This window comes from Phlebotomus papatasi, chromosome 1 (genome assembly GCF_024763615.1).
Source record: "Phlebotomus papatasi isolate M1 chromosome 1, Ppap_2.1, whole genome shotgun sequence".
Taxonomy (NCBI): Eukaryota; Metazoa; Arthropoda; class Insecta; order Diptera; family Psychodidae; genus Phlebotomus; species Phlebotomus papatasi.
In genome coordinates this window covers 86,355,174-86,499,352 of record NC_077222.1, presented here as the reverse complement: position 1 = coordinate 86,499,352, position 144,179 = coordinate 86,355,174, and the positions used below count along the sequence as shown (strand labels likewise).

Below are 144,179 nucleotides of genomic sequence, written 5' to 3'. Positions count from 1 at the left end.
TGATGGTTAAGAAGGGATAATGAATCATGAGAATCTCGTAGAAGGGCTAAATTAGATTACTTAGACAAAGCCTGCATGAATTATCAGGCAGTTAAATGGAGAAGAGGTAGAGACATTATTTATGCTAAGTGAATTCCTTGGTGCTAATTGGCCCTTGAAGGATCTCACAAGATGTCCATGATTTTTATTAGAACGCATCACCCTAAAATTTTCTAAGCAAATTCATTAAGTTGCTGAAGTAGATAAGGACGATCTCACGCAATTTCTACAGACAGATGTTTTATTTCTATAATTTATTAAAAGTTTCTAAATTAGGTGAAGTTGAGAAGATTCTGAGAAGTAAACATTTTATCATTATACCAGGATCTTTGGAGTATTTTTGAACTTTGTTGTGTCACAATATTCATAGAGAAAGTTAAATCAAATCAAAGTTGTAAATCTAAATTAATTTGCGAATGTTTGATAAATTTAACTAAATGAATTTATACTTTGAATATGATAGAGTTTATTTGATTGGAAACAAATTAATATGACGAATGAAGGGTAACATGAATAACTTTGATTAAGATGTCCAAATAACTTCTACTTCAATTTTCTCTTAATTAAAGTTCTTTCAATAAAATTGCTAGGGAAACTTTCAAAGAACTCAAGTTTTGTATGTAAATAGTCATCAATAAACCCGTCTGTTAACTATTGAGTAATTTACTGTTGAGCTATTAGTAGAAACTCAGTCGATATAGATATTTTCTTATAATATATATATATAACGAGGCATTCATTGCTGATGCTAAATCAGCAGCACCCACAATCCCTCGTCAAGCTAAGACGATGGAAAAATCCTATTTAAAATTCACTGTGAAAAATTTGTGAGAAGCAGACTAAAAGCTATCATCTATACTTATCAGTGAAGGTATATACCTATTGATGATTTTTGTATGGAAATTAATGTGATGATAAAACAAACATAGCTGCAAAATGTGATTAAGTTACCGAGATCGTTCATAAAGCAATTTGTGGTGGATTTTGTGAAGATGGTTTTTGTGTGAAAAATAAGGAAGAATCCTTTTCTCAGACAGAGTCTGTATCATCTGACACGGGCTGTTGAATCAGGAGTCTGAAGGATAAACAGTCTGTATGATGAGGTATTTCAAGGATTCACATGAGTGAAGCCAACGAAGAGAAATATATATTGTGCTTCATCCCAGAGACGAGTCATCATTTATTTCTAAAGCCCACCCCTTGTTTATCATGTAAATATACCCGTTTATAGGCGATAATTCTTTTGTTGCGACATACGATAAAGGTGCAATTATTAAATTAATAACATAAATTGACATTGTGAAGAGTAATTTTATTTTGGAAGAACTGAAATAACACATGCTCTTAAGCTTCTTGTCAGGCTGAATTTACTTCACATACACATTCATTTTTGATAATAATGTTCTGCTCAAATTGAATTTTCCAAATTCGAATGGGGAAATGGTGTACTTCCTCTACACAATATACAAGAATTATATGATTGAAAATTCACATTTTATTTGTCTTATTAGAAATATACTGGAAAAATTTTGCATATGACCAAAAGTTCCATCTTTTTGTGTAATATCCTGAACTGCTGGAAGGTGGAAAATCATCCCATCACTGAGAATAAAAAGAATTCATGATTAATTTCTTATCATCATTACAATAACATTTTTAGATGTAAAAATACACCAATTCATGTCAATTTTACATTTTTTTAGGGGTAAAACAGGTAAAATTAACACATAAAAATGGTGATTTTTACGCCGATTTTGGATCTTGTACAGTAAAATTATCATTTCCGTAATGCTAACTTAAAATTTTTACCTTGCACATTGTTCCCAGACATTTTAGAACTGCTGTCAATTATTTGCCGCTTCATTATGCAATCTTTTGCTGAAATATATGGTAAAGAAAAAAAATTGAATCTTTCATTCTGTCTCCTCAAGAAACGGCCCAGAATGAGTTGGCCACTTGCAGAGGCGTTGGAACGAATTTTGCTCACGGGGAGCATTTTTTACCTTTCATTTTTTTTTCTAAATATAGGGCGGAATCACCACTTCTCGCCACCTATATTGAAATCGCTATTTTCCACGATTTATAAAATAAACGAGCCGCAAAGTTATTTGTATTTTATTGCTGTTACGTATAGAGTCGAAAAATAACAATTGTTCGTTTTGTATTCATAATTTTGAGCATTTTTTAGAGTAATATTTTAAGCAAGTGCATCGAATCCAATATTTCTTACCAAATATAACAAGTGCCATCAAATTTTCAACAAACAAAATTTACGTTCTTGGATAAATAATCTGTCTGTTGCATATTTAATCACATTCGTAGAATACATAAAATTAGTATTTAGTTTATTAAAATTTCTTTTAATATTATTTTTATGTAAAAATGAGGCATGGCGGAAAGTGGTAATGTTTTGAATTGATTTTACCACCTGTCGCCATTGCTTTTTAATAGGCGACGCTAACTTCACATCGTAGATTCTCAGTTTTCAAATCTGCTTTGTGTACTTTCTGCAACAGTATAATAATTTGATTTCTCAAATAAAACCGAAGAAAAATCATTTAAAGTGAGTAATAATAAGGTGGTCATGAGGGAAAAGAAATGCTGAATGTATTCTTTGCATAATACTGCCCAAAATAGTCGAGTTAGGACGTTTTCAAGAGGGGGGTGGCGAGAAATGGTTAAAAAAACTGGCGAAAAGTGGCGACGAAGTGTTTATTTTTGCATTGTTAATAAAAATCAGTTTTTTAAGTAGTTCAGCATTAAATTGGAGTACTACTTTTTTGACGAATCTGGAGTCAATACATCTCAGTAACTTTGTGTTAAATTTGAGATTTCTTATAATAAGGGGTCAAAAGTTATAATCAAATTAATTTTACATTTTTCTAAAAGTGGCGATAAGTGGTTACTTCAACCTATTTATTCTGAATTCGGAATGCATTAGGGGGTAGACTAAGTTAAAAGGCCAAAAATTAACTTTCTTTTTAATTTACGCGATTTTTTTAGACGAAATGGGCAGTACAAAGTGCCCATTTTTTTTTTTTAAAAATATTACAAAATTGGGCTCTATAGAGTACTTCACAGGTGCATCGTCGCAGCATTCCCTAATTGATGGGAAGTGTGAATCTGGTTATTCTTGTATGTAGAATAATAAATTATTCAATTTTCATAAGTTTATTTCATATTTAAACCAAGAAAAACCAGAAAAAATCTTGAATTGGAACTTTTTTCATGTTTTTTTTGAAAATGTATAACTTTTGGATAAAATAATGAATTTAACATGCTGCAAAAAATATTTTAAAGAAGTTTTGAAGCACCCTTTTGGTGTAATAACAAAATGATTTAATAATTATAAAAAATAAGCTCTAATTTATTTCAATTAGTCCATACGTTTTTTCTTATTTTTCCTGCCATTTCACAAAATCGTTAAACTGAAAAGCGGAGTATAGGGTAAGTGTGCCAAATTTCGGCCAGCTTCTAATTTCGGCCACTTTGAGTATAATTTCGGCCATGCAAATAAATTAATTAAAATTATGTATGTAATCTTCGAATAGTCAATGAATTCATTTTGCTTTCAAATATTTATTCATTTTAGGATGTATTAACACAAAGACAGTTAAATTATAGGTATAATTTGAATTTAAATTGTGTTGTAAAAACTCAGTGTGGAAAGAGTCTTACAAAAAATGTGACAGATCGATTGTGTCTCTAGCAGTCTTCTGATTTGTGGTGAAGTGCAGAAGGTTTTCCTTCAGTGTTTTTCATGAAAATTGATTAGTTTTCATTAAAGATTGTTTCTGTTTATGTTAATAGTGAATCAATCTTTAAATTTCGGGTGAAATTTCCCAGCTGGATCCTGTATTTCGCGTAAAAAAGTATATACTTTGTGAGCGTCTCTACAGTGAGGTAGTGTTGCCTATTTCGGCCACATCTTTTGCTTTCCTAAATTTCTTATTCATTTTATGTTTCCTTTTTCAATTTCTGAATTCTACAATGTCCAGAGAAAAAAACCATCGCTTCTATGAAAAAGATGATGTGGAAAAGTCCTTGGAAGAGTTCAGGAAGTGCAAATTGCTACGGGAATCTGCGCGTAAATTTGAGATGCTACTCTTCAGGTCTTCAGGACAAATTACACGGAAGATCTCAAGGCTTGTGAGTCATATAAACGTATTAAATTAAATATTAAACTCGTTCCGTTTGACGTTTTGAAATTTTCTATCCGTTGCGTCACAAAATGTGGTCAGAAAAAGGTGGCCGAAATTTCACACAAAGTGGCCGAAATACTACCCAAAGCAAAGTCCATATTTTTATTAATTTTTCAATATTTTAGGAAGTGATTTAAAGAAAACAAAAATGATAAACTAGTCTTGAAGGTTCCACACAACCCTCCCGAAAAGGAAGTAACAAAAAATATCAATATGAATTAAAAATATTGCATTTCAAACTTAGGACTTCGGTGCTTACATGCAACTATGCCGAAATTTGGCACACTTACCCTACACGCTTCAAAATTTTTGAAGTTCGCCCAAGAGTTAGCAAATTGACTCGGCGGTCCTTGACTTTCGTCTCTGTACTCTGTATCTTCGAAAATACTTTGAATTGGCCTCTGAATCTTTTGTGGTATATTCTTAGTTAATGTATATATCAATTAAGCCAATCAGAAATAGTTTTTTAGACCTTTTAATTCAAGGTTCCATCTTAAGAATGCTCTTTTACTGAAAATTCTTAATCCAAAACCGCCTATGAACAAATTTAATTCGGTTCTGGTCCGATAAACATTTTTTATTTAAAATTAAATTATAAGTCTATAACTAATTCGAAACTAATTTTGTGACATAAAATATAAGTAACGAATTTAAGTATTTTACAAAGTTAGAGAGCTTCATCATGGACTACAAATTTAGTTCAAGAAATTTATTAAGGAATGACCAAATAAGTAATTATCGTATGAAATATATAGTTTAATAAGTAAATAAATCTAATTCTTACATATTTTAAAATGGCGTTTTTTTAAAATACTTTTGTTTTGATTAACAATAACTTTCATTTTTATCAAAAATTAGTTTTCAAAAAACATATTTAACAAAAACAACGACACAAACGGGCTTTATAAATTCTTAAGGCTTGATCCTAGTTTAGAAGCACGAAAACGTGTTTTTCTTTTCTTGTACTCCAAGTTGAAATTTTAAATATTAGTTAATTCTTTACTAGATATGAAATAAAATAATAAATAAAACTTACCATTTGTTTGGCTTTTAAAATTAATTTAAAAAATGATTTTAATCCAAAAATTTTATTGTCAATTAGTTTTGACTTTTGATAATAATGAATATTATTTTTAATAATTGGTTGGTAATAATGAATATTTCTTTCAATTGTTTTAGAAAGAAAATTGATCAGCAAAGTAGGGTGAAAGGAACGTCTATTGACACTTTAAGAACTAGTGTCAGCACCTATTGACACCCTACTAAGTGCCATTTGGGATATGAATTTTGAGCATCTCTGTTTATAGTAAAAGGTATATTACAGGAAATACGTTATATTACTTATATTTTACTAGATACATTAATTAATTTTCAACATTTTGACAAAAGTGTCAATAGGGGCTCCCTGTCGAACAGACGTTCCTCCGACTCTACTTGTTCCTTAAGGTATCTACGCATTGGCAGCGATTTACATTAAAAAAAAATCTTTTGTTTAGAAATTTGACAGTATTTCTTTCCAAGATGAAATTTCAAAAATCTGTCAAAAGAACAGCCGCAGAAAACCGTAATCCTTAAAACTTTTTATACTGTAACGATATTCCCATAACAAATATAATAAAAGTGTACCCTTGTCAATAGTTCTGCTTTGCAATGTTATATGTTGTTCAATATCTAATGTTCTAGAATTGTTTTTAAGAGGAATATGCTCAGATATGCTGAATGCAAAATAAGTTAATTATTTATGGCATTGTAAAGTTATGTTGAACGTGTTGAACCATTAAGGGAATACAACTACCACTTGATTTCTATTGGCTCACAAACCAAAATTCTAATGAAATGAAAGGATTACAAATACAAATCGCATGGGTTAGGACTGTTTTAGCTTGTAATAAATTACCATTACTTACTTGCACGGAATCTTTGGGCAGGACAGTAGCGTAGAATTTGCTCACTAACACATTGTATAAATTTATATGGGCCTTCATTGCAGTTTGGATTACCAATAACTAACATTCTTGAAAATGGATTTACTGGCTGTGGTGGTATAGACACATATTTGCCCAAACAGAAATTTGTACTCCATGATATCAAATTTCTCCACTGATTCGGCACAAATCTTGTGAAAGCTGTCATAACTGCTGCTCTTATAGGCTGATCATCGCGCCAAATTCTGGTGGCATTGAAGAAGCACTCCTGAGCACACTGCATGATGGAAAGTGAAATATATTACAGCTGATTTTTATTAAATTATTGCAAAGAAAAACTCACGCCCTCAGTATTAACGGTTTTGGCAAGATTGAAACGATTTCGACATGACGACAAGATGCGTGGATTTTGGAACTGAGGATACCCACAACATGCTGAAGGTAGCTGCAGAAGATTATTTAGTGATACTTGTCTCCTTAAATACTAAGATTTTGAATGGATATACTCACTTCATTCGGATTAATAGGTGTATCAGCTGCTGCCTGAGATAACTAACGATAGATTAAATTTAAAGAAAACAAGAGATTTTGAATAACTTTGATAAAATACTTACACTTAAAGAATAAATAAAGATCACGATGGGAGTGATATTCATGATTATTACACGCTATTACAATTGAACACGATACGTCGAACTTCCACATAAAAGTGGTTGATTTCAGACAACAATCGTATTACAAAATTTTAAATAAAACCGCAGAGTTAATTAATTTTTAATAGCCTCTGGCTTATTGAGTTCTTTTTGTCTGGGTAATAATACACAAAAAAAAACTTTTTAAATTATTTTATTCCGGGATTTCCCTTCTATACCTTTGTAATGTTATTCTTTTGGAAAATGCCGAATTAATTAAATTTCAATTTTGTTAGTCACGTGAAAAGCTAGCAAACCTTTATTTTTAATAATGTAAAATTCTCAATGATTCACCATCTCTATGAACTTAATTGAATATACGTCACTGTTTCTGTCGAGTGTTATTTCAGATGGAAAACTTGACAACTCAGACTGCAATGGATATTTGCGCAATTTTTCTATATACTCTCCATCCAGTTAATTCAACAAGCAATAAATTTCACGAAATAAAATAGGAAAAATACTTTCCTTTTAAAATTAATACCGTAGAATATATCATGGTGTTTTAGGTATAAAGGAATTCAATTACTGAGTAAAATTAAGATTAATCGCTCCCCGGTGGGATTTTACTTTCTTGACACCAAAGTCAGATTTTTTTTAATCGTCTCCCCTTTCTTATTAAATTCATACAGCATTGAGGATAAGGAATCCCCAATGATTATTCTTCCTTTGCCATTTGCTCATTCATTTCCCATCTCCTGACAATGACTGACACTACGGAATTCTTAAAAACAATTACAAACGCTATTAAATTGTGTTCATTCATTTATTACAATTCAAGCCATCATTCTGTAGCGTTCTATATGAACAAAAAGGACATAAATTGAATTGCCTTACAGTTATAATAAAAATTTAAAAATTTTCATCAGAATTTAAATAGTCTTTATCTATATGTAAATTTAAATAAGTTGAAACTTTACACAAAACAAATCCTTAAGAAAATTATTAAATTATTCATGCATTCAAATTGATCTGTGTATTTTATAGCCAGTGAAGGATTAAATTTTTTAAGCTAAAAATACCCAATAAAGAATTGATCAAAATATTATATCGATATATAGGTTGTAAAAAGAAAACCAAACTGTAATTCATAAGCGTTTCAATAGTTGTAGATGCTTACAAGTTATAGTCCGAATTTAAAACGAGAACCCAAGACCTATTACACGATCCAGTAATTTTGATTTATACATACAGTGTCCGGCAAAAGTGACCCAGAGTGTTTTGCAATTCTGCATTAAAAAAGGGGTGATAAAGCGTCCCAAGCTTTGCAAAATGCTCGAACTCGTGAGTTAGGGGAAGGTTTTGAACCTTCGTACTAAAAAAGGAATCCAAGATTTAAGATTTTTTACTGAATGCCACACAAACCGAATCAATTATATCACTATGTCAAAAAAATCTCTCACTTATTGGATTCATAATTCTGCCTCACAAAATTCCTGGAAGTCCTTGGATTTTCCTATACAGGAAAATGAAAATGTAGTAGCATTTTTTACGAATGTATCCGGTACCGGAATGCTTCGTACCATTTCTTCCAACCCCTGTAGGCCTCATTTTCCCCGGAAACGTTACACCGGAAACAAAAATTTGGGCATCACTACTTAGATGGTACTTTCATCTACTTCTTTTCACTGTTTGTAGAAGGTATCACGCATTAAAAGATCAATTTTAAGCTATTTTTCTAACACATGTTTTTTGACACTCGGAAAACTATGTTTTCCCTGCATTCTGACAGTCAGTTCAGAGCTCGGTTAGGTGTGATTCTCTTATAATCACACCTATTGCAATCCTCGGATTTTCTCTGACACCTCCAAACAGTCTTACAGAACATATTTCGGACACAACTAATTTCAAAAATGGCCAGCCATCAATTTAAAATGAAATGTGGAAAGTTTCACTTTAAAACAAGGAAAATTTTATGAAAAATACTCGAAATACATCGAAGTGGCAACAAAAGAATCACATCTACCTTAAACAGTCTAGTTTCATCACTGCACAAATCAGAAAGAAGCAATCACACCTATTGTAATCCTCGTAATTTCTCTAATACTTCGAATCTGTCTTACAGAACATTTTTTGAACATCAGTGATTCTTAGAATTACCAGTGATAAATTTAAAGTTAAATGAGGAAAACTCCGCTTGAAAACAAAGCAAATTGTATGAAAAATGCTTAAAACGCACCGTATGGACAATGAAAGAATCACACCTACCATAAGCAGATTTAGTCTTAATGTTCGATTTGACAGAAGCGAAACAAAAACATCTGATGAAGTCTCACTTTGCTGTGGAAGTGCGTGTTTTTCTTCGAGATTTTCTTGAAAAATGTGGTAATCGTTGTAATATCACAATTTTCTTGTCAACTTGTTCAGTGGAATCTCTGGATGGGTCAAAATTTCCAGAGCGTCGTGCACAATGTGTCCCAAAACAGTCTGGAATTCACAGAGTTGGATGTCAATGATTTTGACTGATATTTTTACGAACCTGTACTGAAGGCAATCTTTGTGAACTTTTCTTCGCCCACAATTCCACCCCCTTCTAGCGAAAGATTTTCACGGTAAATATTAACCCTGATAAACCTTCTATAACTTGGAATCTTGTTTTTCTTTGAAAAAATTCTTGAAGCGTGAAAAAATGCATAAAATAATACACATCAGAATTGCGATTTTAGGCCCATTTTTTATTTTTGCTTCTAGAACCCAGGAAAAAAGGCCTAGGTTCCCAAGGTTATCCGGAAATGTGAGATGTGGGATTAGCTATAAGAATATATGACCATGCACGATATTTATTTAGTAACTTGGAAAAAAATCAACATTTACGAACCTGCGACATTACGAAGGTGCAAAACCTTCCCCTAGATAATATAACTCAAAAGTACTTTCGCATCATTTACCTTGGTTGTTAACTGATTTGTATCAATTCATAAAATACTCAAAAGATCCCCCAAAATAGTTTTAAGAGTAATAAAATTGATTTAAGGACAAAAATTGATTATCGATTCATAACCGGTTCATTAACGGTTCACAATCGATTTGAACTGGTTTGTAAATCACTCAAAACATCGTCCTAAATACATATTACGAGCAATATAATTGAATTTCGGATAAAAATTAGTGATTGATTATAAACCGGTAATTTATCGATTTATAACCGACTAGACAGCGGTTCAGACTCGTTAGGAATTCCAAGACCTTTCCAACGAGCCCACACTTCATACCATTCGGCCGAAGAATAGAGGTGGTAACGACTAGAGAGACGGATAAACAGCGTGACGTCAAAAAACTCGAAACTTCAGATTTACAAAATTTTACCAAAATACGACTTCCTAGGGGTAAGCAGTTGAAATACACGTTTAACTCAAAATCAAGAGATTGTACCGGAAGCAACCAAAATCCCGAATGTCCAACATCCTGAAAGGAATGAAATTATATGCAGGATACTGTGTAGAATAATTTCTCAAGACACAGAAAATTTTCCCTTGCCTCCAGCAAGCGCGGGTGCAATCATGGGTGTAGCTATGACTTTTAGGGTTATTATGGTACTTCATGGTGGTAACCCTTTAACCAAAGACCTCTCTACATAATTCCAAAGTGTGGGATCTGCTGGGATCAAACACTGTGGTTAAACGGGTATGAAGTCTTTGGGGTATATAACAATGAAGTAGGAGCGTGTGGTGCTTAGGGTCTTGAGAGTGACCTTATCCAAAAACATCTCACTGCTCTGACCGCTATCCTGTCGGATGATCTATCCTTTTGGCTGAGCAAAAGGGTGTGGTTGAGAGTAATCCCTTCCGCACCCTAGAGTAAATTCCGAAAGATGGTGAACGGGAGATCATTACGGGCCTCTGGGTGGTCACCGTTTAACCAAGGGACCTTCATGCCTTATCCTAGACTGGTGTTGTAGTGAGACTACTGCCACACTGGGAAACGGGCTTGAAACCCTTGGGGGCTGGAAGAGGTAGGAGGATATTGAGGGTTGACTATGAGGATAGGGCGGCACCTCTGGGTGTACTTCGATGGTCTGGTTCGAAATGTTCCACTGCCCTGTGACCAGTCTAGGTTAAACTGAGAGGCCAGGATGGGTGCCCACCAATGGTCCCCGTCATTGGAAGCCCATGTTGAGGAAGGAATCGGGCGGGTTGTTGATTTGTTGAGATGGTGGATACTGAATTTGGTCTTAGATAATGATTGATGATTGACACAAATGAAGAGCTATATATTGGTGCGATCTTGGTGGTAATGCGTCCTGGTCCAAACCGAAAATGACGGAAAATAGTCATTGGAGGGCCAGACTGGTCGAGGCCCTATTGGGAGCAACATCTGCCGGTCTGGTGGACCAGTAAATCGTTATGATATTAGTGTTGTACTTGATCTAAACCCTTTATATCAAAAAGACAGGTCTGTGATCTCGAGTTGATGAGCGATGGCAAATTAGTACAGTTGCAAATGCTCGGGTAATTGGAAGTAGCCCGCTCATCAAGATATAGCAATTACTTCTAAGAAGTGAAGTCTAACTCGGCACAAGAAAGAGTGAAGTCCAAAGTAACAAGTTACTTTGCATTAAGTACCCGTATATTATTTTAATAAAATTTAACTTAGCATATACGATCTGTGATTCAGGGTTTCTGCTGTTTACCTGATGATATAAAATAAATCATGGTAAGCCGGCGGCAGGCGCAACCAAGCATTAATTGAGATGAATATATAAATTGAATTTAATTGAATTGAAAACCCTTAAATATGGGATAACCAAAAAGGGGATGCATAAGGGTTTCAAACGGAAGCCTGGAGGAGGGTGAAACGGATGAAGCTGAAGCTGAAGCCTGAAAAGTAGCTGAAGGTAACACTTGCTGCGCCAAAATGAACCTATCTATCTATCTAAAACTACCACAATTCAAAAATCCCCCACTTTCCCCTACTTCTCTGTAGAAGAAAAGTCCTCTTAGCATTATTTATGAATCATTGGAAGGGGAACCTCGGAATCATTCTGATGCAAAATTTCTTTTCATAATAAGGGACATATTTGTCATCATTTACAGTAATTCGACCCTCTGATGACCGTCAAAAGCGTCAAAATACTTTATTTGTATCTAAATTACGAACATCTGACGATAAACTTTCTCTAAAGAATTGATGAAGGTAAATTGTATTTACGAACATGCTGCAAATTCCTTTTTCATTCATAACCTCTTTCCGACGAATTGCATTTATGTTTAAGTTTGCCTTTCAGTGAAGAGGGCATCAGGGATAAAATATCCATCATATGGGTAAACAAATGAATTCACCTGACTTTGTATGTATGAACTAATCTCTTGTATTCGTTGCTTATCCATTTCAGAGAAGCAAGCCCTACCAATTGCATACAAAATGTTGCCAAATTAAAGTAAAAAGCTATTACAATGTTTCTATAAGCAAATACTATGTCATACATTCAATTTAAATCACTTGCTACGGACAGAAATTGAAATGTCTACCCTTAGTATATATTTCAAATGGGATAAAAGTAATGTTCTTGACATTAGTGGTTAAAAAATGTCGACGCGATATTCTTGGGATAATAATAACAATAACAAAGGATTCAATTTTTTAGATATACACATTGTACTGGGTGCCTTAGAGGGAGATTTTGTCGTCTTATGCATAATGAACATACTTCTTTTATATTTTCTGCTCTGGCGATTTAATCTTTAGGATTGGATTTATTCTATTTTGTTGATTCAGGCAAAATTTATATTAAATTTACATATTCTCAACATCCCTATAAGCCTCAGAATAAACTTCTTGCAGATGCATTCAACAGTGTAAAGACGGCTTTTGCAATGTAGTAAATGTAAGAGAGTACAATGTTTTCGTAATATGCAACAACTAAATCTACCCACTATGTATCCACCATTACAATGGAACAATTCAATATAGTATATAATGTTGATAAACTTCAAGACACCTCAGTTGGTTGGAAAAGTTTGGCATTGTACAAAGCTTTTTTCTTACCTCACACAAAGTTTTCACCTGATACAAACGTATGTTCAATAGAAAACATAAAATTGTTTTTGTGCACCTTTTGTCATGAAATGTGGTAAAATTGAAAAATTCTTAAGAATTATTATAATAGAGAACTTCTTTGTGGATTAGAAAATATAATCCGGTAAAGTATTTACTTCACACTTTTAGTATTCAATTTAATAAATTACTGTGGAAAAGTTATCAAAGAAATTTCTTTGTTAAAATCAAAGCTTTTCACCAGGAAACTTCTTTGCGATCATTATTTTTTTTCCATTGGGAAATAGAAATTTCAATTTACTCCTGAGGTAAAAGTTCTCTATAACTGAACTGAGTGAAAAAGTAAAGTTGAATACAATCGTTTTTGTAGTTGAATATTTTAAAATGGCTATAAGTATTAAATTAAGAACTTTATTCTACAACTTACTAAGTCCTCAACTAAGTTCTTATCCCTCCCATATATAAGGTATTAGTGAAGCATGTAGTCGGCTTACGTGTACTGAATTGTATTTATTTTAGAGATTAGTCATCTTCTAACAATAATCACTCTCAATACCAACAGACATCGCAGCTCAAGAAAAAATTTCTAACAAATCAAATCTTGAGTTTTCTGTTAAAAAACAGCATTTACCGGAAGCGCTACTTTATTACTTTAACTTTAAAAAAAAATCAATTAAAGCACATTGGTTTCTTAAAGAAATCTATAGCAAACATAAATCATCAAACATCACCTGTGACAATTGATTAAACACTTCAGAAGTGGCGATCTCAACATAAAGGGCAAAAAGACCAAAAACAATTGATAGCGCCGATCTGGGACAGTTACTGGATGAAGATGGTAAGATTTATCATTCGAAGGCAGCACACGTGACCCAAAAAGGTATTTTCAAGCCTTTACAAGTGTTAGAAAAAAAACTGAAAATGGGTGGAAATTTTAAAATCCGCTTTCAAATTTTTGTATTTGGGGTATAAAACAAGGGATTCCAGCATCGAATTGAGCATATAGTTTGAGCATTCTAAACCCAAAACATCTTAGTTTTTCATTGATCAAGCAACAAAATCGATAAAATGGATAAATTGCATAAGGAAGAAAGACTACCCAAACAGCAATTTTGAGGAAGATTACTGTTGGATGTATGTATTCTGGATTCCAAAATGGGTCCTATAACGGTCGTCACAGCGTCGAAAGACGGAAAGTTGGGAATTATATGACGGTTATTACAAAAATCACTTGGCGTCGTAATAACTCTGAAATTACTCGCCCACGACTAAAATATGACGCGCCAAAATGGGCTCTTCCAGTGACTTTCAGTATCCCTATAAAAAATATTTCCCTCGTTGGGTATGGCTGAGGGGAAATTTCACTTGTCAAATGGCAAATAGAATTACTCAGTGTTGTGAATTCGTAAAGTAGTTGATATTTTCGCGTGTTTTCTGGATAATATTATAGTGTAACATTAGGAGGAAAAGCTCCTTCGGTAGAGAAATGTGTTGCGATTTAGAAAAAGACTGTGCCGACAAAAATTAAGGAAAAATTAGGCAGTTTTTTGCTTGATAAATAGGGGAAGTGTGCCAAATTTCGGCCAGCTTCTAATTTCGGCCACTTTGAGTGTAATTTCAGCCATGGAAATAAATAAATTAAAATTATGTATGTAACCTTCGAATAGTCAATGAATTCATTTTGCTTTTAAATATTTATTCATTTTTGGATGTTTGGACAAAGACCGTTAAATTTTAGGTATAATTTGAATTTAAATGCGTTGTGAAAACTCAGTGTAGAAGAGTCTTACAAAAAATGTGACAGATCGATTGTATTTAGATAGATAGATAGATAGATAGATAGATAGATAATTTATTCATCACAATGTCCGAGAAGTACAAATTTATAAAGTTGGAAGAGTGTGTAGTGTTTTTTGCGGCCACCGCCGTCTTAGCGTTCAGCAGATTTCTAGCAATCTTGCGATTTGTGGTGAAGTGCAGAAAGTTATCCTTCTGTGTTTTTCTTGAAAAATGATTAATTTTCATTAAAGATTGCTTCTGTTTATATTAATACTGAATCAATCTTTAAATTTCGGGTAAAATTTCCCAGCTGGATCCTGTATTTCGCGTAAAAAAGTATATACTTTGTGAGCGTCTCTCCGGTGAGGTAGTGTTGCCTATTCCGGCAACATCTTTTGCTTTCCTAAATTTCTTATTCATTTTATTTATTTTTTTCAATTTCTGAGTTCTACAATGTCCAGAGAAAAAAAACCATCTCTTCTATGAAAAAGATTATGTGGAAAAGGCATTGGAAGAGATCAGAAAGGGCAAATTGATACGGGAATCTACGCATAAATTTGAGATGCTACTTTTCAGGTCTTGAGGGCAAATTACACGGAAGGTCTCAGGGCTTGTGGGTCATATAAACGTATTAAACTAAATATTGAATTCGTTCCGTTTGACGTTTTGAAATTTTCTATCCGTCGAGTTACAAAAGGTGGCCAGAAAAAAGGTTGCTGAAATTTCACTCAAAGTGGCCGGAATACTACCCAAAGCAATGTCCATATTTTTTATTAATTTTTCAATATTTTAGGAAGTGATTAAAAGAAAACAAAGATGATAAACTAGTTTTCAAGGTTCCACACAACCGTCCCGAAAAGGAAGTAACAAAAAATATCAATATGAATTAAAAACATTGCATTTCAAACTTAGGACTTCGGTGTTTATATGCAACTATGCCGAAATTTGGCACATTTACCTTACCCGGACAATTTTTTTGGAAAATTAAATTTTGTTATTCAGGTGTTTGGTACTGTCTCAGGAGTATTGTGTGATATTTTAGTGAAAATTTTAAAAGATTTTTGTGTTTTGTTGCCATTCAGCTGTAATATTTTCGACATATCGGACGTCTCATTCATCAGTAGTCGAACGGCAAAAATATTTGCAAATTCCATAAAAAGTAGCGAAAAATCATAAAAGATATGAAGAATTATTGAGAAAACAGTGTCTAAGTTGATAGTATAGTACAAACTTGTGAAGTGCATTTGACTTCTTTATTGAGAGTACGTACGTCAATTTCGTACATATGCGGTTGAAAAGGACGGCAAGTGCACTGCTTTTGGCGCGCCATTTTCTTCGTACGGAAAAACTGTCTTTTGGAGTCACTTTTACTACTTCATGTTAGAGTAAATTTTAAACCCGTAAAATAACTAATATATTACTAACTCAATTTTGAGTAATGCTCTGATTAGAATTTGACGCGAATACGACTAATTTTTAAGAATCCGATTAGGAGTAATTTTTTGACCACTTTGACCATAGAATTTCTTGTAGAACAAAACCCAGTCATTTTTGACTTAGAGTAGGGGAAAGTACTTTCCCTTCGAACGTTCATACCTTCGAATAATGTGAATTTCTTTTGCTATTCCTACGTGATTTCCACAGAATTGTCACATAATTATTAATAATTGATAATAAGTTAACTAATATTTATTAGAAAAGTGTAAATCTTTTAGGAAAACTTAAAGAAAATTCACATTATTCGAAGGTTTGAACGTTCGAAGGGAGAGTACTTTCCGCTAATTTTTTGCTCATTGGGTATGCTCAACGTTTAGTAGGACTAACGAGAATCATGTATTAGAAGCTGCTAAAATCAAGCGAAACTATCAATAGACATCACTTAAGAACAACAACTGGAACTGATCAATTTGGACTATTCATTACTAAAAAAAATGGGTGGAATGGAGCAAGAGACACAAACGACTGATATTGCAACACGGAAGCGTTCCACGCTATTGCACTTCTATATGGTCCAAGACAACATCCAAACGCTGAATTGGTATATACTACCGCCCTCGTTGTATTCTCCAGGCCTGGCTCCTTCCGATTATTTCTTGTTCCGATCGATGATGAATGGCATATCTGACCTGCACTTACTCAAAGTCGCAAAAGTGAAAAAAATGGGTGAATAGTTGTGGTTTTAAAAAAGACTTCTGTTATCATCACGGTATTCATGTAATACTAAAATGATGGTAAAAACGTGTAGCTACCAAGAGCCATACTTTGAATGAAGTAGTTTTCATACTTCACCTGAAAGTTTTGATGTTTCATTGGTCAAAAAAGGCTAAAAACTTAGTGGAGGACCTAGTTCGACACGACTTACCCATCTCTATGGAAAAATCTATAGAACTAGAATTAAAAAGAAATTTTAACAATAATTTAAATCGAACTGTTAAGTTAAAATAAATATGAAAATCTTATTTAGAGCTTAATGTAGTTTTATCCTCTTTAATATTTGATGATTATCACAAACACATGTACTCAAAAAAAGGTGTTCGTTAATGTTATCAGATGGGAAACTAAAACATGGTAAATAAAAGCATTTATTTTCATCTTTGAAACTACATGAAAGGTTTTTGTAAACAAGCGCATCTTTTCTAATCTTCCTAACGACAACTTTTGTAGTATGCCACAAGCAAAATTTTCATTTTTCTACTTTTCACATATTGATAAAATTGCTTTCATTTCCATTCTTTTTATATAGATATTGAAAGTTACCTCACATTCATGAGCTTTATAATATTGATCATGGTTTTTTTTAATAATACGAGTACCAACAATTGGAAATTAAATCTGGGAGACTTTGCAATATTATTATGTATAGAAAGCAAATATTTGTGCAACTTCTTTATTGAACCAGTTCTATTGAAAATGAGCTGAATAACCTTAATATATATTACAATAAAAAAAAACTTTGTTGAAGGTAAATCCTTTAAGCTATATTAATCCATTAGATTGTTCATAGCCGTGATAAAATTGATATATTGAATTATTTTAACTTTTAACAACTCATCTCTATCATCCAGAACTTATCTCATTTGATATAATGCACCGCATAAAAATCAACAGAAAACATCACCTTTAATGTTACCATATAAATCAAAAGTCCCGCTAAAAGCACGTGAAAATGTAATACTTCATCGTTAAGAGTTATTTACTACAGAACAAATTTGGCCAAACTGGCAACAACTAACTTTGAAAAATGACGATTTTTTACCATCTGTTACAAACTCATTCACAATTCATAGTAAAATTTTTACGGGATTGCTGAAAATGGAACAAACTTCTAAAGAGAGGGAGAGGACTTATGTTTTAGAAAAAATCGATAAAATAAATTGTCATTAAGGAAAATCAAATGTCTTCAACTATACTAATTAAACATATCTTCAGCGCCTAACAAGATAAATTAATTATTTAATACTTCCTTCTTAATATTACTAATGGATTTGAGGTAAATGAAACCCATGATGAATAAAAACAACCTGATAAAAATCTTGTATACGAAATCAATGAATAAGCCGCAATAAATTAATGTCAGGAAAATATACTGAATAAATAATATCAATTCACTAATGTCAAACAATAACATTTATACTTTTTCCTCCATGACAAATATATCCAATATTTTTGTTCTCTTGTGCATAAAATTAAGAACAATTTTTCTTTCACCATATAAATAATATCGCAAAATCATTCAAGAGCATTTAATGGGGTCAACCGGGTCAACAATGTATTTTCAAGATGGCTGGGATTATTTTATGTTCATTTTTCCACGTCAAAAGTGCATAATAAATTCTTCATATTTTGCCATTATATTCCATCTATATTTGAAATTCCTGTTGTACGAGTCTATCCACGATTTATTTCAAATAATTTTTTTTACCTTCAGAAGTTCTACCTGTCGCACAAAAGCTTTTTCCGACATTGCTATGGGGAAGTCACGTTTTTTTTTTTATTTTTTGACAATAGCTTGGAGCTTTTCTTCCGAATTCTAACAATTCAACTGCCTGTAACCAATTTATGTATTGTTTTTTCTCACATTCTCATGTTATCCATGACGGCTCTTGAAAAATCCATGAGATTTATATTTAAAAAAAACTTTAGGAATGATACATTGAAATAAAGGTAGGGGAAAGTACTCTCCCTTTGAACGTTCATGCCTTCGAATAATGTAAATTTTCTTTAGGTTTTCCTAAGAGACATAAACATTTCTATTAAATATTAGTTAGCTTATTATATAATATTATCAATTATTGATAATTATGTGACAATCATGTGGAAATCTCTTAAGAAAAGTAGAGAAAATTCACATTATTCGAAGGCATGAACGTTCGAAGGGAGAGTACTTTCCCCTATAGAAGGAGGCTTTCAGGCTTCGCAAACACTTTGGCTTCGAACAGATAGAGATAGGGGAAAGTACTCTCCCTTAGAACGTCCATGCCTTCGAATAATGTGAATTTTCTTTTACTTTTCCTTAAGAGACTTACACATTTCTATTAAATATTAGTTGGCTTATCATCAATTGTTGATAATTCCGTGATAATTTAGTGTTAATTTCCTACGAAAAGCAAAAGAAATTCACATTATTCGAAGGTATGCACGTTCGAAGGGAGAGTACTTTCCCCTAGAGGCTTTTTTACAGATATCTCAAGTTAATCTGATTAATTTTGTTAGGAAATGTGACTTACGATACGCTATTAAAATAATTGGGATCAAGGAAGAAACATCTACGCGTATTTAGGGATTTCATCAGAACTAAATCAGTGCTCCTGAACAGTCTCCACGGACTGAGTGATCCTTCACTGAGAGAAATCCGAAAAAGTTAAAATAACATTCGGGAAATGTTAATTTTACCCTGCAGTATTGATCCGAAATCGGTGTAAATATTACCCTTTTTAGGTGTATTATGGGTTAAAGTTACCCTTTTTCATTTTATTTATACCCTTAAAATGGTGTAAATTTAATATTAAAAAATGTTGATATATTTTTACACTTAAAAAGTGTTAAAGTTATGAGGAAAAAAAGTTAATCGCAGTGTTCCACCATAAGGCTTAAATTGAGTGTCGAAAAGACAAACTTCATTAAATAATAATTGTCAATATGTCAGATTCATTAAAATATGGGAAAAAATATGAAATGTTCGAAGCCAGAGTGTGTGCGAAGCCTGAAAGCCTTCCCCTATACATTTATTCCAATATATCAAAGCTTTAGAATCAAATGAAAATTAAATCAACAAATAATATAACATTCAATTAAAAAATAATTTATATCATTCACATAATTTAGATTAATTTTTCAATTAGTATCTCATTTAAATAAAATTGTACTAAAAGCGAGAAAATTAATACTAGAATAGGAGACATTTGAAAATATATGTCCTTTAACAGTCACAATATAAGCTTTTTTTTTGGTTTCCTTTCTTAAGCTTGAAAGGGAGGGAATCATCGTCATAAAAATGACATAAATTTTATTGCGCGGAAAATATTTTTCTTATCTTTGTTTCTGATATTAATGCTAAGGATGGAAGGAGGAAATAGAAGAATATAACTCATATTGACGTTATTTAAAAACACCATGAATGTATTTCCCTTTATAACAAATAAACTTGACCTTTACTGCAATAATATTATGAGATAAATTTAGCACATTTCTTTTTCCTCTTTACGGCCTAACCAATTATAGAAATTGTAATATTATGCACAGAAATTTTATTTACCAAACACCTACAAGATTTTCCCATTCACACGTTCAAGTCGATAAGCTCCTATTTCCACAATATTACTCAAGGGAGTATTTTTAACTCTATAAGAATGTTCTCAAAGGTTCATTGAATTTTATCTATACATAATCTAGGGGTTATCTCTACCTTTGCCATCTCATGAAACATGGTTTCACATACAAGTTGCTTCTTGCTCTTGTGAAAAATTCACACCATTAGGTACAGTCGGAAAATTGAAAGTAAAGACTTTAATAGTTAACTGAACGCGATTTTCTCGAATGAGCACTGTAAAACTGTAGTCATTTTATTGATGGAACTATAAAGAAGGAGTAATTTGATCTGCTTTCCTGTCTGTTTTAATTCGAGGAAAGCATACACTTACAGGAGCCAGGGGGAAGTGGGGCACCTTTGATTTGGTGCAGTTTGGAAATTGAGCTTTTCTCTCCTATTTTTAAATGAAACTGAACCATATCATTTTACAATTCAGATCCACAAACCAATCGCAAAACTAAATTACATTATAATAAGGCTCAATGCTTCAAAACTGCCCCATTTTAAAGATGTCCTACTTCCCCATACCTGTAATGCAACGATCAAATGTTGGTAATAACATTTCGAATCGAAAACTGTACATTAAAAGCAAATAAGTATACTTCATTTTATGTACTGTGTGCAGGATTAAAAAAAAATAATATTAAAATCCAGATGTAATGAACTAACAAATACGTTAAAGGCCTCTACACATTTTACGCAATTTTTGACAAAAACAATCTAATGTGTAAGATGACTCAATATCAAATATAAATTTCAAGAAAATGAAAATAATTAAGATCTCAAAAAATTAAACCGATTTTATATTAAATTCAGATATTTGTGTAGAAATTGACGCATGTTTTCTGATGTTTTGTGCTCATAATTTGTTGAAAATGCAGACTCAACTTCAGCTGTTCCCTACCGAGAATATTCAACATTCATGGAATCTCTTACGATAAGCCACACGAATATGAAATGAAGAGCGTGTCTCGAAAAATAGTTTAAAAGCAGTCAGTACCTTGTTATTACCTCAAAATATGGTTCCTGCAAACACAGGATTCTTCGTGACACACAAATAAGATTTTGCAGTAGATCAATCTTGATATAGCATCATTTCTAAGATAGAAGCTCCCAATTAAAGATGAAATAATACCGATGAAAGTCTATTATTTTATATGTTAAAAATGAACTCAAATTTTAACTCATAATTTTTGAGAAATTAGGGCAGTTAAACCTTTTTGCTAAATTTTTAGTATGAAGAAACTAAAAGAGTTATCATAAGCATTAACAATTTCATGAATTTCTAGAAAAAAAGCAATTTTGGCAAAGTTTAAAACCGTTATAGTTGATCAGGTGATACGAGCACTGGTCTGTTCTTTGGCGGTGAGATCCCTGACTGGAATATCGTTATTGTGAAATCGAGCTACTAAAGATCAGTAGTAGATAAGTAATAATGACACAAGTAATTAGGTGCACAATCGTTTGTAAAGTTCAGATGTGATTGAGCCTTTATACTCTAGGAGAACAGTGATTCAAAAGGTTAATAGGGGGTCTGGTCGGTCTAATACAAGATATAAATCTGCCTTCCGTTCTCCTTTTCCAATCACAACCTATCTCTGGATAGCACACGCATCACACGAACTTCTCGCGCGATGATCAATCGGAGACCAATCAGGAATTAGAGGTCTTTTGTTATAAATTTGGCTCATCCAATTCTTAATCGCCAAATTTTGCTTGATAAATATTCTATTAGACTGAATCCATTTGATCCTTAACTTGGCTTCTTAATGACTTCTTCTAATCTGTCTATAAATTGCAGTAGTTTCTCTTCATGAACTCTAGTGGGTCACTAACTAGACTTAATGACAAAATAGTCCAAAAAATATTTTTGTTTTTGGAGTATCGGTAACTCACTGATCCTTTAACCCTCTAACGGTGTTTTTTTTAATATGCGAAAAAAAGTTCGAAAACAATGTTTTTTAGGATAAATATGTTCCAATAAAGTCGAAAAAACTATCCATTCTTCATTATCTTTTCTTTATTTAGGCGCTAGGTGAGAAAATATAAATATTTTTTGAAACTCTTTTTGCTTCCAAAATTCACATTTTTAGTTTTTTTCAATTTTTTAAATAAAATATACAAAGTAGAATGACCGTAAAAATTAAATTTCTTTTAGTCAGATATCTTTAATTCGATATTTTTATAGAAATTGGAAATGAGTTTTTTGCACAAATTTTTTTTTGTTGCTTTTTATCTGACCTGTCACACAAAACTGGGAATAGCAACAAAACGAAGAGTCAAAATGAGTTCAAACTTTCAAGAGATGTTTATAAGAATATTACCGAGTTCACTATAGCACTTTAAAATAAATAAAACCTTTATTGTCGCTGAAAATGTGATTTTTGTGAAGACCGCCTGAAGGCGGTCTTACCCGTTAGAGGGTTAAAGACGAATGGAACGTCGGTGTCCTAAAAACAAAATCTTCCCTACGCCCTTCCAAAGTTATGTTTTCCTCTAAAATGTGAGAAAAAATTATTTTCCTCGACCCCCAAATTATGATTCTCTCGTTCTTAAAGGGTTAAGGGGCGTTCCTGAATTAGGATACCAAAAATTAATTGCTTCTCGCGACTTTTTTTTCTGAAGGCAAAGATTCGACCAAACTTCTTGAAGTTTTTTGATATTTGTTTGAATGTTATCCCAAAGTGTCTGCAAACCTCCTCACCACTCCTTTGTTGTCCTCTGTGTATGTTCGAATATTACTTTGAATTGGCTTCTTAAATTTTAATGGTATATTCCTAAATAGTTTGCCTATCGATTTATACAATAATAAAAATTATCGGTTCTTTTGACCTTGTAAAAGACCCCTCCATAAAGGGTTGACCATCTGTGAAATTTGTTATGCACAGTAGTGGCCAAACAGCTATTATGGCTAGGCCCATTTCTTATCATTAAGGTACTCATGGACAGACTCTCCAATAAAAACACTGTCAAAGTGTAAACCTTAAACCTTGTAAACCTGTAGCCATCGTTTTATCCTGGAAGTTGGTCACCAATGCTAAGACGACGATGGCCGCAAAGTACGGTGGGGTTACCACAAGTTTTTGTAAGTCATTATGTTAATGAGAATAAATAACTTAGATTCAAAACATCCAATTCAAAATAAAAACTTCCTTTGAGCTTTAATCCGGCACTCAATGAATCAAGTGGTAGAGACGATAGAAAGCTCACTCTAACATACAAATGTCTCGGGTTTGAATCCCCTTTAGGTCTCCATGTTTTTTACTAGCATTAAACATGTTTAAATTGCATCCAGCGAGCTTCATTGCACTTGATTCCACTGTCATGGGACTGACAACCCCATCCCCATACATTGTTCAGCTTACAGATTTCTTTTCGGTTTAGGGAACCTTTTCTGGAAGAATTTAGACATCTTTTCGGGTTACAGAGTATGTAGAAGTCAGTTCTTCTTATAAAGTTGTAACGATCATAATTTTTTAAATTCACGAGTTAGTCCCGCTCAATTTGGGGATCGAAACAAGACCGTTCGTAGGGAGAGCGAAGAACTCTTGATAAAACCGTTCAGGATTGAGGATCAAGCTCTGAATTCTGGGCCTCAGTAAGTGGATTTAGTCTACCCAGGGTCCAGGACAACAAATGTGCAAATGTACCACGGACACTTTCGTTTCCAAATAAAATAGAAATTTTATTAGACTTTCCATTTTAGTTAATGCAAACTTGGGGAACTTACAACAAAAAGTGGAGAAAACTATGTCAGGAACAATTCACCAGGGCAGATTTCCCAAGACTCATCGCTGTAGGAGAATGGGATACATTTCGAAATTCCCCTGTATAGAAGATGCCTTAAGAATGAGGAGGTCAAAAGTAAAGGGCTAGAACGATAATTTTTCTGACTATGAAAGGGAAACATAAATTCAGATTACCGTAGAATATTTTCTGGGTCTTCTGTGGTCCAATCGTCTTTAATTAAACCATTCAGAATTAAAGAATATTAATTTTAGTCAGGAGTTAGTGGAATTGTTTTACGCATGCATGACTATAAGTTATAAACAAGAGGAGATATGCGTAAAAATACCCCATCCTACTGTAGCATTACTAGAAGAAAAAGACTATAAGATAAAACGGTTTTTGGACAGAAGTTAGTCATGTCATGCTGCTAAAAATGATTCCCAAATTAATATTAAAAGTTAAAATGCCTTAAATGAAATGACTTGCATTGTACAAACTTTTTATTTTTTATCCAAGACCGGGTAATGGTTTTTTCTTTTCTTTAAAAACTTATTCAATGATTTCGCCCCAAATGGTGAGATGCATTTAAAAAAAATCCACTTTTGAAAATTACCACTGCACGCGGTGCACTCTTGTGACACTTATATCTTAATGCAATTTCATATCCGAGTTCACAATGGGAAGCACACGCTAAATGTGTAACTTGTTGAATACCCACCGTCCTCTCCACATGCATCTGCTTTACTCCAACGCCTGGCCATCAATCATGCCATAAGGCATTCTCAATGGGGGGATTTATTTCTGGAGCAGTGTGAATTTGTGTGCAGTATGACGAAATATTATTTTATTAAATCTATTGCTTGAAGCGAGGATGGCCTAGTGGAAACTGGGATCAATTGGCCGAGTGGTTGGTGTTAAGCTGGATGAGTAGGAGAAAAAAGTGCACCTTGCATGTGAATCATATCTAAACAGTAAATCCTCAGTGAATAGTATAATGTTGATGCCTTTTTGGGGTTGTTGGTATGAGAGGACCACAAAAGCTCACTCCTCTCTCAAGTACTCAGGCGGTTGCGCACAAATGCGTCTTGATTTTCCTCCGCTATATATTGCATATAGCAGAAAAGCTCTGTACCTTTGGTTTGAACACACTGGAACAGATTCCAACGTCAGTATTTAACGGAACTTTGTTGAAATTGGTCGTGGTGAATGGTAGAGCTTCATGGGGTACTTCTTCACGCCGAACTACGTTTAACTTTGTCATCTTCGTGGTTGCACTTGGAACAGTAATGTGCCAAAGAGATTTTCTGCATACCACTTTTAATTTATTGAGTGAGACCGACAAATGACTGGGTGATTTGTCACTTCTTGCCCCATTTTTGTTCCAAATGTGACATAGAAATTATTTCAACATGGTCAAATGGTGAGACCACATACAGATCAACATTCAAAGTTAGTGCAGACATTTACAAATGATGGTGTCACCCTTGTGAAAGAGAGGCTGAGGCGAGTTTGAGGATTTCTTGAGGGTGTCGAAGGACCAAGTCATAAAAAAAATCCTCCAGTGCTTGTATGTGTCTCATGGTGTTCAAAATGCAAAACAGTCATCCCACTTATAAGATCTCCAGAGATGACACGATGCCAAAGTAGAGGAAATTAGGTGTGGTTGCGGTATTTTCTCATACAACATACATTTGTCCGCGCTTAGTTGTCCTTACAGCACCCTCATAGGACATCATTTTCTCCATCTAACTATAGTGTTTCTTCATACAGAGATGATAATTCACTTACCATCCTCTCGGTCCGATACCGAGCACTTAATTCATCCATATAGTATTGTGATGATATGCCACAGTAAGAGTTCATTAATGCAATGAATGAAGACAGTGGTTGGTGAAAAGGCAACAACAGCAACAAAATAAAAGACTCTTTTCAGAGAAATTAATAAATTAATATCTGCTATCGTATATTGAAGTGTATTGTGGTGTATAGAGTCAACTTATTTGCTGTCATCTGCAGCCATGGAGATCCAAATGAATTTACAAGAGGTACTTGACAAAGTATATCATAAATTATAAATTTTCAGACTATACAAAACACAATCAAAAAGCGTCTGTTCCAACTCACTAATTTCTAATGAAATTTTCTACCGCACTATTAATTCCTATTGTTAGTTTTTGCACAATTCCACTCACTTCCCATTGACATGGAAATTGAGTTAAAGTCTCTGATTGATTTTCCCAGCGCAAAATGGGAAAAGCACTGTTAAGCTACCTTACTCACAAGTATATCATAACTTCTTCAATTTATCATCAAAACACTAAGTTTTCGGGGGACTTATAAAGTCAATTTAATTTTTCTCCACGCAATTTTCTAAATCCCTTCTCTTGTTTTTGCTTTTGCGTAAAATCTTAGCGAATTTCCAATGTGAATTCACGTGCTTTCTCAGCTGTGAAAGAAGTTAAATGAAACTTTCAATTCAATTAGAACACCTTCTGTACAATCTCACAATATTCTAGCAATTTAAATAATTTTCATTCTATAATAAGACTGTAAGATTTGACGAAACTCTCCTTTTCTTCAGATGAATTGTAATAGGGTTACAATGACCAAAAATTGATCATACCCTACCTGCCCTACCTTTATTAATATTGATTATGAGTGATTTATATTCAGTCCTAATCGGTTAAAAATCGGCAAACTCTAAAAAATTACACAACGAAAGAGTACTTAGTGGAAGGCTACAAGATAGAGCGGTATTTTGGTAAATAACGGTCAATAAAAATAAAAATTAGTAAGTAGTGAAATATCATTGACAAAGAAAAAATTTGAGAAGTTTTGAACATTTTTAATAGATTTTTTTTTTAGTTTGGTAATTTACTGACTAAGGATGTTTTTCTCCTTAGTAGAACATTAGAATTTATTACCATAATGTTTTTACCATTTGCTGAACGACTAAACAACTTTTCTAATGTATTATAACTAAATAATACAAAAGAAAACTTCTGGAATGAGCGTTTAATACAGGCGTTAGACCTATACTTACTATATATTCCATATGGCTTAAAATTATTGCATTAGCTGCTGTGTAGGGCATCCCAGTGGCTTTCGTGAGGCAAATATTACATTTTTGTAAAGTAAATTACATAAAACGAACACTTATAAGGGAAAGCGCTCTAACTTCGGACGACTCAAGCTTCGGACAACTCATTTTTTTTCTATGTTCCTTATGGATTTCACCCATATCTTTTTTCTGAAAATTTTAGGCATTGGACTAGCTATTAAAATATAATACTAAAATGAGCTAAATTCACTGAAAACATAATAAAAAAAATTAAATATTCGAAGCTTGAGTCATCCGAAGTTACCGCACTTTCCCCTATAGTCAGTGTTCAAGCATTTCCCCGTTTGTATTCGTAGGCCGGTCACCGGCACAGAGACAGCGGTGGACGTTTGATACCGGGATTATAAATGAAATTACAATTAAATTTACTCAGCAAAAAAATCAAATGTGATCAAATTTCAATTTAGAACTCTAAGGGAGTTATCAATCACATTAGAGAATTTGACATTGAAGTTAAAGTGAAAAGTTGCTCATTAAAACTTCATGATCCTCTCGAAATCGCTGATTTAGTCTGGACACATTGCTAGAGTTGCTCGATATCACGATGGAACGTGGATTGTTGCACATTAGGACACATATCAGCAACAATTAATGTGAATTACATTATCATTTTAATGTGAAATTCTCTAGTGTGATACCACGGTAAAGTAGTGAAATTTTCTTGCTAATTTTTAGCAGAAGAAAAATAAATATGTTTTCATTTTACCTGAAAACAAATTATATGCTACAAATTAGTTTTGTAGAGATTTCGAAGGCTTATATTAAATTTTTCGAAAGAAATACAGGATTAACATAGGCATTTTCCACATTTAAATGGTTCTTATGAAAAGTTATCAAACTGAAACAAAATAGGTTGAGTTAAGAGTCGTGAGCTCTTTTAAGCTTTATTTTGAAGATGAAATTAACACAGTTAGGATTATCTGAAATAGGGTAAGTGTGCCAAATTTCGTCATAGTTGCATACAAGCGCCAAAGTGTCAAGTTTTAAATGTAATATTTTTAATACAAACTGATTTTTTTTGTTCATTCTTCTTAAGGAGTGTTACTTGGAACTCTATAGACAGTTTATCGTCTTTATTTACTCTAAAATCATTCTTAATTCATTTTAAAATGAATAAAAATGTAGACATAGCTTTGGTGTCTTATTTCGGCCACTTTCATTCTCACAGTTCCATACCCTTCGGGAATTCTTCCAATGTCTTTTTCACGTCATCTTGTTTGCCGGAGCTACATTTTTTGTTATTCTTTTGCATTGTATAATCTCTACAGTATAAAAATTAAAAATCCATGGAAATTCGAGGAACAAAAAAAGGTGGCCGGAATTGCAAGCTGGCCGAAATTTGGCACACTTACCCTATGCACCGTTTTGTTTGTTAACTTTTGTCCATTTTGAAGGCAATTTCATAATTCCATGATTGAAGAAGTTCTCGTGCCTACTCGCAAAATACTTGACTAGATCATTTTTACAAGCCTTTTTTAGGACAGTTTTGTACAATTAAGAAATATTTGCAAATGCTTGAAAAGGTAATAATCATTTGGTACCAGATCTGGATTATACGGCGAGTGCAATAGTACTTCCCAACTAAGATCTCGGAGCTTCTGGCGGGTCGTTAAAGATGTGTGTGGCTTTTTGTTGTCTTGATAGAACACAACATATTATTAGTGGCCAATTCTGGGCGCTTCTGATCGATCCCGTGCTTCGATCTAGTCAATTGTTGACAATAGAGATGAATTGAGAGTTTTCTCATTAGGCAACAACTTATAGTGGATTCCCTTCCAATCCCACCAAATACACAGCAAATCTTTTTTGAGAGTTAATTCGGACTTGACGATCTTTTGGGCAGGCTCATTACGCTTGTTCTGGTTGTTCTCGAAAGTGAGCCATCCGTTTCAAAAATGGGTCACTTTCGTTACATTTCTGGAAGGAATCCCAGACATTAATTAGATCTAAAAGTTGTTTTGTGACAATTCGTGAGATAGCCATACACCTAGCTTCTTCGTGAGACCAGTCCGAATGATTCCGATCTGTTTCTTAACTAATATTTAGTTCTTGGGTAATAGTATAAATGCTCCCATGCTAATCTAACTCGAAGAGTTTCGTGATTTTATCAATGTTTTCGACGTTTGGTCTACCAAAGCAATGTTCATCTTTATCGTCCATTTACCCAGAACGGAATAGTTTGAAGCACCGATTTATTGTTGGATCATACTGTATTAAGAAGTCTATAAGCAAAATAATTTTTTTAGCCACCTGCTTCGTCTCTTTACATTTCTCGTAGTAATACTGAAGAATATATTGAATTTTCTTCTGTTTTAGCTTTATTTTGTAAAGCTGTTACATACAACTGGCTTTGCCAAACGCAAACCTATCAAAGAGGTTTTTGAAGAATGTTGTCACCTTCCAAAAACAGTTTAGTATGGCCCAATACAAACTATGCATCATTAGGTTTATTACTATTAATTATTAAATTATACTTTTTAGGTTTTATTACTGATTAAAAATTTTTCTTTCTGACCAATTTTACGTTTTACTGCTCATTTAAATTTTGCATTTCTCGGAAGCCAAAATGTTTGCAGAAATTTTAACGAAGAATTGTATATAAAGCGTAACTTATCTGAAAGATTTTGAAATATTACACTGGGCCCGGGATTATGCACTTCGGCATTATGCACCTGCCGAGAATATCAACATACAATTATTCATGTTTGATGGGAGTCGTTTTCTGAAATCCTTTTTGAAATACGCCTTAATGTATATTCCCTGTGAGCACCAAATGCTAATCCATTCAAGTGAATATGAATTCAGCTGAACACATATGTATTTTCAGCTGAATTCTGTTAAACCTTAAAACGACACACGCGAGGCACAGGACCATTTCCATATCTTTGGTTAGCAATTTCTGTTCGACAACTGCTGACCGACTTTTCGCTGATCGACTCAGCAAATAAATGCTGAAAATGCTGCCTTTTTCAGCAAACTGTGCTCGCCTGGGCTATTTTGTGCCGCGGGAATTTTGAAAACAATGTATAGGGTGAAAGGAACGTCTATTGACACTTTAAGAACTCGGGTCAGCACCTATTGACACCCTACTCTGTACCATTTGGGATACGAAATTTGAACATCTTTGTTTATAGTAAAAGGTATATTACAGAAAAAAACGTTATTTTACTTATATTTTACTAGATACATTAAATAATTTTCAACATTTTGACAAAAGTGTCAATAGGGGCTCCCTGTCGAACAGACGTTCCTCCGACCCTCCCTACCTATTAAAAAAAAACTTTAATTTGTCTTATTGAGGTAAAATTCTTGAATATTACTAATTTATTTATTGAGAATTTCAAGGCAAAACCTACTAATTAATTCTCTTCTTTTGAACAGTTGAATCTTTTTGTTCTGACTACTTTTACTCCATGCAGAATTCGTTCTACGTTCAACTTATTTGACGAAAGAAATCTCTTGCGAATATGGAAATTTTCTGGATGTATAATGCCATTTCTCACGGTTTTTCCGGTCCCGAAAATGTGGATAATCCCATGATCCCGTATAGTGTAATTCTTTGCTTTTATGTCTAACTAAACCTCTAATAAGCATAACGTACCGTTCCCATGAACAAACATCTTCAAAAAATTCTTGCAATGTGTGAATTTTATGTTAATTTTTCAAGTAGCTTCTTCAGTGTTTTTATATATTTCCCCATTTTTAAAGATAATATTTCAAGTCTAAAAGAAGTGATATTCCCTTCAATGTTTACACGCTTTACACGAATTTCAGCAATAAAAGATTTCTTACGAAACCATGAGGAAATGATTACAAAGAACTGAAATTTTGCCAAGTGGGCAATAAATGGAATAAGTTTTACGGTAGATGGAGAAATATAATAAGAAGTGAAAACTTATTGAACACTTCGATAGATACTTATTAAAGAGTATGTAACTAAAATTTTCACGATAATGAGCATAAAAGTTTAGAGTTATATGAGCTAATAAATTACAATTCATTTTTCTTCAAAGAAAAATTATGATAATGATCAGATTCAGCAACATGTAAAACTCTTTTCAAGTGAGAAAGTTTGCTGAAATTTAAGATTGAAAATGTAAATTAATTAAGATACTTAGCGTCAAGTTTAAAATGATTTGCTATAAGCTGTGAGTTGTGCAAAGTTTAACAAAAAAAAAAGAAAACAAAACCCAAAAATTTTCTAGATCAACTCATTAAGAATCTCAGATTAAAGAGCAGTTGAATTTATTACTCTTCTGGAAACCGTTGGAAATTCTCCTTTTCGAATTTGGCATCTTTTGGAATTTGGGCTTACCGATTGTAAGCGCTTTATGTAAATTAAATTATTGAGCCAGTTTCGGGAATGCATAACTTTGAATATAACAACATTTTGGAGTAATTAATATAATATGGTAAATGTTGGGCTTGCCTACCCATGAAATCCTAGACTGAGTTAAATTTAATACTTTTTAGGTGTAAAAATATATCAACATTTTTTAATGTTAATTTTACACTTCTTTAAGTGTAAAATTAACATGTAAAAGGGTAACTTTAACCCATAATACACCTAAACAGCATAAATTTACACCGATTTCGGATTAATAATGCAGGGTAAAATTAACATTTCCGGAATGTTATTTTAACCTTTTCGGATTTCTCTCAGTGTAGGAGTCATTCATCCTTTCTTACCTTTTTTTCTCAATTTAAGCTTGATTTTTGTAACAATAAAAACCACTTGTCCCTTTAGCAATGAACTTACTCCGAATTTGTGGTAAAAGATATCATGAAATCACAGTCAGAGATAATTATAATGCGGTTATCAACCATCTAAGTCGAAACTCTGAGTCTGCAAGTAGGGTTTTTCAGATGCATTCGTGCCTTATCACCATAAATTTATACAATTTTTTCTATATCCTGTGAAGATTTTCCTTAAAATTAAACAATTAACGACGCAAATTCATACCGAAAGTATCTCTGGATCTGGACGATTTCTCTTCTTTCAGTTTATTTGTAACTTGCCAACTTGCCATTTTTACCATTTAACTCACTTTTATATGCATAAACTGATCATTACAAATTAAAAAAAAAGTTGCAAATCCACCTGTCTCTTAAACAACATAAACTCGTAACTGGTTACAAGATGTTGGTTTCACATATTTGACCATTTTAAATCACTTTTTCAAATGTGTTAACAAACTTTTGGCCGACGCAAAATGATCAACTTTTGGAAAACAATTATTTTTGTTATGAAAAAAAAACATTTTTTCTTTTGGGAGTACACAGACAACGTCTGTAGACTACTGTCAGTTTATTTTCAAAATAAAATTTTCAAAAGTAATTTTTCTAACATTTTTTTTCCATCTCGATCGCTCAGAATAAGAAACGAATAATTAACAGTAGGCAAATTTTACAGGAGAGCGATTTGAAGAGGAGATTTTACATGAAGAGTATAGGATTTTTTGAGATTTAAGATCACTATAACTTTGAAAATAATTATCTTTCTAGTATAATATTCACAGAGAAGATAGAGTGTAAGGAGTGTAAGAAATATCCAAAAAGCGAATAAAACGATTTTTGGAAAAAATCGAGTTGCTCTACTTATATTCTGAGTCATCGACCTGTTTTCTCGAATATAGTTGTATCAAGAAACTTTTGGCCGATATTATAAGTTCTAAATAAGTCAAATTGCGTGAAACTTATACCACCCTGTGGTTAGTTTTGTTTTTAATCTATTTATTTGCCAATAGCTATTAAATACGAAAATGAAAATTATAGTGAATATTAGAACGTTTTGACCCAAATCCAATTATTGCAGATAAACAATTTATAAAATATGATAGTTAGAATTATTGCATATCACACATTATTACAATAATTGCATCAATTTTGATATATAAATAAATTTTCGAAATACATTTTGCAAAAGCTCATAGAATGATAACAACAATATTTCTATTTATATTTTATTCAATTATACATAATAATGTTCATTTTAACCTAAAAGGTTATGCACAAAAAAAATATTTCGTAAAATTGTTCGTAAATGTACTCGAATTCCTACTGAGAACTAACGAATTGCTTGTCCCACTAAAAAATTTGTTAAAGTTTGTACATTTTTCACAAATATTCTTCCAAAAATGATCTTTTAACTAACATTTTTTATCCTTTTACAAACATTTGTCCCTAAATTTTCCTAAATTTTGTCATTTATTCGTAAAGTTTTGTTCGACAAAGAAAAATGTACTAACAAGTGTTTGAAAAAAATGCTCGTTAAGTGATCATCTTACGAACAATGTTTGTGGAAAATTACAAACTTTTAAGAACTTTTTACCGGATTATACGATTCACAAGCATTTCGTAAGTAACCTGATAAATATTTACGAATAATCTTACAAAATATTTTTTCTGTGTGTTTTAAAAGTTGGGCGTTAAAATTTTGAAAAGTTTTTTTTTCAAATTCTAGGAAATTGCTAAGGTTTTTAAAGTGGCAATTTTTATTTACAAGAAATACTTATAATTTAGTTAAAACATACGCAATTAAAACAAACGCACAGTATAACCTATTTTCAAAATGTTACTCAAAATATCTTTTTAAACTCAGTGATGATTGTAGACCCTGTATATTCTAGGCTTTTTATGCAATATAAAATCCGTTTTCTACTGCAGAATTACTTGAATAATTCAATTATTTGAATAATTGAGCAAGATTTGATTTGAATATTTGATAAGTCTCAACGTTAATTGATAACATAGTATTCTAGTTGAATCAAAGTGCTGAAAGTCAGAAAAGATGATGACCGACTGACTGAACAAATTTCATCAATAGAATTTATTGATTGAAAACCAAATTAGTAATTTTGCCCAGTTATTCAATTCTTGTGTTCAAAGATAATGCCTCGAAGAAATGGAGTGGTTTGGAAAATTGCATTAAAAGCATTTTAATTGATCTTGTTTAATCTTCAAATTTGCATAACAATTAGTTTTAAGACAACAAAGTGAATTTTCGCTGAACGCTAAAGAAACCACCATTATGCAAAAATTGTGCATGAATACTTCCAGAATATTTTACATTTTCATCAAATTATCCTTTTACTGTATTATTTTATAATGTCTTTTGCCGCATTTGTTTTTGCAGTAGACTAAAATTTTAGACATAATTGGAATGTTATGGGAACAATATTGAGAGTGAAAATAATACCAGTCAATTGGATTCATTCCTTTATGCAATTTGTTATTTTATTTGGTATTTAAACACGGTATTTCTGGGAATATTTAAACTCGCATGAGTACTTTCGTTGGGAAAATGGCAATAGTCATTTTGAAAATCAATATAGGGGAGAGTACTCTCCCTTCGAACGTTTATGCCTTCGAATAATGTGAATTTTCTTTTATTTTTCATAAGAGACTTACACATTTCTATTAAATATTAGTTAGCTTATTATCAATAATTAAGTGATTATATGTTGTAAGTCTCTTAGGCAAAATAAAATAGATTCACATTATTCGAAAGCATGAACGTTCAAATAGAGAGTACTTTCCCCTAATGTTATAAAATGTTAATGGCAAATTAAATTCCACGTATTGAGGGCAAATCGCAGATTTAGTTCCAACAAATACTGTGTAATTTCCTCCAAATGGATGAAATTTCTACTCATTTAATATAAATAATTTAAATAGAATTAGTGAAATTCACACTCATTCTGCAATAGGTGTTTCGATTTTAAAAATAATTAAATGGTATTCGAAAATTGCTAGGGGGAAGTGGGGCACCTTTGAAACTGGGGTACCTTTGAAATTGGGATTTTTCACCTATTTTAAAATAAAATTGAGCATTATCGTGATATAATTTAGCTGCACAAACAGATTGAGAAGCTAAATTATATCACGATAAGGCTCAATTTTATTTAAAACTCGATGAAAAACCCCAATTTCAAAGGTACCCCAGTTTCAAAGGTGCCCTACTTCCCCCTAACTAGAAATTACTTAGCTGAGGATTGATAATTACCAAATATTGCATTTTCCACAAAATTGTTTAAATAAGTACTTTTTATATGTCAATTAAATTGCACATAAAAACGTATTATATAAGGTATTAGAATGATTATTTAATTGTTATTCATTAAATTATAATGGGCTATTTAAAGAGCTTTACGAGACACTAAAATACTCTGGTATTTTATATTTCACCCCCGAATTCCTCACAATCTTAGAGAAATATCTTAGAGCAGATTTTAAAATTGCTTAATCAACTTTCTCTTGACATATTAAATAATGAAATTCTCTAGACTGTGGTTAGTCTACGTCTACACAATATTGCTGGTTTTCGTTAAATATTGGTGGGTTGTCTTATATTTTGCGGTTGTGCTATATTTGTAAATACGTAATTCAATTTTAGTTACCACACATTATTCGATGTGGTAAGAAGCTTATGTTTAATAATGAAAGTGCAATTATCAACGTTTAAAGTAACATTATGAAAATATTGAGTCATGATAAAAGGTCTTTTGAGCTATATGAGTCCATTAAATAAATATGAAGCTTTTTCCATAAGTATCATATCTCCAAAAAGTATGTGTCCATAGTCTAAAGAGAATAATAAAATGTCTTATATAATTGGACACTTAGTGCAACTTCAAATAAAAAGTTAGGGGAATTATTTCAAGTCTTTCAAATTCTCGAGCAATATTATGAATATAGTAGAATAAGAATAATTAATGATTTTTAAATTCCTACCTTATAGCAGTTCTTAAACTGAATACTTTTGCTCATAGTTTACAAAAGTTTCGAAGTTCGAAAGAACAACTAATTAAGAGTGATGTTTCTAAAAGTCATAGATTAATGCCCTTAAACTGTAATCCTAAGTCAAAAATTTCTATGAAATCATGGTATAATCTCACGTCTGAAAACCGTTAACAGGACCGCTTAAAAGGCTTAAAATCTTCTTCCCACTATATCTTATAGATCTATCTTTACAACAAAATTAAGATTTTAAAAATTAAGATAAATAATACCGAGAAATTTTCAGAAAAAGTTGAAAGTTTAACAGTTTTCGGAAAATATCGTAAAGAAACCATAACCATGGTTTCTTACCATGGGGCCTCAGTGGATCAGTGAAGAAAGTAGTGGCTCTATGACTGTGAAGTCTCGCTCGAGTTCGAAACTAGGCAGCTGCAGATTTTCCAGGTGTTGTATTAGTCTCGAATTCGACAATGAATAAATGGAAAAGTGATGCCGATTAATTGACAATAAACCGCCTTTGACAAATTTATAAGTATTGTGGAGTACTGTATTCTCTGAAAAGTTGAACTCAAAATTTTGAGTTTAACTGGTGTAGTGTAAGGTCTGAAAATGTAGAAGTCAATGTGAGAGAGTGCTCCGAGAGAGAGAAAGAGATCCTCTTGGAGGGGGTTTGAGAGCGCGGCTATAAAAGAGCGAAGGATGCTGCCATCTTCCTCTTTGCCACCCAGCCCTCAACAGATTAGTTCGTCAAGTCAAGTCAAGTGTCGCAATAAAAGCTTTTTCCTCAAGTCACAGTGTTTACTTCCGGTTTTCTAATAACGCGTGTCCACTCGGAATACGTCAACTGGTATATTTTCTTTTTTGAAAATGTTGTAAAAATTTGAATACTTTTTTAAAAAAATAAGCGCAAAAGTGGAAGCTCGCCTTTTAAGGGAATGTAGTACTCAATGTTAATGATCAACAGCAAAAAAATTAAAATTTTTGAGAATGGGGTTTTTGAGAAAAATTAATTTTTAAATTTTTTCAAAAAAAAATTCAAAAGACCGTTACAAAAAAACTTGAGCAGATAATACGAAAACTAGTATATCGTTTTAAAGAGTATAAAATTATCTTTCAAATAAAAAAAAAAAGATTAAGAAGAAATCTCAACCCGTTCGCGAGATAGAGCATTTTGAAGAATTTGCCAAAAATCTCAATTGACGAATGAAGCGCGAGACGCCATCTTTGGCGTCATGTATCTCCGAACAGGATATTATTTTGGGCGAAAAAAATAGGGGTAGGGTAAGTATGCCAAATTCCGGCCAGCTTGCAATTTCGGCCACCTTTTTTGTTCCTCGATTTTCCATGAACTTTTAGATTTTACGTACTCTAGAGGTTATCCAATGCAAAAGAATAACAAAAAATGTAGCTTCGACAAACGAGATGACGTGAAAAAGATATTGGAAGAATTCCCGAAGGGCAAGGAACTATGAGAATGAAGGTGGCCGAAATAGGGTACCAAAACTATGTCTATATTCTTATTTATTTTAAAATGTATTAAGAATGATTTTAGAGTAAATAAAGATGGTAAACTCTTTACAAGGTTCCAAGCAAAACTCTTACAAAAGAAAGAATAAAAAAAATCAATTTGTATTTAAAATATTACATTTCAAACATGAGACTTTGACGCTTACATGCAACTATGCCGAAATTTGGCACACTTACCCTATATTATTTTATCGTGTATTTTAACATATGTAAAATTCAGAAACATCTGAGACCATGAACCTGCGATTTGCGATTTTTTCGGTCGTCTTGAGATGGTTTGGCCCAAAAGTAAATCCGTTTAAAAGTTGCATTTAATGATAGCGCAGCAAATATTCCTAATTTTGTGGTTCTTCGAAATTCATTTGTGGAAAAAAATTGAAGATATCTGCGAGGTGGCCACAAGTATAGACTGGCATTAAGTAATGCCGCCACCCTAAATACGTTTATGAACTTTTCTGTTGGTTATACGATTTACGAAAATTTCGTAAGTCCCTAGTAGGAATTTACAAATATTTACGAAAAATTTTAAAAAAAAATTTCTGTGTAAAAGAACTTGCATTTATGACACAGTTTTGATAAAATATAATACAATTAACCACTGTTTATGTTTTTTTTATATTTTTAAAGAAAAGACATTCTCGAGACGAACTTTTAATGAACAAATTGGCAAACATTTTTCTTCAGCGTAGTTACAAAAAATATGATAATTTATAACCTGAGATATCTTAATAAATCAGTAGTGAATTATTATAAGTAATTTAACAAAATTGTTCAGGATCATAATTAAATTCCCTGTTATAAACTTTTCAAAATCACACGTAATTAGATTTCATTGCTTAAATTGAATTTATAAATTTGTCTGAAATATTCTGCATTACTTTCGTAACTTCAGCTCAAAATTGAATTTGCATGCACTTTGAGCTTAACTCGCAACTAAAATATTTTTCAAGCAATCGGTCAGAGAAAAGTTTTATTATTTGTGTGTGAAACATATTTATAATAAAATAGCTGTGCTATTATTCTTTCAATTCCATTTGAGATTTATTGTTCGGGAAATACCAGTGAGAGAGAAAAACAAAATTAAATTTAAATAGAATTATTGAGTCAACAAGGGAATAAACATTTCTCAGAAAAATACATACTTTTTTTTTCTTCAATTTTACCACTTTGCTACAAAATTGTATCTTCTTCTAGAAATGGAAACCCTACGTCTGTTTCCTGATTGGATAGCACTTACCTGATTTGCTGAAACCCGGAAAATCTCAACAAAAATTTCACAGAAAAATACGTTAGAGAATTGGACACACATATGTATATTTATGACTCCCTTCACACTTGAGTTCAACTGAAAAAGTGATGATCTTTCACAAAAGAATATGGGATTTACTCTAAAAAAAGAGGAAGCCTGCTATACATTTTCATGTTTACAGTTTACTCAACGTGGTCTGCATAAATATCTTGAACACCATGAAACACTCTTTCCTTTTTCTTATGGTGGGATAAGAAAAACGGGCAGGAAATTGAATTCACAATACAAAATTCTGATGTTACGCACAAAACCCACTAGGAATAAAATATTCACTTATATTTTTGGGTATACTTCTTATCCGCCCAACCCAACATCCATCTCCCAATACCTCAGTAAATTTTTCAATGAGCAAAATCTTGGCAAGGATCGTCTTTCTGTGTTATCCCAGTGGAATCTATTACAGATTACTAGCATAATTTATTCTCTTAAAAGGAATGCCACTTCCTACTTATATACACTAGGGCCCTAAGGCAAGTTTATGTGATAGAACACTACTGAAAATAAGTGGGATTAGATGAAAATCCGAGAAAGTGTCTAAACGACTCAATAAATCATCTTTTGTGTGTGGGATACCGTGATCCCTACCAACAGGGGCTCAATACACAAATTGTTGTCCCTTCTGTTTGGTAATTGCGTCTTAGAACACGGTAGGGGATCGTTAAATTTTATCCCAAAATCAATAGGTTCAATTAGCACATAATTAAAAAACAGCGTACAAGTCGAGGTTATTTTGAGGACATTAATTAGAAGAAATAATTAAAAAAAAAAAACAGAATGAAACAACAGAACATACACAATGAGGTGCGTAATAATTCCATATAATTTACAACATTTTATGAAATCCTTCAATCGGCTTCAAACAGTATCAGAGTATTACTTAAACCTCCTTGATCTCAAACAGTTACAACGCCACGTTGACAAATGGTTGGGATAGAAGATAATGAAATATTTAAATTTTAAACTATCCTGACAGAATTTCTATTAATAAAAGCACCTTTATAAGAAAAAGCTCAAAGCTTTCAATGAAAAATGTTACCACAGAGCTTTCAATATTAATTGTGAATTGTTTGAGTGCAAATGTTTCTTTAAGTATTGATATCACGTAATAACGTGTATTGATTATATCAAATTTCATTGAATTTACAAACTTTCAATGAAGAGAACTTCACATAATACTTAGAACTTATTTAATTACAGCTGCTATGAGTAGCGGAATTTTGAAAGTTCAACTTCCATTTAAATTTGTTCTACATTAATTTGAACACAACATTTTGATATTGCACATTTTTTATTATTAATTAATATTAAAAAAAAACACTAATAGTGACCATGTAAAAGCTCAAAAATTATAACTATAGTAAAGAGAGGTAATCCGGATACTTTTCATTGAGTGCGACTTTAATGCTTGTTTTTGGACTGATGAAATTTTTTTTTCGCCATTCCACATCAATAGAATTATTCTTTGTTTAATTTAGAATCATAATAGAAATAGAATTTTAGCAATAATATTGATGAAAATTAATAAAATTACGATAATATTAATATATGCGCAAGAATGTTACTGCGACGCTTTTATGTAACTCCGTTGAATTCGATCAAACTCGGATGCTCATTTTAAGGAAAAGTTTAATGCATAAAAATGAGAAGATATTATTTCAAAAACATTTTTTTAGAGTTTTATTCCATCAATTCATTTCATTAATTTATTATTTAATTATATATATTTTTATTTATTTTAAGATTGCACTCAATTCTTTGATTTTTCCTCGGTTTTCTTGGCTGACTTCCTTCCACGTTTTTTCTTTTCAGCTTCAATTGGCATTTGAGCCTTTTCCTTTACCATGTGTTTCTCCTTTAGTTTTATCTCCTTTTCTTCTGCCCTTATATTTTTGTTCCTCTCTCTGGTCAACTTCCGTTCAGCAATTTCTTTCTTTTTTTGTAAATCCTGCCTCAATTTTTCCTCCTGTTCCGCGATAATTTCCTCGGAAGATACAATATACTGGTGTTTGACATTGCTGGCTTTGACCCTCTTCTTCTGACGACGTTTTGGAATTTCTCCTGGCCAGAAATAGCATTGTTTTAATGTGTCGAAGATCGGTTGAGTCTCAGAAGTTGCAGAGAGTTGGTTTCCAGGGATGACTGGATCATTTGAAGGATTATTGTCGGTGGCCTGATCGTGCTGGTTATTGATAATGGACTCCTCTGAATGTTGGAAAACAATTTTCGGGAAATAAAGACCAGCATAGAAAAGTGGCCCATCCATCCAGCCACTCTGTGGTGACGTTCCCATTTTCCATCCTTCTGCGTTGTGAATGGCAATTTTTGGAGTAATGTCAGTTTTATGAACAGCCATTGGAGGAGCAAGTTCGCCAGTAGCTGACACCCTGAGGAGTACTGTGATACATTTCTTCGGTCCTGAATTTTTAAGAGATGGAACTACACGTGAACCTCTCCTGGACAGGACATTTCCATCTTCCGGTGTCAAAAAGAAGGCACTTTCGTCGCAATTAAAAACACGGTCTGGTGAAATGCTCAGAAGGTTGTGTTCTGTGAAATATTTAAGACAATTCTGAAACCATTCCGTGAGGTCTTCAGCAGTAACAGTAGCTCTTTCCAATGAGAAGGATTTTGGCTTGCGCATGCTGAGCTCTGGATGACGCTTAAGAAAATTCCTGAACTAAACGTCTCCGGGTCTTCCAGCTGTAAAATGGTTTGGAATTTTGTAGACCTCACAGATGAGTTTAACGCTGTCCAGAACTTGTTCCTTCCCGATGGGATGCCAGCCATCCGCACATCCCAGGATCCATTTGACAAGTTCTTTTTCCTGTTCTTTTGAAAGAATTGTTGGTCTGCCATTGGGGCACTCCTCTGGGTATTTGCCGGTCAATTTGTTGTGCAGTGTTGTTCTTGGGACATTAAATGTTTTGGATGCATATGCTATGGTAGAACCATCTCGTACACACTGCAAGGCATTCCTAATACCTTCCTTAGAGTCGGGCTTGTCCTTATAGGTCTTTTCTTTTGTTCCCTTTGGCATCTGAAACAGAAAAAGAGTCCTGAACAATGCAAATTCTGAACCAAAACATTGACTTTCACCGCATCCGACATGCATCGAAATGTAAACATTCACAAAAATCACTTATTTCTGTATGAATTATTTATATTATCAATAAACTCTTACTCACCTTGTAGATCAATAACTACACTAACTTTTATTAATAATTTTGATTGCAAATAATGTTTTATTATATAGAAAAAACACTAAACTTTTTCCAGCGACGAGCTGTCAACAGCAAAATTTTCTCAGAAATTAAATTTTTAGTACACAACCCAGCTGACCCGAGCTTAAAAAATATTTCTTTTACCCACTTATTAAACCGATAAAAATATAATTTTTGGTTTTTCTTAAAGTAGAATAGTTATAATATGATACTTCAGTAATTAATTACAGAAATAAAAATATAAATTATATTTTAAGTGGATGTATCGGAGTTAAATCGGTCGCGGCATCCGAGTTTTGCAATCGTCGGAGTTACATGGCCTTACTATATAATTCCCCGAATCACTAATGTAGGGAAAAGCCTTCAGGCTTTGCACATACTCTGCCTTCGAACACTTTATATTTTCCTCATATTCCTTTTATGCCCTAGACACACTTACGACTAAAGTCGATAGACGACTTAGTGGAAAATGTTCGAAATGAGTTTAACCTTTATTTCCAATAAATTTACGCTAAGCCGTCTCTCGGCTAATCCTCAAGTCTGTCAAGGCCCTTAATGAATCTGTCTTATTCTTTTCATAAAATGTTTGAAAATTAAATAATAGACTATAGAGAAATAGAACAGAAAATAATATTGCCATTAGGCCAGATATATTAAAGAATGGGAAAAATATGAAGTGTTCGAAGGCAGAGTGTGTACAAAGCCTGGAAACCTTGGAATAAGGCCAATAGGGGCAATATCTAGGGGTGGGGAGACTGGGGCAAAATGTCAGAAAACGGATATTTTATTTTTTTTACAAGCTACTCGAGCGCTTCAAAAATTTCTAATTAGTGCAGCTTTATAGGAAATTTACCGCTCTACAACTTTGTGAAAGTAATTTTCCTCTGTTTTGTAAGGAAATACGTTTATCGAGCCAATTTCTAAAAGGTAATTTTGTGATTATTCTCAAAAATTCTGGGGCAAATAGTATCAGAAATGGAGTAAATTCTCATATTTTGATTCGCTTCATTACAGGCTTACGTAAAATTGAAAAAATACCTAGAGGACATATTTTCACAGAAAATCTATTCATCTACACCTTTGTAAAACACCGTTTTCTCTGCGAGAAAAGTGAGAAAACGAGAAAAGCGCTTTTCAAGTTATTTTAGAAAAAACACACAAAAGACTGCAAATCGTTTGACCAATGCAAACAACAAGCGGCGAGACAAATGACGTTTCTTTTCGCCGTGAGACATCAGAAATTGCTTCGCTTTTTTGTTACTTTTTGCTCTATACCTTTTGTTACTTTTTACCCTAAGTGGCCATTTTTAATAAAAGGATTTCTGAAGAAAAAAACTTTTGTGAAATTCTAAAATAGATAGCGGATTCTTATAAAAGAAATCCAAATCATATAGAAAATATTCACCAGTGCATCAATTTTGGAAAATAGGTAATAATTGTTATCTTCTACAAGGAAAATATTCCAAAAAATAGGGCTAAAAATTTCGATATTTTTTTATTTTCTAAATTCCTTGTTCGAATTCTAAGAAACTAACGACATTGAAGAAGGTCTATGGAGGCGGCTATCTATAGAAAAAATTTGTGCCGCTATCTTTTTTATTGCGGAAGATATTGAATTTTGAATTTTTCGATTTGTGGCTTTTTGCCCCAGTCTCCCCTAGACTTTAACATGCAGTAAAAATAGAAAAATAGGTCTTCAAAAATTATTTTATTTTAACTGGAAGAAAGTTTAATTCTAAAAGGAATAATCCTTTATTCGCTTCATTTCTATCGATATTTTTTTCGCTATTATTCTAGCCACACTTCAAAGAATTTATAAAAATGAGGAGTGGAAAAATATCTTTCAAAGTTTTGGATGGTTGCGAGAGCGCTTTTCGTCTCCGTATCTTTGAAAATAAGGGATAGTACCCATGCTTGATACCATTTGAAACTTCGTAATGACTAAATTATCTATGTTTCACAATCGCAATCATTTTTTAAAAGTATGGGAAAGTAGCCAGTTTTAAATTATAATGCGGAGTTACGTTTATTGAGAAACATAGGAAAAATTTAGTCATTACGAAGCATCAAATGGTATCAAGCATGGGCACTTTCCCCTACTGGGAATTGTCTTGTAAAATGTTTATTGTATAATCCTTAGATAGTTTCGGACGATTTATGCTTCGCACAAATAATTTTTTTCAATGCGTTATAAATGAATTTGGCCCATTATAATATTATATTTTAATAGGTAGTCCAATTCCTTAAATTTTCAGAAAGGACCTATGGATGAAATCCATAAGGAACATAGAGAAAAAAAATGAATTGTCCGAAGGAAGCGCGCTTTCCCCTACGGCCTTAAAGTTGAGCGTTTAATGAAACCGAATTTATGGTAGGCCCAGGTTTAAGAACTTCAAATTTCTATCCCAGAGAATTTATTTTACCAAATCCATTTATTTCTTTAATAACGAGAGGTCAAAATTGTCCCACCTTCCCCTACTACTTGACCCACTTTGATTTCAGTTCGCATTTTCTGTCTTTTAGTATTAATATTCAATTTTTGGGATTCTAAACTAACGGTCTGGGTAGATGTTATATAGGACAGACTGGGGCAGTACTAAACATGGGGTAGTATGAATATGAAACTCTCATGTTTATGCCTACTACTTGAGCGTATGTTTACTATTTCTAAAGTGAGCAAGGATTTCTCCAGTATTTATGAATTCATATAGATCTCGTCTTTTGAAGTCTAATATTAAAAAAAAACTTAAGATGTTTACCCCGTGTTTACTCCTGTCCCAGTTACCCCTATTACTCTGTAACCGTTAACAATGATCCAACATTTTTGAGTTTATCATGAAATCAACTTTAGTAAATTGGTTTGAAATCCATTTTTCCTTTCCAGTTGAAGGAAAACATGCTACGGAAAAGTTATAGAGCAGTAAATTTCCTACAGTTGACTAACCAAAATCCATCATCATTTGTGAAAGTTTGTGAAAAATAAATTATCCGCTTTAACGTACTTTGCCCTATGTTCCCCTAAAGATAGATCTAACTTGTCATTTATTTTGATTTTGTAAATAGAGCTTTATGAAAAAAAAAACTTGGACTGACCGTAACATTTGGATATTAGAAGGCAATCTTGTTTTCTAGAGACAAAATGTGTCATCTTAAAAAGTTGCTTGAATGCCAGAGATAAACTGTTCTAAACTCCTCAAGTAAACTAATCACGTAGTTGCTTTTCAACACTTTTATCTTACTTGAAACTGCAAAAGTTGCTTCAGGCTTGGTTTTAAAGTCATAAATGGAGGAGATGAAAAGTGCTGAAAAATGTGATATAGTAGAGTAACACTCTCTGCAATGAATGAGCTTATTATAGAACCTATTTCCTGCTGAGAAATTCTGAGAAAAAAACCCGTAAAGTTTAATCCTAGTGACACAAGTCACTTTATATCTATGTTTATTTCAATTAATTTTCTCGTTATGAATTGAAAGTGTCCTATTCTCTTTGCTTTGTGTGAAGTTCACGTGGCGCGAAGATGAAAATACCAAGAAGCAATTCAACCCAAATAATTTATTTATAAATTTCATTTATCATTCCTCTAACATTTCTTGTAAACAAAGGATACCTCTATAGACATAAGTTATATTTGAGCATTTCTTGGGGTGCCAGAAATTGCTGAATTTTGCCCTGGAGGGTCCATTGAGAAAAAAAAGAAACCCTGTGAGAAAAAAGCCTAAAATGATTTTATACCGCACCTGTTTGTAATTTGTTATCTGAAGCAAATAAAACAGAACATACGAAAAATTGCGTAAACTATTCAGTGAGTAAATTTTTAATTTGATTTATTGAGTCCAGTAGAAATCTCAGAGAATAGCAATTTGAAATATACCCCACAGATTTTATATAAAATGTATTTCCACTGTGAAAACACAGCCTGAAATGCTGAAACATTCAATTATATGTTACGTATGATACCTTTTCTGGAAACAACATGGAAGGGATGTTGCTCTTTTAAGCCTCTCACACAATATTTATATGAGGCTAAAAGGTGAAAACATAAAAATTCCATTTAAACTTAATATGGAATTTACTACAACTCATTTTAAAAGTGACATTGAAATGTTGAAGGGTGTTTACCTAATAGCAAATTTTCTCCTTTTTTTCTAAAACTTTTTAACACAAATTTATGATTTTGCAACAAAACACCTCACCAAATTTCTTAGGGCTCATTAAAATTGTAATATATGGCTTGGGTATATCACAACTTTCAGCAATTACCCATGAAGCTCCCTTATTACAATTTAAGTTCACTCCCAGAAATTTTGCTTGGAAAATTGATTTGCTGACATACACTGTATCACTTTCTCGTCATTGAAAAGGGCATGAAAATTTCCATCTTCAAGTATAGTAAATGAAATATACCAATTGAAATTTCAATGAATAAATGTTGTGTAAATAGCAAGAAGTGAGTAGACGTTGCTATACATCACCTTCCTTTACCATTAGGAAAATTAAATTACTAAAGACTCCAGGAAATATGAATATTTGACGAATTCACGACATTTCTTTTGATAGAATATATAATACTTTACACATATAGAAAAATTCTGTTATGTGGATATTTCTAAAGATATTCCCCATGAAAGGTAATATCTAATATCACTCTTATTGATGAAATGGCCCTAAATATATCTTACTGTATAAATTTACAAAGAAATAGGAGATAATCTTTATGAAAATACCAGAATAACTATCCTTTACTATAATAAGATATCGATTTCTGAATAATTCATCTTACTCTATTTTATATAAGTATTTTTGATTGCCCGTTGATCGTAGAGGCAAAAAAACGGCTAAAATTATTTTTATTAGGTCCTCAGCTAATTTATGATTTTTTTCCAAATATATGACAGTAGTGACATAGGGAAAAGTGATCTGCCTTTGAATGCGGTAGCCTTTGAATTTTTTTTTCTCTTATTTCTCGAAGCAAAAATTCTATTTTGTTAATCGAAGTTAATAGAAAAAAGTTAGTTGTATTGACAATAGTTTAGAGAATAGGGTTTTTGCTTTGGAAAATAAGAGAAAAATTGAAATATTCAAAGGCTGCCGCATTCAAAGGCAGACCACTTTCCCCTATAGTCTATGTATATGAGTCAATAATATATCTATCTACGTATATCTGTCAATAATATCCAGTCACAGTTCCGACAGATATCGCAACTCAAAATATGTTTTACTAACAACAAAGGTATTAAGTTTAATGCCGAAAAAGCAGCATTTGCGGAGAGTGCTACTAAACACTGAGAAAAAAACGGGGGTGCAATTAACTTTTTTTCTCATAACTGTAACACTTTTTAGGTGTAAAAATATATCAATATTTTTTATGTTAATTTTACACCTTTTTAAGGGTAAAAATAATATGAAAAAGGGTAACTTTAACCCCTAATACAGCTAAAAAGGGTAATATTTACACCGATTTTGGATCAATACTTCAGGGTCAAATTAACGTTTCCGGAATGTTATTTTAACTTTTTCGGATTTCTCTCACTCAGTGTAGGACTTTAACATGAGAAAAAAAATCAAGTAAATCACGTTTTTTTGGGTAAAGAGACCTACAAAAAAACATGCAAAATCGAAAAACACATATAAAAATCAGTTAAAATATTTCAAGCGATTTCGAAGAAGAGCGCAAAAGGACCAAAAACAATTGATAAAGCCGATCTGCAAGCAATTTTGGATAAAGATGATCAGACTGGTTTTCGAGGACATTAAGCATGACTTTAAAAAATATTTTCAAGCGTGTTTATATGCGTAAGAAAAAATCAAAATACAGGAAAATCAGTGCTGCATTACTTGACTGAAAATCAAATAAGAATTCAAAAAACCACTTTCAAAATTTTGCCTTATTGCTATGAAAGAAAAGTTCCCAACATAGAAATGGTGTAGGCGATTAGCAATGGTAATGGTCCAAAGATACCAAATCTAAAGCATCGTAGCTTTTACCCAGTGAAGCATCAAAATTGATAAGGCAGCTAAATTTCTTGAGGAAGACGAAAACTCTCTGCATTTGGTACGACCAAAGGAGAATCATACAATACATGCTGGTGAAACTGTCAACGGAAATTGAGCTGCACTTGGACAATTTCGAAAAAGTGCGAAATGGGGATGATTAATGGTTTCGGTCCAGACACCTCGTCTTATTGATATGAAATCGACATAATGCTAAAGAGATGGAAAAAATGTGTGGCTAACGAGGACGAACGATTTTTCGTCTTTCACTGAACAAGAAAAAATCATAAATTGGTTGAGGACTTTGCATTTGATTTAAACTACAGTCAAGTGTGCTAATCCGGGCGCTTTGCTATCTGGATCGTTTATGACTAATCTACTTAAAATAATATTTCTGTAATATAGTCACTACAGTCAGTAACATAATATAACTATTCAAGTTTGAGAAAAAGCAAAAATAATATTTTTATCCATTAAATAAGTGAGTGTAATCGATTTATTTCAATCTTGTGCCAGCTGGGTTCTTCACTAATAATTTTTTTTTGCAGTGATATTTTCGCTAATGACAGCTGGTTGATTGAAAACATTTATTGTTTTTTTTCATTGTGGAAAAGTATTTTAAATCCAAAGATTTAATTAAAAGTGAATTAGCGAAAAGGCGACCCAGTTAATGCATGCTGACTTATTTCAGTATTATCATTACTTTATAAACTTTCTTTAATATTTTTGATATTTTTTATATTATGTTTCTGAATGAAACAGTGAATAATTCTGTGGATTTAGAAGAAGTAAAAAAGAATTTCATCAGTCCAAAAACAAACGTTTAAGTAGCACACTTCGGAAAACGATCCAGTTACCCCACCTTACTATATGACTAAAATAAGCAGACTTTTTTGAATTATCTTTTACATTTTTGGGTCCATAAGGATTTACTACAGATTTAAACTATTTACTTAATATCAAAAAACCATTTCAAAATTGGTAATTGGTAAAAAAAAAATGTGAACTTTATAATACCTTAATCTGTTACACTGAAGCAATCCCAAATATTAAAGAAAGAATTAGTATTTAAGAGTGAAATGTTGTCTACAATATTCCCAAATCGTTTACAATTTTTTAACCAGTTTGTATACAATATAAAAGTGATTTTGTTCAATTTTATTTGAACAAAATAAAATCTTTAGCTAGAAATGCTGTAAAAAATCAGTAAATTTCAGTTGAAAAATCCACGATGTTACTTTAATTTACTCAATATATTAATTTTATTAATAATTTTATTTCTTTTGTCACATATTTTAATTAAAATTAATTTTTATAAACTTTTCACGTTGTATTGAACAAATTAAACTTATTGCCACTGTCACCAATCTATCAAAATATTCATTAATTTGCAAAGCTGTGAGAAATAATGTAAATGGACATATTGATAATAATGTGTAAAATAATTTTGATGTGCTCCTATAAGCTTAAACTCCGTAATTATTATTTCTACATCGTAACTAATTACTAGGAAACAATATATATAATCAAAAATTTTCAAAATGTTGAAATTTTATTACTAACATTTAATTAAGGAACGCATATAGAATATTCTAAGTGTTTAAATTTAAACCAGCAATATGTAATATATTTGTTCAAAATTATTACCCTCTAGTCTAACTTTGAGGCATGGCAAACATAATCTGATAGAGTAACTTGTTATTCAGCCTGCACAAATATTATTAGCTCTTAGATATTCGTAAGATTTAGAATATCTCACACGCAAAGTGCTGTTCATAATATTTATGTGAATAGTTTCATGATGATACTACATTGAGACATAGACTCTGATACAGTATTTCGAGTAAATGTGCAAATATTCAGGATACAGACAGCAATAATTATATGTCACCCTTTTAGCCTAAAAGCTCTTTGGGCTTTGGAATATTTCTTTTTTCAAAGCTTCTGCTATTCATGCATGTAATTCCCCTATAAGTAGTATATACTATATACTACATATAAATGTACATAATAGTAAAATGTGAATTTTGCCATTTTATCGGAACGTGTAAGTTGTCTACTTTCAACCGAAATACCACTTTTCGATTACATCCACTATACTACCAACCATATTACATACAATACTGCATCGAAATACAAGAAATGGGTTTTTGAAAAGCTGAGCTTCCCACCTAAAAGCCTATTTTTCGCCTTCTACAAAAAAGTCTCATACATATGGAGAGGAAAATGCGATGATTTGGTTATTTAGAATATTGTCGTGTTCAGAAGGCAATGCTGAAAGAATTATAGGAGAGTGAGGTATTTTCGTATAAAGTTTTCTATAGTCAAGTTCCGCAAATATCAACATTTACGGGGTATAGACAAGGGTATAGATGGTATTTCTCACTCCTGAAATTTGAACAATATTTTCAAAAAATATTGTCAGGAATTCATATAAAATACACTTTCCTCAAAATGAGAAAAATAACTTTAGAGAACATATGAATTTAATTTACTGTTAAGTAAATGTAATTTGCTGAGATAGATTATACGATAACATTGAAGAAACACCAGAGAAAAATAGTTCTAATTCAAACTCCATGCAAAACTTTCTTTATATAACGAAAAATTTTATATTGTGAATTAATCCGTCCGTCGTTCATATTTGAGGATCTGGACTGTAAGTCGTTTAAAATATTTAAACATTCCAAAGGGATGGCAAAGCGTCTCAGTCAGACTTTGCGAATTTCTCGAACTCGTGACTTAGATGCTATGCCTCAAAAGTCCTTTTGGATCATTTACAATTTACTGGTTCTCAACCAATTTAAACTAATTTGTGAATCGCTCAAAAGATCCCACAAAATAATTTCAAGAGTAAAATTGATTTTCGGACAAAAATTACATACTCATTACCGGTTCACAATTGATTTCAACGTATTTGTAAATCACTCAAAACATTTTCCTAACATTTTTAACTAAATTAACTAAAATATAACTAATAAAAAGGACTAATATAAATTAATCTTGAATAAAAATTAGTTATCGATTATTAACCGGTTCATGAGCGGTTTAAAACCGATTGGAACCGGTTCAATGTTATCAAAAATTCCAAGACCTTTCCAACGAGCCAAATATGATCCCATTAGCTTGATAAATGCGCTGTCTATGGCCTTTTTAACTTTTGACCTTGAAAAACCATTATTAGGAATGAGGAATCCCAAAAAACATGGTTTTGGAGGGGAGGTGGGAAGGGTGGGTCAACTTATGGGGTGGAGTCCCCCTTAGGTCACAAGTCTTTCTCTAACCATTTGGCCTCTATAGAGGTAGCAACAATACTGGACGGACAGACGGACAAATAGCGTGACGATATTTCTCAGAAATCGTCTGAAACGCGAAGATTTGTTAAGAAAAGTGGTCTCTGGGGGATAGAAGGTGGAAATTGGAAAATTCCACAGAATTTTGAAAAACATCTTTTCTAACGGTCATTGGCCAAAAGGTACGGACTCAGTCAATATCAATAACAGGGGATTAATCTTTCGGTTCGATCGAGTATATGGGAGCATAAGAACTCCATATTCTAGGCTTCTAAGAAAGGACAATTGAAAGAATACCATTTAAACCAAGATTTCAGCCAATTAAAAAAAAATGATAATCCAGAAATATTGGATAGTGTAACACAACTCTACTTTTTCCAAAACTCATGAATATGAATCCTTTGGGCGATATTTTAGTATAGGCTATTTTGAGAGTCATTGTTGTATAACACTATGCAACACGATTTTTGGCACACAGATCTCACATGATACGTTTGGTAGAGTCGAGTCCCCTGATCAAGAATCTGTTCTTGGTTTTTCTCCTATACGTCACAATTTTCTTTAATTATTATTTTTTGTTTGTGCTGTTTTGTCACATATTGCCAATTATTCCTCCGGTTCTAGTGTACAGTGTACATGTGTACATGTGTACGGTTCATGTGCTTTGAAAATGACAAAAATAAAAAAATAAGGCATTTAGAGGAATCGGAGCAGGATGTCTTCTATGCGGCAAAAATGTAGTCCTAAGTGTAGTCTATTGTGTGCTGGAGAGAGTATATTAATGTTTAGTTTAGTTTAGTTTTTATGATTTTTCAAAAGTTGCTTTTTTAGGTCATTTTTCAGAAATTTTAGTTTGATTTCGTTTTTCCGCCCCCAAGGATATTTTGAAAAAATATCACATAATTTTCAAATTGAAGCACAACTACTTATCTTTCCAATGGATGCCTATTCTATTTATTAAGTTCTGCACACTAGAACCGGAGGAATAATTGGTAATATGTGACAAAACAGCAAAAACAAAAAAATAATAATTAAAGAAAATTGTGACGTGTAGGAGAAAAACCAAGAACAGATTCTTGATCAGGGGACTCGACTCTACCAAACGTACCATGTGAGATCTGTGTGCCAAAAAAAAGTTGTCAATTTGTTGCATAGTGTAATGGGAAGTATTTTGGTGAAGAATATTAAAAATAAATCGATTTCTCAATGATTGAAATTCTTTTTTATCATCGACGCTTGTTTTAGTCAATAAAAATTCACATAACTTTCTTTTTCAAATATTTTGCATGTCTATTCCACTCTCTCGTATTCTTCATCTTTTCAACACCACTAGATATTCAAATTTCTTTAATTCAGTTTAAAGTGTTGAAATGATAGAGATATGCCAAATGTTTGAAAAAGTTTTGTGAATTTTAATTTTATGAAATAATAATTCTTTGACTAATCAAAACTGATATTTTTTGATATTTGCACTGAACAGATTGAATTTACTACTGATTAATATTATAGTATCACTGGCCATTTCAACATTTTACTAACCAAATAATTTATTACTGATAATCCAGATAACTAATCACAAATGCTTCTGCTTTTAGTTTATTTTCCACAAATTTGTATTTTCGAAAGTCATATGCGTGAAACTGACCCACCTTCCTCTACGTAATGCCACTTCTGATTTTTTTAGAAATTTATCGCTTCTGAATTTATTGTTCTAACAATAAATCTTTGCATCGTCGTGAAATTATTGTTATCCTATACCTACGTATTTTTCCCATTTTCTCGTTTTAATCGTTTTTGAGCTTGTACGTGATATTTTATTTACCTAAGGCTTCGAAAAATACATCTATTTTAAATTTGAAAATCACAATTTGAAATGCTGCATTCATAAAATCCTCTAAATCTCATTTTGACTAGATTTCCCTGATACATTCTCAACAATAAGAGCATGTTGTTCTTTAATCATAGTACATTGATTTACGTATCAGTTTAAATGTTTTTGAAATCATAATCCTCTTGGACTGTGCTATAAGTTGTGCTTAATAGGAATGTGTTATGTATATTGCACAGGTATAAGAAAACATGTGGGCGAATCAATTTAATACTGTTATTGAATGTAAATTAGTCTTCTCGTATTCTGAAAACAATATGTTGCTTTTAATAGTATATTTAGTAATTCTCACGGCGTTTCTATTCCTTGTTAATCTGAGACGAAAATATCATATGAGTGTGTAGAATTGCAAAGGCATAGAAGTTTTAGTTCTTAGATAGTATAATACTTTTTCAAAGGATATCAGAGTATTGTTATCAAAAGAGAATATATCTGTTGTATAATTGTGAGGAATCCAATTAAGACAAATTAGTTGTTACCCACCTCAATCACGTCACAGTTGTATCAAATTGTATTTAATTACTTGTTTGTGTTACAAACATTCAGGTTCAGGTGAGACATCGAATTACATAGAAATCCTGTAACAAGATAAGGTCATTCGATTGACTTTCAAATTGACTCATTTGCATAGGTATATTTTACACATCTTTAAGTTGAATTCAATAATAAATTTTTATACTGCAAATTCTAGTGGCTTTTATGAGAATTTTTCATATTATCTATACAAAAAATACAATAAATTGAAAAGCATAATAAACTAAATTAACTTATATTTCCATTATTCTTAATTTATTACAATTTAGAAAATTCGGATTCAAATTTTGATATCTTTTCCATAATATTATCTCGTTGTTTTGTTTTTTAATAGCTTTATGTGATTAATTAAATGCTGCTTAAAAGTTCCGTAATAGACCCGTTCCCTTTGTATTTTTATGCTCCAGGGAATAATATAAAAACATAAAATTTTGTCTCATCTAAATAATACTTACGTACGTATATCCATGCTTACACTGAGAAAAATAGGAAAGTGAAATATTTCTTCCTGGATCACAAAATGCAAAAGACATTTCAGCAAAGTCTCTCTCCATTCTAAAAACATAAAATTTTGTTTGGAATATTTTAACTGGGTTTAATAAAAATATAACGTACTGTAAAAATATATTTTGTAGTAAAATACTAACTTTTTTCTCGTTGTAGTCACAATATTTACTTGTTGAAAACCGCATACCACCTTTGTATGGTACAAAAATTTAAAATTAATTTCTATTAGAGTGTGTTCTGCCCTTTTTGACGCTCTATATGAACTCTGAAGTACACATCCTCTTGATGGTATTCTTGAGAGGTAACGAGATACCTGTGATGTTGTCTATTATTCCAACCCCTCTGAAATTGTATTTTGACGAAATTGAATAATCTCACTCGAAAGCTCAGATCCACTAAACTTGTGCGCACCTTTTCCCCATCTATGGTGGGTAACAATGGTCGTAGATCCGGAAATGGGTTGTCGATATTATCATTGTACTTCATACGCTTTCACCCCTTGGGCTTTTTACGCTGGAAGAACTTCATCATATTTAAGGTCGAAAACTCAATATAATTTCCATATCGTGTGAATCCCCTGGAACGACTTGTCTCCAGAGCTTAGCGGATATCCTGAATTTTTTACTTGTGGGCTCCGTTTTTCATCCCTGTATCATAGAATAAAATATATTTGCATGTAAATTTTGATTCTCATGAATTTGTTATGTGTGAAAACACTCGTGAAGAATATCGAAAATCTGTTTTCAACTCTTTCTATTCTTTGCACTCAAACACCAAAATACCACATTTTAACACGCTCTTACTCAAGGATCAGTGTGAATTTATTTTTATTTATTGACTGCTCCTTCGCTGTTAAATTATGATCCAATATTTTCGATATAGAAATCCTTTCTGCTATTTGAATGGAATCGGAAAAAATCGGTCAGAAACAGACGACTTTTACAATATTATATAAATGAGGATGAGAAATGCGGAGAAATTGAACATTCTGCAATGTAATACAATAAATGTAGCTCAAACCCGGATATTTGAGAAGACGGATGCGCTACTTTATTGAATATTGCTTTTGCCTCAATCATCCGCAGATCATATATGCAAAAGTGTGAAGCATAAAAGCATTCGATATATTCTGGTATGTGAAAGAGGATGATTTGGATGTAGAATAAAATATAATCTTTGGATTTGTAAACTAAATTGTGCAAAATTTCGTTCTATCAGAAATACTTTTATGTGGATGTACATCATAGATTTCACTCAAAATACTCTATGCATTTCCTTCTTCCACTTTTATTGTGAATTTATCAAATGGATAAATTTTTAGAATGCACATTTGAAGTATTATGGTACGATGGTGGGATGTATCTTTCTCTTTAAGTGAGAGATAAAATTTTGACAAATAAGTTTTTGCCAACTTCACTGATATATTCCCAAATGTATACTCCTTACTATACTTGTCAATACATAAAATTCATATAATATGAATATGGATAAACTAGTACGATGACGCAAAAAAAGAATAAAAACGTTTTTTATCTGCTTTCTAGTTTTTCTACATATTGCTCTCCCATAAAACAACGACGACGGTTGCAGTGAATACGAAACATTTATAAAAAGTCGAATAGCTATGTTCTGAAAGTTGAAATACCTAATATGGAACAAAATTGTTCATTCGTATAACACGTATCGACACATCCATTCTATATTATTCTATATCAATTTCAAACAATAGTTTTACTCTCAAAAAGTATGTTATTCGAGTGAGTTGCATTGGATACAAATTTAAGCAGTTTTTATCTTTATAATTCTTTACACTCCAGTTAAATCAAAATTCCATTCATATTGATAAATTCCATTTAAAATTTTCCTATTTCGACCAGGTTCAGAATTAGGTTATTCTAGCCTAATGCCCTAGACACTTACGACTTAACTGATCTAAGGCGGCTTAGTTAATGGGAAACGGATGGGTATTCATTGTGGGTATAAGCCGACGTTAATTGCAATCAACAATAGGGAAAACCGGAAGTCGTCGGGAAGAAATAATCGCTCAGGGAAACACATCAACTATCTTCAGAGCTTTCGGCTCGGTCTCCAAGCCTTCATCAGTGGTCAAGTCTTGCAATCTTTCTCTGAGACTCGTTCAGGGTTTTGGTCAGGATTACACCAGGGCATAAAAGGGAATGGGGAAACTCTTCTTACACTGTATTTTACAAATTTTTGTATTACAATGTTCGGATCTTCTTTTTCGTCTCGGGTCTTGCTGGGAATTTTCCTGTGAGTGATTATCTCTTCCCGACGACTTACGGTTTTCCCTATTGTTGATGGGAATTCAGTTTAATAATTATTTTGATTATAATTACGTTAAAAAAGAGGTTTAAATTTGATACTGAAGTATTAATATGTAGATGTTTTTCAGAAAAATGTTACCGTAAGTGCGGGTGACTTTGTTCCCTGCGGGTAACTTTGCCACCCTCCTGTTCGTAACCTTTTCTTTACTTCTAGAACTTAAGGATGGTCTTAACTAATCCGGTCTACCATGCCTGATCGGTGAGAACTGTTCTTAAACATTAGAATTATAGTAAATCTTAAGAATAGGATGGGTTCAAAGCCCCCCGCGATATCCCGCTCATACGATATATCGCGCAACGAGTAGTAATTAAATAGTTTAGAGGGTAATGGGATGAATAAGGAAAAGAAAAACATCTCTAGAAAATATCATCTTATGGAGGGTTACCAAAACCCAGAAGTCGATATCTCGTTCAATTTTACTTCTATGTCTGTCCGACCAATGGGAACGCGGACAGAGCAAAACCGTCTATTTATTCAATATGCTACTTCAAAAATCAAAAATGTTGATTCGGAAATTTTGGAAAATGAGTCTTCGCAATACATATTTTTGTAAAAGTCAATTAAGTACAATATTGCTATTTTTTTCAGATCTAGTAATAAAATTACACATGGCGCGCATCATTTGAATCACATGTATTTGTAAATCGTATCACTTGGAACAATATACTTGAAATCCTGATATTTAGAGATAAAATAGTTTGTCATGGAACCGTCCATATTTTGTTTGGAAATTTTCAAACAGCTCAAACAATGTGAGTGACTTATACGAGATAAATCACGAAAAATTCTATATAAGTAAATAAATAAATATGAGTGGATATTATTCAGCCCACTGACTATTGAAATATTGTGATTTTGCATATTTTTCTATACTAGCATCAAAAACAGAACAAAAAAATAGGTTAATCTCTGAAATTTAAATTTAAAGTTATCTTGTAATCATCATTTCTCAAAAATCAAAAATTATCAAAAATTAAATAAAATTTAGAATAAAACAATATAAAAGTCGTCAATAAATACTGATAGAGGTGACCAATGTACATTAATCAACAATTAACTTTTCTTATGTATTTAATTTATAGTGGATTACTTGGTCTAAGGTTTTTAAATTATTTTGAGACAAAAATTTCTATGAGACTACGAGTAGTTAGACAGGCCATAAGTAATGCCGCAATTTCAAACCCTAAATCAATGTCTAAAAAATCTCGCTTCCCAGAAATCTTAGTTCATCTACGAAACGTTATACTATCAATGTTATAAGTATTATTTATTTTGGGAAAAAATGCTTGGCTTAGTCAGTTCGTTAAATAATTCAAATTTTAGGGAGAAGTGTATTTACTTTAACGCATTAGAACAAAGTATGTGAACCATGTGAACTATTAGAAATGCTGGAGAGAGAATGTTCAAATTTTATTGTTAGACCAATCATGATGAAAAACGTATTATGGATACAAGGGAAGGCATTATCATGCATACGTCTTAACTGCCACTGAATTTAAATTCCTTATTTTAACCTTTTAAGGGCGAGACGGCTAACAATTGTAGATCAGAAAAAAAATCAGTTTTTGTGACTTTGGCTAAACTTTTTTTTTTAATACAGAATTTCTATGTAATTTTTTCTACGTTTCCTCCTTGTCATGGGGTCATCACCGTCCTAGCGTTGATACTAACCTCTGTAACTTTGCTAGATAGACAGCTGTAGAAAAAAAAATTGGGTTACCGCTATTCGTTCGTAAAGGGTCAAACCATTCTAAACATTATTTATTTACAAAGTGTAACTATCCAAGAATAGAATTCGTCTCGCAGAATTCAATTCAGAGAAGATAATGAGAAAAAATATCATAAAAATCGACGCGATATAAAGCTTTCTGTGCATCACTTTGTGTACAGTTCTTAAATAAGACTGCGGTAAAATAAAAGGAATAACAAAATGTATTTCTACATCTGTGGAACAATTTTTCCCGCGTAACAAATAACCATTTCTTACAGCAATTCGGCTATAATTCAATAATGCAATAATTCAATTCAATTCAAACAATTAGGAATAATGCAATAATTCCTAATAGGTTTATTAAATAATGTATTTTTTTTCAATTCATAAAAAAGAGCTAGTAAAATATCAATTTATCTACTTCCATCCCTAAGTAATTTTTGTTTGGTACCATAATCCTGTTGGAGATTTGGCAGTTGAATGGTTCTGTTCCTAAACAAATATAGTTTAGAAATTCTTCACAAAGTTTTAATTCCGAAAATTTGTATACTTATATGCAGTTTAATATGTATAAGGCCACTAGAGGAAAGTGCCCATGCTTTACACGGTCCCAAGCTTTACAATGAGTAAATTTTTCGTTTTTTTTTCAATAAATGTGACTCATCTCTTCTATATTTTTAAAACTAAGGGAAGTGTCTTGTTTTTTAAATATATTGCATAGTCATAATTATTCAGAAACATAAAAAAAATTAGTCATTGCAAAGCTTGGGACCATGCAAAGCATAGGCACTTTTCCCTATACGTAGGGAGTTATTTTCGTCAAAAATTGTCTATTTGGCAGAATTTTGACATTTGTTCCTATAGTAAGGGAAAGTGCCCATGCTTGATACCACTGGAAGCTTCGTAATGACTAAATTTTCTATGTTTCACAATATATATGTGACTCATCGCAACCATATTTTAAATACTATGGGAAATTGGCCAGTTTTTAAAATACATTGCGGAGTCACGTTTATTGAAAAACATAGGAAAAATTTAGTCATTACGAAGCTTCCAATGGTATCAAGCATGGGCACTTTCCCCTAGTACAGATAATTTCCTTTAATTAAGCATTTTGTACGAAAATTACTCCTAATGTATAAGAGCCGTTAGTAACTATGAAATAAACAAGTATTACTTACTTTTCATCAAGGATGACATTAAAAGAAATTACAAATTTTGCAACATTTCAGTATCAATATTTATACAAAATCTTTGATTTTATCTGATCGGGCAGATAGAGGCATTCCATTCTAAAGCAATTAAGGGCGGGAATGTGCATAGATGTATACATTCATTAAGAGCATTGAGCTACATAAAGAACAGCACTCACAAAAGCATGCTTTCAGATTTCTAGTAAAATTGTGAATAAACAAAACCCCTTTTGATGATCTTTTCCACCCCCTGATTCCAATTAAAAGGTATTCACCTATTTGAATGGGTTGAAAAGTGGCTGCTCTTACGGCTAGATAGATTATAAAGTTCACTGCAAATAACCATTGAGAAAATCTTTGCTAGACCTTTTATTATGTACATACCTACAGCATTAAAGGTATCCAGCCTCATTAAATTGGTAACAAGTTAATACGATAATTAGCACAGAAATCTCATTATAGGAGAGTGCATATTGTGAAGATATTCTTTATAATAGATACTCAAATAGCTAATAATTTATGATACAATTCACCCAACACCACCAATAGGTGTATAATTTTTCCACACGAGGCATTTTCCATGATTGAAAAATCAATTATTTGCCTGTCACTTTCAGGTATCGATTGCTCGCGCCTTATTTAGGGGGGTCATTTTCCCTTTAGGATCGCCTCTTAAGACATCCACTCAGTCACAGAGAGTCGCGATTGAAAATGGTCCTCAAGTGCTCAGCAACAGCATTTCTCTACCCATTTCCATTTCGCCTTTTAATTAATCTTGACATTCCGTACAATATACACTTTACCACCGAGGGTGTAGTCTCTAATTACGCCTTTAAAATTAATCATGAAAACAAGATGGACAAACAGCAAGTTTTTCGCCTTTCGGATCCTTTCATCCCTTCCGGATAACCCTTTTCATTCCAGTACTTTTTTTTCCTCAAGTATCTACTCTTTCTCGTTCTGGTCTATTTAATTTCGTCAATTGAACTCGGCTTTTTCTAGAACAAGCAGCAATTAAAAAATAATATACCACTTGTCAAAATTTTCCACAAAATGAATATTATTAATAGAGATAATATTTTAAATGATCCTTATTGTAATTAATCAAAAATTCAGAAGGACATAAAATGAATATGGATTATCTATTTGTTCATGCTATTGATAAATGACATAATCGTATAAATACGACATTATAAAATTTATTTTGTACCCCCTTTACAATTTCTGTCAGTTTTTGCCTGAATTTTCTGTCAATCCCAAGTATTTTATTGCTTTTGCAATTGATGATGACCTTTGAAAAGGTAAATCCTGAAACATTTTAAAATTTATTGACTTCAATTGAGATTTAATAGATTTATAAATCAATTTTATGATATGATTAAAATAAACCCCCTTAAATGCTCGCCAAACAAAATCATTCATTATTAATGGATCATTCAAAATCGTAGGGGAACGAACGTGGGGCAAAATTCGTTAAACCGGGTGTTTAATTTTACAAAAATTCTCAGAAAATTTAGGAAAATTTACCGGTACCAAAGAACATTTCCTTCTGCTTCAAAGCTCAATATCGATTTCACTCTAAACCAAAGTCGGTTATATAGAACTTAATGGCTTGGGGTAATTTCTGCCATTTTGATTCAATTTAATACCGGCCCTGATAAATATTCAGTAGGAAATTTGCTCCTCTACAACTTTTTCTTAGGTCATTTTTCTCTGTCTAACAAGAAATGGGCTTTTCAAGTCATTTAGCTAAGATTCTTGTGCAATTGCAGATGAAGGAAAACAGAAATGGTTGAATAGAAACAAGTTAACAGATTGCTCAGCAATCAATTATGCATTTGCCACATTTTACCGTATGTTCTTCCTGAAACTCTTCAGAAAATCCAAAGTTGGATAGGGGGAAGTGGGGCATCTTTGAATTGGGGCAGCTTCCAAATAGAGTTTTGTTCTAATCTCAAATTTTGCGGTCTGACGTGAAATCCGATCTCGTCAAAACAAACCCAAATTTTGGATCTACACGTTTAGACCGGAGGCAACCAAAATCCCGAATGTTCAAAATCTTGAAAGGGATGAAATTATATGGAGAAAAATGTTTAGAATAATTTTCCAGGATGGGGGAAGTGGGGCACCTTTGAAAGTGGGGCAGCTTTGAAATTGGGATTTTTCACCTATGTTTAAGTGGAACTGATCAAAATATAATTTAGCTTCTCAAACTGTTTGTGCAACTAAATTATATCACGATAAGGCTCAATTTTCTTTAAATAATAGGTGAAAATCCCAATTTCAAAGGTGCCCCACTTCCCCCCACAGAAAATTTCGCTTTGCCTCCAGCAAACTCGGGTGCAATCCTGGGAAGCTATCACACATTTCAGAATTCGGAATTTTAGCTCTCGGGATTTTGGCGTTCGGTATTTTGGCTTTCGGGATTTTGGCTTTCGGGATTTTGGTTTTCGGGATTTTGACCGGGATCCGTTTAGACATAGACATTCATAGATCACGAATATCATATGCGTTAAAAAATGATTTTCGTCGGCTTTCCGGACCATCCCGTCCCGTCCGTTAGTCGTATAAGCACTTCTGGAGAGAAAACGGAGAGAGATATCGACAAGCGGTTTTCGGGAAAGGTTAATTTCGTTAGATGACTTGAAGTAAACGATGGTAGACTCACCCCCACACCGCCTTCCGCTATTTTGAATACACCCCTTTTTTGTTTTCTCAATAACTCAACCTCTATGGCATGGATCAGTCTCAAATTTTAAGATGTTATAGCTGAGTTTAAGAACTTTCGATTGAAGAAAATAAGCCCAGTAACACCCCTGACCCGAGCTAAATGAGGTCTAAAAATGAATTTTAAAATGGCCATATCTCCGGTTCTAATTGTCAGAATTTAAAAAGAAATTTAGTGTTTCGGAATGCTCGCATTAGATACCTTAAATGCGGGTGACTTTATCCTTCATGAGTGACTTTGAACCCTTACTGTTCATAAATTTCTCTTTAATTCTAATGTGTAAGAGTGGTTCAGACAGATCAGACATGGCAGATCGGATCGGCAGAGACCAATCTTAAGTGCTAGAATCAAAGAAAAGCTTACGAACAGTAGGGGGTCAAAGTCACCCGCATCTACGGTACTACAACCCTTCTGACACCCCAACTTCATCCGCCTTAATCGAAAGTCCGATTAATCGAAAAAATCAAAAACCAGACGATACTTTCTCTGTAAATTTTGGTATGTTGTAGCCGATGTCGAGACCTTTCCACAGTGGGTAGCACTCCTCACTCGATGTTCCCTGACCTGAACTTTAAGTAAAAATAACTTGACCATAATTTTCGGTGTTTATGAAGCGATTTCGATCGGTGCGATTCGTCCCCAGTGCCATACTGTTACTATTTATCGAAATTTACCCGACTCAATCGACCTTTTTGAGTTGGTTTCTATCCCGACTGTTTCCCCAATTCTCCTCGTGTTCCAAAACCACTTAACAGTCGTGGCAGGAACCATTATAAAGCAAAGCCGATTAAGCAAAAGCATATTAGAACAGTCAGGTTGTCCGGTACTAAAAAATGTTCACGAGAAAGATTTTCCCTTTTCAATGAAAAAGCACCATTACTCATCTAAACAATTAATGTGTGTTTTTACACGGCATCATAGTCACGCATTTGAGCATTTTGCAGGTACAATATGTATGTACCATCCCTTTTTCAGTTAAAAATCCTTCTACAATATTCAAGTAGCCACGTAGATAATTCATTGCATAAAAAGTACGAGTGGAAAAGTACGGAGCCTTATCAAATGCTGTTTGTAGCACATTTTCCTAACTAAAAATCATAAGATAGCTCAACGTGCTGAATGGTTACAGCTGCATTTTTCACTAAAACTTGTATGTAAATGTTATATTTTTTCGCACAGTGGTATCCGCACATCACAGTGTATCTCCTCATTTTATTTCAAAAATTCATGAAAAACTGCGGAGTGGAAGTGAAAAATGCTACAAGAGTTGCAAATAAGTAATCAACTTTCAATTCACGTATATTTTCATGCGAATTGCGGGAGTCAGATTTTTTACGCCACTTTGAATTATTCATTTTGACAATAGATTTCAGTTTCAATCTTGCGACGAAATGAATTATTAAAAAAATATTTGTTTCAAAGCGGAAAATGTACAGACAGATGTTAAAAATTTTATATATTTTACGTAGTATTCAATTATTTATTTATTTGGTATGCATTTCTATTGAAATCAGCAGCTCCATTTCGTTCTATTCACAGTCGGTTTGAAATAGTTTTATTCCGAACATATTATGTTATTCTGGATATCTAATTCTGTAACTTCTCTACTGAATTGTTGGTACATCTGAGACAGAATATTACTAAGAAATAGTACTGCCAAAATGTTGCAATATGGATGGGTGTGACAATGTAGAATTTATCATTAAAAGAAATAAAACTGTATCTTCTTCATAAAGGCAATCAAAAGGACTTAAAGAACCACTAAGAACAACATTTCCACCAAAACTGTCTCCTGTAATATCCACCGCAAAAACCACAATTATTACACGTGGTCGTTAAAATCTACAATGTAAATTTGATGTTGTTAGAGTTATGCAAAATTTATGGCATCATCCTAAAACTACAATGTAAGCAAGAAAGGTACCGGGTATGACCCTTTTGACTCTCAATTACATATACATAGACTCAAAATATTTATGAAATTAAAGCAAAATGGCAATAAAATTTATTTTACGCCCTTCATGGTCATCGAAGGGTCACCAACAAAAGCTAGAGTATGTATAAATATTTCATATAGTGCCATTTATAATAACTTTAGCAATAACCAGTGAAGGCATAATTTATGTTGTTGCTTTACTATACCGGGCCTCAATAGTGAAATTTTATTATGAGAGTTGAAGCGAAAAATTTAGAAGTTTTTATAGTAAAAACAGCAGTATAATCTTTCGATTTTTAGGCAACCGCCAGCCCCTCTGAGAGTCATTTTTTCTACATATCCCGCCAAACACATTATGTGTAACCACTTAATAAGTACTTAATTTGATGCAACAGATTAATTTACAGTAATTGTAAAAAAAATTAACTACTTACCAAATGTATGAAAATTAGACAATTTGAGTAACAGCTTTTGTTTTGTTACCTAGGATGTTCGCGAATTGGAAATTTACCGAAAAACAACGTGACTTAACATCATAATGGTTTTGCCAACCAAGTTGTAAATCAATCAACCAGATCCCCTAGATCAATTAAACTAGTAAAGCTTTTGAATCCCAGACATGTCAGAACGATTTCAACAATTATTCACCGATTACGAACCGGTTAGAGGAGACCTGGGCAGATTATCAAAAAAATGAATTTTTCATTATATGTAATTTATAGGAAATAAGGTTTGTATCAGGCTGATTTTGAATGAATATGGGAGAAACGTGGAGGGACGGTTTTAGTTTATTTCGAATAAATAGGGTGGAATCACCAGTTCTCGCCAGTGCCCCACTTCTCGCCACTTACATTGAAATCGCTATTTTTCGCAATTTATGAAATAAATGAGTCGCAATTTTTTTGTATTGTTTCTGCTTCTACGCATAGAATCGAAAAATAATAATTATTCGTTTTGGATTCACGATTTTGATCACTTTTTAATTTTTATCAGGCCAAAAATACCTACAGTAGAGTCTCTCAAATCTGAATCTCTCAAATTCGAACGCCGTTTGGATTCAAAATGTCAATTGTTGGGTTATGTTAAAAAATTCGTGTTGTGGATGTTTGAAAATCATATTTCTGTGCTGTTCTCTGAATATTTACTTACATTACGAGAGAATAAAATGTAAAGGAAGTTCGTCACCACGAAGATTTGTGAGAAATTCTGGGCATTTGATTCAAAGTGCAATTTAATCTCACGTAAATTCCGTTAGTTTTGAAAATATCGTTCGAATTTGGGAGGTGAGAAATGTCAAAAATACCCCCCAATCGTTCGAATTTGAGAGACTCTACTGTATTTGGGTAAATAATTTGTCTATTGAATATTTAATTGCACTTGTGGAATACATAAAATTTGTATTTAGTCAATTAATATTTCATTTTATATTATTTTTGTATAAAAATGAGGCATGGCGAGAAGTGGTAATATTCTGGAATTGATTTTACCACCTGTCGCCATATCTTTTCAATAGGCGACGCTAACTTCACTTCGTACATTGTCAGTTGTCAAATCTGCATTGTTTACTTTCTGCAAAAGCCCTATAATTTGATTTCTCAAATAAAAGTGAAGAAAAATCATTTAAAGAGAGTAATAATAAAGTGATCACAAGGAAAGAGAAATGGTGAATGTATTCCTTTCATAGCATTGCCTAAAATAACCGAGTGTGTTTCTTTTCAAGTGGGTGGCGAGAAGTTGTTACAAATTTTACAAAACTGGCGAAAAGTGGTAAAAAGTGGCGACGAAATGGTTATTTTTGCATTATTAATAAAAATCAGTTTTTTAAGTAGTCCAGCATTATGTTCTAGGATTATTGTTTTCACGTATCTAGAGCCAATACATCTAAGTAACTTTGTGTCAAATTTGACTTATCTTGTAACAAGGATTCAAAAGTTATGATTAAATGAATTTAATTTTTTCCTAAACATGGCGATAGCCGGTTATTCCACCCTAGTGGTTTTCTCAATATTCATTCTAAGGCAAACTACAATATCCCAAACTGTTTATTTAATAAAAATTATTACTACTCGATCTCAAAGAGAGAGAGCAGTTCTATAATCCGCTTTTCTTGAACATGTCACCGTCCTGGAACTTAAACGGTAAAAGATATCAATTTCTGGTTTTCGGAGACCCTCAATAAAAAATAACATTATCTCCAAACGTTTTTTTTTTTCTTTTCCCACCATGCCCACCAAAACCATGTTTTTACTTTATTTCGAAAACGTCACTATAGATTTTCTTTTATTTTTGAACATGTTTTAGAGTTAGCGAACATTTCGTCCAAACACTTATGATCGAACAAAATCAATATTTTGAATTTTTGAAAGTCAAAATTTAAACAGTCTAGAAGGCCTATTATGCAACTGATTCGGTTAAATTTGGATGTATTGGTAAATATCTTGAAATTTTGAATCCGTCTTCGTCGGTCAAAAACGATAATAAATCGGTAAAGTACCCGTAAATAATCTATCTTTTTTAAATATTCTTATTTATATCAGTAAACTTGTAGCCCAACTAGACCTCAAATAGTAAGTAGACTTCGGGGGACCCCCACTCATAAGTCAACCCATGGATCACTATTATGATATTCTTTTCCTCAATACACCCTCCATCACCTCCGAAACCATGTTATTTTTTATTCATTTCGGAAACTGCTCCAACAATTTGTTTTATTTTTGGATATTTTTTGGGAATTTGGAAATAATTTAAATGAAGATTTCGTCAAAACATACGTATAACCTCATGGCCTTAAAAAAATGTTATTTAGAATTTTTGAAGGTCAAGGTTTAACCAATCTACAGAGTCTATTTTTTAACCGATTTGGTCAAACTTGTTTTTCTTTTGGAAAATGCTTGAAATCGGCAATCAATCGGTTAAATATCCGTAAATGACTATCGTTCTCGTATTTACATCTTTTATTCGTCCGTGTACTTCGTTTGTACTGAATTCCAGGACATTCTAAATTTCGCATTTCTTGACCATTTTTAATTTTAAGGTGCTTTTATGCTTTTTGAATCGATTCAATTGCTAGTAAGCCGTACCAAAAAACCATGCGAAAAAATAATTCACGAGAAGCTCTATCTCATCAGTTCGAGCATTATGCAAAGCTAGGACGCTTTGTCACCTCTTTTAAACGAGATGCAATTTATTGCACTGATTCTATATAATTTGGTAAATTTTGAAGTAAATGAGTCAAATTGGTTGTTATATGAAAAATGACGAAACGGAAAAAAAATTTACGATTTCGTCAATCCCGGAAATACTACATTTTCTCCGTGAGTTGAACCGCTAAATAATTTTATTCGAGTTCAAACATTTCGGACATCCGGGGCCCTTTCATCATACACTTTTTTATTTTCTTTTCTAAATTAGGTACTGTTTTTTCTTCATTACAAAATTACCTGCATGCACATTGTAATTAAACTAAATGAATCACAGAGAACCCTAATTAGGAGTAATTTTTTTTTGTGAAAAATTTCATTAAGTAAATGAAAAATAATTATAGTTAGAGTGATAAAGAAGCCGTGACAATCATTTCATTTACATGAAAAATGATTTTGGCTGTACGGTCTTTTATTCAAGCAAAGGAAAAAAGAATGAAAACCTTAAGAAAGCATATCCTGGAGTTAAAGAAGGAAATTTAATGCTTTTAGCAGATGCTTTCTCAAACAATTTTCAGCCTAAACGCGGAATCGAGAGTAATCCTGTGAAAAAATGCAAATAATGCTTTAGAATGTTCGTGGTGCTAAATGAAAGCATAAGAAATTCTGAAATAATGTTAAAATTAAGTAACACGGCCTGGAGCGTCAATTAAATGTTTCAAAAGGTTTCTAAATGCCTATCCATCCCATAACAATGCTCTTCGAATACTGAAAGCGACTGAAAGAATCTAGAAAAAAATATATTTATTATATATGCATAAATATATTTCAATGAAGGGGATTTATTCAATATTTATTCACAATGTAATCACCGCGAAAATATTTTCATATGAATGGTTTCAATTTCCTCTGTTTAAGAAAATCATAATTTTACGCAATTTTCACAAATTTAAATTGAAATTTATCGGAAGATCAACCTCCTGCATAAAATGTGTTTTACAAAATTTTATTACAAATTTCCAACTTGGCAGTTATTTTATTTCATACATTTTCAGACAAAAATGGTTTTCCTTGTATGACTATTATTCAAATAGAATACACATTACACCCGACCGGTCGTATTCAGACGAATAAAATGAATGTGGAAGGAAATGTCTAAATTATACAAGAAACGTGTGTCCTAAAACAACATTGTGAGGATATTGCTAGATTATTTTAGCAATACATATGTAAGCCATTCACAGATAATTGCCTTAATTGATTCATACATATATCCGTATTTCTCTTTACATTAGACAAATTTAATAATTTCACTTTTGTGTTTAGAATTTTCGAAAATACATGTCTTTTAAAATTTAAGTTTAAAATATAATACAAAATTGAAAAAAAAAACATTTTCCGAAGAAAATCTATGATTATATTTTTCTTAGTTTTCAGAGTGTTTGATCGTTAATATACAGTGTCGGCCATAAGTTTCTTGACAAATCTGTGTTTGAGAAACCAGGTGGACAAAATGATAAAAAATAAACTTTTTAAAATATTTCTTTTTTCAAAGGAGTTGCTTGTAATCCATAAAAATCATAAAAATAATTCATTTTATTTCATATCAATAATAATTGTTTTATCAAAGTTGAGCACTTTTCATTGGCCAAAAGTTTCTTGACACATTGGTAAAACTTACTCAAAATGGTAACTAATTTCCTTAACTCATTTGTATTTTGAAGTTATGTCATTTGAGAGACAAATGGTGGGTTTGCACATTTACAAAGTTTGCAATGGTCAATTTATATATACAAAAGTGATAATAAATATTATAATAAAATAATGTATTTTTTGTAACTTTATATTTTAGGTTATAATGGCAAATTACAAAAAGTTAAAAGATGGAAAATCGTCCAGAGATACTGCCGGAAAGTATTCACGTCATCAATTGTTTATTTTTATGGAAAATAATGACAGAATATATATAAAATCGGCAGAATTGATGCTAATGAAACACGAGTACATTTGGAAAACATAACTCAAATAACGTAACTTCATAATATAACTGGTAACAAGACGTAGATTGTACGTATTTGACCATTCTAAGTCACTTTTTCAAATTTGTCAAGAACCTTATGGCCAATGATAAATGTTCACCTTGGGAAAACAATTTTTAATATGAAATACAATGAATTATTTATTTTTAAACACATGAATCACATCTATGAATTACAAGCAACTTATTTGCAAAAGGATAATTTTTAAAAAGTTATTTTTTCTATCATTTTTTCCATCTGTTTTCTCGAACATAGATTTGTCAAGAAACTTACAACCGACACTTTATTGCTGAAAATTATTTTCTTAAATGATTAAATCCTATGGTCTACCGTTTTTTTGTGTTCCTGAATTCACCAGATAAAAATTTTATTTATATTTAATTTTTTGCTTAAAAATTACTTCTAAAGCAATATAATAATATTTCAATGTTCAGATAAGTTTTAGCACTTCGTAAATTACTTTTCATTTTACATAGTCTTGATTTAGTAATAAAATTCTGTAATAAAATTCTTCCACAAATAAATTTTTATCTCTTAAACTCACAAAATTTTAATAATTGAAACCCATTCTGGTATTTCCTATTTCAAATTGATTTTTCCTGTTTGGAAACTACCCAATTTTCTCCCCTAATAATTGCAAGTCTTATACTTTAATTACTATTTTAAACTTTTATAGTGCAACTTTTAAATGGAAAAAAATTGTCAAAGTGAAATTTTCTAATTTATTAGCAGACATCACGGTCAGAATTTGGAAAATTTCCAAATGTCCAATGACTTTATAAATTTACAATACAGCACTATTTCAAAGAAAACATTGTATATTTGATTGCGAAATCCTGTAAATGTTTTAAAAACACAACATTGCAATACAATTGATTTTATAAACTCGAAAAATTATTGGTAATAATTGTTATATGGCTATACGCAATACGATTTCATTGTGTATACTTCAACAGGAAAAAAAAACGCTCGGAAAAATATTTTTATATTGGCAAGAACGAGTTGGTTTTTACAGCAGAATTTCATTATTTTGCACTCGTAAAACTTGAGCTTTCATTAAATTTGATAAGTTCCACAATATCATTTCATTGCCAATCGAATTTCTTATCCAACAAACTCAGCATTTTCGACGCGTAGGATTTGTTCTACAATTTTATGCTTTACGACTCTTATGTACCCATACTCTCTGATAAATTATTCCACAAGAGCTAAAAATTTCAATTTTATTGTACAGAGAATATGATGCCATGTTCATTGCTGATAATTTTAACGGAAACGGTTATTAGGGCAAATAATGTAATTAAAAATGCTAAATTGTTCTCGAACTGCAATACCGGAATTATCATCATATGTGTACATAGAGTTTTTATACACATGCTCTATGAAAAGGAAGTTAGTTTGAAGCTTGTCATTTTGTATGCATTTTGAATTTTCCTTTTGAAATCAAATTACAGCACAAATGGCAATTAGAGTATCATTTACTCACCGTAGAAAGTGTCATGTTGAAACGTGGGTGTATGAGAACCACATTAAGGACGTTCCAGAAAGCTTTTTCACACCGATAAAAGTTCTCTTTCATTTCTTACGCAGTATTTTAACAGAAATATATATACAAAAACATCCCTACAAAGCTTTAATAAAATCAATATACACTTCAGTAATTCAGAATTGAAATTTTCCAACGTTTTGTCAATGCTTTCATTTTTCAAATGAAATTGTTGAACAAGAAGCGAGATGTGGTTTTCAAGCATTTGTAGAAGTTTAAAGTTAAATTACATGTTGTACAGATTTAGTTGATATATCAAAAAGTAGTTTAAAAAAAATCCCGAAAAATAATACAGACAATAAATTTTACTAAAAGTATTCTCTATAATTCTGCTCCATTAATTTAAATAAAGGATTAAATAAATTCGAAAGTTCGGAAGCGAACGTCACGTTTAAAAAATAATTTCTAAGCACACCATCTCTGCGAAATAGTCTAGTTCTTGCCTTATAATCTATGCCTATAAAGTAGCTTCAAATAATTATTCTAGATAAGATACCTACCTAGATACATTTTTTAGTATTCCTATTGGTATAATTTACAAAAAAAAATTTGCTCTCATTTAATTTTAAACAAAAACTGATTCTGGTGATAAATAATTTATTTATCACCATCACCAGTTTGTAACCACTTCAAACCAGCTTAGATATTTGTCGCAGTATCAAAGACTCTTCCAACGTATCCTAATTCGTAGTTTGGCCTAATCACTTAAAAATCCTCTGTCAAGACCATAAAATTAAGCTAAACCTCCAGTCTGAAACTTTTATTATATTTCGAAATACTTATACGAAACTGAGCAATGGAATCGGAGATAGGGGAGACCGGGGAGGTTTGGGACACTTTTTCATGTTTTGACTTTGAGACACTATTCCAAAAAACCACGATAGAGTATTACAATTTTATGCGGTCTATAGGATACTTATGGGTATTGACTTTATAAAAAGCACGCGATAGAACTTGAAAAACAACTGAGTTTTCTTGGAGAACATAAAACATTTTACTTAACGCTTTGTCCCAAACCTCCCCGATGTGGGGCAGTATGGGACGCAAAAGGTGATGTTTGGGACGCGTTTTTTTCTCGCATAATTTGTATCACTGGAACACGTTAATTAATTTTAAATACCAGACTAAAAATATTTCTGATAGAAATAAAAATGTTTCATCTTTTATTTACACTTAGAAATTAATATCAATTTAATTTGTACAGTAGAGTCATTTATTGTCAATCAATTATTTAAAGTATTTTCTTCTTATTTTCCATCTACTTTTCTTTTCTTTTTTTTATTCTAAATATTGCAATCATGATTATCAAATTTCTCAGGCGAGTAGATTTTCTTGCAACTCTTAGTTTTGAACTCATTGATGGATTCCTGTTTGATTATACGACAACTGCATTGTACCTGTTTTCTCATTATTTCTCTGAAATATCTCTCGCCTTGCATTTTCTGGAGAACTTGTTCGAGAAATTTTCGAAAAAAAATAGTTTTTAACTAGACTGGGTAAAGATCGAATATCCTCTGAGAAGGAATTATTGATTCCCAAGACAATGATGGTTTAATTGTCCCTGTAGTTAGAGAAATCTGCTGCACTGATAAACTTTGCACAAGAAGGAGATTTCCAGTAGAAACTGGACATTACTTTTCATTTTAACAATAAACAAATGCATACCACCTACAATCCTGTCGAAAATCAACGTCCCATTCATCCCCTTTCAGGTGTCCCAAACATCCCCACGTGTAGTTTTGGTATTTAAAACCTTTAAATAAAAAACAAGAGCATATAATCTCTGAAACTTTTATAAAAATATGTTCCCAGATTACACTGCTACCTAATGAGATAAAAGAGTTTTGATTATATATCGCTGATATAAAATACAAAGAGGAAAACTGAGACGTCAAAATATACAATTTTTATCAATTTTTAAAAAAAATGTTCATAGAATTAAAACAATAAAACTGAGGATATCCATTCTTTTAGTCAAGATACATCTTAATATTGCCTATGACACAGTAATGGTTAAATCCCATTTATTTCAAAAATTAATTGAAAAAATCGCCTTGTCCCACACTACCCCTGTCCCAAATCTCCCCGGTCTCCCCTATACTTATTTATGGATTTTTCCGTTTTTTCTTTGAATTTGAGCAATACAATATTAAATGTATTTTGCTATTGTTAATTGATATTTCATTAAATATGATTATCTTTTAAACTGAAAGAGAAAGCGATATAGTTGCCTATTACAAAGCTCAGATTTATATAAGTATTTCTACTCCAGTATAGGAATATTCTGTAACTGCATCACAATGCCTTGTGACAAATTTAATTACTTTATGTAATAAATTCAGGAAAGCTACTCGAAAATTCGAAGTACAGTGAGGCCTCGATAGAGCCAACTAATTATTTCTAGGCCTTTGTAGACTCCGGTTGACTCCGGATACGGTGACTCTATTGGAGTCCGAAAAAAATCAATTAAAATGTGAAATTTTGATATAAAGAAGTATTATTGTATGTTTGTACTAGATAATTGAGAAATTTAACACAATAGTAGAGTATTTTGTTTAATTAATCCATATTTTCTACACCCTCTGGCCCAAAATAATCGTATGTTTGGGCAAAAATTGGAGATTAAGGAATGATTTTACGGAATGTTTATTAATAAATATCTAGTATAAATCACTCTCAATGTGGTAATTTTCAGGTCCACCCACGATGTTAAGATAAGGAAATGGTGTCTAACTGTGTTATCACCCTTGCACATTAAAATTTTAATATGATTCACATTAATTGTCGCTGGTGAGAGTCCAAATGTGTAATTTGTGTGTTTGAATCATTTTATATTCAAAATTTGATCTATTTGTTGATAAAAAGGTAGACTTGGCCCGCAAAATTTGATATAAATTGATTTATAGCATTAATGCGAAAAATATTTATGCTTTAGGTAAATTTAAACTTATTTTTGCAGGCTAAGTCCACTTCTTTATCAATAAATAGAAAAACCCCAAATATTAAGTGACTCAAGGACACAAATAATATATTTGGATGCTCACAAGCGACAATTAATGTGAATTACATTAAAATTTTGATGTGCAAGTGTGATAACGCCGTAAAAGATCTCTTTTCCCACTTTTTCTTTAGAAGAGCTCCGGAAAATATTTAATTGTTGAAAATTTTGACACAATTAACGTTATTAATTAGAATTTGTTTTAAACTTTTATTCTATAAAAGAAGAGATTGATAGTTGTTCTTTTCGTTATGACATAACTATGGCTCTAAACTCCACAAAAAGAGCAGTAAAACCAATTTTTCTCATTTTCTTCTTGTTCTGAAAAATGTGCGCTAAATATTTAGAGATATCTACTTAGAGTATTCAGATGACCCCCTAATAAGTCAACCTGGGGATTATTATTATGACCCTCATTTCCCCCCTACCTCTCCCCTTCACCACCAAAATGGTTTTTTAGTGATTACAGGATCATAGGGCTTAATCAAAAAATCTTAAGACAAGAGAACTTTCAATTGGTCAAAACACTTAAAATCACGAAAAGAAAATTATTTTGTCGAAAATTAATTACACGGTTAATATACGAATTTTATCATAATATTGTTTTTCTTGTATTAAAAACGTTACATTAATACACCAAAACATTGATTTTAATTTCGAAAAAGTCGTACAGTCTTATTACTTCATTAATATTTTGGAAAAGTTGACTTTATCGGAGTCAATTTGGGTCCAAGTTGACTCTATCAGAGTCCGTAGAGTAAAAAAATAACTGTTGACTCTATTGGAGATTGACTTTATTGGGGGTTGACTCTATCGAGGTCCCACTGTAATATCAATTACTGAGAGCTTCATTGAGCTTCTTGCAATAATGGCAATTCAATGTTCACTAACTTTTAGTGTAGTTATACTTCAGAATTTAATAACAACAATTTGTCTATGACTTTATCAAACTGTTATGAAATCCTTCTTTAGAAAACATTTTAAAATTAAACGTTTTTTTTACGCAGGTTGAATAATGAATAGAGGAGGATGGAACAGTTTTAGACATGCATGACTTACGAAGATATAAAATGCTTGAAATTGAGTAATTGGTGTCGGTGTTGATGTTTATCGACAGTTTCAGCCATCGCACTTGCAGATCGGCGTCCTTAATTGTTTTTGGCCGCTCAGTCTCCAGTGCCAAAATCGTCATGTTTGAAGTGTATAAATCAAATTTTAGTGGTAGTTTTCGATGGTGCATGTTCACGGTGGGTTTCCTCAAACAAATGATGCGATTCAGCTTTTTTATTATTTTTTTTTTTGTATCAAATTAAAGCAGAAAAACAAAGCTTCCAAAAGGCTTTTTTTCTGACGCAAAGCATAATATTTTCAGTGCTGTAAAAAAATCTGAAAATTCCATTTTGGTGAAATGACTTAATAAACTGTCATAAAAATCATGATGAAGATGATGAAAAATGAAGTTATAAACAATATTGTCCGATAAAAATTTGTTGGGATAACCTCACAGGACTATTAGTGCTGTAAATCAATCTAAACACTTAATAAATTAATACTATAATTGGAAAATGTGCTAGTTATTTTTAAATAGCCGATACGTGAGAGGAACTATCTGAACTTAATTATATTTGTGATATGCTTTATAATTCTTTGGCAAAGAGTCTAAAAATAAAAGTTCAGGGGCATGAAATAGTCCCATCTTTATCTTTTCGTGCAAAATAATGAAAGAATGATATTTTTGAGTGATTAAACTTGTTTTACTTCCGTAAATAACGTTTAATTTTCCAATTGTATTTAATTAGTTATCGTTTGGAGTTCTGTCAAAAGATATTTCGATTTTTAGGAAAAGTATAAAACTTTGTAACTTAAAATTATTGTACATTTGATAATATAATCTATATGTTGATCCATGGAAAAGAGGAATCTATTTCCAATATGTACAAGTAGAACAGTGATATAGATCAGGCTTAAGAACCGTACAATTGCATATAGTTAGGTTATGTATAAATCTCTATTTATTTTGTCTTAACTTGTGTAAATGTACTTTGCTGTTGAATACTAAATTACGCCATAAATACCAATTTTCCTCTGGAGCTGTATATATAATATGGGATATTCAGTTAAGGTATTTCTTCGTCCGGAATCTTTGCTCAATGAAACCTCAATTTCAATTAATTTACTTGTTGCTGACTGAGAATATGACTCTGGCTTTAGGCATCAGAGTCTGTAAAATTTCCTGTGTAAACTCGCAATCGTATTGATAATGCATAAACTGCCAAGCAATGGAAATTATTTCGCTAAACTGTGACAAAACGACGATGTACACTCGTACTATACCTTTAGTGCCATTATATTGCAATTTATTACATTCTGAGGAACATTGTTTGATGAGCTTTCTACGGACAAAATTGGTTCGTCCCCTTTCATGTGATTCAATTTCCTAATTTTAAATGTTCATCACAAAATATCCCAGGTGGGACTATTTTCAATTTCCAAGACAAAATTGATAGCTAACACCTGTTAGTTACTCACAATACATATTCAAATATGAGGACTCTTTATAATTTTGTACGGTGAAATTTATAGAAATTTCTACATTTTAAAAATTAAGTGAGAATTTCCATAATATATTGTTCTGAATTTCCATTTTAAAATGAAAACCAAAATTTTCTCTTAATAATTTTAAATTGAAAATTCATGTGACACAAATATTTGCCGTTGAAAGTCTTTTAATCTGCTTAAAATTCTATTTTCCTGCCGTCTACTGACATCTGATGGGCAAATTCCTAAGAGAATAATATTTCGCAACTTAACAAATGCTGTTTGCTCTTGCCCTAAAATAAGGGTAGCAATCTTCAACTTCAATTTACTCACTCCTATTGTGACACGGAAAAAAAGGGAAAATTAAACCCACGTCAAATAATTTTTTTTTCTCTTATTTTTTCCCATTTCGTGGCTAAGGGTTGTAAAGAGAAAGAATCATAGGAAAATATTGTCTATGTCTACAGCCACAACATATTCCGCAATATCATGAAACTGTATTTCGTGGAGGGTTTCCCCAAGACAAATATGTACTTTTATTCATACTGCAGAGCTACAAATATCCCGCAATTTGCCATTGAGTCTAGTACAGATGACTTTTAATAAGCAATATTGCTTTTCTTAAAATTTGTTTCATTTACCCCTTGTTCATGATGAATGAGTTAGATTTCAAACTTTAGAAGAGGCAATTTTTAAACTTTTAGGAAACCCAATCTCTCTTCACTTATAAGAACAGCTAAAATGTATTGTTTATTCTGAAGGGTTCTACCATGCTTTTCAGTTTGAAAGACGAACCATTTCTGTGGAGCAATATTTATCGAAAAAACTTCTCGGTTTTCATACAGAATGATGTTGAATTTAAACACGAATTCCAACAAAACATGTATACTACCACTCAAATAAATTATAAACAAACTACTAATATTTGGTACTCAAAGTCTCTTGAAAAATAGTAATTCTCCATTTGTACAAATTAAAATAAATTATGAGCAAATTTTGAAAAATAAATATACGTTATATACAATAAATAAAATACATAAACTAAACTAGTTTACTTAATTGCAGCATCACAGCTTCATGTAACGAAAATAGTATTTCAAAATAAACGTAAATTGGTCGTAAAAATTTATTTTATTTCATTATATAGAACGTTGAAGATTGCACTCAACTCCGTCGTCATAATTTCCATGAAACATCTCTGTATAGCATAGCAATGGCAATGTCAAATATTTGTGTTGTAGTGAATTTAGAAATTTTCTGGAAAGAGATATATCTCATGGAAACCATTCTGTGTGGGATGAGCGAATGGCTTTCAAATTTAGGATGCATTTAATGATGTTGCTTTAAAGAACACACAGAGTGTTAGAGCAAATGTCGGATAAAGTTGCCCCAAGCAACAAATAATGACTGCAAATAATTATACTCGTTTCTGAGGAAATGTATTTGTAAAAATTTCTAAGAATTAAATGATTAGGATTGTGTTAGAAATTTTAGTTTCTGATTTAACCTCAAGGGGATTCGAATTCTCAGAACATTCCAATTGACAAAACAAATACTCTGACTAAAAATTACTCCCAAACGGAATCTTAAAGTATTGATTACTCTCACATTGAATTTTAGTCAGAACGTTACCTAACGAATTTATTTTTAGCTCTTAATATGGTCTATAATTTAACAAAGAATTTATGGTACTTGGAGAAGAAATAAGCCAGGCCAAAAAAAGAGAGTAGAGATATTTAGCAGATTAGCTGTGCGGCAATTGTTCTATAACTAAATATATTATAAAAGGACTACTCTTAAACACCATTGATATATTACGGCTTTAAAACTAATTCTTCCATGAAATAACCAAGTATACCTCAATTATGAACGTTTGGGAGTATGCACTTCCTCTTAATTAAGAAAAATAAATTTAAAGAATTTATCATTATCATTTATTACTAAATACAGTAGACTCTCTCTCAATCGGGCATTTGGGGCGAAATGTCATCCGGTTTATCGATAGATTTGGGCGTCAAAGCCTTTGTAAATTTCACAAAAAACGCTCAATTATAAAGAATTACGATAAAATAGGAAGAACTACAGAGAATTTGAGCAAATTAGCTTTAAAATTAAACGTGAAAATTGTCAACAAAATTTTTCGCCCGATTGAAAAAAAAGCCAATTGAGTGAGAGTCCTACTGTAAGTAGAAATTGTAGAGAAAACTAATATTAATAAAATAATACTGAGGAAGAACCAGAGTAAAATTATTCTTATTCAGACTCCACGGAAAATTGTCTTCACATAACCTCAAGTTTTACATTTTGAATTCAATCGTCGACGCTGTTAACATTTGAAAAGTTCACATTTGAGGAACATTACTGTAGTCGTTCCACGTGACGATTTTCTCGGAAGATAAATAGAGTTCCGCCTTGAGTGAAAACATATTGAAAAAAATTTGATATAAATTGCCTACAATTGGGAGCTATTTTAGTATGTTGTAGCTGATGCCAAGGCCTTTTCAAAATGTATTTATGTTCCGACCTAGGACGAGCAATTACCTCTATACAGAGGCTCAAAGTTTAAAACTTGGAAGTATTCGTATTTCAGCGGTCTTCATTTTCTAATCATGAATATTTTAAACCTAAAAATAATACCTCAGTAAGACACAAAAATTGTTAAAGCTTTTATTTTATGTATTTGTTTACTCTTACATAAGAGAGAGATAGATAGATATTTATTGTCATCAATGCTTTTGGGAATTGCGATACATTGCAAATGTCTTTCTGCGGCCACCGCCGTCTGAGTGTTGGTTACCAACCTACTCCGGAGTGAAAACGGTGGAAAACTTCTTCTCAGGTTGTATATGCCAAACATCCTTAGGATGGATATTCTTAATAAATTTAAAAGAAAAACGAAAAGTTCATTTATTTATTTATTTTTTTATTTTTTTAGCATTGCAAAAACAGTTTTTCATGTCCTCAAATAATGAAGACATGAGCAAAACCTGCTATGAGCAAAGCTATTGCTGTTCTATTTGTTTGTTTGCCACACCTTATCGCCTTATTTGGTCATGGTTTCGATAAAGGAAGCTCAAAATAGTTCTGTATTTATGGAGTGTGAAAATTTTGAACTCAGAGCCCGTGTATCCAGTCAATCACTTGACCTAGGCTGGATTATATTTATGTTCTGAAAAGGCATTGACATTTGCTAAAACATACTAAGATTTCAGCTTAGTCGGACGAGTTTTCGGTTTTGACAGCTATTCAAAATGCCGGACCGAAACGTCAAATTAAGATGGCGTAGATCTGGGGCATTTAATCTTAAGCACCCGTAAAATTGGATAAATTTCAACCAAATACTTCTGTAATAAAGCTTTAGAAAGACCATCATAGGGTCGCATGAACACCTCTTCGACAGGGTACCCCTATTGACACTTTTGTCAAAATGTTGAAATATATTTAATGTATCTAACAAAATGTAAGTAATATGGCGTTTTTTTCACTAATCTACGTTTTACAATAAGGATAGGTGTTCAAATTTCATATTCCAAATAGTACAGAGTAGGGTGTGAATAGGTCCTGACACAAGTTCTTAAAGTGTCAATAGGTATTCCTTTCACCCTATGCCATTTTATAACATAAATCATGCGTTCCTAGGAAGACAATATCGAGAATCAATATATTAATAAAAAAAATTAAGAAAATGAAAGTGCATTGTTCTAGCCAGATAAACTTAGAATATATTTGGGCAATTTACTACTCTGATATCGGTTTTGGAATTGCTCCTTCAAATAACTTTTCACGGAGCCATTTTTTTTTAATCTAAATACCTATATTCGCATTTTAATGACAATTATTGAAACTAGAAGTATCATTTTGAGGATCCTTGTGCCCTACTTGGTACATAACATATGCCTATATACTTTGAAATGGTAGACCGGATCGGCGAAGACTATCAATAAGCTATTCAGTTTCTTCCGGTGTTCGTCAGAGGATTGTCTTCTTCTCAAACCCAAAAAAACTAAATTTTTCTCCAAAAGCTTTCAACCCTTGGAATGGGTTGAAAGCTTTGGAGAAAAATTTAGTCTTTGTGGTTTGAGAAGAAGACAATCCTCTAACGAACAGCAGAAGAAACTGAAGAGAATATACAACTACGTCAGATACAGTATTCGAAACTATCAATAAGTGTTGCAATTAGTGAAAATCTTACGGACAGCAGAGTGCAAAGTCACCCGCAACGATGATATAAAAATTCTTATATTTTTGATCATACCTAAATATCTAAATGTGATTAATTTTTTTATGAGTTCTGGTAGCTTAACCGACGCGACGGTGAGGTATTTAGTCTGCTATTTCAGGTCTAGATTGTCCTTTCGGTGATCGTCAGTGAGGTGGTTTAATCGAAAATTAAAACACTCAAGGTTCCAGAACTTTAAACACTGTATCATGTTGTCTTCAATGGTTCTTGGTTAGTCTATTATCCTGGATATTATAAATATTTTGTATAATATTACACTTATCAGATTTCGAAAACAGTTAGGGATTATTTTTGTTCTTTTCGCTGCAAAACGGTTTTGGGCTCGAATAAGTCGGACTAAGCCCTAGGATCGGTTAGGTATTCAAATGATTACCTAAAGTCAAGGACAATCGTTTTTAAGGATTTTTATGTACCAATTTTATTTAACCTATTTTGGAAAAATACAATGCGGAAAAACATTTTACTTACTGAAGAATACCTGGCGATTTACTTCATAGACTATAGAGAACATAAGCGTTTTGCAAAGAACTATGGGGAAAATACTCGCCAAAACCATTTTTAATTTTAGAGTACGGTACTGCATCGAGAATATTATTCTTGGCTGTCAAACAGGATAAAGTTAGCCCGAATTGCTTGAATTGGTCGGATTTGAGGGACTTTATTGACATTCTGACTCAAACTTCCTTACACAATAATTGTCATATTTTCCCATATTTTCCAAATTTTCGGTAATCCGATGCTAATAATGGCCTCTACTAAAGGCATAGTTTTTTCTACACAAGCATAGGCAGTTTGCATCAATATGAACATAAATTTCTCTACCGTCTAGAGACCATTAAACGATTGTCAAGTGGCTCTAAAACTGCAATTTAGAACCCCCAATAAACGCAAATGCTATATAATAATTTACTTCTAAAATGTTGCTTGGGGTGATATATCGAAATTGCGTCCTTCGTGTCACAGAGATGTACAAGTACACTATCCACATTATTCCATTAGTTTGAGTCATGTTTTAGCCACATAAAATTATGCGCTCCTTATGGCATTGACACTGACAATGTGGCTGTAAAATAATGAAGCGCAACGACAATGGCGAGAATTATAATTGAATTCTGAAACTTAGACATACCTTGTTAAACATTATTGCAATTTTATTTTAGCAATGACAGATTAAAGCTCGCACATAGAAGCTTTGGTCGTAATGTCCAAAGATTTTTATGTAATGTAATTATTTGGAATGATATAAATCTTTGAAAAGGATTTGCATTATCCACTGGGAAAACACAGGAGAAATATAAATATTGTCAGATTACCCAATTTTCTTCAATAAGCTTCAAGGAATTTCAATTTCTTTGGTAAACTATACACCCTCAACTTTTAATTAAATTTCCAATTTATTTAAATCCATAGTAATCAGAAGAAAGAGGTTTAAGTAAATTTTTCACTTCCTATAAATATATACACGAGTTGACTCCTTTTCTGGTATGTATGTTCTTATCCACTTATCAAAAGAATGTAGACTTATATATATGCTATTAGCATCAGATTAAATATGATATCCAGTATTAATTTTTTTTCACAAAATTCGATTATACAGAAAAAGAAATTCGACAGAGTGGAAACTTAACAAAGAAAAATACAAATTGGGAGATCCTTCATTTTGCTATTTTCACAAGACGCTTATGTCTTAAGCAGACAGATTATACTTTGTTCTTTCCGGGATACATAAGGTACAATAAATGTTTATTCTGTAATGAAAAGAACAACAGCAAAAGTATGTGTGTTATCTACGCTAGATATAGGTATAACTCCCGGCGATGTTAGAAAAGATTTTGGTAGAAAATTTTCTCAAACAAATGTCAACGAATTGTTCGTATTCAAAACTGGCCTTTTTTGCGAGCTTTCATGTGAATTGGCTCATTAAAGCACAACAATACGAGCAATAGAAGGAGGTGGGGCTATATTGAAAATGCAATTTTTCTAAAAGAAGTAGGACTTAGCCATAATTTAACATAATTTATTATTTGTCTAACTAAATTACAGTACATTAAAGCCAAGTTTTTGAAATATGCGAAAAATAGCGTTTTCAATGCAGTGCCAGATTAATTCAGTCCTAAATAAATATTCATAATTTACTAATCTATTTAAAATATTTAATAATAAGCTACTTGGATAGCCGAAAATTGACAAAAAGCTTATTCGCACATAAAGCTTGGCGAATCTCAACGCTTTTAAGCAAATCGTAAACAGAAAAAGGGGTCCAACTTTGTCCTCTGCGGGTGCCTTTGATACCCCCTGCTCGTAAACTTCTTTTTATTTCTAGAAATAAAGGAAAGCTTAAGAATAGTAAGTGTCAAAGTCACCCGCACATACGGTACCACAGAAGTACAATCGTATCATTTACCGTTTGCTGGTTCACAATCCATTTGAACCGATACATAAAACACTCCAAAGATTCCACGAAATAGTTTTAAGAGTAGGGGACACTGGGGCAAAAAGTCACAAATCGAAAAATTCAAAATTCAATATCTCCCAAGGTAAGAAAGATATCGGTTCAATTTTTTTTTCTATATAGATAGCCTCCATAAACCTTCTTCAATGTCGTAAGTTTCTTAAAATTCGAACAAGGAATTTAGAAAATAAAAAATATCGAAATTTTTAGCCCTATTTTTGAAATATTTTCCTTGCAGAAGATAACAATATTTTCTAAATAATTTGGATTCTTTGAATACGAATCCGCTATCTATTTTAGAATTTCACAAAGGTTCTCTTCTCCAGAAATCCTTTTATTAAAAATGGCCACTTGGGGTAAAAAGTAACAAAAGGTATAGACGAAAAAGTAACAAAAAAGTGAAGCAATTTCTGAAGTCTCACGGCTAAAAGAAACGTCAATACCATGTCTCGCCGCTTGTTGTTTGTATTGGTCAAACGATTTGCAGTCTTTTGTGTTTTTTTTTTCTAAAATAGCTTGAAAAGCGCTTTTCTCGTTTTCTCACTTTTCTCGCAGAGAAAACGGTGTTTTACAAAGGTGTAGATAAATAAATTTTCTATGAAAATATGTCCTCCAGGTATTTTTTCAAATTTACGGAAACCCGTAATGAAGCGAATCAAAATATGATAATACCTCATGTCTGGTACTATTTGCTCCAGCATTTTTGAGAATTTTCACGAAATTACCTTTTAGAAATCGGCTCGACAAACGTATTTCTTTACAAAATAGAGGAATATTACTTTCACAAAGTTGTACAGCGGTAAATTTCCTATAAAACTGCGCTAATTAGAAATTCTTGAAGCGCTCGAGCAGCTTGTAAAAAAATAAAATATCCGTTTTGTGACTTTTTGCCCCAGTCTCCCCTAATAAAATTGATTTTAAGATTAAAATTAGTTACGGATTCATTGTCAGTTCAGAACCGATTGGAACCGGTTCAGACATAATAAAAATTCCAAAACCTTTCCAATAAGCCCAGATATGATATATCATTCGGTTGCGAAATATGCTCTCTTAACCTTTAAACTTGAATACCCGTTACTGGGAATGATTCAACGGTATTTTTGTGTATGAACGAAATGTTCGCTTGGGTAATCTGTAAAACATATGCAAATATTAATAAAAATCGCACAGTGCGATTTCGAGCAATCTAAGAAAAACATGGTTTGAGGTGGACGCAAAATAAGGGGCATGTTGATGGTCCCAGGGTCGATTTATTGGGGATCCCCCGAAAGTCCCAAGTCTCTATAACCGTTTGTGTTTGGTTTATTAAATTTCCATAATCAATTGGAACCGATTTAAGCTTGTCAAGAATTCCATAACTATTTTAACGAATAAAATATGATACCATTTGGTTCCTTTTTAATTGACCCTGAAAAACTGTCATTAGGAATGATTCAATTGTATTTTCGTATAAGAACGAAATGTCCGCCGGTATTAGACAAAATGTTAATGGTCCCAGGATCGACTTATGGGAAGGGGGGTGCCCCAAAGGTCCTAAGTCTGTCTCTAACCGTGTGGAATCTAGACGTGGTAACAGTAGGACGAACAGATGCACAGACGGAGAAACAGCGTGACGTTAAAAAACTTGAAACTACACATTTCCAAAATTCTACTAAAATGCGAGTCCTTAGGGGGCATGGAATTGAAATATAAAACTCAAAATCGAGGGATTTTTATATAAGTACTGCTCTATAACTGTGGAGTTCGAGCAGTGAATATTACATCAAAGTGGAAAAAAATCGCGGAGTCCTCAAGTTCAAAATATTGATATTAACAGTAGACGATTTTGATTTATAATTTTATCCAAATAAATAATAGAGAAATTGATTCACCATCCCTTTACCCCCTAAAATAAAACAATCAGTTGCGACGGAAGTTGAAAGGAAACTTATTCAGCTTCAAGAAAATTCTTTTGTATTTTGTTCAATAAATTGAAGTCCTTTGCACTTTTAATTCAATCTGAAAGTTCAATCAATTTTCCTTGTAAGAGAAATGGATTTTCATCTTTTGCATTTGGCAAACAAAAGAAAAGCAATTGAGATCAAAATTTGAATTGTTTTGTATTGCAAAATGAAACTTGGATAATAATGAAAAATGCTTTCTCATAATGTGTATTCGAGTGCAAAATTTTCCTCTTCGTTTATTATCATCAGGACAATCATAAATCTTTCGCACATTTCTACATTCTATTGCGAAAAACCATGTCACATTTTCCTAGTGTGTCGCACTTAACTTTGTTTCCTCTTGACACTTTTGAGTTAATCCTGTTTGCCAGGACGATTTTCATAATGGTCGAGATGTGTTTGTTATGCGAGAATAAATGTAAGTTTCAGCACATGTAATGTATTTTACATGTCCTTAATAATATATCTTTCTATCGTGACAAATGCGTATATACAATCCAAACAAGAAAATTCAGTAACATTAGAATATGACGGAAATATAGAGAATGGGAAACATACAGACATCAATATTCTAGCGACAAATTTGGCCTAAAAAATAAGCATCAAAGTTAGAATAGAACGATATGTTACTCCACCAGGAGGAAAAGCTCAGTTGGTATACGTTTTTAATTATGCAAGACCTGTTTGTGACATGATACCATACAAAGGGAGAGCTTTCTTTTTAAACATTGAAACAAAAAGCTCTTACAATACGCTTTCTTCTCTATTACATTTATTCAAAATTATATTATGGCATAAAACTGATGATGCGTGGCACGTGATCTTTCTGTATTTCTAAACACACCCACTTCAAGGGTCACGACGCATATTATGTACATCTGGCATGAAAATGTTGAAATAAAAAGCAGCAATAGGACAGAAGATATTAAGGTTCTTGAGAACATTTCTCCAACTTTTCACTAGATGATAAGCATTTTGCTAATGTTCTCCGCATAGTGTCCCAGGGCACTGAATAAATACTTCTTTTACATTTTATGGATTTGCAACGACTACGATACCCATGTATAAAGGATTCACACTCAATCATCTACTCTGTAAACACATTCCATTCATGCTTTCCCTCAACATTTTTGCCCTGCAAGCTAATAAAGTAATTCACATGTGGATTCTTATTACTAAGGTTGAATATCTGAGCTTCAAGCGATCCACTCATGTGATGCTTTTTCCCCCGACAAATTCATAAGATAGTTTCTACACAGAGCTGAGAAGTGCACATACACTCCCTGAATGGAATACTAAAACCCCCAATAAATTTTGAAATATTTATCCCAAGAAAAGTTCTACTTAGAACTTTTAAGAAAATTGATGAAATATATGCGACCAAAAGTTTTTATAACCATTTGAAAAATATTCTATTAATATAATTAAATTAAAATAAGGGACTTTGGGGCAAAGTGTGACAAGTAGCAAATTTCAAATATTAGACATCTTGCAAGATAAAAGAGATCCTGCAGGAGTCAGTCCTTCTTTAATAATCCTAACGGATATTTTTTTTGAAAATCGTGTGCGGTTTCCCTTCATGGTAACATGGGAATATCATGAATACAAAAAAAAAACGAATAGAGTCATCAGACCATAGAAAAAGTACAGCAAACTCTCTCAAATTCGTATATTTGGGACCGATATATCACCCGAATTAGAAAGAAATTATATTAATTAAATATTAAATATCAATCCAAATGGAGACAAGGGAAAGTTTCTAATTGGAGACAAACAGTGTAAGTGAACCGCGACGAAAGACTTCCAAAACCTTGTTGAGTTGCTTTTAAGTGCAGCATTTGTTCTTATTCCTGGTCTTTTCTCCTTTCCCATCTAAAACAATAAGAAAATCTCTCCAAAAAATCATACTTCCGGTGTTTCCTATTGAAGAATTTGCAGACACTTCACAAAAATCTTTTTTGTTCACGAAATAGGTAATTATTTCATTTGAAAACTTCACGTACCGTTAACAATAAAGACTAACACTTAATTTAATTAAAATTAGCTAGAAATATGACATAAATGTTAAACAAAAGGAATAAACAACAGTCACGTCATTGTGTTTTTCATTGGAAAACATGGTCGATCGATGAAAAATTCGATGGTGAAAAAATACACTTTTAATTGAGGAGCTCAGAGCAAAAAAACGCTATTTTAATAGGGAAATGCATACGATTTAGAGTTTTTTTGCTCCGAGCGCCTCAATTATTCTGAGAAATTAACAAATTAAAATTTGTGAATATGAATGGATTTTCGCTTTATTTGGAGCAAAATTAACTAAATAATGAAATTGTGGTATAGAAAATATATAACTATAATAATTTAGTACTGCATTTATCATGAAAACAATGACGTATCCATTTGGAGTAGCGAAAAATTCCCATTTGGAGCAGGTTTTGAATTAGCTTAATTTACCCTATTTGCTTCATTTGATAAAATCAATCAAACTTGAAAAATGTCAACAAACTTTTTTTGAATGTCACTGCCGCCCGAATTAAAAAGTAGCCCGATCTTAAAAGCACCGAATTAGCGAGAGTCTTCTATGCCATAGAGTTCCATTTCTTGAGTCTTACAGAGTATGGATAATTAGTTGGCCCGACACAGGAAAACAATCGAAGCTTCAAATTTTCACCGTGCAGTATCTTCTTAAATGTTCAATGTTTTAACAGCTTCGAAACAAGTAATATAAAATAAAAAAATATATTTCATAATATTATATTTACATATTAATTATGAGCCGTATGTTAAAATATTTTCCAAAATTTATGCATTATTAATGTTCTCAGAATAATTTGGAAACATTGAACCTAAATACGCTGAGTATTATGATTTTTCGAGGTCCTTCTAGGACTTGGCATAGTTCACAATTGCTATACCATTAAACTGCAATGGTTCAACCAGCAATGGACTGTACTCCTGAATGAATCAGAAGTATTTCGATCTTCTGGATCCCGTGTCAACGCTGAACTATCAGACCAACCGAATCCTTCCGAACTGTTTTTCCTCTATTAAACCTTTTATCAATGTCTCACCAGGATAAAATAACAAAAATTCTCACTGAGTGAGCACCATTTTGTCGCCAATTTTTCTTTACTGATTTTTTAAAATCAAGCAGAAGATCTTTCTCGCCAAAAAACAGTATTTTAAAAATTATTTTAATTATGGTGCTCTTCCAATGAAAATTGAAAAGGAGATTTTTTCTGAACATACTTTTTGCTCATGAGTGTTCTCAAGTGTTTCTTCATTTTCGACTGTTTTCTGTTGGTTCTTGTCTCGGATGTTTGCCCCAGTCCTCGCCATCTTTCAAAATTACCAAAGAGTCGTGAAAAGAAACAAATCAAGGAAAAGTCAAGTATGTAGAAGCACTGAACAGAAAGAATTCGCCTTTTGCTTCTTCATTTCTTCATTGAAATTAGAGCCATTACTCTCATTTAAATAGAGAAGAATGATTGTGAAGGTGGAGAACAAATTTTCCATTGAAATATGTTAACTGATTCTTTAATTTCAGAAAGTACGTAATAAAACAATTAAAAGAGATGCCAAAGCATCATATCTTTGCGGAATGCTCAAACTCATGAGATAGAAATTTCCTTGAATTAACTTTTTGCAGGATTTTTGGGTGTAGACTGGTTTACTACTTATTAAAATAATTTACAAATCAGAAAACCATTCTGAAATAGAAAATTGATTAAGAAGATTGCGTATTAGAATATTTGAAATAATATTTGATTAAACACAAATAAAGACGGTTTACTTAGGGTTGCTTGACTAATTTATAAACGATTGGAACCGATGTAACCTAGGGTAAGATGAGGTAATCCGGAATCATGTCTATTTTGTAATTTTGAGATTTTCTCATCGTTTCAAAAGGGTAAACAGAAAAAGCAAATCTCGAAGAAATACAGGACATTACATTCGAGAATACTATTAGGGTAAGGGCTCATAATTTTGGACAGGGTGCTTACAAGCAGCAATTTTCCAAGTTTGAAGTACGATATTTTCAATACTAATTGACTTTTTTTGTCACTCTCTTTCCAGAAGGGTTGTTTAGATACTTGGCAAACTATTTAACGTCTTTGTTTTAATTAAAATTTGTCTTAATATGTTTAAAAATGAATTGATATGTAGAGGTGAATTTGACTCAAATTTTGGACACCATGGCTGTATAATTGGACAGCTAATCCGCCTCAATAGGGTGCCCATTGTTCTCTATTCGCAGAACCTATCTTACCAAGTTCTCTTCCTATTAATGTAAGAGAACCGTAGAATGTCACAAGAAGTACAAAAGCTTTCTATTTCATTCATTAAAGATTAAATATTAAAGACCTCGGTACTCAAAGTCCGCGCGGATTCCCGCATTCCATGGTCTTTCCGTCTGGGAACCTTTTAAGGCTTTCCTCACTACATCTCGTTTGTAGAGATGATGCTCCTTTTTTCCTCCAGGTATTTCTACAACCTGAAAAAAAGTTAATCGCACCCCATTTTTTTCTCACTCAGTGGATGGTCTTCATCAATAGACAGTAGGTCGGTCAATGAAGACCATCCTTACGTTCTAGAATCAAAGAAACATCAGAGAGGCTAAAATCTCCTACATCTACTGTAATAATAGGGCATCATAAAACAACCCCCATGGCAAATTTTTTTTATATGGAGCTACATATATTAAGCCAGCCCTTTACTTAGCTTATAGAACGGATAGGGAAAAGTTCTTTAGTCAAAAATTTGGCATAATTATCCCTCCACAGGGATCAGTATCTTCTAAACGGAGATCAATTTCGCGTAATGGTTGCAAATGCAGAGAAATTCCCATACGTGTTTGTATGGAAAAGTAAACTTTAGCTCCAACACAATAAGCTGCAATCAATAGAGGATCTAGGTCTTTTTTCAAAAAAATATTTCTCAAAATACCAAAATACAATTTTATTTTTTATGCAAATATAGGATTTTCTTCAATCCCAATCCCTATTAGATGAAGTAAGGTAAAGTACCCTCTAGTCGGCCGGTTTCTCAACTCGGCCAGTTGAATTATTTAACCAATTTCTTAACGTTTTATAGTCAATTTCTATGAAATTTTCACTGATTTACGTTATATATAATATAATACACCTTCTAATGTTAAATCGGTAAGAACATATTATAACAAATCTAAGTAAATTGAATAAATAGTCGCACTGGCCGAGTTGAGAAACCGGCCGACTACAGGGTACTTTACCTTATAGTGAAATTCACTGTATGCAATTTAAACACTTTAAAGGCAAGATCTGATAACCTAGCTAAGGATTCGACCCCGAGAATGCGCTTAAAAGTTCATAGTAAAATCTAATTTTTATTCACTTTGTAATATGACTAGACAAGTTTACTCGACGTGATTCTTTACCTTATAAATTCAACCCTCAATCGAGTTTTACCGTATTCTCATTTCCAACTACTCCGAGATGCCGAGATTGATTAAAAAGATTTTCAATTACGATACTATCTGGTTTCATTACTAATTCTTTCTAGTTCTTCTAAAGTTGTGGAAGCAATTACTATCAGAATTTCTAATGAAAAGATTTTCATAATAAAACTTTAATCCAGTTTTACAAGTGTGAGGGAAAAGGTTTATTTTCTAGGTCATATAATAATCCATTGATCCCAAGAAGGGTTAAAGTTTTCAGTGTCAAATACTTCAGAGAAAGGCACAATAATATTTAGAACTTGAATAGTTGGAGAAATGAAAATATAATGACAAAGTTTTTCCTATGGTGTTGTCACTATGATGGCCATAATACTTTTTTTCTCTCTTTTATAACAGCACACTTCCGTAAAAAATACCATAATCATTGAGCACCAAATAGCACTGTGGCTTCCTCCTCTCACTCCTACTAACATTCCACCAGATTTCAAAGCTCTGCAGCTATTATTCTCTGTCATCAATGAAAGTATGTGGTTCAAAGAAACTATTTTTCTTCTCATTCATTTTTCCCCTTCAAAAAAAAAACTTGGGGACAAACAAGAAAAAATGATTACTTATATTATTTGATGACGGAGAATAACGATGAAAGCCTAACAAAGTTGGGGGGTGTTTCATCGCAATCGCTTCCGATATTTCATCCTTTAATTCCCTCCCAGTCAACTTCGTGAGCCAGATATAGAACTAAAAGTATAGTAGGAAATGTGCGAAGAAGCAGTGCCAAATGATATAAAGAAACATCTTTTTGTCGTACAACTTAAAGAAAAAAAAGCCCAAGAATCGACACTCGATACTTTTCACCAAGTCGCTTTCATCTTCTTGGCGTTAAAATAAATTTTCTGACTTGAAGATGCTCAAGCACCCGCAATTGATGTGAGTCATCTAACAGAAATGACTATGAGTAGAGACACAAAAAATCCTGAAGAGCACTAAACTTCCTAAAGACTGTTATTAATTTTCCGCTCATAGAAAAAAAAACCATTACAACAGATTGGAAAACAACTTCATTTCCATGTAAATTATGGAGTATTTTAGTTTGATTAAAAACCACTCATGGACTTTCTGTTAATAACTTTTAGTGCTGGAAGCATTGCAAAAGGCTTATGATATTCTTGGACAAAATATTTGCATATGGGAAAAGCATCAATATTAACTTGCATTCTATCTCTGTATACATGTTGAAAGTGTATTAAGTGTACATATATGAGGTAATTTTCTAGTTGGTACAAGCAGGATTTCCCAAGAGCTAAATTACCTATACCTATTTCTTTTGATAATGCTGTATCATTCCTATAAAAGCTCTCATGGATATAGTTAATTGTTTTGTTGTAAAAGCACACAATTTCTATTTATGATGAAGGCATCCATTATGATTTATCTCTCCCAAGCCAATCTTCACCTACAATATTATCTGTTTATATCTTCTTTCACTTAAGCTACATTGCTCTTGGGTATAGTTTTACTTATAGACTTCATTTCTGTAAACTAATTTGAAGATTCTGTTATTGCAATATAGGGGAAACTGGGGCACCACCAAACACGGGGTACCACCAATCACTGTGATTTTTTAATCGGATATTGAATATCAGAGGGTAAGACCGATAGGAATTTATAGGCACTATAGGGATGCTTGTCCACTGAAGGAATGGTCGAGATAGTCCAAGTAGTTTAGAAATAAAAATTACTGTTTGGTGGTACCCCGTGTTTGGTGGTGCCCCAGTTTCCCCTAGTGCTAAAATTCGCCATTAAAATGAAGAATAGACTTTACTAAGGATTTACAGTCCGTCCCGACATTAGGTACTTCGGGATTATGCACCTGACGAAATTATGCACTTGCAATTATGCAAGTTTGCCTACCATTGGGAGTCCATTTATGAAATCATTTTTGAAGTACGCCTGAATGTATATTCTGACGCGACGCGGGAAATTTGAAAACACTCTGCTTTTTTTCAGAATAGGTAAAACTTTAATTTCTTATATTCCATTTATTGAAGTACTCTGGCCAAAAAGTACTGTTTGTTAATGCATTTCTATTAAACAGTTGAATCTTTTTATTTGAACTACTTTTACTCCGCGCGAAATTCGTTCAACGGCAGATTTAGTCAAAAGAAAGCCCCTGCGGGTATGCAAATTTTCTCGATGCGTAGTGCCATTTTGCGCATTTTTTTTTCGATCCTGAAAATGTACATAATACCGGGACTGAGTGTAGAACTTGTTATTGTAGAGCACCTTGAACATTTCGCTGAAATTTCAAAGCTCTTTCTCATTAAAAATTTATACCTCTAACACGTGGTTGTATATCATCATTTATTCCTTAAATTTCGCTCACAGTATCAAAAGGACGTCAAATTGAATTTTCGTGGAATTTTCAACCTATGTAAGTTGGATGCTATGCTGCAAAATATGCTTTAATGTAATTGACACACATTAAAGACGTTTTACAATCACGAATTTAGACTTAAAATAACAAATTTATGAGTTCAAGCATTCTAAAAATATTTGTCAAATTCATTAAGGATTTTTGATTGTAAATTAATTATAGCGGTTCTAAAAATATTACTCTCTCCTTTCCGAAAAAAAAGATCTATTGGAATAAAACTTATAGTGAACAGAGTTATTTTTTTCGATTAAACTCATTAAGTATGCAGTATTCATAAGGGTAAATGTTTAATGTACTCCAAATGCCTCGTATGAACATACTGGGTGTAAACACAAGTAGATTTTGATTCTCCAATAGTGTCTTGGATAAAAGGTAAATGGAACTATATTTGCACAAAAAGTCGTTGATGTTCGAAGAATTCAAATTCAATTTCGAATTTTCATACGGGCCAATCCATCTCAAGACGACCATAGGGGTACCCTTCATGGTCTTAGATGTTTTTGAATTTTACATATGTTAAAGTAGACGATAAAATAATATACCCCTATTTTTTTTTCGTCCGAAAAAAAATCCTGGCCGGAGATACATGGCGTCAAAGATGGCGCCTCGCGCTTCATTCCTCAATTGCGATTTTTAGGAAATATTTTAAAATGCTCTATTTCGGGAACGGGTTGAGATTTCTTCTTACTCTTTTTTTTATTTGAAAGATAATTTTATACTCTTTAAAACGATATACTTGATTTTGCATTATCTGCTTAAGTTTTTTTGCAACGGTCTTTTAAAAAAATTTTGAAAAAATTTAAAAATTAATTTTTTTCAAAAACCCCATTCTCAAAAATTTTGATTTTTTTACTGTTGGTCAGTAACATTGAGTACTACATTCCCTGAAAAGGCGAGCTTCCACTTTTGCACTTACTTTTTTTAATAAATATTTGAAAAATTACCATATTTTCAAAATTAAAAATAACCAGTTAAACTCAAAATTTTGAGTTCAACTTTTCAGGGAATATAGTACTCCACAATACTTATAAACAGCCAAAAAATCAAAATTTGTTGAAATCAAGTTTTTGAAAAAAAAAATTTTTTTGAGTTTTAAATAAAAATGTCTTTTATTGACAAAAATAAGCCTTTAAATCATATTAAACACATGTACTAATTATGTTTTTTTGTTTTCTTTTAGTTTTTCAAAAAAAAAATTTTTTGGAAATTTTTTTGGATTATTTTTGAAAAAATACAAAAAAAAATTTTTTTTTGAAATTCCGTTTAAAAAAAAATCTACATATTGACACATGTGTCAAATGTATCCTAAAGTTTGATTTTTGTCAATAAAAGACATTTTTATTTAAAACTCAAAAAAAAATTTTTTTCAAAAACTTGATTTCGAAAAATTTTTATTTTTTGGCTGTTTATAAGTATTGTGGAGTACTATATTCCCTGAAAAGTTGAACTCAAAATTTTGAGTTTAGCTGGTTAATTTTAATTTTGAAAATATGGTAATTTTTCAAATATTTTTAAAAAAAAAAGTAAGTACAAAAGTGGAAGCTCGCCTTTTCAGGGAATATAGTACTCAATGTTACTGATCAACAGTAAAAAAATCAAAATTTTTGAGAATGGGGTTTTTGAGAAAAATTAATTTTTAAATTTTTTCAAAATTTTTTTAAAAGACCGTTACAAAAAAACTTAAGCAGATAATGCAAAATCAAGTATATTGTTTTAAAGAGTATAAAATTATCTTTCAAATAAAAAAAGAGTAAGAAGAAATCTCAACCCGTTCCCGAAATAGAGCATTTTAAAATATTTCCTAAAAATCGCAATTGAGGAATGAAGCGCGAGGCGCCATCTTTGACGCCATGTATCTCCGGCCAGGATTTTTTTTCAGACGAAAAAAAAAATAGGGGTATATTATTTTATCGTGTACTTTAACATATGTAAAATTCAAAAACATCTAAGACCATGACCCCTCGATTTGCGATTTTTTCGGTCGTTTTGAGATGGATTGGCCCATACAAAATTTTCGAACAATGTAGAGAAAATTTATCAAGCATCGCACTAAAAAGCTGGTACAGTTACTCAAATTATGAAGTAATTAAATAATAGGACATGAACAAAGTAAACATCGCTGTTCTGTTTTTTTCCTAACAACAATGTGAAGACCAACACATTTTGACACTTGAGCACTTCGAAATTCGAACAGGATGTACGTATACGTACATCAGCCACATTGCGGAATTATCAAGAAGTAAGATAGTCTCTTTTTTGGATCTTCAAATAGATTTTCGAATTTTTCAAGATCTACTTGTGGATGGTAAGACTTAAGGTTTTTTTTACCAATAAGAAAAGAATTCTCAGAAGTAATTTTTCAATCTCTAATGTTTCCAAACGTACCACTTTTTTCGGAAAAGAGATTATTAAATATTAACAAAGTCAATGATAAAAGGGGTGGCAAAGCATCCAAGGCTTTACGCGCTGCTCGAACTCCCGAAAAGGAGTTCTGCTTTATATTAGTCTTTTTCGCAAATTTTTTGGGCACATAGGGGATGGTGGTGCAGCTTCACGCAGTTAAACTCTTTTTTTCAAGACTTATTTGCTAAACAAATAAAATATTCATATTTTATTTGTTTATTTACATATTCAAATTAAATTAAACTCCGTTATAGTTTCTCTTTGCCTATATAAAAATATATAGCACAATTTCTAGATAATCTTTTATTATCCCAAATGAATTTGTGAATTTTTGAATTTGAAGATTGATACATGAAACTGCCTCGCCTTCTCCTATAAGGTTAGTGTCGATATATCTGTTTATAAATCATATTAAAACCATCTTGAAATTGAAAATTGTCCAAGAAACGGATATTTTGAAAAATCAATAAAATTTTAAATAATTAATTTACATGTTTAACTGGACTACTTCCAAAACATATCCAAAAATCATTGAAATCGCTTGGGCCAATTTTATGTAAATTTAGAAAAACTTCATTTTTTGCGTATTTCAGGGGGATATGGAACGCGTTAAATGGGAGAAATTAGTTTCGAGATAATGTCAATTTATTAAGGGTCTTCGAAGATCAAAAGTCAATTTCTCTTACGGTTTTAATTTTATATGGGTCAGACGACTAAAAAACGCGAAAAACAGAATTTTTAGGATAAGGCTAATACCGTTACTTCACCGATTCATCACCGATTATGACCGATGCAACCAGGTTTGAAATTTCAAGACCTTTAAAAAAATCCAAATTTGACCAAATTTTTTGAAAACTAGCACCACCAGGGTGGTTGAACTTTGACCTTAAATAATTCAAGATGACTATTTTTCCAATGAAAGGCATCTAAGGATGAAATGTCTAGCTGGACTGACTACAAAGCATATCCGTAAATCATTGAAATCGCTTGGGACAATTTTGAGATAAGTTGTTAAGTTTGAGATAAGTTAAGAAGAAGATATGTTTTTAGAGGGATTGGAAAAGGCAGGGGTGATTTGGGTAAGGTGGTCTTCAGACTAGGAGATAATCCCAGTTACCGAAGGTCTCAAAATCATAAATAGCAAACAAATTTCTTTGTTTTTCAGAATCTAATAGATCAGTTGCCTTTAGTAATCCATTCCTAAGTTAAATTTTTCCAAAAAGGCTTGACTAGAAATTAGAGCTCTATGTCTAAGCCTTAGGTCTGAAGCCCTTATAAGTTAGTTCGCTAGAGCATTTTACTTGTGGTGAAAAGCTCTCTCTTAGAGTTCAAGCAGTTAAAAAAATGAAAAGAAAATGTGGTGAATCACTTGAATTATTATAGGGTAAAGTGATATAATTTGGAATTAGTATTACAAGTTGGACAATTTGCCGGTACAAGTTGGACATGGCTTTTTTCTTGATAAATTACAGTATAAAATTTGTTTTTAAGCACAAGGAACCAAATTATAAAACTAAAGCATTAAAAATATGCAAATAAAAATGAAGTACTAAATTTATCAAAACAAAAAGCCCTGTCCAAATTGTACCATTATTGTCCAACTTGTACCACTTTACCCTACTCTAATATTTTCATCTTATTTCTTGTCTTTGCAACGTGCTCGAACGATTCCTGGATAATGTCGCTTTTGAAGTTCTAAAATTCAAACTTCATTATTATTCAACTCACAAATTCACAATCTTTATTTTTCATTTTAATTCAATTTTACACGTCTCTATCTTGCTCTTTTACTTCTGACTTTTTATTTGAATTTCTAAAAAAATGTTTTATTTTTAAAAATTCTAATCACGTGTTACTCTTACAAGAATATTTTATCGTTAGTGGCTGAAGTCAGAGGATTTTCTTTTATTCAAATCCAAGGACTTGAATTTTTTTAAAGCTGTTGACCCTTAGTATGAGTCAATATCAGGGAGCTGAAAACGTTCTATTAATTTTAAGTGACAAAAAACAAACGAGCAGTAAAAAATTCAAAATGGGCAGTAAAAAATTAAAAATGAGCAGTAAAATATCTAATTATGGTCAGTAAAAAACTTAAATCTTTACAAAAATGGGTCTAATTTACATATTTAATATTTAAAATTGTTGCAGATAGAATGAATAGCCCTTTATTTTATTACCAAAATATTATTATTATTTTATTGCCAAAATTTGGACGATAGTATCACTGTTTCAATTTTTTGTTACTTTTCAATTTTAACCTTTAGTGCTCATTTATACAATGCCATTTTAAATATATTTGCAGAGTTTTACAGCCACTTTTACTAACAAAAATATATTCTTTTTAAATACTTTTAATAATAATCTGTAATATCTTATCCAAGACTTCTCCGCATAGTTTGTTTCTACCACAAATTCCGGGTTATAGGGGAAATTGGGGCACCACCAAACACTGCGATTTTTTAATCGGTTATTGGATATCAGAGGATAAGACCGATAAGGATTTGTAGCCACTATAGGGATGCTTGTCCACTGAAGGAATGGTCGAGATAGTCCAAGTAATTTAGAAATAAAAATTACTGTTTGGTGGTACCCCGTATTTGGTGGTGCCCCAGTTTCCCCTACCTGGAAAGTAATCATCTTTAATACTCTTAATAATTTTAAAATTTTCATTTTTTATTTATTTTCCTTGAATTTGTCCTTTCAAGTAGAACTCTATAACAGAACATTTTTCCATGTTTCCACTAGTCCAAAATTTTATCTAGTGACGGATTTGTTTTAATTCTATACTTATGAATATTACAAGTCAAGGAAGCCTCAAAAATTGCTTTTCCTGTTCAAAAATTTTGAGTTTTTTTTTATCAAAATTTTGACTGTCTTTACCTTGACCTTTAAATATTATTTTTGCGTGTATTATATACTATATTGAAAAATATCTTTTAAGCCCAAGTCGTTATATGTTAATATGCTCACCTTTTATGTCAACATAAATAATAGATAGTGTCCCTAATTAAAATATTGTCAATGTTTATAGACAAATTGTCCTTCCAAACATCCTCTAGAGATATCTTAAAAATCAAACCTGTTTAAGAAATTGCAAAAAGAAAGTAAATAAATAAATATCGTGTTAATGTTGCCAGGATCGATTTATCGAGGTATCCCCCGACAACTCCAAATCGCTACATCCCGTGAGGTTTCCTTTCTAGCTCTTATTACAAAATAATTCTTTTTCTTTTTAAGTATATCACATACTCTCTGGAGAATAGAGAACGAAAATTTCTAAGTATTGAAAATTGAAGGATTTTATTGTTGTTTCTCTGTAATTTTGGAGTATTAGAATGGTTTTGGAAAGGTAGAAACAGGGGATTACACGTGCAGCTAACAGAAGACTGCTTAATAATGCAGTCAGTCTTCTACTGGTGATGGATTAGGAAGCAGAACAATTGTAATACAAAAAGTACTTGTAAGATTGTTCACGACAGTTGTTCTCATGAGACTTGAATACAAATATCCTAATTTGAAACGGCCCTCTTGAAAATTTGTTATTTGTAATAGAATGAAATGGAACCCTCATTGATTTCAAGCAATAATTTTTTTTCCTGCTTAAAAACAATTGTGTTTAAAAAAATAATTTTCGCCCAAGGTCTTTTTCTATCAAAATCATATGTAGAATTTCCCAAGATATATTATTTTACATGAGAAGTTCTATCTCTAAATCTATTGTATGTTATTCGGATTAATTTGTAAAGCAAGCCAAAATTGAATTCAATCCCTTAGTGATTCAGTTGCTATAATATCCTACTGAACCCAAAGTTTTTCCCATGATAAATGCCTATGCGCATTGTTCGAGATTATCTACACTGAACCCTCGACACTTTAGCATAAGGCCATGAATTAATGTTTTGGCTTCCATTCAGCACCGCCTGAATATTGTCTTAAAAGTTTAAAGACAGTCAAGTTAATATTGACAAAACACATACTACCAGAAAAGTTCTCTTCTGTATTCAAACAATAGATTCCATGCAAGAGTTTAGTGCAAAGATAAATTTATTAAGTCATCATCCGTTGGTACTTGAAGGTTCTGTGCTAATAAGTAAATAAAATGTCATTCTTAAAATAAACTAAAAAAAAAATTAGAAGAAGACTTTCTCCTTAAAATTTTTATCAGACAATCTTTTAATTAAAAACATTCTTGTGTAGCAGAAAATTTATAACGTTCAATCATAAACTTAAAAGCAGTGCACAATTTTAAACATTGCTCTTAAATTAAATTGTTTGTCTTGTAGAATGTTCGAGGAATTTCAATCTTACGTATTTTAGAAGCCAGAAGGCGAAAGGGTTTGGGTGGATATTTCATTTGAGTGGAACGAACTATAATTTAACCACTAATGAAGTTGTTATCACATGTGTATCCTTCCTAAAGCAATGGTGAACATAAATAGTTGAAATGGTGAAGTGTAAAGTTGTCGTTTCAATTGTTGTAATTATGTCCATGCTAGTAATTTTCTTCATTCCCTTTCTATTTACTACCCGCATTACCCGCAATTCTCACCACGAAATGCTTTCTTGTTTTCTCTATAAATCTTTCTAACTTGAAAATGTTATCGAAGAATTGGGGAGTATTGTATGTACGTACATATTGAATGAAAGAACTTTTGTATATGAATTATTTAAGGACTTTGAAAATTTTCTCACAATAATTGAATTTTTCTTTCTGTCTATTGAAGAAAATTTGTTTACATGAAAATATCAACAGGATCTACATATTGGTAAACCATAGATTGGATCAATCCGTATGTCTTATGAATTTGGAAATTCTGTTATGTGGCTTTAAGATATCATTAATTATGCATGGTATGAACCACCCTCTACGTTGTAGCTCATTCATGAATATATTTAAACAACTGGTACATAAACCGTTCATATGTCAGCTACGCTCTATGAGTGGCTTTCCAATTGATTGATTACCAAAATATTTATGAATTGGTGTGCTCTTGCAAGTGGCGTCTCTCGGGAAGAGCGATAGTTTCACAACCAGTTTGTCATTTTCGGGTCAAAAGACTTTGGAGCAAGAGTATAACATCTAAAAATACATCACAACATCAACAAGATAAAAATGAATTAAAAATTAAATGGATATTAGAGGAATTTTCAATCTCGGAGAAAACTTTAATACCCAAATTAAATAACTTTCTGTTAAAATCACCAATGTTGCCACAAAGTCAAGAGATATAATGAAATTTTCAATTAAAATAGAATTTACTTGAAAGTTGAAGGGAAGTTAGCCTATATCAAACCCATCAAATCTCCCCATTAATTTTACGCTTTCCAAACTCTATCCTACAATCTCTTCAGTCAAATGTAATATACTATACTTCTACGGATCCTTAATTAGTGACATGGTATCAAAGTTAATGAACTTGAAATTTAGAAAAATAAAAATCAAGTCTTTCAACACAAGTGTCAATTCACTATTTATAGAGTAAATTAAGGGGAGACTTTATATCAATACTTAGGAAAATTGTAAATGACTAAACTCTAGAGAAGGGGGATCACATTTCAATGGCAAAACACCTCCGTTAAACTCCTTCCCACTCCATCCTGCCAAACTTTACAAATGGAACCCTCTCCGAAATACAACACCGGGTACTATTTCATCTGCTTTGTGTGGGATTTAGTTGAGATTTAAATTAGCTTTAAACGCCATCCTGTGAAAAACATCCCATGAATTTTATTTGATGCCCGTGAAAATCGGGGATTTACGTTCTTTTCGCTTTATTTTTACGATCTGCTAAATCTCTGCACAATTTCTCTTTTAATATTCAGAGAAATAAAATCCTGTATATTGTCATATAAAATCAGAAAGGAATTATTTAATATTATATCTAATAAATAGAGAATAACAAGTGTATGACAGAGTTTAGATTACTCTTTCGATTAATTTTTTAAGAGCTTTCTTTGGTATAAAAAATTGATTTATTTGAATAACAAAAGCATTAAATCTACCATTTTTTGAATGATGTGACGCATCCTTTTCACTATGTAAAAATATAGTAATTACATTCAACTATATCCATGGGTGGAATAAAGTCATAATAATAAATTGAATTATATACATAATGTCGCTTTCACCAACAAATGTCATAGATTTATTTCGGTTATTTCTCATGAAACACACAACTCAATCTAAGATTCACAATAGATGGCACTACTATTGACAAACGCATATCATTCTTAGAAAGTACCAACTGTCAAACAATAAATGTAAAAAATGTAAATGTAAATGTAAAATGTAAAAATGTAAATATACCAATGATCTCTCTTTTATCGTGTCGCTGCAACTTCTGTAAAGTGTCTTAAGTTTTAACTTAACACTAAACCTACCGGCCGTTTTTGGTCGTTTTTCGGTCAAATGACAAACCGCGGTAGGGTAGTATACTCAACCAATTTGTCTTGGAAAAGAGCAAAAAATTAAAATTTAAACACTGAAAAATATATTACATGCATATTTTAAAAACTTTGTAAAGTTTGATAGTGACATTGTACCGTTTAAATGTGTGTTAATTTTAAACCGGTCAATTTGACCGGGTCTTGGTAGGTTTAGTATTAAGGTAAAATGATCTTCAGACTAGGGGTATAGCCCCATTCCTGAAGGTCTTAAAACCCAGCAACCAATTTTATTGCTTTTTTAGAATTTTATAGATCACGTCCTTAATAATCCAATTTTAAGTTATGTTTTTCCAAGAAATTTTGATTGATAAGAATTTAGAGCAGTTAAGCCATATGGCTAAGTCTTCAGTCTGAAGCCCGTGTAAGGGAACAGCACTAACGATCGGCACTGTTCCTCGGATCGTCACATTAATACCGTATTATTGCTCTAGTTATGTAAGTTGTCAATTACACCATTTTTTTTATTATTTTTTTGCAAATAATAAAAACTAAAATTCACGGATATTGTTAAATGGATTACTATTAATATATGGGTCCCGGTCAAACTCCCGAAAGCCAAAATCCCGAACGCCAAAACCCGAAAGCCAAAATCCCGAATGGGCCAAAATCCCGGAAGCCAAAATCCCGAATGTGCCAAAATCCCGAAAGCCAAAATCCCGAAAGCCAAAATCCCGAATTCTTAAAAGTGTCATAGCTGCTCCCACGGTTGGACCCGCGCTTGCTGGAGCGAAAGGGAAATCTTCTGTGTCTTGGGAAATTATTCTAAACATTATCCGCCATATAATTTCATCCCTTTCAGGATTTTGAACATTCGGGATTTTGGCTTTCGGTATTTCGGCTTTCTAGATTTTGGCCTTTTAGGGATTTTGGCGCTCGGGATTTTGGCTTTCGGGATTTTGGCTTTCGAGATTTTGGCTGCCACCGTTAATATACCACTTAATAAAAACAAATATATCAAATGTATCAAATAGTATAGTATTCCGATTCGTAGTGCTCTTCCCTTATAAAGGAACTAAATATTTTGAAATTGTAGACTGATTTAATATACCTACGGATGAGATTTCATATTATATTATTACTGCTGCACCTAAGAATTAGAATGAAACTTTTAAAGTCTAAATCTAGAGATTTGCATGAAAATTGAGGGGTAAATCCTGGAATAAACTGTATTGTATAGCATCATTTCAGAAACCAAAATCACTGTTTTAAAATCATGATTTTTCAAATTAAAAATACTTGCCCATATGATTTTTAAATTTCAGATACGATATTTATACATTCTTTCGTATTTATTATTATATGTATTTTGTATTAACCAAAAAAATATTTTTTCAACTCTTTTATATGATGTTAGGGTTTTTTATTTAAAAAATTGGGAGTGTCCGATCAATCGAAAAATAGATTTTTGAAAATTCGATGTCGAATATCTCGAAACTTTCATTTCCAATTTTGATGAAATTTTACTACGTTGTAGCTGAGGTCGAGGGCTTTCCAACTGTGGGTCGCATTTTGCCTTCACTCTACCCTGACCCGAGCTAATTCAAAATAACCTGACCGGAACATATCGTGAAATTTCAGTATTCTGTATCTGAAGGCGAAATCTTTCTAATGATAGGTCTCATCCATTCCTACCCTAACCCACTGTACACCGAGCCGACCCGTGTACCAAAATTGACTGAACTGTTTATTAACAGATTTCAATGAACTTTTTTTCTTTCGTTGTTCTTCTGTACTAAAACTATTTAAAATAGAAAATTACGAGTGATAAGCCCAGATAAGCTTGTGGTAGCTAAGATGCTTTACAGGCAACTGTAAGGGAGTGTTTGCATCTCGAAACGGTCGGAATGCGTGGAAATTCGATTTTAAATTGAATTTTCGGGGTAAAGTATCGCGTTGAGCCAAATTTATTCATTTCGGCCCAAAAATTAAGTCATAATCCAATTTTCAAATATTCCAAGTTGCAAGCACTCCGAGTTGCAAGCAGACAGAGGTTGCCTCTAATGAATCTCATATACCATGAGCATATCTGGCTTTACCACTGGTTTCATATGTTTGGAAACTTCCAGTTAGTTTTTATCACCATACATTTTACTTCAAGAGTTGTCATAAGAAAGTTACGATATGAATTGATGGAAGCGACGATAGATGTAATGTCTCTTTAAAGCTAGGATAAAAGCTATAAAAACATAGCGAGGATTGACGTTAACCTTTTACAGAGGCGTTGAAGCCGTAAATATCTAAATCCATCTAATCTGTATCGTGTAGGAATGAATTTGTGCTTTTGCAAAATTATTATCATCCCATTCTCAAAGTATACAGAATTATTATCACGCATTATCACTTTGGTGGAGGATTGTCAAATGTGAAATAGGAGGATATCTGAAAGCTTATTTATCTCTTTACTGACACTCTCACACAGATTTATAAACACAATAAATGATTACCATTACCTATTGTAGAGTTCCTTGGAGAAAACATGAGATTCTCCTGAGAATTGGGCGGGGATGTGGTAATCCAAACTGTTAATATATGGTAATTCATTGTTATGCCAGAAGCGTTTGGCTGTATCGCATAGGTCTTTTGTTTATATTATACCATTAGTGATGATATTAAGTTACACTTTACGACAAAGAGATTCCCTTACAGCCATACACTTGACCACAAGGGAATTCAGAGACAACACTTTTCTTACGCACATAATACACCTTGTGGGGAAAAAAATGTGATTTTTTGCTAGACGACTTCATCACTGGATAAATTCTTGCCTTTGTGTGATTCTATGCCCAACAGCATCTGGAGACTTGCCATATTACCAATTGTTTATAGAAAACAGAACATTTAACCTGTCTGGAAGGCATTCCTTGTATTCAATTTATCTTGGCGTTTTATTGTATTGCAATATGATATATATAATGTCAAAGCAAATATAATAGATTTGTTAAATAAAGTATGTCTTAAGTCCTGGTTTATCATACCTTTGTTGAAGGTATATAAAGAAGGGAAACACTTTATATAATTATTCATCCGAACTTGACAAACTTTATTAAATTTATTACATTCCTTTCATTATATCTTATATTAATTTTAGAAATTACAAATTCACTTGTAGATTGTATAGGGAGCATGGTACGATCTGTGGGCTGCAGACACCTAGGCTCTATTTGAGCCACTTATGTCTACCCAACAAACCTTACTCCAATTCTTTTAAAACGTGGCTGAACTGCAGAATATCCTGAGCTGCCGCTCTTTTGATATCCTTCAGTGTCAGCACTTCTTTCTTAAAGATCTGAATTCTCTGGCTTGAGAATTTGGAACAATAACATAAAATGTGTTCTACTGTTTCCAGACTCTCTCCACAGCCCCTGCAAGCTGAGGTAACGTCTACGCCCAACTTTGCAAGATGTGAATTTAGCCAGTGTCCTGTGTAAATTCCTATAATAACCCTCAAATTCCCCCTGTTAAGATTTAACAAAAGTTGAGATCTATTTAAATCTAATCCATCTATTACGGATTTCGCGAAACTACAGCCTTTTACGTTATTCCAAAGTGCTGTATGCTCTAATCCTGTAATATATTGGAAGTAATCTTTCCGTAATTCTTTCTCAACTCCCAAGACTGGTTCAGGGCCTATAAAGTCCTGACATACACCAATCTTCGCGAGTTTATCTGCTATTTCATTTCCTAGAATATCGTTATGACCAGGACACCACAGAAGAATAATATTATTATTCTCTGCTAATCTACAAAGATTAGCCCTGATCTCCTTAACAATTTTAGATGTTATAATACCCTGATATGGCGAAGAAAGTGCCTTTTTGCTATCAGAGATAAAATAAATATTTTTTCCTGTGGGATTTTCGTTCACTAACATATTCGTTGCAATCAGAATAGCTCCGACTTCTGCCAAGAAAACTGTTGTGAACCTTCCCATAGAAAAATAAAATTCATCACCTGTATCTAATCGAAATAAACCTCCTCCAGCTCTCTCCCCTTGCACTGACCCGTCAGTGAAGATTTTAATGTCATCTTCACCTGCTACTGATAACAGTGCATTAAAGAGAAAGGAATTTTCTGTATTTAAAAATAAAGTACAGTTTGGGATCTCAGCGAAACACTCTGGTGATGTAGAGTCACTAGGCATTTCTAGAAAAGGATATTTGTTAGATATCTCTTTCAAGGCCAAACAGTGCCCTACAACACTGCCTTTCAGTGTCCACAAATCGAGATCGCGTAATCTTAAAGCCCCCTTTGCAGCTTCCATTTCAATGAAAAGTGGAAGAGGCGGTAAACCTAATAGTATCTCTAAAGCAGCTGTTGGAGTCGATCTTATAGCACCCGTGATTGCGATGCAAATGTGTCTCTGAAATCTGGTTAGAGTATCTTTGACGCATTGCAAATTCACCCTAGACCACCAAATTACAGCTCCATACGTCACAATAGGCCTGATCATCACGGTATATATAAAATACACCATTCTTGGTGATAGACCCCAGGTTTTTCCTATAATTGATCTGCACTGCCAAAAACTGCGAAATGCCTTGTCAATTTTTTCGTCCAAATGTTTATTCCAAATAAGCTTCTTGTCAAGGATCAAGCCTAAATATTTGACTTCATCCTTAAGATCGATTTCATTATTAAATAAGATAGGTTTTTTAGTTATTTTAACTTTCCTTTTACGCGTGAAAAGTACCAAATTGGTTTTCTTTGGGTTGACACTTAAACCAGTGCCTTGACACCATTCTTCAACATGTCGGAACGCCGCTTGCATTCTACCACAAATTGTTTCGTAATCGATACCGCACAAAACAATTGTGATATCATCAGCGTATCCAACTGTGAAAAAATAATTATCATTAAGCGTTTCAAGGAGATCTTCAACGGCTAAGCTCCACAAAAGGGGTGATAATACCCCTCCCTGTGGACAGCCTCTATGAATAGAGGCATTAACCGTTTGATCTCCAACTGTAACGCTTATTTTCCTGTTAGTTAGAAGAGCAGATAGCCATCTTCTAACTGTTTCAGGTATATTCTTTCTTTCAGCTGCTTTATTTATAATATCATGGCCTACTCTGTCGAAAGCACCCTCAATATCTAAGAATGCTCCTAATGATAGTTCACCATAGGACAAGGCCTTTTCAATTCTACCTACTACACTATGTAACGCGGTTTCTACGGATCTGCCCGATCTGTACGCGTGTTGACTAGGATGTAGTGAATTAGTTTTTAAAATATTTTCCTTAAGAAATCTCTCACAGATCCTTTCTAAGGTTTTAAGCAGAAAGGACGTGAGACTTATAGGTCTATATGATTTAACTTCACTATAATCTGCTTTTCCAGGCTTGGGAATGAACACAACTTTGGCTTCTTGCCATAAACTAGGGATGTAACCTAAAGCAAGACAGGCTGTATAAATATCCCTTAACAGCTCCAGGAAAAGTTTTTTACTATACGTAATTCTTTGAAATAAGGCAGGAAAGATGCCATCTATTCCCGCTGATTTAAACGGCTTAAAACTTTTAAAAGCCCAAAGTATTTTATCCTCAGAAACGATATCTTTAGCAATTTGCCAATTATGATCAGCCGCACTATACTCCTTCACCACATTCTCAGAATTAATAGAGAGAGTGCTATCAGGAAAGTGCGTCTCAATTAGCAAATTTATCGATTCTGAGTTATTTTTGCAAAAGTTCCCATCCGGTTTTCTGAGAGTACGATCTAAACCTTGGGATTTACCAGCAAAGACCTTTTTGATCCTTGCCGTCTCCATGGTAGATTCAATACTCTCACAGAAGAGACGTTTTGCAGTACGTTTTGATTTTCTTATTTGCTTTTTATAAATCTGTCTTGCAGAATGCATTATATGAAATGCTTCTTCTGTGTTAATTTTCTTTGCTAATTTTTCCATTCTACGAATAGTGCTTTTGATCATATCCAATTCCTCATTCCACCAATGTGGTTTACCAACTTTGGTATGAGATAAAGGACATGCGTTCTCAAAAGCATTTTTAAAAGCCTCTGTTAAAAGATTAACTTTCAGTTCGACATCATCTGCACATTTGACCGATGATTGGTCAATCTCTGAAAGTTTTTTATCCAACAGTTTATTAAAAATGGCCCAATTTGTTTTCTTTGGATTTCTATATGACTTTTGCACGATTTCATCAGGTTTCAGTGTAAATATCAACCAACGATGATCCGACAAGGTTTCCTTATCGGATACGTGCCATCCGTTTATAAAGGGCAGTAAGTTAAAAGAACATAGTGTTACATCTATAACTTCCTGTCTATTTTTAATGACAAAGGTAGGTTTATTACCTCTGTTGCAAATTTCAAGATTATGTTTTGAAATATAATTTAATAAATTACTTCCTCTGTTGTTGATATCGGAACTACCCCACACTATGTGATGAGAGTTAGCATCAGCTCCAATAATCAATTCAAAATTATTATTTTCGCAGAATTCTACTACTTTTTTTAATTCAGCTGAAGGGGGAGGATCTTTGGAATCGTATGGCAGATACACTGAAGAAACTATGATATTCAGCTTCTTCCCTTGTATCGTCTGCACAATCTCGATTGTGGTGATGTCTTTGCCGCTGTACTGCGGCAAAAACGTTGCATTAATGTTTCGGGAAACAAAAATGCAGGCACGCACTTTATCCACCCCCTCTGCATGTAAAAATTTTCCGTATTTCATATCAATTCCCCTAACATGACCCTTAAAAGTCCATGGTTCCTGCAGGAGTAATATGCAATTTTTCACCGTGGATATCTCCTGACAAACACATGCCATGGCATCCCGCGAACGATACATATTACCCTGCAGGAGAAGAATTTCATCATTTTTATTTTTATTAATCATGATTAATAGTATAACAATTAGATTTTATAAGTGGTCCAAAATTTCCGCTAGGAGTGAAAAAGTATCTGATCTCCGTATCAGCTTGGAAAATTTCGAACACACATGCAAAAATCATAAAACTTTTTTGGTGCGCCATAAAGTGTGGGACGGTACTGTGCCGATAAAAACAATTGAAAGGTTTCCCCTTCTGTGTTTTACCCATCGACACTACATGACTTTTCCACCACTTTTCCACGACTGCACTCTGTAAATTCACTAATTTTATAAATTTTAAATCACTGTTAACCGGTAAGGATTCTTTCATGTGAGTGAAAACATCCTTCAGCGGTAGGGACAATTGGACAAACAGACTCTTACCTGGAAGCAATACGCCTACCAAAGAGTCCATGTACTGGCTGTCCAGTCTCCCTTCCTCCGCATATGAGGTGCTCCTGCTTTCCTCAAAATCCAGTGCCCGGATTTCGACGTTGTCCTTCGTTGTCTTATGTAAAAGACATACGATATAGCACTTTAATGAACATAAGCTCAAAGAAAGGAAAGAACTTTGTCTTGCATATATCTCTAAAACGCCAGAAGTTAGACAATTGTGTGACTTGTGGTGTTCAATTGTGAGAGGCCCCACAATTACCGCTATCACAACAATTCTCCTCGCGAATTGACAGAGACAACGCAGACAAAATCCCTTTTTACGCTCAAAAAGAGCACCTTCCCCGAGGTTCCACAACACAGGTGTATTCACTGTATCCACTGTTGGCCTATTGCACAAAAACCTATGCAAAATCAACAAGATACACTTAATTTTCACATAAAATACTAATCACTCGCACAAAGACACGTCTTTATCACCCGGCCGCCCAAACCGGTCCCCCTACAAATTCACTTAATCTTATAATTAAAATTATTCCATAGAAGAATGTATGCATGATTCGTACACAGTGAACCTTCAAACGATGAGAATTTTCTCTTTGTTTGGAAAGAGAAGGTTTACCATTTCTCATCTCGTCTCATGAGGTTAATAAATTTATCTATCTTGTGGATATGAAACGACAAACTAGCTCTTTGCGACCAAAGAGAAAATTCGCCTCATTTGATGGTTCACTGTGTGCGGACCATGACTACATTCCCCTACATAATTATTTATTACAAATTCAAACACAAAACCCAAAGACTCCGGAATCAGCAAACCGAATTAATTTAAAAAAAAAAAAAATTGAACATTAACACTGACTGAGTAATTGCTAAATTGTTTAATGTCTGGTAACAATTATCATCCTTTGACGTAGTACTTAAGTAAACCTCAAAATTGATCTTATCGTGCTAAAAATTTTCCACTCTTTCTTTTCTTTTTGCTCAAACTCAGAGACACAGTATTGTCTGTTTTTTATTCCAAGTTGATACATATTTGGTTTTCGAGTGTTTCGATGTTTAAATAATCTCCAATGAATGTTTTAAAAGTAATTTGTAGTATCAGTTACGCAAAACATATTGCCAATAATGTTCAATATAAACAAATAAAGAGGGTATTGAATATTTAATAATATTTCTGCTCATATTTTTTGCTAATAAAATGAATAATAAGTGAAAGAGTCTCGTAGAGTGCTTGAATTTACAAATTTATTGTGATCGGAAATTTATCTCACAAATTGATTCAACAAATAGTGTTCATCATAAAATTATTCTTTTTTTAATAGTAAGGTGTCACTATTTAATGGTACTATTTAAGAACTTATATTTTTATTTAGGGGATCCATGGTGCAATTGGTAAGAGCTTTCGGCCCTTGGGCGGTATGACCCCCGGCTCGACTGTCACAGTTGTGAGTTCGAGTCCCGCCCGATGCAAATGATTGAAGCGTCTGAATGGACATTTTTCACGAAACACTGTAAACTCTGTAATAAATTTGTAAACTGAACAATGTACGGAATGGCAGAAATAGCCCAGTACATCAATATAAATATAAAAAATATATATCTTTATAACTAAATTATATCACGATAAAGGTCAATTTTATTTAAAATTAGATGAAAGATTCCAATTTCAAAGGTGCCCCACTTCCTCCTATCCAATTCTTATTTAATTTTTCCGAAAAAAATTTAAATTTGTCATATGACATTGTCATACTGTTACAAAATTCTCCTACTGATCTACTTACATTAAGGCTGCTTACGGTAGCTCCTTATTAAATCTATTAGGGGGAACTGGGGCAGTAGTAAACTGGGGTAGTTGTAAACACTGTGATTTTTTTTCATTAATTTTAAGACTCCAGAGGATAAAACCCATAAGTATTCATAGATACCATGGGGATGTATGTCCACAGAACAATTGGTCAATAAAATCCTAATACTTTAAAAATAAAAATCATTTTTCCCGAAAATGTTGATATTTCAATTATTTTGATCATTTGGATTTCCACCTGGAAATTAAAAACTGTGTAAAATAATCGAAATGTAGCAATACCAGTTCTTTCCTACATCTTTTAGGATTATATTTATGGATTTACTAGACAAATTGAGATTCTCATTATTTCAAAAGAATTAATAATTGGTCAGAAAACAGCATTTGGGGTAGATGTAACCAGGCAATTTCAATTTCACAAAATGAGTAGGTAAAAGAGCAGGAAAATGACCTTCATGCGAAATATCTATAACTCATAGATTACGAAAAAAATTGGTGGTGCTGTATTCAATAAAAAGTCACATGATGTCAAAATATGGGGAAACTCCATTGAAAAATGTCTTTGATATGCATGCTTTTAGTTTTTTTTGCTATTTTAATTATTCTTTGTAAAAAGTGTCGTGATTTTTTGAAAAATATACAGTCTTTATATATCTCTTAAGTAATTAAAATAATTGAAAGTGGTGCAAAGTTAATTTCAAGGGTGGGAAAAAAGGTGTTTACATCCTCCCCAGAAAGTGGTTACTTCTACCCCAGGTATTTTGTGAAAAGAGAAAAATGCACAGGGACACAAATTTTATTTTTATGGAAAACTCAATTGTTTCCCAGCATCCGCATTACCCTCGACGAATTGCCTATACCCAAGGGTAAAACATGAGCTAAGAAATATTTTCCAAAAAATCACGGTGTCCTTGGAAAATCACCTCAAATTCGCATCTATCGAAAATGGTTACATGTGCCCCAGCCTCCCCTACGTGAACATTAAATTAAACATTATTTATGTCCTATTATCTCTTTTAAAACGATATTTTGGTTTATTCATAAAACAGTAACAAGGCTTTTTATAATTTTTTAGATATAGGGTAACGTGTGGTATTTCGGGACACTTTTAAGCACTTTCAAGTTTCAAAGAGCTTAATGACTTCTCAAATAACTTTTTCTTTGTTGATATAAATATTTATATTCCTTATGATATCCGTAATAAGATTCTTATCGAAAAATGTTGAAAAATGCATCATTTTTATACAAAATAGCAAAAAATGTAAAGAAGTAAGAGTGGTATATTTCGGGACAGTTGTGTATTTCGGGACAGACAAAAGTCGCTATTATGTAAACAAATTTCACCGAGTCTTATTATTTACCTTTAAGTAAAAGTCTTAAACTTCACTTTTTCATAAAAATTTTGTTTAAATTTCACTTTTAAAGTGACTTAAATAAAAAAAAAACTAAGCACTGTTTATGTTGACATCTGAAAAATTGACCACACTGAAGGTTTTATAAAAAAAATGAAATGTGACACTCACAATTCACGCGTATTTTACGCTTTAAATTAAATAAAACTTCAGAAGTTTTATGTTTATCTGATACGTAAAGAGCTCAATATTTTATATCGAACTTAAAAATAATTAGAAAATAAATATTTATGTAATTTTTGATGTATCCCAAAATACCCATATTATGTCCCGAAAAGCACCTTGTCCAAAAATACCACATGTTACCCTATTGACAGATTTATAATCCAGAAGAAATAAACGTCAATATCGGATTGTCTTCCTTCTAGTTTTGGTAAGGGTCACTGTATCGTTCAAACAAGAAAAAGAAAATCACATTTATTTGAAATGCTTCAAAATACCTATATGACTACATATCCTAATCGGTAATGAATCATTATTTGTTTTTGACTAAAAACATCGTAAAATTGTTCGTAAATATTTGTAAAATCCTAAACCGGGGACTTACCAAATTCTCGTAAATCATGCAACACACAAACAAATTCGTAAAAGTTTGTACTATTTTCACAATCATTGTTCGTAACATCATAGTCACTTGACAAGCATTTCTTGTACTTCTACAAACATTCTAGAAAAATGTTCGTAAAATGCTGTCATTTTTCGTAGTTTTACCAGTTAAACAAAAATGTACGAAAAAATGTTTGCAAAAGATCAAAAAATGCTCATCAAGTGCTCATGTTACGAACAAAGTCTGTAAAAAGTACAAACTTTTATGAACTTATTTGTAAGTTATACGATTTACGAGCATTTCACAAAGATTTACGAACAATTTTACGAAATATATTTTTCTGTGTACTGTACAATGAAGCTGCAGTAGTGCAAATCTCTAAATAAAATTAGTGTAAATGTGTATCAAAATTATGTTTATTAAAAGATTTTAAAATGGAGAATTTAGATTATAATTATTAAATGTATTGACAAATTATTTGATATTATGTGTCTCAGTTAGTATTGAATTAGTCAGTTAGTATGAATTGATGTATTTGAGCTTTTTAATATACTTTTTTGCATTTTTCTCAAATTTCTGATGTGTGAATTAATCTAAATAGAATTTACCTATTTACTTAATATTATTGACTGTAAAAGCATATGCAAACACAATTCTGAGTGATGTTACTTAGAAATATCTTTTCTATTAGAAAGAATTCTCGACTAAATATTTAACCATACTTGTGTAATATGTAACTTTTGAAATATTATCTGCCACTGAGGATTTCTTTTGACTCTGAAAAGATATATATTTCTATTTCTCTCATTTCTATAAAATATATAATCCATATGTGTAATATTACTCTGGTTTACTCCAAGCGTTTACATTCAGTTCAAATAGTTCAACATCAAGATAAATGTCTTAAAATTTTAGCATCACTGCGTATAAAGGCATGATACATGAATTAATTTATATGATAGAAATGACAGAGAAAAACATCAGAGTTTGTTTCTGTTTCATGTTTTTGGGTGGAAAAACTTTTTGTCTTAATTACAGAACTGTGGAAATGAGGGAAAAAATAGCGACAAGTATGTGGTGTGTGGATTCTGTTAGAGTTAAAGTAAATACTGTGGGGCAATCAAGCATTTTTTCTCATGGTAGTATACAATCAATGTGGCTAAACCAAATGCTTCTAATCAAGCAGGAAATTGTAGCAGTAACCTGTAAACTTGTAATGTAAACTTTCTCTATGGCATTTTACCGCAAATTCACCTTATCGTACAGTTCTCAACTTCCACTGACTTCGATTTATCTCACACGACGAGATTATTCTTGAAAAGTCGACACGAGGATAAATCAAATAAAACACTAAACGTTGGAAATGTTGAAGAAAGTTTCCTTTTCTCTGCGCATAAATTAGTTTCCTTCTTTTTATTGCTCTAGCACTTTCACGAAAGGAGAGCAGTATGACAATTAATCGATTTTTCAATTAACTGAACCGTAATAATTAACCTTCTTTATTCGAAAGTACTTTTTTGTGAAGCCTTTGAAAAAAGGGCGACTTTTAGTCCTTTTAGTGTCATGAAATTAAGGTCATTTTAAAAAACATATTAAAAAATTAAATTTCATAATTTTTGAATTTAGGATAACTATCAATACAATTGTTTCTATATTTAAAATAATTTATAGATCTTAACATCTACCAAAATCTCAGTCTTTTCAGGTTCCATTAAATATGCTTTTAGATCTTAGATCTTTAGATACTCTCTTAAACGTAATATATGGTAATACACGTTTAAAAGTGTGTCTTTTAACTTTTACTAAGCTTTTGGTCAAGAAGTTTTTAAACTTAGATTAAATTCGTCATGAAAGATCGGACTTTAACCGCAAAAATCTGTTGAAATTGAGAGTTCAAAGAGTTTTTCATTAAAATTAATGTGATTCCAGGTTAATAACGATTAAGTTCCAGGTGTAATCACCCTAACCCAATAAAATTTTATAGTTTTTTTTTTACATTTTTTATTGTTTATTCAATTTTTTATTCTGAAACTCCGATTAGAGGCTCAATAGAAATTACATAATAATCTATTTTTTCGCATTTTTAAGATTTTGATGCACTTAAAGAGAGTTTTATAAATCTTCAGATGATCTAACTGAACTACTTTGACAGAAAAAAATTCAAAATTTTGCTACTCTTTGCTTACTTGTACAGAAAATTAAAAAAGTGTACAAAAAGGATTGATTTTTGCTTATTTGGGAAACAGGGACACAAGTGAGAGGAATTATGCCAATGTCGGTCTTATTTCAGAAAGATATACCTATTATTTGGAATTACAGTAGCACAATTTCTATTTTTTTCTTCAAAGTGACATATTTTAAAAATTAAAAACAGCGAATGTTTCGATGTTAACAAAAGTATTTAAAAAAGGATATGAAAAATCAGTTACTGCTCAATAAATTCAATAAATCAATTTTCAATACCGGTTCGGAAGGAACCGAGGAAATAATGAGCTTTTGTATTTGAGTTGTATTTGTATCATGACTTCAAATGAACCCATTATGTTGATTTTGAAACAATTATAAAGGAAAGCTTAAGTGTTCTTTTACTCTATTTACAGTATCTTCACTTTTTTATGATTAAACCGAAAATGAATTTAAAAAAAAATAGCTGTCTCAGACTAGGAACTTAACCTAATTCCATAAGGTCTGAAAATTGAAACAATAAGTAATTACAGTAATTTTTCTAAATCTGATAGATCGATGCATTATCCTTAAAGTAAGATCTTAAGTAACAATTGTTCTAAAAATTTCTTATGTTAAAAAATGGAGTATCTCAGCCATATGAATAAACCTTAGCCCTATATAGGAATTGTGTGGTGCTCTGGCAATGTCGTATAACCACTGAGAAAAAACGGGGGTGCGATTAACATATTTTAATGTTAATTTTACACCTTTTCAAGGGTAGAAATAACATGAAAAAGGGTAACTTTAACCCCTAATACACCTAAAAAGCATAATATTTACACCGATTTTGGATCAATACTGCAGGGTAAAATTAACATTTCCCGAACGTTATTTTAACTTTTTCGGATTTCTCTCAGTGACGAATTTCGTACGAACCTCAGGAGAGGTTTTTCAAAACAAATTGATTCTGTAACCGTGACATTGTCATGTGGCATTGTCAGAAGTCACATATTTGATATTTATGATAATTCAAATGACAGTGAATTTTGTAAAGCAAATCGGCCAAGGTGCACTGTATTTGCAAAATATCACTAAGTATTCATTGCAAAATCAATTAATTGCAATTTTTGTCAGGTTTCGAACCCAAGTGTGACAATACCAGAAAAATTACAAAATTCCCCTGGAGGCCACTTACATTTGATCATTTGACTAACTACATTTGATTCACTTAACATTGTATTTCGAAGCTTATCATTGCGAAAATATTTTTGGTCAGTAAATTAAGAAACTTGGTTAATAAAATTTCAAATTAGTCAGTAAATAATTCAAAATGCTTAGTAAAAAATATAAAATCGTTCATAACTTCTTGACCAATAATACTTCATTACTTATCCCAATTTTCATTTTTACTGACCATTTTTACCTAAATACTGCCTCAACCCTATGGCATGAGGCCTTGGAGTTAAAACAAAAAGCTCATATTTACATACAAATATTTACTTAAGGGAATTTCTCTACATTTGCAGCCGTTACGCAAAATATTTTAAAAGTGGGAAGTTTTTTAGTATTATAAGATTTGGTACAGTGCGTAGGGATAAATACACTAGATTTTTGTTTAAATAACATTTTCCCTCAGAGCACTGTTAGCTGAGTCTGAGATCAATTTATGAGTGGGCTTCAAATAGCTCCATATACAAAAAAGTCAACTTACCATGGGGGTGTACTGTCCTAACTTCTGCAGCATTAGTTTGCTTTATAATTTATTACCATCGAGCATATTCCCAAGAGATGAGCTTCAGTCTAGGATTTTCCTTGACCAAACAAAGTGCTTTTATATCATCGGCAGCGTTCTCAGCGTTTCATAGCCAGAACAAAAAGGGAAAAAAATCAAACTTTTCCAGCAAACGGCATGGTATCACAATGAAAGAACGTAAATGAGAAAACAAAAGGAACTTTAATTTATAAAATTTCACACAAATATAATTAAATAAAGCTAAGGGGGAAGAAAAAGTTAAATTAGGAACGTGAAAAAGCGGACCTCCTTGGCTTTCATTCATGCACAACAACCGTCTTGGGGAATTTCTCGAGAGACTTCTCAAGCCACGAAATGTGTATGAAAATTGCGATGATATCGAGCGTATGGAGAACTATAAACTCGACATAATTGACTGTTTGCAGAGCTACAAAAGGAGAAATAAGCAATCAGCAGCCACAAAGGCAAAATTCACTTGAGAGATTGAAGGGGATGTACAACGGCAATGACAGGCACAAGAAGGGGAGAAAATCAATATTGAAGCATAATTCCTTGTCTGTACAGCAGAATTTTCCATATTTTGTCCCCCCTTTCACCCCCATATACCGCCCTTTGGAGCACAATTGACACTAAAAATCACATAAGCCCCGTGCATGAATATTATATATGTCTACGCACTCATCACACCACGAAATGGAAGCATTAATCATTTTCCAATACACTCTGTGTGGAGCTTTTATTTCCCTCTATAACCCAAACATTACAAAGTCCCCTGAATCCTATTCCCCACCCACATTTAGTGTTTTATCCATTTGAGCCAATTCGCGATCAATTTTAAGTATTTTGTTGTATTTACACACGAAGATGTTTCGCGGATGTCTGTTTCGCAAATGTTTTTGTTGTTTTTTCCTGTAAAAACCTATCGATTTGGCGTGGTGGAAAAACGATAGATTATTGAATCTGCGTATATTCCAATGTGTTCTTCCCCATCTATTACCAATGTGAACACACTTCGTAAAATACCATACACACATTGTTGAATACAGAAAAAAAGGCAGAAAAAAAGAACGGAAGGAGAAGCTGTGGAAAATGAATTTCCACTCTTTTAGTTGGAGTGACAGTCAGTATGTGAATAACTCGCATTCAGTGATGTTCAGACCCGAAGAGCACGAACAATAAGCACAAAAGCATCTTCTCTCGATGCTTATAGGGGACAGTGAATGATATATTGAAAGGGTGTGCTTTTATATTATTTTGCCTTTTCACGATTTAGCCGAGTTTCTACGTGTTAACCCATGTGTTGAAAATATTGGCGCCCACTTTAAAAAAAAAAATTCCAGTATTCACTGGGAACATTAAAGGCCATGCCATGTGTGAATGGGGATGAATAGGAAGTTATCCAAAAGGGTCATACTCAAGGACTGTGGATACAGCAATCACTGCGAACTACCTCACATATCGAGCGACAGTAACTCAAATGCTGATCATTTCAAATGGTAATGATCTACAAGTGGTTCCTCTTTAAGAGAATAAAATTTCACGCTGCTGGAAAAAACTCAATTAACAGCAAGTAACAATTTTCATTAAAAAAAAAAGCAACAGTTGGGGAGAATTTGAGACTTCATTATTGCGAAAACAGTGACAAAGCGTCCCAGTTTTTCAGAATGCTCGAACTCGCGAACTCGCTGAGAATTTTCCTATCTGTAGCCGCACTACAGTCGAGTTCCTCAAATTTGAACGACGACGACGGTTGAATTCAAAATGTAAAATTTGAGGTTATGTGAAGAAAGATTTAGTTTTTTAGTTTTGTTGGATTCTGAATTAGAACAATATCTCTCTGATGTTTCCTCAACATTATCGTATTATTTATATTAACTTCCGCAACAAATTCCATTTACCTCACAATAAATTACATTGATATATTCTTCAAATTTGTTTTTTTTTTAATTTAAGGAAACTGCGTTTTATGTGAATTCCGTTACATTTTTGAAAATATTGTTCAAATTTGAAGTGTAATGCCCAACGCACAATAACTTTTGTTTGTAAACATGTTTTCAAAATTTCCTATGAGAGAAAACGAGATAACTAGATTTCTGTTTCATTCACTCTCATTGAAATGTCAAAAACATGTTTACAAAACAAAAGTTATTGTGCGTTGGGCATTAGTCAAAATCGGTTTATTTGATTTATTTTACCTTAGGGGAAGGCTTTCAAGCTTCGCACTGATTCTACTTTTACCCATATACCTTTAATGAATCTGATTTATCTATGGCAATTATTATAGGTCAGATTAATTTAATAAATATGAAAGAAGTTTTAAATGTTTGAAGCCAAAGTGTGGGCGAATCCTGAAAGCCTTCCCCTGCTGATTTATACACCTTCACTAACAAAAATTCTACTTATATTTTCTGGTTGTCCCTCCCACTGTTAATGCTTTCAAACTAAGTTCTCTCGATTTGATTGAAATCCGAAGGGATTATAATATATAGTGATTGTTTCGTACCCCCGTAATTACCTGATTACTAAGAAACTTAATATATTAGGCCTGGTAAGTTTAGTATGACAGATTGTCACAAACATTGTAGTTAATAATATGATGTCAAACCCCATGATTGAAATTTGCAGCCTTGGACTTTGACTGAGTAGGGAACCCTCAGGATATCTTTTTTTTTCTTCATCGTAATAAGAATGTACCTTAAGTCATGCTTCAGCAAAATAACCATCCCATCTGGTAAGTGTTCTGAGAAAAGGCAAAGTACCGCAAATATCAGGGTTTCGGGCATAAGTCATCCCATTTCAGTATATGATAAAGTGGAAATGCCAAGTTTTCCACATCACCAGTCAACAAAAGAAACTTTTTTTGCTGAGTGTGCGGGATGAATGGCACGTCAAGGAATAAAGTGTCCCTATGTGAATTGCTGGGGTAAGAAATGGTGTGGGAGACATACTAAAATATACATTGAGTGTTCTATAAATTGATTTAAACAGACATAAACAAATTATTATTAACTCTTCATTCGACGGAACGAATATTTCATCTATATTGTGTGTTTACCTAAAAGTTCATATGCGTATATACATACACTCAACATAAACAAAAAACTTCCCAAGATTTACCACATCTCATGCCAATCTCCCACAACAAAATCTTACCTCCATTCTCTGAGGCGCTTTTTGAACCTTTCCAAACGCGAAAATTGTAGCTTAACGATTTCACTGTCGTGATATATTTCCTGGAAAAATGTTTGTGTAAGAACACATTAAACTGACAAGGATAAATCCATGGGGCGCGATTTTAGGGGAAATTCAAAAACCAATTTGTAGAAAAAGAGAGTAAATTAATTTTTCTCACATCATATAGTAAATCAGGCAAATGGTCTCTAGGCAATAAAATCTGTCAGTTCAAAAGAAAAACATCCTGCATTTATTATTTTAACATCACAAATTTTTATTAACCAACATAATATTTCACAAAATTTTATTGGTATGTCCATGGCAAAAAAACACGTGTAATAATAATACATTTTAGTACAGTGAGTAGGAGATTAAGCCCTGTCATCCTACAATTTACGATTTATTGCATTTTCATGTTACATTCTTTCATCTTTTCGCTCTTTTTTTCTGAATCTTCCATCCACCCTGAGACATTCCATATTTTCCCTTGCAGGTGTGTCTGAATTAATTAGATTGCAAACAGGGTCAAAGCGCGACAAGATTCTCATAACAAAAAGTGTATTAATGCAGAGTAGACTGCACTTGATCATTTTGCAAAATTATTCAAACAATTATTAAGAGTATATTTCCGAGATTACTGAATTTCATTGACATCACTTGTGACACAATGTACTTCTCATGCGTGATATTGTAGCACAATTTCTCTTTAAAATAATCTCATTGAATTTGGTTTACGCTTACGCAATTGTATTGTTCGGTTTATTGAATCTCGTGTATTACGGTGATAGAATCTATTCAATCAAAATCCTTTGTCCTATGAGATTTTATCACTCTTTCTCTCACAATAAACATAATACATCGATTATTTGGTATGCATAATAAAATAATATCTCTCATCTTTAACTTATATTCATAATATACAAGTTGATTAACCCATGAATTACCCACTTAATTTAATTGATGGCATATCCTCTTTATATTATTTTATCAATCTAATTATACACTCTTCATTCCATCAAAAATTCATAAAATTTTTGTTCTTCTTTCCTTTACTACTTCTTTGTCAAACATGCATAATTAAAGATATTAACCACTTTCCGCCACTTATATAAAATATTCCTAAAATTTGTACGGTAGTTCTACCAATTAGTTAACACCGTACTTCATTTAATTCACAGGAATTACTTTAATACATATCTTTGAATAATTCTTTTTAACATTTTTTAAATATCAAATAATTTAAAAATAAATTAGTAACTGGTTTATTAATTACCAAAACCATCCAAAACAAGTGAAAATTGGCAGAAAAATATGCTTTTTCGAAAGCTTTGATCATTTACATTAAAGCAACTTTAATTTATATTAATTGTGAAAGGATCATAATTTAATAATAATTTTTCATTCAATTCTACATTAAATTTAATTATTTCACAACCAATATGGGATTAAGGTTACGTCAATGTAAAAGGTCAAAGCTTTGGAAAATTCACGTTTTTCTATCATTTTACACTTTTTTCCATACGGTTTTTCGCTATTTAATGAGCCAGTTCCCAATTTATTTATAAATTTAATAATAAATTGATTTTTAATTTATTAATTTCGACATTAAAAAATTTGTTTATTAAATTAACACATACCTAGACGAGGGCAAAGTAAAAGAGACATTTTCGAAATAAACCACAAAATCATTGTTTTGTAGACGAAGATAGAAGGATTTGGGATGAAAATGAAAAAAAGGAAGTGGGTGATAATAATGAAATAGTGGAATGTCGTTGATTTTAAAAACGAAACTTTGGAAAAATAAAAAAAATAAAAAAAAACATACGTGAAAAACAAAATTTAGGAGGAAGTGTGGCATCTTTACATCGAGGAACCATTGAAATTGAGTTTTCTCTCATTTTAAAAGGAAATTGATGCAATAATATAATTTTGGAATCACAATTAGTTTGTGGAGGTAAATCATCATGATAAAGTTGTGTATCCGCACAATTTCAAGACCTTTAAAAAAACCTAAGTTAAGCCAAATCGATTGATAAATGAACACCCCAGAGTTGTTTACCTTTGAGCTTGAAAAACTTAACTTTAAGATCGACTAATGATCAAGTGAAATAATTAAAAAAAAAAACTGTCGGTAGATAAACGTAAATAGCTAAAGAAAACCTAAGCAATATGGAAATAAAGCAATGAGAAGCCAAATCGGTGAGGACTTGGTGGTACTATGTTATTCTATGAAATTGGAACGGTTTTGAAATTCACGAATGAGTTCCCTTCACTAAAGGAGAGCATTCCTTTGAAGATCAAGAGAGTCTTGGTCAAACCACGAAAAGGAGAGCATCAAGCTTCGTGTTTTAGGACTAACCTACAACTTAAGCCATAATTATGACTTAACGTAATTATGATCAAAATAATGATCGTATTATATTTACATCAGTTTCTGACTAATCCGTCTCTGGACTTAAGCCGAGAAACGGCTTAGTTTATAGGAAACTAATGGGAATTTAGTCATATGATTATTTTGATTATAATTATGTAAAGCCATCTCTCGGCTTAAGCCATAAGTCTGTCTCGAGCATTAGGGTAATGAGATAATGGGTTATCCCAGGGCCCGGGTTACAGTTCTAACACTTTAAAGACACTTATTTTGTGGTAATTATTTTCCTAGGAGTTTGTTTTTATATACCTATTTCTTATTTATTAAAAATCAATTTTATTTATACATTTACAGGAAGAAAAACAAAAAATAAAAAGAATGGGTTTCAGAAAAACACAAACGAGTAAAACTTACTCGAATCGGTGTTAAACTAACTCTTTTTCGTTCTGATTTTCGATTAAATACTTTAGAGTTCATTTTACTTCTATTTAGATTATTATTCAGAAATTTTTTTCAACTGTTTTGTCCGAAAATTTAAATGAAAAAAGAATTAAAATAATTCTTTTAAAGAGTGAAAGTAACTCGTTTTAACATAACGAAATAACTCTTTTTCATATTCCAAAATGAATGGATTTTGCTATTTTATAATATATGTTTTTTATTATTTTATATTTTATCATTTCCTTCATTATTTTTTCTTGATCTTGAGATCTTAATGTTTTGGGATATCACATATGATGCACTGCATACGTCTTCATGAAACATTGTTAGACATCTAATTGATGTTTCATATGAACTTTGTCACGCGAAAATCATCATAAAAAAGCATTTAAGCATATAATTCAGTCGAGATAATATTTTACAGCGAAAAAGAGTAACAATTATATCGATATTCTTCGAGTTTCAACTCTGCGATAGACTTATTTTAGCTCTTCAGATTTTTTCTTATTACCTAAATAAAAATTAATTTCCAATCATAAATTATGGGCATCTAACGAAATTCAATCAAATTTGTGTGTGGTAATTTCTCTTTTCTCAATCTGTTCAGAGGTATTAATCTAAATATTTGTAAAAGCTAAAAGAAGTATACACTCACTAAAGCAGTTTTTTTTATTCTCTTAAAAAATGAGACGAAACGCTAATGTCTTTGTTAATTAGTCACTACCACTTATTTCACATAGTACTCGAAAATTGAGTCACAATAAAAAACGAACGTTCTCTAAAGAAGAACAAGCAAAAAGTAAATCTAATGTTTTTAGCACCCAGCAGAAATACTTGGGATTCCTTTTAATTTATCGCACATCCTGATTGATTGGTTAAACGGGTTAAGCGAAGACAAATAGAATCTTTCTCTCTTTAGACGTGAGCACTTTGGCAAAAAAAAAGCGAGAATGAAAGTGACTGTAGGGTGTGACATAAATGAAGTTGCCAATGAGAAAGTCACTTTAGAATTTCATTAAATTTTGTGCAGAGATCCAAGCGTACTCACAGAGTCGATCTTTGATAAATCATCTTCTTTATGCCCTTGCACACATATATAGTGAGAGATGCGATGGAATAATTGTGTTATCCTTTCTGCACATAATCCAATTTATCACAATACAATTTATTGTAACTATTATGACATAGTGTTCGAGCAGAATTTTCAATTTACTCTTGGACAATATGACATTCTTCATATTTGAAAATTAATTCAAAGATTATTCACGCATCCTTCACTATTTACTGCCATTTCAAAAGGATCACGCTATGAATACAATGACTCACAATTGCTCTTTTTATTTTCTATACATACTTTGGATTATAAAAGAATTTCAATCGCTGTAAGCACGATTTGTATTCCCAAATGCGTCCTTATAGTTGAATAAAACACTTGAAAGTTGTTTTTTAACAATGTCAAGTGTGTGCATTATTATTAGTGTACGAGAAAAGTAGTGTAGTGATTTGAATGCTTTGAATGAAAGAGGAAATGCTCAGGGCAAAAATAGGCTATTTTAAAAGCGAAATGCATATAGGCCAGGCTGTTTTTGTTCGCAGCAACTCGTATAATCCCTCAATTTTTACAGCTTCCAAAATTTTCACCTTCTACCATCCGGACGTATGCGGCCGTCCGGTCGTTACCCAACTAGAGGACAAACGGTTACAGATAGAGACTTGTTACTTTCAAGAGAACCTCCTCCCTAGGTTTAATGGTACCCTAGGACCATTAATTTTTTGTAACTATTTGGGGTACTAATCGATGGACCAAATGCTAGAGTACTCACTCTACGAATTAAAGGTGTTGCATCCAATGAATTTTACTGAACTTGATACCATGGGGCACGAAACAGACTGTTCTCACTTGCGAGATGGTAGAATTATTTTATATTATTGATTTTGAGTCAATATATCTTGCATTTCCATTGAATTGTACAAAGAAATCACTATCGACACGCCTTAAAATGCAGTATAATAATATAAAGCTACGTGCTCAACTTTATGGCTTTTATATCTCCTGTTTTCTTATAAATTTCTAAAAATTTAAGTTATGAAAGTTCATCTCATGCTATCGCTTTATCCTGCTATCTTAACTGATACATCTTTCAATGAAAATATTGGAATATAGAAGAAGTATTTTCACAAAGTGGAGTTTTAGTTTATTTATTTTCAAACTATTCAATTCCGCTTTCAAAATCATTTTAGAATTTTTTAAGTTTTAAATTACTTCTGATAAAATCAAAATTGAGTTTCTTTGCAACAGCCTTGAGAGCTTTATTCTATGGATCTCGAAATTAATTTCATTTAAACTCTTTGGAATATAATGATATAGTACATCAATTCAGCAAAATTTTCTAAAATTATCATTATTTTTTTTTTTAATTTTCCGTTTGGACCTGATATTCAGAGACCGCTTTAAAATCTTTGCGGTGGGAAAGATTAATTAGAGAAGGCCCATTTGAAGGCAAGACATAGGAGTATTTTCAATATGCTAGTGATTAAAGTTTATACTTGAAACAGCAATTTTTCCACCAAAAAAACAGAAATGTTGGGAACCATCTTCTCAGCATTTTCACGTTTCAAACGATTTTTGAAAAATTATGTCTTTGTCCGTCCATCCATTTTCCGTCCGGCCGTTACCACGTCTAGAGGTCAAAAGGTTAGATATAGAGATTTGGGACCTTCGGGAGATCTCCCATTAGTCGATCCTGGGACGTTAAGGGTCCCCATCCCTTCCACACCAAAACCATATTTTTTTGAGATTCCTCGAAAATGCGTCGTATGATTTTGTTCATTTTTCTATGTTTTAGAGATTATCCAGGCGAACATTTCGTCCATATACGTACATGAGAATTATTCCTAAGAACAGTTTTTCGAGGTCAAAATTAAAAAAAAAAGGCTCTAAAGAGCGTATTTTTCAACCTAATGGTATCAGGCTCGTTGGAAAGGTCTTTGAGATTCTCATAAGAATAAACCGGTTCCAATCTAATTTTTATTAGAAATTCAATTAAATTATTCCTCAGACAAATTTTGTGCAATGTTTTGATTGATTTATAAATCGGTTCAAATCAATTGTAAACCCGTTATGAACCCGTAAGTAATTTTTGTCCAAAAACCAATTCTATTACTCTTACAACTATTTTAGAGGATCTCTCGCATGATTTACGGAACATTTTAATTTGGTAAAGAACCGGTCAACATGTAAACTCTGCAAAGTACCTTTGAAGTATAGCATCTAAGACACAAGTTCGAATATCTCGCAAAGACTAGGGCGCTTTTCAATTCCTGCTATGCATAAAAGTGACTTATTTTCACATATTTTTCGTTTAGACTAGCTTTCTTTTAGCAAAAAAAAACTAAGTAGTAAAAAATTAAATTCAGTTAGCAAAAATTTAAATTGTTCAAAAAGAATTTGATTTGGACAGTGAAAAATTAAATTTTGCTACCTAAATTTGTTTTAAAGTAGAATTAAATCTTATGATGTCTAGACACAGAAAAATTTTGACTCTAAATTTAAGAATGTATTGGATGAGATCATATATTCTGTCACTAGAAGAGGTTGAAAGTTTGGAGTGGTATATCTCAGCTCCTGATGAACATAATTGGATGAGTGAACTATTGTTGAAAAGCTTGGTTCATAAGCTTTTAGAATCTGGTATATGTAATTGGCTATGGGTAAATCATGGTCATCCAGAACCATTTATGTCGAAGAAAACACATTTTGCAACGTCTTTTTTGGCCATCTACTTCTGGGACCAGGAGTGACCCACTTTTCTCGCACAAGGACTATTTGTTAGAGGAACTCAAATGGTACAATTTGTGGTAGAAACTTTTTTTTGGACATCTTATTTTTTTTATTCATCGACTTTTGCAAGAATTTTGAAGTGTTAAACGCAAGGAAAAAATTACAGAAATCCTAAAAGAGTGGTTTCTGGAGGGGAAGGATAGACGTGGGGATGAAATTGATGTGATATTTGGATTCCTTGGATCAACTTATGGGGGAGTACTTAGAACATTCCAAGTCGATATCTTCATTAGTTTGTCCAGAAAATGAGATAGAAGGATTTCTGTCATTTTTTTCTATGCGTGTAAAATGTTAAAATTCTTGCAAAAGTGGATGAATAAAAAAAAGTAAGATGTCCAAAAAAAAGTTTCTTCCACAAATTGTACCTTTTGAGTTCCTCCAACAAACAGTCCATGTGCGAGAAAAGTGGGTCACTCCTGGGTATGAATTCTGAGATGCGTGAGTTTTTCACGTGAGAAACTCACGGGTTTTAGATCGTTTCCTGTAAGCCTTTGGTGAAGTTTTCATAAAAAATCTCACGTGAAGCACTTACAGCATCTAAGAATTTACATGAAAGTTTTTACGAAAGCTTGGCAAAATGCATACTAAAGATGATCTCACAGCCGTGAATTTCTCACGTGAAAAACTCACCATCTCAGAATTCACCCACTGGTCCCAGAAGTAAATGGCCAAAAAAGACGTTGCAAAATGTGTTTTCTTCGACATAAATGGTTCTGGATGACCATGGTTTATCCATAGCAGATTAAGTATACCAGATTCTAAAAGCGTATGAACCAAGATTTTCAACAATAGTTCACTCATCCAATTATGTTCATCAGGAGCTGAGATATACCACTCCAAACTTTCAACCTCTTCTAGTGACAGAATATATGATCTCATCTAATATAAGATCCTAGGAACTCAAATTGGACGTGAATCCCTGAGGCGTTTAAGTTTAGAAGCTCTGAGCGAAAGAAATGCGCTAGAATCCCTAGCTCTTTCAAGTTAAGAGATCGAGAACTTAAGTTCAGCATTAGCAGGAAAATGAAAAATGTCTACAGATTTGCAAATTGCAACTAAAACTAAATGATCAAGGATTTAGAATTAGGGCATTGGCATTCATTGGATGGGATTTGAAATTAAATTCATGGGTGTTTCTGTTTAAGAATTTTCCATTTTTCTGTGTGTACACATTAGAAGCAATTTTCGTCAAAAATTGCCTTTTTTTAAATTCTGACGTTTCTGTCCACAAGGATAGGGGACATTTTCTTTAAAAAGGCATTTTTAAAGAAATTTCTCCTAGTGTGTAGAGGCCTTTACTGTGATATCGTTTAGCTGTACAAATAGTGAAACTAAATTACATTATGACGGGGTTAAGATCCTTGTAAAAATAAAAAAGCAGTCTATTTGCAAAGGTACCCCAGTTCAAAGCTACCCCACTTCCCTCTACTGCCCATTTGTACAGTGTCCTTTAATTTTAATCACTTTATACACTTCTCTACTGGAGGATCTATAAGACTTTGGCCTGCATTTGACCGTCATTGTACAAATTCATCTAGTATTTTGTGCAAAGGTAGTGAATGTAAAGCTCTTCTTGACCCGATTTGTCCGGTTAATAATCTCCAATACACGAGAAAGGAGACAAGAAATTCCAGAAATATCATATAAAGCGTAGAAAGGAATAAATCAAGACCAGATCAAAAACAGTGTTTTAAGTTTTCATCTTCATTTTCCGTATATCCTTTTACACAAATTGATGAAAGTTATTTTGAAATGAACAAAACTTAATTTATTAAATCAAGACTCTTTGTTTCACTCCAATTTACGCGAATATTGTTTCGATGAGAAATGGAAAGAGCTGTCCTTTTGTCACTTTTGTCTGGCTTATTAATGACATAGAAAGTGCAGGTACAATTATGCAATTTATTTAATTCAAATGAGCACAAAGTGTAAGGTATTGTTTTATATGAAAGTTCCCACCTGCAGCGAGGAGTTACTTAATTATATACTCCTATTTACCCATCAACAAAATATGGTGGAAATTGCAAAATGCAGGAAAAAAAATGGAAAAAATCTGCGTTGTAAATGGTGAATAATATATGGGACAAATTCAGAGTATGTCTCTTACTCTGTTATCGCATTTTACCCATGGAATATATTGGTATGTAAAACGACACATAAGTATGTAACCGTGAAAGCTCATTTTACGATCGCATAAAAATTTGAATACGCAAATGTAAACATGTACATTTCCGATGGGATGAAAAAAAATACGAAGGATGCCGCTTTTCGTGCCCATTTGCAAACCACATGACAGAATACTGGCAAGAATTTTATTTTAATTCTTGTAATACAAATTCCTATAAATTTTTGTGCTGCCTATCTCCTGAAGTCATGCTCCTTCGGCATTTGCCATGTGTGGGGAAGAAATTAAATTACATTGTGTTAGGAGGGTATCACATAGAACTTGTTAGGCAGCAACATGGGGCAAATTTATCATTTTGTGGGAAATTTTCTTAGAGTCGATAAAATTTCCCTTCATGCATCCCCTTTATGCTTTCTCACGAACTTATGTCGATATATAGATAAGTAATGTGTTAGACGCGTTTAGGGAGCTTTAAAGCTCCTCCGTGTATGCCATCGACACTCCGCTGAAGTGATTACGATGTATCTCCATCGTGGTAATTAAATTTTGTCTATTGTCACTTTGGAGCATGATTGACAATCGAGTTGAAACATTGTTGAGAAAGTTCCTCCTTTCGACCACCAAGATGATACACAAAATACCAAACTTCTCAATAATTAGCACTCTATTGTGTTATATAATAGCAAAAGTTCCTCTCTTTCCACATCAATTAACTCAATTTTCATGTTATCTCCCTTTCATCGAAAATATTATCTTTATATGCCAAAATACATTTTCATTGTTACAATACACGGATTCCATTTAGCTGAAAAGGAATCACAAACAATTTCCCGATACATCATTCACATAGGATCTATTGAATTGCGAAGTATAAGGATAATATGAAGAAGTGATGATGGAATCCGGCAAAGGGGTTTGTCAGTCAGTCAACGAAAACGTACAATAATCTGCTCTAAAACTGGCAATATGTCGTTGTTGCCGTTTTCCGCCAGATTAGTAACTTATTGTCTACAGGGATTCTACCAAGTCAACAACATCATCCGCCAATATTTCGTTCGAATTACTTTTCCATCGGCTGACTTTGTCCTATTGACATAAAGCTACCAGAGCGGAATTTCCGCAATTATTTGAACCAATTTTCTATTCTATACCTCATGTTCTTTGTTAGAATCATGCAAGATGCCCCTTGAGTTCTTGGATATTGTGTGTATTTATCTGAGAAATAAATATAGATGAGAAATTCATTCTGCACACTTCATTAGCCATTGAATAAACCAATAAGTTTTGTAATCAAATAGAGCTTATCGTCGCATTATTTCCTCCATATAGAAAAGTATCCTTCATGCTGGAAAGCAATTTGATACTTGAAAAAGAGAAAATTTCAATAAAGCCTAATCACATTGGCGAGACGTTTTCATATATTCTTGATCGTCTATAATATCTAGAATATACTCTCACAATTTCTTCTCAGTCATTTGCTTCACGTCTAATAGAATAGGATTTATACTTGACTAAAAGTTTGGCCAAGTATGCAAAAGAAGCCGACTCAATTGATAGACACTCCAATGGGACGTTGAGGAAGATGTTTCTTCTCCTCAAACATTTCACTTTAATTGTTTGTTTATTGACAAGCAAAAGGAGAATACGATAAGATGGAATGGAGATTGTGAAGATGATAGAAGAAAAAAATCCAATTATTTTCGAGATGGTAGCATTTAATTTCAAATCACTGTTTATCTTTTTTATCATAATTGGAATATTCTACATCTTGTACAAAGCGATGGATAACAAAGCAAATAAATATACGAAGAGATAGTAAATTAGTCCCAGCATTATATTACTACTGTATACACCAATTAACTTCTAAACTAATTTAGTTATGATTAGGTTGTAACAAATTGGGCAGTATTTATGCAAAAATGCTCAGTAAATAAAGAAAACAAAAATTATAAATTGTAAATACACAAAAATAGTGAAATTTTTTGACAAGGAGGAAATAAAAAGATAATGAACAGCATTTTCGATTGAACTTACAAAAGGATTTTCTGACCACTTTTTGATTTTTTACTAACCAAAATTGAATGTAATGGCTCCGGCACAACTTTTAGATCAGGAAATTTCATAAATCAAAATTCACTTCCCTTTCTTTCTTAAAAATTTTGCATAAGTCTATATCACTTTTTCTCACTCTTCCTTTTCTTTTGAAAATCACACCAAATTAAATTTACTCAAGTCCAGTTTTGAGTCCGATAGAGTGGAATAAACTTATACAAATCTTTTGATAAAGAAAGCGGACGGGGATTTTGATTTCATGAAATTTTATCAATTGTAAAGATGATCTATAGGGTAAGTGCTCATAATTTTGGACAGTTTCTAAATTTGGACACTTTGAGGGTAAAATTGGACACTAAAAATAAATTGATTAAAATGATGGATTTTTATTCCAATATTTGATGAAAAATGAATTCTATCTAAATATTTGTTCTTTTTCGATGATTTTGACACTAAATACGTTAAATTTTGAATATGATTTGAGTTGAAATTGCTTTGTTGAAAATTAAGTGTGAGCAATTGCTTACGAGAAATATGACAGAACTTCGTGGCTTACTTCAGTCTTATTTAGTTTTGGTGAAGTACTAACAAAGTTTGTTTGCTGTTTTTGAGTGATATTATTGAATATTCATTGAATATTGTGTTGATTCACGTTACTGATGATTTGTACATTTGACCTGAAGTGAGATTTGCCTTGTGAATTATATTTTTCGTGTGAAAAATGGGAAATTTTTTAAGACATTCACCAGTGAGGTGATGATTCTTATTTTGGACAGGTGTTTTTCTCACGAAATTTCGTGAAGTTTTAGCTTTTGTGATGACTAGGTTGGACAAATGTCTGGAGAAACAAAGGAGCATCATCTCTACGAAAGAGATGTAGCGAGAAATGCCTTGAAAGGCTCCCGGAAAGGTCAGGGAATGAGCGAATCTGCACGTACTTGGAGTATCGAAGTCAACTCACTTTAATGAATGATATGGAAAGTTTCCGGGCTTCTTGTGACATTCTACGTTTCCCTTACATGAACAGGAAGAGGACTTGGTAAGATTGGTTCATAAAATGAAGAACAATGGGCATCCTATTGAGGCGGATTATCTGTCCAAATTTACAGACAAGTTGTAAAAATTAATAACCAAGTTGTCCAAAATAAGAGTCAAATTCACCTCTACATATCAATTCATTTTTAAACGTATTAAAACTAATTTTAGTAAAAATGAGATGATAAATAGCTTGCCAAGTTTCTAAACAATCCTTCTGAAAAAAGAGTAACAAAAAAAGTCAATTAGTATTGAAAATATGGCACTTCAGACTTGGGATATCGATGCTTATATGCAGACTGTCCAAAATTATGAGCACTTCCCCTAAGGTTTGTTAGTGACGACTCTGGCACACCCTTTAGACCAAGAAATTTTCATGAAATTAAAATTCACTATCCCTTTCATTCTCAGACGTTTTGCGTATGTTTGTCTCACATTTACGATCTCAAAATTAGATTGAACTAAATTGAATTTAGGATGATGCTCAAAATTAAAAGAAGAGTGTCAAAGAGTGTAACAGACTTGTGAAAAAGTTTGGGAATAAAAGGGACGTTAATTTCGATTTCATGAAATTTTCCTGGTGATGGTTTCGTTTTCTTAGAGCCAAGAAAAATAAATTTGGTCAGTAAAAAACAAAAACTTATCAAATGTGACTCTAATTTATATTATGCAAATTAACACTCAAGATGATTATGAAATAATGCTCTTAATTTTTCTTTTGCTAAAAACTTGAAAATAAATTTGCCTTTATGGCTCTGGTACACCTTCAAGATCAGGATAGTTTCATGAAGTCGAAATTCGCATCCCTTTCTTTCTCACTTGCTTTGCATATGTCTGTCTCATTCTCTCGCACTCTTCTTCTTCTCTTAAACATCACTCCAAATTCAATTTAGCTCAATCAAATTTGGTATGAGAAAGAATGAGATAGTCATGTGCAAAACATGTGAGAAAGAAAGGGTTTTGAATTTCGACTTCATGAAATTTTCCTGATCTAAAAGGTGTGCCGGAGCCATTACTGCTTAAATTTAAATGTTACAGACCAAAATTGAACAATTAACTGACTAATTTTAATTTTTAATTGGCAACATTTTTACTGCTCGAACTTTACAGAGAGAACAGTGTACATAGCTCCTCAATTTTGAGTTATATTATATTATCCTTTAATGGCTCATATTTTGGTAGATTTTTGAAAGTCTGAAGTATCGAGTTTTTGACTTCACGCTGTCTGTCCATCTGATCCGTTCGTATGTTACCATAGCTATAAGCCAAATGGTTAAAAATAGCAATTTGGATATTTCGGGGAACCCTCAATAAGTCGACTCAAAAACGGTTTACACGACCTTTATTTCCCCGACCTCTCTCCTTCTGCGCTTGGGATTATGTTTTGTGAGGGATCGACTTTTCTTTGTGTTGGTTTCTGTTTCGACTATTTGCCTCAGTCCTCGCCATATTCTAAACCCTCCAAACAGTTATTACAGAAACCAATATAAATAAAAGTCGATTATGTGGAAGCACTTGGTAACAGTATAGTGATAAAAAATGTTCGTTTCTCATTGAAATAGGACCATAAATCCTCGTACGACACTGAGAATCGCAAGAGACAATAAGAACATATTATGATATTTAATAATGAAATAACATATTCAATTATTAAAAACGTTATGCATCAGATGCAATTTTGGATCATACAGTATACAAATTTTTATATTTGTATAAAAACAATATTCAAATAAATGAATAGATAATATCGACATCAACCAGTAACATTTCTTACACAGAAAAAATTATTTTGTCAAATTGTTCGTAAATGTTTGTGAATTACTACTGGGGACTTATGAAATGCTCGAAAATCGTATTACCCATAAAACATTTCGTAAAAATTTATATTTCTTCACAAACAGTGTTCGTAACATGACCAATTGACCAGCATTTTTTGTCCTTTTACAAACACTTGTTCGTATTTGTTTGTTTCACAAAAATTTACGAACAAATGACCAAATTTTACCAATAGTCTTTTTTGTGTGTTGCGGACATTTACGAACAAATGTTTGTGAAAGAACAAAAAATGCTCGTTAAGTTTGCATTTTATTTGTAAAAAAATATATAATGTTTGTGAGAAAAGTACAAACTTTTATGAACTTTTTAGTGAGTTAAACGATTTACGAACATTTTGTAAAAATTTACAAACAATTATACAAAATATTTTTTTCAACGTAGTGTCTTTTTACCCTTTTTACAAAATGATAACTATTTACAAAAAAAAACTTTGCAAAATACCAAAATTCTGGTGTTAATTTGGTTAATTTGCACGCCATCACCAACACCAGAAACAACCAACCATATTATGGTCTTGAAAATTCCACCGCGGCGTCTAAAATTTAGCATCCAACACCTGACCAGTGTTGAGTATGCACCACTTCAGTGCAGAAAGAAATGGAAAACCACTAAAGAGTGAAAAGAGGCTTGCGTTGGGAATGAAATAACACCGTTTGGTGATGCGAATTTATCCCCAATGGAATATATGGAAGGGTACTTTTGCATTCCCTGCAGTGTTGTTGTCGAGATGTTCCTCATGATGGCGAAATAGAGCCCGACTGGTGGATGATACCCTTCCCTGTTCGCGGAAAATTCTTATTTTCCGCTTCTTGCTTCCAGAAAAGACTTTTATTGGCAGTAACTGGTCTGGTCAGTCATTCGGTGACTGACCTTTCGTGTATGGCAATGTCACACGACAATTTTCTTATGTGATAAGATCAGGAAAACCGTTCGAAAACACGTTTTACTCTTAGAATATAAATTTGCAAGTGCGATTTGATGTTCACTAATCTTAAATATCGAAAATATGAAGTACTCGAAGCCAGAGTATTGCGAAGCCTGAAAGCCTTCTCCTACTGGTTATTGTGTAATTAATTCGGTATATATCTGGTTATAACCAGAAATTTGGCCATGCACAAAATTAATTATCCTGTACAACACACCATATTTCATTAATCCGAGACACTTTCACCTATTCTAATCATAATCATAAAATTATATCATCAGAATTAATAGACAGTAATCAACCAATATTTTGTTTGGTTAAGATCGTGAATTTGGCATCTGGTGAGTGCTTTTTCTAAATTTTGCATTGTTTATAATGAAAAATTTACATTAATGTAAAATACAAATTAGCTCATACAACACACCATTTCGCCTTAATCCGAGACACTCTTTGAGTCCGGCTCTCTTTTTGACTTCGACCAATAAAAAATCACACGCAAAACTTTTTCAATAATTATCATGTATATAAACATTGCTGTTCAAACGTTAAATAAGACCATAAAGAAAATTCTATTACCAATAAACGAGGAAGAAATCAAAGCTTTTTGATGTGTTTTCATTGAAAGTTGTGGGAGAAAAAAAATCAATTTATTTGTATTTAATTACTGTCAACGTTAATGTATATGCTCTAATTTAATTCGTGCTGAGATTTTTACTACCAATACAACATAAATAAAATAAAATAATTTAAACAAGTCCCTATATTAATTGATGACGTGAGAAAACATGACGTATTGTGCTTTAAAAGATGAACATGATATGGAAAGATTATAAACGACAAAAAATATCATGAATGGGTAATTTTGCGTCATACCCAAACAGCTTAGGGTGACAGAATTGACTACTAAAAAGCAATTTATGTGCCATATAATAGCCATAAAGAAAAGGAAAAGATGCCATGAAGATTTACAAGTTAAGGAAAATTTTTAACTTGACAGCCAGCTGACGAATTTTTGTTCCTTGATGATGAAAATTTTCCTGAAGGGGCTTTGCGAAAAAGTTACCATGTGTACAATACTTCGTAAAATGTAACCATCAATAGTTGACTATGTAACCTTTGGGACAGATAGAGTTATAATGTAGTGTAATTTTCTAAATTCAATCATAATATTTACACTTTATTCAATACTTTCCTTTCATGTCACAAACTCTGTCTTTGCAATAAAGTTCCGTATACAACCAGAAAAGGAGGATTAAATGTTATTGTACGACCCAACGTCAAGGGAATATCTGAGTTGTTAAGCTGGGGAAAATATCTAAAGTTCAGTTGGGGAACTGGAGTCATGGATGAAAACGCACGGTTGGTGAATTTGAATTTAATATTTTAATAGAAAAGTTTCCGGGAAGGCCTTGTGTGCCAAAGAAGTTGGCCTATGGTTAGACATACACCGCACATATAATAATGAAAATTGTCTATGTAATGAGTGTCAGGGTATACATTTAAACAGCTAATTGTAATTAAGGAAATTCAGTTAATATTCAACTAACGTTTACAAATGCTTCAACATTTTACACTGACTTTATTATGGAATTTCAACATAAAAAAAATGTTGAGAGAGAAAATTTCCTTTCCCGCTGGCTTATTTTATTTTATTTTTTTATTTACTCTACCATCAACGATGCTCTCCGTGTCATTTGAGGTTCTCACTTAATTATTTTAATAGCCGAGAACACAGAGTTGGCAAAACTTTCGAAATATTTCTCTGCAGAGAGTGATAGTATCTATGCAAGAACCTTGATTATCATTATTATTATCATTATGATTTTCACTGACTTCATGAAAACTTAAGACATAGTTATATTAATCAGATAAAGAGGAAACTACGTTGGATAAGATTGAAATAGCAGAGCATTAATTCTATTTGTTACTGCTTGATTTCCAAAGTTTGTTTGTACTAAAACTAATAGATCTATAAAATGGGATTAAAGTTCTTAACAATATTCCATTTGTCCTACTTATTTTGTTTCCTTTTTTTACCAACAAAGTAATCTTTTGAATTCAGAATCGACTATTGAGAGATGTACAATGTTTCCTGAAATAAGAACGATCCACAACCCCTCAAAGAATTTTCAAAAAATAAATTAATAAATAAATAAAAGTAAATAATAAAACAAAATTAAGTAAACGAATTTAAATCGGGGTAATACAATATCTAACGCAAATATTTCCGAGCATCTCTATTAGAATATCCAAATTATAGTCGCCTGATTTTCACAATAATTTTCAAAAAAAAAATTTTTAAAGAATTTTTTTATAAATTAAAATAATAAAAATTGAAAAAAAGACTAATCCTAAATCTTTAAGGATTAACCTAAATTAATCCTTAAATTAACCTAATCTTTAACTAAATTAAAAAGGTTTATTATTATTTTTTAAAGTCTTTTATTTTTTAATTCGTTTTATTTTAGAGTAAGGGAGTATTTCATGTTTCAAATGTATAATTCTCAATCATTTATCCCTATTGGGGTCGGAGGACCATGATATCCAGTATAGCAACCAACGTCTGACGATTCCCCGCCAATTCAGGAAGATGTTCGGGTTCGATCTCAGGGTGCTCTAAAGCAATATTCTGAATTTGATTCAGCCACCTTGTCCTAGATTTGCCCCGAGATCGAGGTCCCCGTCCATTAACACTGAAAATTCTTGGAACAAATTTGTACCTTCTAGGAGAAACAAAAAGACACCCAATATTAGTAAGGAATTTCTTCCAAAAGCCCCCATCGAAGCGAGAAGGACGCCAAATTTGTGGCATTTTTCCAGCTACACTATTTATGCTTTCACTTTTTTTTTTAAATTCGAGATTCCTGAGAGTCTCTTTTCCTCCTGCTGTCAGCACTCTGATGTGATAAAACATTGTTAAGTTGACTTTTATTTGATGTTCCTTATGAACTTTCGCCACCTAAATCCATCTCGACTGAAGTATAATTCACCTGTAAGATGAAGCGGACGAAACCTTTTGAATTACACAAATTTGTTTCCGGCAATGGGAGCAAAATGTTTATACTCGATTTCAACTTTTAGAAACAAATTTATATAAAACGAAATTGACTCGAATTTGTAGATATTCCACCGTATCAAAAACAAAAAAAAAATTGGAACAGAGAAATATCTTCTACAGGTAGGGGAAAGTCGTCTGCCTTCAAACGAAAAATGGAGTTCCAAATTTAAGATTTTTTTCTGAAGAATCCACAAAATGGATTTTATTTTCTACTACACCAAAAAAATCTCTTGTTCATTCGGCGTATATGATTACCTCATTTAGCACTTGCAAGTCCTCAGTTTTTCCTTCTGAGGAAATTAAAAAAGTGATGTCGTTTTGTATGAAGGCAGCTGGCATAGTCTGCCTTCAAACGCGACGCAGCTGCCTTTAAATGTTTTTTTTTTCACTGAGAATATTGAATCAATAAAACTAAATGGGCTATAAATGATTAGGTTGAAGCCTAACGCACTCACTAAAATCATCACTGCAGTCAAAAGACATTAAACAATAACTTTTCTTCACATTTTACTGAAGCACTGTTTTGCACATGAAAATTTGGAAGAAAAAGCCATTGAAGTTGAAAATTGTCAACTTGAAACATCCCGGCCGGAGCAAGATAGCAGGTTATAAGTATTTGTATGATATTCGTCAGACCAAAATAGGAGTTCGATTTCACATGTTTTGATGTATGGAAAGATAGGATTTAAAGGCACACGACATTAGCATTTAAAGGCTGCTGCAGGGTGATATTTGCAAATTTTCGCCACCAACAAAAATTGTTTCATCTGAACCAAAATGTATTAACAGAAATATTAAGCCTGATTAACCTTCTATGTGTCACAATGGAAGATTTATTTGTAAAATGATTTTTACTATGAAAAATCACATGATTTGTGGAACATCAAAATTACACTTTAGAGCTCATTTTCATTTTTTTTTATCTAGCATCTAGGAAATAGGAGCTAGGCTCTCCATTTTTTGATGATTTGTGAGGATGATGGATAGCTACCTAATAGTTAATAGAATATAATTTATGCTTTTGAGAACAACGAAAAAATCGCAACATTTGAAGGCTGCTGCATTTAAAGGCAGACGATTTTCCCCTACATATTTGTTCTAAATAAAATTGTTCCAATATTTTGGTCAGTGTCCAAAAGTTTTTACTGTATATTTTGTAATAATTCTCTACTGATATAAAATTAGAAGTATTATCCACATGAAATTATGTAATTTTTTTTTTAGTCCTTAGACACTTCGCGTTCTTTGATTGGCTAAATCTTTGAATGCTTTGACACACTGCTCAACCAAGGATCGCAAGTAAACTGAAAGGACTTTTATATTTTTCGGGAATAAACCTTTGAAATATTATACATTTTTAAATAATTGCATACCCTTCCTAACTTAAGCTGCAAAGCAAATTTGTGACCATTACTATAAGTTCTACCTTTTAATAAAAAAAACTTAGTTTATAAGCTTTTTGGAAAATTTCATTTAATTTGACCGTTTACTTGTAATAAATTATAAAACAATTTTGTTTTCTTCTCAAATTATAATTTAATCATTACTTTTCATATATTAAAACCGGTGGCAGCCAAAATCCCGAAAGCCAAAATCCCGAAAGTCAAAATCCCAAAAGTCAAAATCCCGAACGCCAAAATTCCGAAGAGGCCAAAATCCCGAAAGCCAAAATCCCAAAAGCCAAAATCCCGAATGTTCAAAATTCTAATTACCACGTTCTAAATCATTAATTTGGCCTAACCATCTTTTTGAGGTAGCATGCTTTCATCTCTTATCTAAAATTCCTTTACATATCAACATTAACTCTGACAAGCTTGAACATTCTTTTGAAGATTTTTAGCTAGACATCTAACACTATGTGCCTTGTCTCTCATTGCAGCATCAATATGTCATGTCGGCTCTTCTGAGAGGATATCATGTTCCGTTGCACCTACACTTTGTTACACCGGGCACGTAACTACGAGATTACTTGAAGCCTGCCGTGTTCTCTCGAGTGAGGGAGTCGATTCAACATGACCATAACGACAGTGATGATGAACATTAGCTTGAATTCGTCGGACGATGGATGTCCGAAAGTGGTGCAAGTGTGGTATCCGACCGTTCTGGGCATTGATCTGGCTGTGCCACAGTGGGAAGCTATAGCCACAGCTTTGGTGCTCTCACTCATAATCCTTCTAACAATAATTGGCAATATCCTTGTCATTCTCAGCGTCTTCACGTACAAACCACTGCGCATCGTACAAAATTTCTTTATTGTTTCACTGGCCGTGGCAGATCTAACCGTTGCGGTTCTCGTGCTACCTTTCAATGTGGCATACTCAATACTCGGTAAATGGGAGTTTGGCATTCATCTCTGCAAGATGTGGCTCACCTGTGATGTACTGTGCTGCACATCGTCCATCCTCAATTTGTGCGCTATTGCTCTAGATCGCTATTGGGCCATCACCGATCCCATTAACTATGCCCAAAAGCGAACGGTGGAGCGGGTTCTGTTACTGATAGCAGGAGTATGGGTGCTGTCGCTAATCATCAGTTCACCACCACTGGTGGGATGGAATGATTGGCCAGAGGAATTCAGCAGCCAATATCCCTGCCAGTTAACGTCCAATCGTGGCTATGTGATCTACTCGTCCTTAGGTTCTTTTTTCATACCCCTAGTTATTATGACAATTGTATACATCGAAATCTACATTGCCACCCGGCGACGACTCCGGGAGCGTGCCCGAGCGTCCAAGATCAACGCCATGGCCCTACGAAGTACGGGCGGCAAGGAGACTGCACCCCCACAGCCAGATCAAGAATCTGTGAGCAGTGAAACAAATCACAACGAACATCCAAATGTGTCGGATTGCACATCCAATGCCAAGAGTCTGGAGAAGAGGCGAAAACGTGAGAAGAAAAAGCTAGAAAAGCGTGTGAAGGAAAAGGCAAAGAAGACAGACTGTCTCCTGGAGGCGCCGACTGCACGCGAGGACTCGGTGACGGAAAACAACCAGGAAGTGTCATCGGAGAGTGCAAAGCCCAATGGTGATGGTGTGACAATTACTACAGACAACGACAAGGATAAGGGCAGAAAGGGTGATACCAAAAAGCAATCAATGCGTCGCGCAGGTGGTATGTACCAATTCATCGAGGAAAAGCAGAAAATTTCACTGTCCAAAGAGCGTCGAGCGGCGCGAACGCTTGGTATAATTATGGGTGTATTCGTGGTATGTTGGCTTCCGTTTTTTATTATGTACGTCACCCTACCCTTTTGCCGTTCGTGCTGTCCCTCGGACAAGTTAATCAATTTCATTACATGGTTGGGGTACATCAATTCAGCCCTCAATCCCATTATATACACCATTTTCAACTTAGATTACAGAAGGGCTTTCAAGAAACTCTTAGGCATTAAGACGTAATAATCGATGTTATATGATATGGATAATGTTGTACATAGCACTTACCCTAAAGAAAATCCAACATCGTCTTCACTCTGCTGCGCGAAAATGCCGAAAAAAAAGTACATCAAGATGGGGCTAATTGAGAAAGTAGAAGTAGAATCTTATAGCAAGAGAAGTCCATACAATTTACAGGTCGTACTACATCCGCTCTTTTACTCTATATATATATAAACTATGGCTTAAAGCACAAAGAAAATCACCGCAATTGCAAGTCGTTAATATAATCATTTATGAAAGTCATAGTCATAATTCAATTAGGATGAAACAATGAGTAAGGCTAGTAAATTTATCGATGGCTTTCTGAAATGTTTCATACACTATAAGGATACGTTGTTAACAGTGTGTTTCAAATGTTATGTCTCAAGGATGATATAATTTTGCAAACACTCTCTTCTTTCCTAATCTTCAACTTAAAAGTTAGCTGGCAAATTTACATTATCCGCTTTACCAGTGTCAAACAAGAATACTTTATGAATGCTTTTTGAAAATATGTTTGGTATATAGTTGTGGTCAAATCATATCAACATGCTTACTACTTTCCTACTTCTACATAAACTTTACATTAATATTGCAAAATAAGAATTTTGTAATGGATACATGTTAAATTCTTTCAATAAGTTCAGATAACTCTTATCAAACCAATGAAATTCTGTCATGGTATTTTTCCATAAAAAAGCATTAATAACATATAAAATAGTTTTGAACAATTTTTTTTTAAATATTAAAGTTTGGTTTACTAAAAAACAAAAATTTTTACAAATTATAGAAACGAACTAATAAATAATCAAATAAAGATTGCAATAAAATAGTAAACATATCGTTCGGAAGGTTGGTACTTTCGAAAAGTCATATGGAAATGGATTTGTCAGTAGTGGTGCCATCTCTACATAAACTTAGATTTTGGAACCGATTTTAATTTATTGAAAATTTGGAGAATTTTTTTTTTAATTTATTCAACCATAGCCAAGATTGAAAAACCAAAAGAAATTGCAAAGGTTTGACCAATAACCTTACTGGAAAAGTAAAACTACAGTAGACTCTCACTCAATCGACTCTTTTTCAATCGGGCAACAAATTTTGTTTGACAATTTTCACGTTTAATTATGAAGCTAATTCGCTCAAATTCGCTGTAGTTCCTCTTATTTTATCATGATTCTTTATAATTAAGCGCTTTTTGTGGAATTTACAAAGGCTTTGACGCTCAATTCTATCGCTAAACCGGATGACATTTTGCCCCATAATCCCGATTGAGAGAGAGTCTGCTGTAAGTTATATAAGTTTAAGAAGTTTTTGAGATGTATACACTAAACCTTAATTTTGTAAGGGAAGAGGAGGTATAAAAGTTTAAGCAAAAAGCACCTCTACAGACAGAATGTTTATTTATGGAAGAAAAAGTCCCAGTACACCATAATGTTTGACTTCAAATAAACAGATGAACAAATACCGAAACCTGTTTTCTTAAGAACTTCAGAATTTCAAAATTTTGCAACTCTAAAGTTTCCTACCATCCCATCTAGAAAGAAATACGTATTATATATTAAAATATGTAGAAAAGAATTATTTCAGCCGCTTGTTCGTTTCTCTTTGCTTTATTTTTGTAAAAAAATACTATTTTTTTTTTATTTATTGGTTTAATAAATTATCTAAACATGTTAAACTTACATATGAAAAAAAATTGAGATAAGACTAAATTAGTTCAGCTCTCAAAGCAAATATTATAATCTTACCATGAGACTTTTCATTTTAAACACACTGTGTGTACAGCACATTAAATTTAAGTGACAACCGAAACACTTAAAAAAAATAAAATTAGAGATAATATGAAAAAAATCGGAAAATACTCAACTGTGAATATAAATTGAAAAAAGGTTATAGATGCATGAAAAGAAAGAAGTTTTATAAAAATCTTTCATAAAATGCACTGCATATCTTGTTAAGAGTCTATAAAGAATTTCAAATGTATTTTAATGTTCAGTTATGAGTATAAAAAATAAGTTTCATAAAAGACTGATAATTTAGTTAAATAAGTTTAAAAAAAAAATGTAGATATAAATAAATTTGTGTCTGGAAATTGTCTTGCGATGGTTCTTAAATAAATATTTAAATCAATTAGCAAATTTCCAGAAATATTGTGGATAAAGCGTTTTAAAAACAGAAGAAAAAAAAACATATTGCCAGTTGATGTAATTTGACCAGAAAGAGAAATATTTATTGTAATGTGATTAGAAAATTATTTAGTTTGGAATGATAAACCATTGTGAATGTAAATACAAAATATAAATAGTAAGACTATTTAACCTACATTAGAATTCATTAGTTATAGCAATATATGTAATTGAACTTAATCTCATAGTAAATATTTAAATGGAGAGCACTAATTATTCTATATAGACCAAACACAGAAACATAGGGTAATGTAGTCATTTATTTTGAGCATGAGGAAATCATTCATGAAATCAATGCCATTTCAATAATATACACACACAAAGAGCCCTAAAGAGTATATTATTGAAAGAGCAAAAAATTCAATTTCTCTGAAAAAAAAAAACATCAAAACTCCTCTTATACTCTTCATGTTATACTCAAATAATTACAAATAAGTGTTATAGAAGATTTGTGTAGTAAAACATTTTAGAGACCCAAAGAAGCATCGTCCCTACGCTGATGATGTAATATCCCTGGATATGAAAGAGTATTAATGAGAATATTGTGAGTTCATGTAAACTAAAATAGAAATTAAAAAAATAATTATTTTACAAAACAAAGTGATTTACTAAACCAATCTCTTTTCACTTGAACAGCACGGTAGCTCCTGATAAACATTGGCATTCAATATCAATTAACATTGTCTATCGAAGAGAAATTACTCATTTTACGTTCATTTAATTATGGATGATAATGCCAAAATAATTGCAATGTATCATAAATCAGTTCTGGTTCGTCCTTAATTCCAAAACATTATTTTTCGATCAATTAATTTTCGTGAATTTCAATTTTGAACTAAAGCAATCATCAAGTTTTTAGGTATTCCAAATTTTCATAACAACTTTTCTGAAAAGCCGCATTGGTTGTGAAGTAAGAAAAGAAATGTAATAAAATAAATATTAAATAATATAATATATAATAGTGACGCG

The 144,179-nt window shown here is 32.4% G+C and overlaps 2 protein-coding genes and 1 long non-coding RNA gene across 6 annotated transcripts; 1 reads left to right on the top strand and 2 right to left on the bottom strand.

The window, feature by feature from the left end:
- Nucleotides 1-1,344: 1,344 nt before the first annotated feature.
- On the bottom strand, nucleotides 1,345-6,881 carry LOC129797937 (uncharacterized). 2 transcript variants are annotated; one of them, XM_055840822.1, is made up of 6 exons: nucleotides 6,781-6,881; nucleotides 6,677-6,718; nucleotides 6,510-6,611; nucleotides 6,149-6,443; nucleotides 1,849-1,917; nucleotides 1,345-1,641 (listed from the first exon to the last, which is right to left on the bottom strand). In XM_055840822.1, exons 1-6 carry the CDS (start codon nucleotides 6,820-6,822, stop codon nucleotides 1,631-1,633), a joined length of 561 nt encoding a protein of 186 aa, XP_055696797.1. In that variant the 5' UTR covers nucleotides 6,823-6,881; the 3' UTR covers nucleotides 1,345-1,630. The 2 variants fall into 2 exon arrangements, with proteins under 2 accessions (XP_055696797.1, XP_055696799.1); XM_055840824.1 differs by having other exon boundaries at nucleotides 6,677-6,709.
- Nucleotides 6,882-25,320: 18,439 nt separating this feature from the next.
- LOC129797920 (tyramine receptor 1) lies at nucleotides 25,321-143,810 on the top strand. Of its 3 annotated transcripts, XR_008751373.1 has the most exons (3): nucleotides 25,321-26,214; nucleotides 139,482-142,077; nucleotides 142,304-143,810. XR_008751373.1 is itself a non-coding variant. In XM_055840802.1 (2 exons), the coding sequence occupies exon 2, from the start codon at nucleotides 139,615-139,617 to the stop codon at nucleotides 141,001-141,003; it is 1,389 nt and encodes a 462-aa protein (XP_055696777.1). In that variant the 5' UTR covers nucleotides 25,321-26,214; nucleotides 139,482-139,614; the 3' UTR covers nucleotides 141,004-143,810. The 3 variants fall into 3 exon arrangements, 2 of the variants coding, with proteins under 2 accessions (XP_055696777.1, XP_055696778.1); XM_055840802.1 differs by having other exon boundaries at nucleotides 139,482-143,810; XM_055840803.1 differs by lacking the exon at nucleotides 25,321-26,214 and adding an exon at nucleotides 117,868-118,240 and having other exon boundaries at nucleotides 139,482-143,810.
- LOC129797943 (uncharacterized) lies at nucleotides 54,130-54,944 on the bottom strand. The gene is made up of 3 exons (XR_008751375.1): nucleotides 54,712-54,944; nucleotides 54,441-54,642; nucleotides 54,130-54,348 (listed from the first exon to the last, which is right to left on the bottom strand). It is a non-coding gene; the product is annotated as an uncharacterized LOC129797943 (long non-coding RNA).
- Nucleotides 143,811-144,179: the final 369 nt, after the last annotated feature.

What these genes read in the sequence shown, in the direction of transcription:
- LOC129797937 (XM_055840822.1), bottom strand. Translation starts at nt 6,822, where the DNA reads ATGAATATCACTCCCATCGTGATCTTTATTTATTCTTTAAGT. An exon ending in TCTTTATTTATTCTTTAAGT is followed by an intron (nt 6,719 to 6,780) that starts GTAAGTATTTTA and finishes ATCTATCGTTAG; the next exon opens with TTATCTCAGGCAGCAGCTGA. An exon ending in TGCCCAAAGATTCCGTGCAA is followed by an intron (nt 1,918 to 6,148) that starts GTAAGTAATGGT and finishes CATATATTTCAG; the next exon opens with CAAAAGATTGCATAATGAAG.
- LOC129797920 (XM_055840802.1), top strand. Translation starts at nt 139,615, where the DNA reads ATGACCATAACGACAGTGATGATGAACATTAGCTTGAATTCGTCGGAC.